General features: G+C 38.8%; 1 protein-coding gene across 4 annotated transcripts; it reads right to left on the reverse strand.

The window, feature by feature from the left end:
- Positions 1–13,595: 13,595 nt before the first annotated feature.
- Positions 13,596–114,857, reverse strand: ELP3 (elongator acetyltransferase complex subunit 3). Of its 4 annotated transcripts, none has more exons than XM_045880076.3 (15): positions 114,746–114,857; positions 111,609–111,708; positions 108,105–108,243; positions 89,991–90,061; positions 89,151–89,214; positions 87,706–87,774; positions 84,420–84,574; positions 69,452–69,613; positions 66,303–66,429; positions 56,147–56,340; positions 44,906–44,996; positions 41,599–41,664; positions 39,890–40,117; positions 38,614–38,695; positions 13,596–14,856 (listed from the first exon to the last, which is right to left on the reverse strand). In XM_045880076.3, the coding sequence occupies exons 1-15, from the start codon at positions 114,762–114,764 to the stop codon at positions 14,780–14,782; spliced, it is 1,644 nt and encodes a 547-aa protein (XP_045736032.1). In that variant the 5' UTR covers positions 114,765–114,857; the 3' UTR covers positions 13,596–14,779. The 4 variants fall into 4 exon arrangements, with proteins under 4 accessions (XP_045736032.1, XP_064441409.1, XP_045736031.1 ...); XM_045880075.3 differs by lacking the exon at positions 13,596–14,856 and adding an exon at positions 19,388–19,563 and having other exon boundaries at positions 114,746–114,846; XM_064585339.1 differs by lacking the exons at positions 13,596–14,856; positions 87,706–87,774 and adding an exon at positions 19,387–19,563.
- Positions 114,858–121,896: the final 7,039 nt, after the last annotated feature.

Below are 121,896 nucleotides of genomic sequence, written 5' to 3' on the forward strand. Positions count from 1 at the left end.
AATCTCTGGGTGTCTTTAGGTCTAAAATGAGTCTCTTGTAGGTGGTATGTAGATGGGTCTTGTTTTTTTTTTTTTTTTTTTTTATCCATTCTGTCACCCTATGTCTTTTGATTGGAGCAGTTAGCCGATTTACATTCAAAGTCATTATTGATAGATACATATTTATTGCCATTTTATTCCTTGTTTTGTGGTTGTTTCTGATGTTTTTCTCTGATCCTTTCTTGTCTTGCTTTCTTTCATGGTTTGTTGGTTTTCTTTAGTAATATATTTGGATTCCTTTCTCTTTAATCTTTGCATATTAGTGGTTTTTGATTTGTGATTAACATTAGGTTTGTATATAACATCCTCCTCATATAGCAGTCTATATTAACTTAATGGTCATGTAAGTTTGAACCCATCCTTTACTCCTTTCCTCCCCATATTTTAGGTATATGGTGTCATTTTTTTACCTCCTTTTATTTTGTTGGTCTACCTGGCTGATTTTTTTCTAGAAATATTCATTTTTACTGATTTTGTGTTTCCTACTTTCATACTGTCACTTTTGTTTTTTCCTTTCCACTCAGAGTCCCCTCTAATATTTCTTGCAGGGCTGGTTTAGTGGTCACAAACTCTTTTAGTTTTTGTTTGTCCGAGAAACTCTTTATCTCCCCTTCTATTCTGAATGATAGCCTTGCTGGATAGAGTAATCTTGACTGCTGATTTTTCCCATTCAGCACTTTGAGTATATCATACCGTTCTCTTCTGGCTTGGAAAGTTTCTGCTGAAAAATCTGCTGATAATCTTATGGGGTTTCTCATGTATGTTACTGTCCTCTGTGGTCTAGTTGCTTTTAGTATTTTTTCTTTATCACTATATTTTGCCAATGGAATTACAATGTGTCTTGGTGTTACTTTACTTTTGACTTTTTTGGGGGTTCTCTGTGCTTCCTGGATCTGGATATCCATTTCCTTACCCAGATTAGGGAAGTTTTAAGCTCATATCTCTTCAAATAAATTTTCTGTCCCCTTTCTCTCTCTTCTTCTTCTGGGACTCCTATAATACAAATGCCATTATGTTTGATAGAGTTACTGAGTTCCCTATTCCAATTTTGCATAATTCTTTTTTCTCTCTTTTGTTCAGCTTGATTATTTTCCATTACTCTATTTTCTAGATCATTAATTTGTTCTTCTGCTTCTTTCAGCCTGCTGTTCATTGCATCAGGCATGTTTCTAATGTAGTTTATTGCACTCTTCATCTCTGGTTTTCTTTTTTTATCTCTGTGTTAAGGGTCTCACTAATGTCTTCTACTCTTTTCTCAAGTCCAGTGAGTATCCTTAAGATCATTGCTTTAAATACTCCATCGGCATGTTACTTATAACTGTTTTGCTGAGCTCTCTGTCTGGGGCCTTCTCCTATTCTTAAATTTGGAATAAATTTCATTGTCTTCTCATTTTCTCTAAGTCTGTGTGCCTGTTTCTCTGTGTTAGGAGAGTCAGTTATGTCACCTGTTCTTGAGGGTAATGGCCTTATGAAGAAGAGGTCCTATGGTGCCCTACAGTGTTGTGTCCCCTGTTCCCCGGGACCTGGCACTTCTGGGAGTGTCTCCCATGTGTGCTGCATGTGCTCTGCTGTTGTGTTCTGGCCACTCTATCCTTCAGGCCAGTTGTCTGTAGAAGCTCTCTTTGTGGTGGGCAGTGTTTGGTCCCTGGCCTCAATGTGGCATGTTTTAACTAGGTGTGCTCTAGTTCTGCTTGTGAAATGAGACCTGTTACCACCACTACCAGAACCAAGGCTCCCCAAAACTCCTGGGTCAAGAGAAAAGGTGTTGGCAGCAGTTTGGGCTGGTCTTCTGGAGTGGAGCCCAGACTGATGCAAGTGTGACTAGGAATGGCAGTTCCACTGGAATGCAGGGGGGCAGGGCTTGGTGTAAGCAAATTAGGTAGCGAGTGTGGGCCTGCATTGGTTCCTGAAGGTAGCCCTGTGCTTATGCTGAGGGATGGGGCAGAAGGGGAAATTACTCTGGCCAGTTCCTTTGTTCCCAGAGGGGTTTTCCATGAATGCTGGCCTCTTTGGGATGTGCTCTGAGATGAGCAAATAACCTTCCCCCTGTGTGCCTCAGGTAACCTTCAGATCAATGTTTCCATGCTGTATGTCCAGGGGCTATTTGCCCTGTCTTCTCTCCAATATCAGCTCTAATGCTCTCCTGGCTCTCTCTAAGCCATGTCTGCTGACCTTTAAAATCCAGGCTTTAAGCCCTGCTGGTTGCAAGAACTCCTGAAATCCAGCCCCTCTTGCTTTTCAAGCCAGTTGCTATGGGGATTCATTTTCCCTGTGTACTGGTCTATCTCTCACCCTTCTTTATGACTGTGGCTCCCTCCCCATTGGAGCAGCTATAATCCATTTCTCTCCCAAACTATATCTCCATACTTCCTACCTTCTTCAATGTGGCCTCTTCTCTATCTTTAGCTGTGGAGTTTGTTATGCCAGTCTTCAGGTTGACTTTCGGGGTATTTAGGGTGATTTGATAGTTATTTAGTTGTATTTGAGGAATGAGGCGAGCCTCGGGTCCTCCTACTCTGCCACAACCTTCCCCTCTATGCTTCTCATTTCTTAATGAGTTTTTTGGTAGAGCTTCCCTCTTAGAACTTCTTTTGCTACATTTCATACATTTTGGTATGTTGTGTTTCCATTTTTGTTTGTCTCAAGGTACTTTTTAATTTCCTCTCTAATTTTCTATTGATCCATTGGTTGTTTTGTCTAATTTTTGTCTAATTTTTATTATTGATGTGTTCTTTCCAGTTTTGTCTAATAAAGTATTGTCTAATTTTTATTATTGATGTGTTCTTTCCAGTTTTCCTCCTGGTATTAATTTCTAGTCCCACACCATTTTTGTCAGAGAAGATATTTGGTATGGCTTCAATCTTCCTGAATTTGCTAAGACCTTTCTGTGTCCTAATTTATGGTCTATCCCGGAAAATGTTCCATGTGTACTTAAGAAGACTGTGTATTCTGCTCTTGTCAGATAGAATGTTCTGTATACATCAGGTCCAACTGGATCTATAGTGTTGCTCAAGTCTGTTTTATTGTTTATTGTTTGGATGACTGCTGAGAGTGGGGTATTAAAGTCCTCAACTATTATTATATTATTGTTTATTTCTCCCTTAGCTTTGTTAGTTTTTACTTTATATATATAAATATACATGTATATTTTATATATATGTATATATATATTTCACTATTATATATTATACATATATTCTCTGATGTTGGGTGCATAAATATACAATTATATTTTCTTGATGGATTGACCCCTTTATCATTACATAATGGCTTTGTCTCTTTACTATTTTTAGTCAAGGTCTCTTTTGTCTAATATATGTGCTCCTGCTCTTTTTGGTTACCATTTGCTTGATATATCTTTTTCCAATCCTTCATTCTGTCTTTGTGTGTCTTTGAGGCTAAACTGAGTCTCTTATAGGCAGCATACCACTGGATGTTGTTTTTAAAATCCATTCAGCTATTTTATATCTTATTACAGAAGAATTTAATCCATTTACATTTAAAGTAATTATTGATAGATAAGGACTCACTACTGTCATTTTATTGTTTACTGGATGTTTGGTAGACTTGTTCCTTGTTTCTAATCCTGTTGTCTTTTTTTGTGTTTTGATGTCTTTTGGTATCAGTATGCTTTTACTTTATCATATTCTTGTACGTAATTACTACAGGCTTTTTCCCTTGTGGTTACCATGAGGCTTACATAAAATATCTTGAAATTATAACAGCGTATTTCAAAATGGTTAAAAACTTCAATAGTATTTCTAAACCTTATAATTTTACTTCTCCTCCCCACCCCTCCACATTTTATGTTACTGATGTTGCAGTTTGTATGTTTTATATTGTGTAACCAATAACAGATTATTGTAGTTATGGTTATTTTACATTTGTTTTTTAACTTTTAAACTAGTTATAAGTGAATTATGCACCACCATTATCATATTATAGAATCTAACTTTGAGTATATATTTACCATTACCAGTGAGTTTTATGCTACTGTTTTATGTTTTTATGATGTTAATTAACATCCTTTTACTTCAAGTTAGAGACCTCCCTTTAGCACTTATTAATAAGGCAAGTCTAGGGGCACCTTGGTGGCTCAGTTGGTTAAGCGACTGCCTTCGGCTCAGGTCATGATCCTGGAGTCCCAGGATCGAGTCCTGCATCGGGCTCCCTGCTTCTCCCTCTGACCCTCCTCCCTCTCATGCTCTCTGTCTCTCATTCTCTCTCTCTCAAATAAATAAATAAAATCTTAAAAAAAAAAAAATAAGGCAAGTCTAGTGGTGATGAACTCCCTCAGCTTTTGTTTGGGAAAGTCTTTAACTCTTCTTCATTTCTGAAGGACAGGTTTGCCAGGTGTTGAATTCTTGGTTGGCAGTTTTTGTTTTTCAATATCATCCTATTCTCTCCTGGCCTGAAAAGTTTCTATTGAAAAATCAGCCAGTAATCTTAGAGGGGTTCTCTTATACATAACTTTTCTCTTTTCTCTTGCTGTTTTAAAAATTCTTTGCATTTCACTTTTGCCAATTAACTACAGTATTTGTTGGTGTATCCCTATTCAGGTTCAAACTATTTGGGGTCTTTTGAGCCTCATGGATTTGATGTCCATTTCTCTCTCCAGATTTGGGAGATTTCCAGCTATTATTGCTTACAATATGCTTTGTCTCTTGCTTTTGATTGTGTTCCATAAATCCCATAGGCTTTCTTCACTCTTTTTCCATTCTTTTTTCCTTTTTCTCCTCTGACTGGATAATTTCAAATGTCCTATGTTCTAAGTCACTGATTCTTTCTTCTGTGTGGTCAAACCTACATTTGAAGCTCTCTATTGAATTGAATTCTTCACTTTAGTCATTGTATTTTTTTACTCTATATTAAACATTTTTTTTGATGGTTTGTACTTCTTTGTTGAACTTATTTTTAATGTATTTCTTCCTAATTTAGTTGTGTGTTCTAATAGTTCACTAAGCTTCTTTAAGAGAGTTATTCTGAATTCTTTGACAGTTCATAGATCTCCATTTTCTTAGGGTTAGTTATTGGAGTTTTACTAGTTTCCTTTGGTGGTGTCATGTTTACTTGTGTGTGTGTTTTTTTTTTTTTTTTAAGATTTTATTTATTTATTTGAGAGAGAATGAGAGAGAGCACATGAGAGGGGTTAGGGTCAGAGGGAGAAGCAGACTCCCTGCCGAGCAGGGAGCCCGATGCGGGACTTGATCCAGGGACTCCAGGATCATGACCTGAGCCGAAGGCAGTCGCCTAACCAACTGAGCCACCCAGGCGCCCTGTTTACTTGTTTTTTAATAATCCTTGATTACTTACATTGGTGTTTGTACATTTGGGTAAGTGGTCCCTTCCAGATTTTACAGGTTCCCTTTGGCAGAGATAATTACATACCAGTTAGCTCCATTTGGGTTTCTGGATGTGTGTGCTGGTAACTTCCTTGGGCAGGTGGAGCTTGCTAAACAGGGTTCTATTTTTTGGGGTAAGGCCACTGCCTAACCTCTGACCTTGGGGGATGTGTTACTGGCTTAGAACATTTGGATAGGACTGCTGGCTTGGTTCCCTGATCATGCAGTACTCTAGGATGAGATCTGTGGCTTCCTGGGTTCTCAAGTCAGGCTTACTAGATGATTAGGATTGGATACTATACTCAGAAGTAGGTAGAGCTATGAATTTGGTTCCTTGTCCCAGCAGGGAAGCAGGGATAGGCCCCAGGGCCTACATGGCTCACTGTTTGGCAAGACTGTGCACTGAATTTCCTGGCTAGCTGGGGCCACTTGTTTTGTTTCCACAAATGGGGAAAGCCATAGGGTACTCTTTGTTCAAGTGTCTCAACAGGGCTGTTAATGGGCTACACAGCTTCCCAGATGTTCTGGTTAGGATCCTGATAAAGTGGGCTGAAGGCTGTACTTAACAATAGGTGGGGATATGAATTAGTTTCCCTGTCCAGGCAGAGTGGGCAAACCAGCTCCAAGACCAATAAGGCTCTTTGTGGTCTTGGCTCATGCCAACCTATGCCCCAAGTATCCTGGCCGAATGGTGTCACTGGCTTTGCTCTGCAGGTGATCAGTTCTGCCTGTTATACTCCCTGCTAGAGTGTTGCAGGGATACACAGCTTCCCAGTGTTCTTGTTAGGCTTTCTGGTCAGGAGGGCCCAGAAGCTACACTCAGTGGTGAGCTGGGCTATGACTCAGCTTGCTTGCCTGGGCAAAGCAGAGGAATGCTCCAAGACTGGCAAGACTTTTTGTTTGTGGTCTTGACTCAAGCTAACCTGCTCCCTAAGTTCCCTGGCTGGATGGTGGCACTGGCTTTGCTCTGCAGATCAGCTCTGCCTTCCATTCTCTCCGCTCATCTTCAGCATGTTGGGCTATGCAGCTTCCAGGTGTTCCTGATCAGACTTTCTGGTTGGGAAGGGCCAGGGGCTACACTCAGCAATGGGTTGGGTTAGAAGTCAGCTTCCCTGTCTGGGCAAAGGCAGACCAGGCTCCAAGGCCAGCAAAACTCTTCTTTTGAGGACCTGAATCAGGTAGACCTGCATCCTGCCAAGTTCCCTGGTCAGACTGTGCCATCTTGGCTCTGCAAATGAACGAAGCAGCTGCAGCCACTGGTACTACTACTAGGGTGCTGCAGATATGAACTGGGTCTGGGATCCTAGTGCTAGTTGTTGTAAGTTCCTCCCACTTCTCCATCACAATCGGATTCCTAGTGGTTGAGTGCCTCATATTCCCCTGCAATCCTCATAGGGCTCCCAAGAAGCAACCCACAATGCTGGTGGAGCTGGATGCCCACCATAGGCTTTCTTTTCTCACTGGAGGTACCATAGGCTCAGGGCAGACCTCTTGGTGCAGTGCTGCGCCAGCCTGGGTGAGGGGCAATATAGTCCCCATGGGTCACTCCTCTCACCCTTCTAATGCAGTCTGTCTTGGTCTCTTGTGGTTCAGGGGGATGCTTCAGCTTCATCCCCATGTTCTAGAATTCTCAGTGGTGTCTTGCCTATGAATAATTGTTAGCTGTTCTCCTTGTGAGGGGGAGCGAGTCAGGAGCAATCTACGTCACATTCTTGTTGATGTCATTCTCCCCTGTTTTCTCTTCCTATAAGGACAGTAATATTATTGGATCAAGGCTCTACCCTTGTGACCTCACTTTGCCTTAATTACTTCCTTAAAAGGCTTTATCTCCAAATATAGTTACATTGGGGTTTGAGGCTTCAATATATGAATTTGAGGGGGGGGGGATACAAACATTCAGTCCATGACACTGGGGCTTACCAATCTTGCTTTGGAGTAGCCATCTGGGCTGTTTCCTAAGGAGCTCCAAATGACAGTCTCTTTTAGGTCTTTCCTCCAGGGCTGGTTAGAGTCTCCAGAAGAGCCTTTCAATTTCTGGCCTGTAGGGAAAAGTTTCAGCTGCCAGCATTCTGAAAATTGAGTTGAGGAAAGATGACTGGAACTTTTAGTACTCACTATTTGGTGTGCCTGGGTTCCCTTAATCATCCTGTTTTCAGTTCTATTACCCCAACCTTCAACTTTGTCTAGGGTTCTCTCATTCAAAGATCCTCTGTTTGACCCTCTTCAGAAAATAAACTTCCAGGCTATTGCTGAGGTGGGAACAGGGCATCCACTGAATGGAGGGAGCTGGTAGAGGGACCCAGGGACCTACCTGCTATCAGATGACTTCCATCATTAGTCCTCCTCGTTTTGGCCTCTTCCCTTCCTCTCTGGTGTTTGCTGCTATCAGTTCTGGTATGAGCTGTATTGGCTGTGAACTTTCTCCATTGCTCAGTTTCAACTGCTAAGTGAGTTACTATATCTATCTGCTCTATAGCTTCCAAAATCTTTCACTTTTGTCTCTTCTGTTCTTCCTGTGGTATGGATTTTTAAAAATCCCCTTCAGTCTGTGTTGTGAGCTTTGGGTGGGAGCAAAACTAGATCTGTGTGCTTGATCCTCCATTTTAACCCAGAAACTTCCATTCTTTTCTGTAGCAGTAACTTCCAGAGTTAGTTTCAGTTCTCCAATTAAATAGATTTATTACTTACTGCTGGTTCTTTCTTTCCATATTGCCCCTCGTCCCAAGTTCTTTATTTGGATGTATCTCTTGGCTACATTTCTTTGTCAAGTTGTTTAAGGAAGAGTTTACTGGCAGTTGATGCCAAGAGGTAGCTTGAGGTAGGTGGGGTGAGGGCAGACGGTGTCTGCTAGGTAAGTATAGCTTAAAAAAAAAAAGGCCTTTTCGAGGCACCTGGGTGGCTCAGTCGGTTAAGTGTCTGCTTTTGGCTCAGATCATGATCCCAGGGTCCTGGGATTGAGGCCCACATGGCTCCCTGCTCAGCGGGGAGACTGCTTCTCCTTCTGCCCCTCCCCCCACTTGTGCACACACTCTCTCTCAAAAATAAATAAATCTTAAAACAATTTTCTTTCTTTTTTTTTTAATGATTTTATTTATCTATTTGACAGACAGAGATACAGCGAGAGAGGGAACACAAGTAGGGGGAATGGGAGAGGGAGAAGTAGGCTTCCTGCCGAGGAGGGAGCCCGATGCGGGGCTCGATCTTAGGACCCTGGGATCATGACCTGAGCCGAAGGCAGACGTTTAACGACTGAGCCACCCAGGCGCCCCTTAAAATCATTTTCTAACCCAATTGCCAGCCTGAAGCCCTTTGTTTTATTTTTAAAAAAGATTTATTTATTTTAGAGAAAGAGCATGAGCACGAGTGGGAGGGGCAAAGAGAGAGAGAGAATCTCAAGCAGACTCCCTGCCAAGCATGGAGCCTGACGTGGGGCTCAATCTCACAGACCTGAGATCATGACCTGAGGCGAAATCGGAGTTGCACACTTAACCGACTGAGCCAGCCAGGTGTCCCTGAAAAACCTTTCTTTTAGAACTTCTAGGGCTACCAATGCTCATAGATTTTAGAGTCCTTAGATCTCTGCAAGTTTGTGAATACCAATCTGTTGCCTTGATGTTCAGCTCTTCACTCCCTAGTTTTGTGGCCTTGGTTAACTTCCTTCACTGTTTGGGACCTTGGTTTCTAGTTTGTAAAATGGAGGCCATCAGTCTTCAGAAGGTTGCTGGGAGGGGCAATACCAGGAGTATCAGTTCAATAGGTACTACTTCCCTTTCTCTGCCCTCCCCCCACTTTCCCAGCCTTCCTTTCCTTTTCCTCAGATGGACAGAATGGATCCTTTGCAGGCTGCCCCAGCACTCCAAATACGTAGAGGTCTGAGACCCTGGTTCTCGGAAAGCTTGACAACAGGTGGAAACAAGCCTTGAACCCAGGCAGCTAAAAGCCAGGCTGGCTTTTCCTAGAGGTTCAGGGGCTGAGCCCTTCTCCACCTGTCTTGCTTGGCACAGCAGGAACTGTCATCTTCCTGCTCTCCTAGCTCTAACCTCACAGATAAGATCAGCCCTGAGACAAGAGCATAACCTTCACTGCAGGGCTTTAGCTGGCAAAGGACTCTGACTCAAAGCAGTAACTTCCATCAGGGGAGGAAAGATAAGGAACGGTCACCTCTAATCTCCATGAGAGGATGGCCACACTCCAGTGCCTTCTGTGAACCCGCAGCTTGACATTTCTCATCACGGGACTTGTTCACGATTGTGTTGCTGCTTTCTGAATGAAAAAGGGCGAGTGCGGACAGGTTCATTTCTTGAGCCGCTCCTGCAAGGTGGGTTGTGAATGAGAGACTGAAGGACCTGGGGGTAGACAGAGAAGAAGCCTGCTGTCGATGAATGAATGCTTGTAGAGAAAAGGCATAAAGAAGCAAATCTTAGTGTTGAATCCACTTATGTGTGCAGCCCCCATGCTTAATTCAGGATTCTAGCTATTGTGACAATGAGAATGTAAGAGAATATAAGATATGAAAGACCTGCTTAAACAAACTGTGGCGTCTGCTGACAACAGAGTATTAGTTATAGATATATTAATTACAGGTAGTCATTAAAAAGGATTAAGTGGATCTATGTGTAGAGTCACGGGAAGATGCTTACATTTTGTCAAGTTACCAAAGCGACATGCCCAGTGTGAACATTTCATGTGGAACTGATCATAAGTGTGCGGGAGATGGATGAAGGATGCTTGTCACAGTGTTTACCATGGTTGTCTCTGATGGTGGGATCTCAAGGGACTTTGGGCTTTTCTGTTTCCATTAGTTACAGGGAGCATATATAATTTTAGAACCACAAGCTATATTCATTTAAATTAAAAAAAAGCAGACTCTTTGCATTCTTTCTTGATGACCTCATTCACTTCTACTATGTGTAGTTTTAACAACTGGGACGATGGCAGGATTTTCCTCACAGGTTGTTTGTTGTGAGGATGAAACAATATGAAAGCACAGACTCGTTGCTCAATACCTGCTGGCTGAACAGCTTTAAACAGAAGCGGACTGAACATTTTTCCCCCTTACAACAGGAACTGGGAGGTAGAAGGGGGTGAGAAAGGCTGAGTCACTGCCTTGTGTTTGGATCCTAAATCCGTTAAGCAGCAAACCTGGGCTGCCATGCTGGGCCACTTGGGCACTTTCATATTCCAGTGCACGCGACCCAGACGCTTCGGGACTGGTACCAACTGGAGCTGGGCAGTGTGGCGGCCTGGCCTGTGACTTGAGGCCCAGAGGTGAAGACAACAGCTGGTGTCCTCCTTTGTCACGTGGGGGAGTCTGGCACTCACCCTTGGGCGAGGACTGCCTAGTCAAGCATGGGAAGGGCCTGAGGCGGAACCCAGAGCCTTGGGACTCAGCAGATGCTAGTTCCTTCCCTTGAAGGAGGAGTTTTCCAGGTGGACGAGAAGGGTATTCTAGGCTTGGGAAGGGACAGAAGTACAATAATGCTGTGCATTCGGACCTAAAAAAGCAGCCAGTTTGTTACTCCTAACAGGCACGAATTTGATTGTTGATGTTATTAAAATCAGTTTCTTTGAAGAGTCTGTAAACTTAGTTTTTGAAACTGCCTGCCCAGAATGAAACAGAAATGTATTGCTGGCATACGTAATTCTAATCTACAGAAATGTGGCACCACCCTGCTCCCCACGCTGAAAGGCTGCTGAACTCCCTCGGAGGGACTCCCTGAGTGGACACAGCCACCAGCACACAAAAGGGACACTGGCAGTCCATGTTGATATTGGACAATGTTCTGGGAAGCCCTCCGAATTACAGTGATTTTTATTTTATTTTTAAAAATATTTTATTTACTTATCTGAGAGAGAAAGAGCGTGAGAGAGCATGAGCAGGGGAGAGGGGCAGAGGGAGGAGAAGCAGACTTCCCACTGAGCAGGAATCCCGATGTGTGGCGTGATCCCAGGACCCTGCATCGATCCCAGGACCCTGGGATCACAACCTGAGCCAAAGGCAGACGCTTAACCTCAGATGGACAGAATGGATCCTTTGCAGACTGAGCCACCCAGGCGCCCCTACAGTAATATTTTAAAATGCTTGTTGTTGTTCCAGGTCTCAGTCTCTTGTCCCTCAAAGCATGGATCTGACAGTTTGCAACCCTAGACTTAGATGGATGAGACAGAAGGATCAACTAGAGGATGGGAGAAAAGGCCTCAGAGCACAAGAGGTATTGTTTTTCTGACTGGCTTCTAGCAAAATTTAGGGATTCTAGCAAAAAGCCACGTTCTATTGCTAACAGATACGAAACTCCCTTTTTAAAATGGGCCAAATACTGCACTTTGTTAGATGTATAACAGCTAGTACTTCCAGTGTTTTATGTTGAACAGACCCTGTACTAAGAGCCTTACATACATGAGCTCATTTAATCCACACGAGTATTGCAGGAGGGAATTACTGTCATCACTGGGAACTTGCTGAAAAGCAGAGTAAGTTTACGTGCCCAAGGTCATACTTCTGTTGAGCAGAGTAAGTTTATGTGCCCAAGGTCACACTTCTGTTGAGAAGCCACTTCACTAGAGAACTGTTTATATATAAGAGAATGTCACAGTTTATGCACTGACTCTCCAGTGTGACCACATCTGATCCTCGCACTTGCCCTGGAGCTGGTTATTTATCTCGCATCAAAAGGGGAATAATAGGGGCACCTGTGGTCCAGTCGGTTAAGTGACTGACTCTTGTTTTTGGTTCAGGTTGTGATCTCAGAGTCGTGAGATTGAGCCCCACATCGGGCTCTGTGCTTGGCACAGAGCCTGCTTAAAACTTGTTCTCCCTCTCACTCCCCCCACCGCCCCACCCCGGCACTCTTTCTCTAAAATAAATCTTTAAGTATGGCTCAAAAGGTGAGGGGGCACCCCAGAGCTCCAGGGTTTTCAGAATCTAGGTCTGGAGCTCTTTCTTAAACTCAGGGGTCTGTGAGTTCTTTATGAACAAATTGTCTTTTTGATTAGATGGTAATCTCTAAAACACATACACACACACCTTTGGAAATAGAAATTTATAATTTGAAAGATATTTTCTTTAGTTCTTAAGTTGTACTTTTCAGTATTCCTTTGGGTCAGTAAAGATCCTTCCATTAAAGGGACTTGATTCATTCCCAACTTTGAGAAACTATCTTTACCAGGCCCCTTCACTTGGTGATAGATTTTAAAAATGTTATTTTCTATTCAAATTTCAGTCTGTTTTTGATATAGCTTAATTAAAAAAAACCTCTCCAGGTGATTTAACAAGGTGAACTAAAAGCAGGGCTATTTGACTAGGTTTGAGGTGGTTGCTAAGGTTTGTTCAACAGAGATCAGAAACACAAGCTTTAAAGCTCCCGCGCTGGGGCCAGCAGGGTCCCGCCCACCTGACCCTTCTCAGGAAGTGGCCCGTGGGACTAAGGGGCACACGTCTTCGAGAGGGCCAGGCTGTGGAGGCGCCAAGCACCCTACACACCAGGAAAAGCCCTGGGCAGTCGGAAGAGCAGCTGAAGCTTCTCATGGCAGCATGGCTGCTGGCGTTCTGCCTGTGCTCTGTCTCTCCCATGTAGCTTTAAAGGTTCTGCAGCTTTTACCCAAGCTTAGGAGGCCCACTCCAAAGAAGGCTGAGGACGAGCTAGAAAGAAAGAGGTATTTTCCTGAGCCCTGAGATGAAAATCCAGATGGAACACTGGCTGATAACCACTGGAAATGGGCATGTTCCCTGGCAATTTTGTTTTAAAATCTTGCTCTAAATCATCATTTTAAAAGAAGCCTTTTTACAATTTTACAAGGGACCCGTTTGTACTTTACACATGCGGATCCCTTTAGGGCAGCGGGATATTGAGGATGAGCAATTGGAGGCCCAGAAATGCTTATGTAAGCCGTGGTCACACTGCAAGCAGAGGCGAGGCTGGGCCAGCATGCTGTCCATTCCGTCACCCCCAGTTACATGTGCTAACAGCTAGTGTGCACGCACTGTTTAATAGTTTTATTTTTAAAGGAAAAACAAGCACAGCTGAGAAGTAGCTAAATTACAGGTGCGGCAAGTCTTTGTAGCCCCATGGCGTGCCCCCGAGAATGCCAGTGCCGTGTACCCTGTGGCAGCCGAATGAGATGGCACGCGGCACCCAGGAGGAAGTAAACAGCGTCACGGATTCATAGCAAATGTCAGCACATGTGTAACAGGCAGAGGAAAAACACCTTACGTGATTCTTCTCTGTAGGCTGAAGATTTTATTTTATTTTTCGAACCTTTCAGGGGAATCAATTCCATTTACTAAACCTTTGTAAAATGCCCCAGAAGCCAGGGGGCATGGGGTTAAGCCATGCTGTTAAGAACTGGCCCTCTCCAGGTGGAGTCTCCTTTGCAGATTACCTGGAAGTTACAAAGAGGCACTTCGAGAATATGAACCTTTGAAAAAGCCAATCTTTTTCCTATTTTTCTGATTTGGGCTTGTTTCCCACTTTTTTGTTTTCAGAGGAGTTGAACTCTTACCTTTCTTCATTTAAAGCAAACCAAAGCCCATCTTAAAGAATTACAAGGCAGGAACAGGCTTCTGTGGAAGCGCATCTGGACTCAGGGCTACGCACGCCCGGACGGGGGCATGTCAGACTCTGCCCGCTCAGGACAGACAAGAGGGGAAGCCAGACACCTCTCTGGGTAGAAGTGCTGCCCTCGCTGCTTTGTAGGGGTCAAGAGTGTAGGGAATACAGACAAAAAATGTGAAATAAAGGGTGTTTGTAACAGCCCATTGTAGATGGCAGACTCCCAAGTGAGAAAGGCGGTTTTAAGCTTGAAACCCAACCGACAACTTTGGTTCCTCTCTCCCCATCACACTGTTATTTCAAACATCAGCACAGGAATCAGAGTGATTTCCATTAAAACAAAAGCTCATTTTCTTGTGCCAGAATGTATATAAAAGGCCAGAGATCAAAGTCTAACAGTTTTCCTATGTTCCAACCTTTTTGTCCCTACAGTATATAAATAACCTACTCCCTAAGTTTATTCCTCACATGACAGTAGCTAGTTTTATTTCATGAATAATGTGTCCAAATGAGTTAATTTGCTTTCGTCACTGTGCGTGAGTCAAAGTAGGTCAATTGCAGGCTCCATGCAGACTTCAGAAACTGGACACGTGACTTGAGAACACACAGGAGAGGGCGAGCGGGAGCTCTGAGCATCAGAAGCTCGGTGGACTTGGTCAGCAGACGTCCGGCCTGGCCCCGAAAGTAGTTTCCAGTCTCCGCAGCTGCAGGATGAGGGTGAAGCTCCTTGCCAGGGAGCCAGGGTGGGTCAATTTGTTTAGCTCAGCCTCTCTCCCGAGTATTCAAAATATCTTGAATTTTTATTTTCTGCCAGGGAGGATACTGCATCAAGGTGGGCTGGTGTGGCCATCACTTTAGTGTCTTTACCATGTACGGCCCTTGTAATCTGTAGCCAATCTTTCTGTAATAATTCCTGGTGCCGACACCTGTGAAGCAGCAGAAAACCGAAGTTAAGTCTCTACGAAGCCTAACTTTAGTAAAACCCTCAAAAGCCAGCAAACACTCCCCTCAGAGCTCACCTTTCCCACTCTCACTCAGAGACCAAGTTCCAGGCCAGACTGAATCTCAACGAGTTTGGAACATTTTTATTATTTTGAATTCAAGCCACATTAAAATACAGAAACTGTATTTTAGAGCCTCGCGAATGTATTTCAACCCTGCTGACACCACCCCGTGAACGGAGCCAAACAGTAGTTCGGTCTCTCGGGAGCTGAGAGAAGAGGGTGGGGAGGCGGGGTCTCCCCAGAGCGCCAATCTCCGGGGAGCTGAGAGAAGAGGGTGGGGAGGCGGGGTCCCCACAGAGCGCCAAGACGCAAAGGGCACTGAAGGAAAAGCTGCGCTGTAGTGTCAGCGCCACACTCCCGCAGCGTCAGCGACCATTTCAGCAAAACAGCGGCCACATTAAATCAATGCTACTTAATTTGCATTTTATTAAAGTTTTGTTTGTCTTAATTGGCATATTTACTTCCATGTATGAGCAGTATAACTACCAGAAGTTTCTACTAGTTTTAAGTTTGCATGCATTTAAACAACTTGGCTGATTTAAGTCAATAACGAAAGATCCATGAACTTACTCTCTTTAGAGAAACATTATCCTAAGTGATGCCTCTAAAGTAGTAAGAATATTACACTTAAGCTGAGCTCCTAAGAGGAGAGAGCATGGCTTCTCAGGTAGTATCTGTAGGAGTGGTTAAGAGGATGGGCTTTGGATCAGTTTGCTATGGGTCTGAGACCTGGACCCGTCATGGCATAGGTCTGTGGCCTGGCCCACTTACTTACCTTCCCTGATTATTTGATCGTCTGTAATAACGTACTTATGTTTTAAGGATGTCGAGTATTAAATGAGAGTCTATGAAATGTGATTAGTTCAGTCTGAAAAAGGCCAATTCCTCAGAAACACTGGTTGCTGGGGTTATTCTTTTAAAGCTTTTTATGACTTGGTACCTAGCTGCTTTTATTTCTAGCTTCATCTCTTGCTACAACTCTCTCCCTAAACACTATGCTTCAGCCTTGGTGAATTTAAAATATTTCCAAGTTCTCTGCATATGTCTGGCTCTTTCTTTAGCTTCCAGGTCCTTGCTCATGCTGTTCCCTCTAGCAAATTAACTGAACCCGAAGAGGGAGGTAGTGGAAACTTCCATTTATAAGTCAGAAGCACAGGTAAGAAGCTGGGCTTGCAATAGGCATCTGAAGTGCAGACATTCCTGTGGGCCTGAGCCCTTAACCTGTGGGATCTGATGCTATCTCCAGGGAGACAGTGTCAGAATGGAGTTAAATTGCAGGACACCCAGCTGCTATTGCAGAATTGCTTGATGTGTGGAAAACCGCTGCATCTGGTGTCAGCATAAGTAGTCACGGAGCACTGTGTGCAATGTGAATGAAAACAACAGCGTGTTTCTTTACCGTGCTTTGCCCCCACAGCTCTCCCCACAGTGGACTGTGTCGCTGCTCTGCCTCCCTGTGCGGTGGAAGTTCTATTATCTTGTGCCTCACTTTGTATTTCTAGTACTGCGGATTGTGCCTGGAATCAAATAATTGTTCGCTCTTCCAAGTCTAGCCTAGTTCTTTAGCCCAAACCTTTGCTATTTAGGAACAGGCCTTCCCACCAAGTTTTGTTTTCCATCCCCTTCAAAATTTTTCAAGTGTTTGGAAAATGGAACTGAAGCTGGCACTATGGAGGTCGCAAAACTGTCCCGTGAGAACAGGTCACTGGAGACTTTCCCTTTGAAGTCGAGGATTACTGATACTCCATCTCACACAACTGCACCTTGTCTCGGCATTTCTAATCATTACTTCTGTTCAACACTGTGGCTTGGGGTAGAGCAAGGGGAAAACAAAAACACAGTACAGGTCACGTGGCATCTCAGACCCCTGAATACAGCAAGAAGGCTGAAAACCCCCAGAGGGGCACAACCTCTCCTAAAGTTCTCTATCCATAAGCATATCCTATAACCCAGCAATTATACTCTTGAGTGAAAAGAGAAATGAATGCTTACATCCAACAAAAGACATTATTTATAATATCCAAACAGGAGGTTCATCCATGTTCTTACAAATAAGCTATAGTTCCTTTTTTCATTGCTGTGTGGTATTCTATTGTGTGAAAATACAATTTATCCATTCAATTGATATATATCACAGACCTAATGTGTATGAAAGAAACCAGATATAAAAGGTTAACACAAGTTCACCTGTTAACACCAAGTTCAGGCAGAGGTAAAACGAATTTTATGGTCCTAGAAGTCAGAGTACTGGTTACATCTGGAAGATGATATGGACTGAAAGAGGGAAGGAGAAAGTCTTCTGGAGTGCTGAAAATGTTCTATCTTAATCTAGTAGTTACATGGGAACGTAATTTACATGCAAAAATTAATCAAGTGATGTGCTTAACATGTACTTTTGCATGTAATATCTCAATTAAAAAAAAAACTCCAGAGGGACAATTCATTTAACAGCTGTTTTAATGTATTTTGACAAATCAATTTGTCCAGAGAATTCAGTGAAATAAGGCAGAAGTAATAGGATCAGTGGCCCACTCCACACTGAACCCCCAAGTTGGACAAACCACCAGGAGACCCTTGCACATACTTCCCCTACCCACGAAGAAGCTAGAAATCATAGCCCCTCTCTCCATGCTAGCTACATCCCTTACTTATCGTCCTGTTGTTTTGGTAATCATGCTGTGCTTTATTTTACTTGCATGTCTAGCTCCCCTCCTAGAATGTAAGCTCTTTGAAGTCAACAACTTCCATCATCAGGGCTTAATAAGTGTCTGGCATATAATGAATATGCGATAAATGCTTGCAGATTATATTGTACTGTATTCAGTTATCATGTTGTATACATATGAAGAAATGTGCTCCTGGGGATGTCTTTAAAAAAAAGAAAAAAAAAATTGCCTCTGTGTTGTTAGGTGCCAGGCAGTGGGAATGACTCAATGTAAAAGGCATTAAGGGAAGGACTTCTTCATCTAGTTACAAGTTTTCTACCTTGTTAACTTAGAAGATTTAGAGGCAGCTTTTTAATTTATTATCTCTAATAAAACTGCCATTTCTGGCTTTTTATATTTTCTAATTTCACAAAGCAGATGCCATTTTCCATGGACTTAATCCATTATGGAGAATTTCAGATATATAAAAGTAGAGATGATAGCGTATCAAATCTCCAGATACCCATTACCCAGCTTCAACAGTTATCAGTTCATCCACCAAACTGTTAATGCTTCTAGCTTTCTACTCAGGGGAAGTCACAAAATACATCTGTTTCCTTCTGGTTCTGCTCAGCGTGGTCACTGGAGACATGTTTTAATTGCCTTCTTTCAAATAAAGATGATGGTATCTTCTTTACCATCAACTACCAGACCAAAGATGTACCGTTGGTCAGAGTGCTCTACTTCCTGAGACATGCTACATCCTCTATCTGTCCACCACAACCAGCTGCAGAGGTGAGACAGAAGCAGCTCCTGAGACGGGACTAGCCAGGCCTTGGATAACTGCAGAAGTTCACTCACCTTGAGTGTGTCCCGATTTCCTAAGCATGCTGCTGAAAAGAACAGCTTTACAGGGGCACAACGAAGCAATCCTCAGCCATGATTCTCACTGAGCATCCAGGCTCCCTGAGCTCTCTCTTTCTGCCTTTATACAGGGCACGGGCCCTAGAAACCATTACCAGCTTGAGAAGAGGCATTCAGGCGTTGTGTGCTTTTTTGAAAGAAAGGTGTATTTTCAAGGTCCTATCCTGTTTTCAGTAACATCCTGTAGCACTGAGATGGAAGATCTACTTCTGGACCCTCTGGGAAGATTTAAGAATTTGGGGGAAAGAACTCTGACCTCCAGTGGGTCTTAACCAACCAAGCAAAAATACTCCCCATTTGTATTTCTTTGTGCCTCCCGTTTCTTGAAAGATCCGCCAGCCGCCACTCCCACCCCCCTGCCGTTTCTACAATCTGCAGAACAGACTGGTAAAAGCATTAGTACTCTTAGCCAGCTTGGAGGAGAACACACCATCACCCAGGCTGGGTGCAGGCCACACCTTGCTCCCATCCCCCCGCGTGCTCAGCAGGGCTCCAAACAGTCCCGTCACGGTAACTTTCCTCTTGTTATTCGGCCAACAACAAGCAATTACGTGTCACAACTGACGTCAGCCAGCCTCCCGGACTGACGTCGGCAGGCTGTGTCACAGGCCTCAGCGTTAACGCTGCTCCTGCCCTTGAGGAGAGATGCAGTGGGCTGCATGTGTAACTGAGTTCTCGACTCAGTCGTCTGGGTGTCTGCGAAGCCCTGGGCTGGGGAGCGAGCAGGACTTGCGCCGACACACAGCAAGCGGCCCTCAGGGTGCTCTTATGGCCAGTGGTTAGTAGAGCCCTCAGGACGGGGGAACAGCGGAGGTGGGCCACATGCCTGCTTCCTTTCATCCTCCAAGTTCTGTAACCCACAAGCAGAAGTTACCTATATCGTGGGGGCCGTTTTCCTACTCTCAGAGGCAGGATAAATTTTCTATCTTCACCACTTTGAGGGTTGTGATGATGATGAAATGAGGTAAGGTGACAGAAGAGGATCCTGAAATGTGCTGGAGTGACACTCTGTGATTTGGCTTCAGTGACCAGCCTCTGTAGTTACCTTCCTGGCCTCCACCTGTGCCCCAGGACAGAGATAAAGACAGGGGACGCTATTCACTCTGATGGGGTGACAGGAAGAGAGAGCTGGCCAGCACTAGGTGGGAAAGCCTCTGCTCCCTTTCCCAACTAGGATCTCTGGCTTATTGCTCCAAGGCTGGCTGCCAAGAGCTGCCCACCACCTGGGAACCTGCCACTTAGGGGAGACCAGGGGCTATAGTATTTCTCTGATCCTTTTTCTGTACCAAATGCCTTCAAGCCTCCAGACCCTCACGGTTGGTGAAAATGGCTCTGCTTTCTGACCCCCTCTCCTCTCTTTGAAAGATGCACACCATTTAGCTTAAGTTTTGCATACTCTAAACATTGAGGACAGAAAGGAAATCACGTAGAGTGTACACACATGCAACTGCCTCAGCCCCTGGCTACAGGAGCAGGTTAATTATGGGTTGTTTAATGCTCTTTAGTAAAAGTGGGGGAATAAAAATCACAAAACCTTAAGATTAATGAAAGAGGAAAATGGAACAAATCTGTTTACTTAAATTCCACTGACTCTATTTTAGAAAACGAAGGGGGAAGAAGTAAGCAAAAGGAGTAAACTAGTCAATGCGGTACCTGAATTGGGCACAAAACAACTCTTTGCTTCTCCATATTACCGCAGCCCTTTCCTCCTAAAAGGATAAACCCAACACCAAAGTAGAGGCTGAGAAAACTGAAAACACATTTTCCCTTTAAGAGAGAAAGTCAGTCAGGAGCAGGAGATGAGCCTACACCCCACCTAACTCCATTTCAAAACAAAGGAAGCAACAACTTTATAGTTGATTGAGTACAAAGTATAAACCTAGATAGAGGAGGAAGAACTTTCTTGAGCACTTAGAAATGCCAGGCATTGCATCTAGATGCTTGACATATCAACTTAAGCACCTAACAAAGGGGCACCTGGATGGCTCAGGCAGTTAAGTGTCTGACTCTTGGCTTCAGCTCAGGTCATGATCTCGGGGTCCTGGGATTGAGCCCTGCATCAAGCTCTGTGCTCAGCGCGGAATCTCCTTGAGATTCCCTCCCTCTCCCTTTACCCCTCCCCCGCTGGCAAGCATGCTCTCGCTCTAAAATAAATAAAATCTTAAAAAAAAAAAAAAAGATTGGAGATTGGAATTACTATCCTATGAGGAATGTGAGTTCGAGAAAGGGTCCTAACAAAAGGTCACAGAGTTAGGAAGCAGAACTGTAATTCAGACCCAAGTCCCTCATCTCCACAGCTCCCAGTATTTCTGCTAAGCTACAGCACTGGCAGTCCTGGTGTTGTGGGTGGTGCCCCAGCCCCTTCCCCCACCCTGGTTTTAAACATCAAGTCTGCTCTAGTAGCAGCATAGAATGGACGACTAACTGGCTTGTCTTCATCACTTTACCTCTCTTATCTGTGTCTAGTTTGTCAGTATCTTTTTTGATAAATCACTAGATGAAATAAACATGGTGACCTTATTTTCATTTCATTAATAGGGCTCAGTAAGAAAAGTTACATAAAACGGTGAGATAACATAGGCAATAACAAACTGTTAACAGATACGGCTTACAAATGTGAAACCTACTGTTACTTTTCAGTAACAACTTGATAAATTGTGGTCACCTTTTCTAAAATGAAGAAAAACACCATATAAAGTTTGGAGGGAAAAAGCAACAAAGATGGAACAATGATGGAAACCAGATCCCAGAGGAAGGGCAGTCAAGTCAGGAGAAGTATTATGCTTATAGAAAAGAAGGTGACTTCAGGCTGGACTGTGGCACACTAAATGATTAAGATCAACTTGAAAAAACAAACAAAACCCCAACACCAAAGGTCTACTAACAGTTATTATCAGGCAGAGAATAAGAAGAAAAGGTGAGCTTTAAGAAGAGAGTAGACTTTTCTGCCTCGGTGGTGTTTACCAATCCAGGAAGGGCAGCTGAGATCCACAGAGACCAGCTGGAGACAAGCAGTACTGGGCAGAAGTCACATGGCCACCAGAAGCAGAGAACTAGCTATAATACTGCTCATCTCACTCCTCTCCATGAAGGGCTGTGCTCTGCACTGTGGGAGTAACTGAAACCCAGAGTTGCTTCTAAGACTCAAGGAGCTGAAGGAACAGATGGGGGTCTGAATCCAGAGCCTAGTAAAGGCACAGTCTCCAGCCTAACGATCCCTTTCTGGACTGTCTCTGAAAGGCTCAACTTTGAAGTGGAGAGAGGGCCTGCTGGGGAGGGGTCATTCAAAGGACCTCGATAAACCTCAAGCCTTTTTCTTGGACAACTAGTGCTCTTAGATGCCCTGGCAAAAGGAAATAGAGATCCTCCTTGGAAGAAGCTAACATCATCTAGGTCTTGAAGTATTCTTGAAAGCAAATTCTCTCATAAAATGCTCAGCAAATAAAAAATGATGAGATATACTTTGAAATAAGACAACAGGGTAACGAGAGACTGCTCGCAGGTACTCCAGATCTGAGGTTATCTGATGTAGATTGTAGAACTATGCTTACTATGTTCATTGAGATAGAAGCTGAATTTAAGACTTTAAAAGCAACAAAAAGCTATAAAACATGATAGAACAGTTGAAAAAGATAACAGAAATCAGAACTGAAAAATGAAATGAAGACTAAGGCATCAATGAATGAGTTTAGCAGTAGCTTAGACTGAATTAGAAGAAACTATCAACAATGACACATGGAGAAACAAAGCAAGGGGGTAGGGAAGGAGGGTATGAGACACAATGGATACAATGAGTAGGTCTAACATATGTTTAACTGCGGTCCCAGGAAGGGGGGAGAGAATGGGATAGAGTCAATATGAGATCGAAGCTGAAAATCACTCAATTTAAAAAAAAAATATCAACTTCCCATTGAAAGAAGCCCAAGCAGAGAAAACCCATACTCAGAAACACCACAGTAAAACTAGAGAAAACACACTCTAAAACCAGACAATATTAAAAAATAAAAACATAAAAGCAGCCAGAGAAATATCCTCAAGACAGACCTGAGCGTTCTTAACTACATCATTAAAAGCCAGAGACAGTGGAAAGACAGCTTCAAGGTGCTAAAAGCAAATAAATGCAAACCCAGAATTCTTTAGTGAAAACTGAATTCAAGAATGGAACAAGATAATGACATGCCATACAGTCAAAACTTGAATAATTTGCTACCAGCAGATTACTAAAAAAGTAAATTCTTTAGGCATAAAGGAAATAATACTTGCAAATTACCTGATTACCCATCAATAATAAAACAGATAAACTGTGATATATCTGCATCATGGGATCCCATATATCAATGAAAATAAAAAGCAAAGAAAGTAATAAATATAACAGTAAATCCAAATGAATATTGAGTGTATATAACAAAAATAGTAATAATAAATTAGTCTTGTGGATTTTTGAAATAGTATCATACATGGAGAAACTTCAGAAAATATCTAAATGACCAATAAACATATGAAAAGGGAGTCAACTATATCAGTCATGAGGAAATAAAAATTAAAACTACAGAAAATATCATCACATACATACTGAACAACTAAAACTCATATACTCCTAGTGGGAGTGAAAATTGGTAGCAATATAGTAAACCACTTTGTAGATTCTTATAAACACATGTAACTCCCTGTAATCCACCAAGCCACTCCTAGGTGCACTGTCCACAAAAATGTGTGCACATGGGCCCCAGGATACATATATAAGAATATTCATGAGGGCGCCTGGGTGGCTCAGATGGTTGAGCGTCTGCCTTCGGCTCAGGTCATGATCCCAGGGTCCTGGGATCGAGTCCCGCATCGGGCTCTCTGCTCCTTGGGAGCCTGCTTCTCCCTCTGCCTCTCTCTCTCTGTCTCTCATGAATGGATAAATAAAAATCTTTAAATAAAAAAAAAAAAAAAAAAAAAAAAAGAATATTCATGAGCCCAAACTGGAAGCTATACAAATATCCAGCAAGAATCAAACAAACTGTGAGATATTTGCATAATGGAATCCTATGTATCAATGAAAATGAGTGAAAATGAACACAGCTACACACAATGTGACTCAATCTCACAATGTTGCACACAAGCAGCCAGAACAACAACAAATTCACTAAAATGATTCCATTTATCTAAAACTAACAATAACAAACCTAAACTATAGTTAAGGGATTCAGAATTAGGTAGTGGAGTATAACAAGAATACATGGAAGAAAATACCAAAAAAGCTGGGCTGCTGGTGGAAGGAAGAAGGCAAGGAGGTGGGAGGAGAGAATGGTGAAAGGGGCCAACAGGGGGTACTTCTTGGATGCCGCATATGTTCTTGACCTAAGTAAGGCCGACACAGGCATCGGTTGAACAATTCACTTTCCTATTTGTTACAGTTTACTGTCAACTTTTAAAAATGACAGAGAAGTTAAGATTTAGTAATTTTAACTATATGAATGCTTGTTTAAATATGGAAATAAATTCTTCATGCATGTGGAACGTCAAAAAAAACTTGGGTTTAGTGATTCTAACTGGACAAAGGAAGAACATGAAATTACTAATGTGATTTAATACAGGAAGAAAAAGGAAATTTAATATCAAGTAATTATTAAGTATGTACTAGGAGCTGGAAATTAAAAGAGTTTAATCTCCTAGAATTCTTTAAGGAAAGAAAAACTCTGACCTAATAATTAAGACGCTTTCATGTCTGGGGCAGGAAAATGAATTTGAAATCTGGAGGAGCATTCCAGTTCTTTGACACTACCTCTGTTAAGACACAAGGCCGTCCTCTTAATTGCTAGTCATGTGTTGGACTGAATTAAAATTCGGCCCACATCACATTCCTAAAGCCAAACTTGAAAAGAGAAAATATGCTAAATCTATCCTTTGAAACCTAAATCTGATTTTTCCGAGTAGGTGCAAAAGACTGAGATGATGATTCATGATCATTTTTAAAAAAATCAGTGAAATAAAAATGAAGAAACTGTTTTAATTACTTTTGCGTTCAATTAATCAACTATTTATTGAGTGTTGATACGTGCCTAGCAGCATTAATACAAGGGAAATGTATTCATTAGTTTCATTCATTTGCTATTGAAATGAGACTTTATTGATCTCATTGATCTCTTAGTTGGATGGCAATATTTCACTCTTCAACAATGCACATATATGAGAGTTGGAGAAAGGTGTTTATTCTGAACGTTTGAAAATGAACCAATTAACTCAATGACCTTAAATCTTTGAGAGAGGTTTTTTTTCTTGTTCTAAAAAAAATCTTACGAAGTTACCTACATATAATCATAGCTCTTCAATTGATTATTGGAAGTCATTAATACAGCATATTAGTACCTTATTCTATCTCGGAAGATCATCTCGGAAGATACAAAGAATATCTGAGTAGAGCTATAGGATCCAACCTGCTACCCAGCAGCCTAAAAGTTCCTCTATCCATTCTGAAATGGCTATACTAAGATAATAACAAAGACCAATTGAACAAAGAATAAAAGGTAACTTATAAAGCAGTTATAGAGAATCTAAATGAAAGCTGTGTTAACTTACAGTAGGGTGATGGTGCTGGGTTATCCTATAGCTCTTAGAAAGGTTTTTTTTTTTCCTTCATAGGGTATCTGATATAGGAGAGCCTACAATCTTCTAATTCAAAAATAGAGTGGCTCTGTTCATATCAGTGCAGAATATTTGTATGTCACAGATCATTCTCACTACTTTGCTCATGTCCCAAATCATTAGTGTGTCTCTGCAGAAGTTAAAGACTGTGCCATCTGTAACCTGGTAGGAAGTGGGATCCCTTCTATTTATAGTCTTTTAAAAAGCAGACTTTAAATGAGCAAATGGTGGAGTAGGAAACTCCAGAGATCAGTCCCTTCACTGAAACAACCACTAAACTGGAAAAAATAGAATCAATTATTTGGGACACTAGAACTTAATAAGACATTTACAGCATCTGGGGGTGCTTGATGAAGGGGCTGCTGAACTCTGACAGGAGAGCAGCCGATATAAAGCACCTACTACTCCCTATTTCTAGGTGGTTGGCTGCAGCCATGGTAGGCAGTAAGCCCTTGTTCTTTAAAAATTTGGGGTTGTATATTTGGTTTGGTGTGGAGACTCCTGGGGGGAGTAGTGTCTTTGTTTTGGCCCCTCCTTGCTGTGCAGGCTTCCCTGGGGTGTTTATTGTAAAATTTGAAGAGACAAACACCACCCTTCCCCTTTTTTAAGGGGACATTTAAGAAAATCCCTGTCGGGTCACAGGCTGATTGCAGAGAGAACAGAAACTTCAGTGGCCACATGCAACGAAGAATCAATTTTACAAAAACAGTTTGAAAAAGTCACTATACAAATGGATGACTACAGCCCTTAAAAGCAATCCCTGCAGAGGGGGAGAGTCTGACTTTTATAATATTCAAATGTGCAGTTCTCGACAACAATAGAAAACGCAGGAAAAAAAGAATTTGACAGAAGCTATGCTTAAGGAAGCCTAGACACTGCATTACCAGGCAAAATCAACTGTTAAATATGCTCAGAAGCTAAAGGAAACCATGGACAAAGAACTAAAGGAGCACAAACAACAAAAGCAAAAATAAGGGGGACTGCACAAATTAAAAAGCTTCTGTACAGCAAAAGAAATAATTAACAAAATGAAAAGACAACCTACAGAATGGGAAAAAATATATGCAATTCACATATTGGATAAGGGGTTAATATCCACAATACTTAACTCATACAACCCAGTAACAAAAAACAGTCTGATTACAAATGGGCAGAGGAACTAAAACTGACATTTTTCCAAAGAAAATATCCACATGGCCAACAAGTACATGAAAAGATGCTCAACATCACTATTCAACAGGGAAATGCAAATCACAACCACAATGATATGACCTCACACCTGTTAGTATGGCCATCAGCAAGAAGACAAAAGAACAAGTGTTGGCAAGAATGTGGAGAAAAGGGAATCCTTGTGCAATGTTGGTGGGAATGTAAATTGGTGCAGCCGCTATGGAAAAGGGTATGGAGGTTCCTCGGAAAATTAAAAATAGAATTACCAAAAAAAAAAAGGGAATTACCATATGATCCAATAATTCTTCTTCTGGGTATATACATCCAAAGGTTATGAAAACAAGATATTGAAGAGATATATGCACTCCATGTTCACTGTGGCATTATCCACACTAGCCAAAATATGGAAACAACTTAAGTGTCTGTCAATGGGTGAATGGATTAAAAAAATGTGGTATATGGTACATAGTACATGCAACAGAATATTATTCAGCCATGAGAAAGAAATCTTGCCATGTGCAACATGGATGGACCTTGAGAACATTATGCTAGGTGATATAAGTCAGACAAAGACAAATAGCATATGATATCACTTATATGTACAATCTAAAAAAAACCCAAATTCATAAAAACAGTAAAACGGTAGTTGCCAGGGCCTGGGAGGGTGGGGGAATAGGAGAGATACTGTATAAGGGTACACACTTGCAACTTGTAGATAAGTAATTCTTAGAGATCTAATGCACAGCACAGTGATTACAGACAGCAATATTATAAACACCAAACTTGCTAAGAGACTAGATCTTAATTCCTACCACAAAAAAGAAATGATAACTATGTGATGTGTTAGAAGTGTTAATAATACTATAACGTGAATCATATTACAATATATAAATTTATCAAATCAACAGGTTGTATGCCTTAAATTTATACAATGTTGTATGTCAAATATATTTCAATTCAAAAAAAGAACTCAAGGAAATCAGAACATTGTATGAACAAAGAAGGAATGTCAATAAAGAGAAATTGTAAAAAGAAACCAAACAAATACTGGTACGGAAAAATAGAATAGCAAAAAATTTTTAAATTTACTAGAGGGAGTTCAATTGCAGATTTGAGCAGACAGAAAATAGAATCAGTGAACTTAAAGATAATGTGACTGAATCTGTCCAGTCTAAGGAGCAGAAAGAAAAAAGAACGAGGAACCCAAGAGACCTGTGAGACACCGTGAAGCATACCAACATACACATCATAGAAGTCTCAGAGGGAGATGAGACAGATAAAGGGTAGAAAAAAAATATTTAAGGAAATAATGGCCAAAAGACATGAAACTGTACTTCTAAGAAGCTCAACAAGTTCCAAGCAGGATAAACTCAAAAAGATCCACATTAAGGCACATTATAGCCAAATTGTCAAAGGCCAAAGAATCTTGAAAGCAGTGAAGACTGACTCATCACATACAAGGGGTCCTCAATAATATCAACAGCTAATCCCAGAAACCAGGGAGGTCAGAAGGCATGGGCTGACACATTTAAAGTGCTGAAAGCAACAAACAAATAAATCTGTCAACTAAGAATTTTATATACAGCAAAATAATCTCTTATGGATAAAGAAGAAATTAAGATATTTCCAAATAAACCAAAGCTAGGAAAGTTTGTTACCACTAGACCTACCCTACAAGAATCCTTCAGGCCAAAACGAAAGGACATTAGATAGTAACTCTAAGTGGAAGGAAGGACAGAAGGAAGGAAGGAAGGAAGGAAGGAAGGAAGGAAGGAGAATGAAGAATGAATGAATGAACACTGCTAAAGATTAATTACATAGGTAAATACAAAAGCCAGTATTTTTGTACTGGTTTGTAACTCCTTTCTTTTCCCTATATAATTTAAAAGACAAATTCATGAAACAATGATTATAAATTTGTTAAGAGACTTACAGGCATAAAGATGTAATTTATGACAGCAACAAGGCAAAACAGAGACAGATATGTATAGGAGCAAAGGGTCTGCATACTATTAAAACTAAATTTGTATTATTCAAACTAGGTTGCTGGAAGTTTAAGATGTTAATTGTAATCCCTCAGGTAATCACTAAGAAAATAACTAGTAACCAAAAGAGAGCTGGGGTGGATATACTATCAAAGAAGAGGTATTTTAAGTCAAAAAAAAGGAGATGAAGAAGGATGTGACATATTGATAAAAGGTTCAGTTCATCAAGGTTTAACAATTATAAACATATTTACACCTAACAACAGAGCTCCAAAATACATGAAGCAAAGATGGACAGAACTGAAGGGAGAAATAAATAGTTCTACATTCAGAACTGGAGACTTCTATACACATTTTCAATAATTTCTTGAAAAATAAGACAGAAGATCAACAAGGAAATAGAGGACTTGAAAAACCCTTTCAACCAATTAGACCTACCAGACATGTACAGAACACATCGTTGAACAACAGCAGAATATACATTTTCCACACTGGACATGGAGCATTCTCCAACTTAGATCACATATCAGGTCATAAAACAAATCTTAATAATTTAATAAGACTGAAATTTTACGAAGTATGAAAAAAGTATTAAAAAAAGACTGAAATCACTAATATTAGAAATAAAAGAGGAAACATTACTGACTTTACAGAAATAAAAAGAATTATAAGAATACTATGAACAACAATATGGATGTGTGTGTACACCAACATATTGGATAACTTAGCTAAAATGGACAAATTCCTAGAAACACAAAGACTGACTCAAGAAGAAATAGAAGGTCTATATAGTCCTATAACAAGTAAGGGGATCGAATCAGTAATCAAAAACCTCCAAAGAAAAACGCAGGGCTAGATGGCTTTACTGGTATTTCTATTAAATGTTTATAGGATTAACACCAATCTTCAAACACTTCCAAAAAACCGAGGTAGGACTCAGCCTATAAGGCTAGCAATACCTTGATAATGAAGCCAGACAAAGACAGTACAAAGAAAACTACAGACCTCTAAACTTTATGAATGTATATGGAAGAAAATACTTGCAAATCACAGATCTTATAAAGGTATCCAGAAAATATGAAGAATTCCTAAAACTCAACAGAAAGACAACCCAATTAAATAATGAGCAAAGGACTTGAATAGACGTTTTTCTAAAGAAGATACACAAATGACAAATAAGCACAAAAAAGATGTTTAACATCATTGGTCATTAAGAAAATCAAAGTTAAACCCCCAATAAAACATCACTCTACACCTACTAGGATGGTTATTTAAAAAAAAAAAAAAAAAGGAAAATAACAAGTGTTGGCAAGGATGTGGAAAGATTAGAACTCTTAAGCATTGCTGATAGGAATGTAAAATGAATGATTTAGTCATTGTAGAAAAGTTTGGTGATTCCTGAAAAAGTTAAAAAAAATTACTGTCTGATCCAGCAACTCTACTTCTGAGTATTTACATAAAGGAACTGAAAGTAGGGACTTGAGTAGATCCAAACTAAACTATGACCAATGTCATAGTACCATTATTCACATAACCAAAATATGGAAACAACCCAAACTGTATGTATACATATGAATACACACACACACACACCATACACACATGGAATATTATTCAGTCTTAATAAATGAAGCAAAATCCTTTAATGTATATAGTATGGATGAACCCCGAAGACATTATGCTAAGTGAAATAAGCCAGAGACAAAAAAGCCACACACTGTATGATTCTACTTTACAGAGACAGAAAGTAGATTAAAGGTTACTAGGGGCTGGGGAGATGGGAGAATTGGGAGTATTACTTAATGAGTACAGAGTTTCTGTTTGGGGTGATGAAAATGTTTTGGAAAGAGGGGTGATGGTTGTACAACATTGTGACTGTAACTAATGCCACTGAACTGTATACTTAAAAATGGTTATAATGGTCAATTTTATGTCATATATAATTTACTACCTCCCCAAATTAAAAAAAAAAGACTTTAAGGTTTATTAACTATTTTCAGGTGTCTGTGGGGGGATAGATATCTCTAAAGAGAAACCATGTACCCTCAGCCCAAAGATAGTCTTCCATATTCCATAACCTAGAAGAAAGATATAAATGGCCAATATCATAGATCTAAAGGATCAGATAGGATTTAGATAGGCTTGTAAAGGGAAATACACAAATGTCCTCATGGAAGACAGATGGCAGACAAAAGATCAGATGCAGGGGCTACTTGTGGGGGCCTGCCAAAGTCTGCTTAGGACAGTATTAGGTATAATGGTGCTGCCAAGACTGGCTCTATGAAAATCTGATATTGGGTTTGGGATAAGAACCCTTGAACCTATGTATGCTCAAAGAGAGTCCATCTTGGGAGAAGGCTAAATGAAGTTTCCTGTAGAAAGGGACTGTATGCCTGTTAATTTCAAGTTAATGAAAATGTATTTAACTTAGTAGGCAAAAATGGCTGTCACCAGATCCTCTCTTTAAGAGTGGATGTATTTCCTCTCCCTTTAAATCTGGGCTGGCCCAATGACGCTGGTAACCAACAGAATGGGGCCTAAGTCACACTGTGGTAGGCAGTCTCTAAGATGACTCCCAAAGGTCACTGTCTACTGGTATTCAGTCTTACACAATCCCTTCCCCTTGAGGGTGGGCTGGACTTGACTCTCTTCTAAGACTAGGTACAAGGACTGTGGCTTCCATCTTAAGGGGCTCTCTGTCTCTGTGATCACTCTACTGAGGGAAGCAAGCTGACATATGATGAGCAGCCCTATAGAGAGGCCTATGTGGCATGGTGAGGAACTGTGGCCCTAAGACCAACAGCCTGTGAGGAATTGAAGAAGCCTGCCAAAACCACATGGTAAACCTGGCAGTAGATCTTTCAACCCCAACTGAATCCTGAAATGATTATATCCCCAGCTGATACCTTAACTGCAGCTTTATGAGATACTATGAGCCAGAGGTACCCAGCTAAGTCACTTCTAGATTTCTGACCTACAGAAACTGTGAGATAACTGCTTGTTCTTTCCAGCCACTAAGTTTTGTGGTTATTTATTACACAGAAACAGATAATGAATATAAGATGTTCTGGGACTTCTAAGTCCAAGTCTTTGTTCCCTTCCTCTTAGAGCCCAGCCTTTCATGCTATGGGACATGCAAGTCATTTGGAGAAGAACCAAGGTGCTCATGTTGACAGTCTCAACTGAGCACCTGCTACAGGCTAGAAGTGAGACTCCAGACAAGCCAACCTAGTCAGTTTACAGCCATTTAAGCCACCCCAGCTAAGGCTCTAGACATCGTGAAACAGAAATGAGCAATCCCTTCTATGCCCTGCTGAATTTCTGACCCACAGAATCACCAAGAAAATAAAACGGCTGTTCTGTTAGGCCATCAAATTTTGGTGTGGTGTGTTACACAACAAGAAATAAACCAAAACAATCACTAATTAGTAGGATTCGCAGTAAGAGATAACAGAGCACACAGGATCTAGATCTGGGGCTTCTGGACTGGTATACCAAATATCAGTGATTCATTCATAAATACTAGACAAACTGGACAACTGGATGCTCAGAGAGGGAGAGGATGGGGGGGAGGGGCATAAGGAAACATTATATCCCACGGCCACTATCTAAAACCCTAAATCTACCAGGTAATGTCTTGGAAATGTGAGCTATTAGTCAGAGACAGCTGACCAAAGAATAAAAAAATTCCCTGTGTTATGTCCTGTTGGCATTAGAAATGCTTAAACTAAAAGACTCCATAAAAGCAGTATCTTAGTTGCTAAGGAAGGCAGCATCAATGTTTTCCAGCATTATTTAGTGATCTGCTCACCCAAAGAGGGGAGAATCTGCCAAATCCTTGCCTCTAATAGATCTAAAAGAGGAAAGTTTCATCAAATTGAATGGATTATAGCAATGTCAAATATTTACAGAAAAGAACGGTACTCATCATATGAAAGTTATATTGATAAGGCGTTAACAGTGCAACAAACTATAAACAGATTTTGTGACAGACAGCAGATGATGAGTAGTCTAGACTAGACCACTTTGGAGAAGGCGTCCTTCCTCAGAAAAAAGCCTGTGAAGTGTCTAACTTTACAATTAAGGCAGTCATTTCTATCCAAGCTTCCAGACCTCTTGGGAATATTATTAGGAGCCACGTGACATAACACTATTCCTCTTCCCAAGCAGAAGCACAGTCGTAATTCCCAATATCCAAAAACTAAGAGGAACAAGAATGGGGAGAAAAAGCATACAAATGTGTGTCAACATTAGGAAGGCTGTCCTCCGGGACGCTCATGTGCACATTTCTGAGGCACAAGGAAACCTGCCAGCAAGGACCTGGGAAGAGCAACAGCACTTGCCAGATGCTGTTCCTCAAGGGTCAACAAGCTACTACCTCCCTGGATCACTAGCTTCGGCCTAGGAAACTTCACCATATTCAGTTGCTGACACGATCCAAACAGTGAAAACTCACTAGTGGCTTATTCAGGAATACTTGAAAAACATGCTTTAATTAATATAGTCATGAGATCCCAAGAGAGGAATGAGTATAATGCACTTGATATGCAAAGTATTTTTACAATCTGGTACCTGATTCATCTACAAATGAATAAATGTCAAGTCAGGGAATAAAGAGTCCTGAGAGAAGATGAGCAACAATGCTCCACAGTCCAGTGGCAATACAGACACCAATTAGCCAACAGTTAGCTAATTTCTTATCTAGGAAAATAGTATATTATGTCATCAATGCTAGTCTGATTAATAATGATGCTAAAATTAAGAAAATCCTGGTAGCAAAGCAATATTTTATGTTGTATCTATTGTCTTTAAAAAGAAAGACATTGGGGTGCCTGGGTGGCTCAGTCATTAAGCAACTGTCTTCGGCTCAGGTCATGATCCCAGGGTCCTGGGATCGAGCCCCACATCAGGCTCCCTGCTCAGTGGGAAGCCTGCTTCTCCCTCTCCCGCTCCCCCTGCTTGTGTTCCCTCTCTTGCTGTGTCTCTGTCAAACAAATAAATAAAATCTTTAAAAAAATAAAATAAAGATATTAGGCACCACCATGATAAAATCCTGTGGGAACATGAAACAAAAAAGAAGTATGTATAATTGTTAGAATACCGAAGTGGGAGAAATAGAGGAATATACAGAACTCTAACAATGTGCATTTAATTAGGGGGATAATTTATTAAAAGAGAAATTATGTAAAGGGATGAGACAAAAAAAAGAGCAAACCATCTCTTCCCTTCCGTTCTGAGAAGTGCTATGCACATACGCACATGTGGCAGAGATCGGTTTGCCTTTGGCAGGCTTCCTGAGTCTATCAGCAAACAGATAAGCCAAAATGAGGAAAAGCTTTTCTAGGCATTTTGGTAAGGATTATGAGTCCATTACCAGACAGATCTAGTTACAAATGCATGCTTCTTTTCACCTAGATTATCATGCAAGAATAAAACTATCTTCACCTTAAATTAAGGGAGAAGGGTTGCCGCCTGGAATACAGGTGAAGTTTCTGGGGTCCAATAAGTAGATCTAAGCCATTTGTAGTTTAATGAAACCAAATGACTGTTATTTTCTGCCCATATATCATTAAACACTGGCTCTGGGGCACCAGACCATTAATCTCGGTCCTAGGAAACCATATTGGCTTATATAAGGCACAAGCATGTTGATGTTTTTTCACTGGTAGGAATTGTAGATGTAGTTTTAGAATCATATTCTGAGCATCATGATTTAGAATGATCTCATCTCCACAAGGACTCATTTACTCACTCTATATTTAAGGTTTAAGGTTTACTCACCCTGTATATCTATCTTCTTCCCTTCCCTCTTCTGTGCCTGTTTAATGGGTTTAAACAAAATGGCTAACAGTCTCTGACTTCAGTGATTTCTGTCATCAACCATTCGGACGTTTTCCTCATTTCTCACCACCACTGTGTGATCTATCAGCCTTGTACAATTCTTGGCCAATGGCCATATTAATTTTCTACTTGAAAGAACACAAATAGAATACTGCTTATGACGAAGGTACTAGGGGCAGCTTGGGGAATAGCTGTTTGTCTTAATGCATAGCAATTAGCTTGGCAAACAGAAATGGTAACATGATTGGATCTGATACCTAGCCAAAATTGCCAAAAGAAAAAAAAATCATTCTGTTGGGGGTATTAAGTGGCTTTTTAAATAGTAGCTATCAACAGTTATATTTGCCCTTTTGGAAATGGTACGGGCAGTTTCACATCAGAGATCTCCAGTTTCCATGGTGATTATTAGTGATGGCATTTCAAATGTTGTAGTTAGGTTCTACAGTATAATCACTTGCACTTTACACCGTAAGACAGGGAAGAGAAAAAACTGCTTCATCTTAACATATCAGAAAGAATATTCATCATCCACATAAACATCATGGCTTTTAAGTAGATACAATTTGTTAATCTTAAACAGATGTATGTTGATAGAAACCACATGAGGAAGTTCGGGAGATACTAAAGCACTTGGACATAATGGGGACTAATTAATCGCTTAGATATTTAGCAGTAATTAACTGCTTACACATTATTTTGTAAACTGGTTGTTCTTATCCTATCGATTTACCCATTTTTGTATGTAGAAAAAGATTATCTTCTTATTCTGAGGCAATTAATCATGAATTGAGATGTAAGTAGAGAGAAAAATTTATCTTCTTCCTTCTACAGTTAAGGATAACCTGTGGGGTGAAGGCTGAGTTAGCTGTGCAGTCCAGTAGCAACATCTCTCAAAGACAGGGCAGCATCTTGTACTCCTCTGCCCTCTCAGCACTGGTTCCTTGAACTTAGGAGATACTCAATGCACTTGGTAATTTTGATGCTGATGAAGCTAAACATTTCATTTTTGCTTTAATTTTTACATTTAGAGTTGATGGTTAACTTTAAAACACAGTTTACTAAGACAAATATACATACTTAAAAAATAGAATGAATAATCTTACAAGTCTAAGAAAGTGCTTCATTTGACTCCAATAAACAAGAAAATTTTCCACTTTCTCATGTAGCTATAAAGTTAATCTTTTTAAAAAAGGGATCAATCAGCTGTAAAATACTCTAGAAACAAAATATACTGAGGTAACAAAGATAAAAACTGATTTGTTTTTAATAGGGAAAAATAGAACACATGGGAGTGTTTCTCACTAGTGTTTCAAATCAGATCTGCTGTGCAGTTAATCATACTGTCTAGAGGTGGAATCAAAGATTATAAATCCAAGTAACAGAAAATCTGCTGGCAAGTTGAGGGGAAGTCATAATGAATCAGAATGTAATTAAACAAAAACTCTACATAAGTGCATTACTCTTACAGTCACAGTAACCAGAATGATAAATGACCTGTCTCTCCCTTGCTCAAGCTACTAGTTATGCCAGGACAGAATATCTAGGCCACTACTGTGTACAAGAGCCTACAGACCAGAACAAGGATGGATTTACAAATCAAGGACAAGGTCAGAAAAAAACACAGGACGGTCACAAAATATCACCAAATTGTGACTGAAGTCAATATGCATCCATCCACAAATCATGGATAGGATAATCTACCTATGGGAACCTGTATAATTTTAATCATCAAATACCCAATGTACAAGGAGACAGAACTCAATTACTAATGAAATTGAAGGGCTTCCTAACATGGTTTCAGAAAAGAATCTACTTAAGATGTATTCAGTAAAACATAACCGGTTACTCTGAGCACTAAAAGAGATGAAGATACTGAGGGGCAGAGTTCTAGACTCTAGAACTGTAAAAGATGGTTAACCTACCTCTCTTGTTTTTAGTAAGGAAAGAAAGGTCCATGGAGATCAAGTGAAATTATCCAAGATCACAAGGAGTGCTACTGTCAACACAGGAATGGAATCCAATCCTCCCCTGCCACATGTCTCCTATACAGCACATCTAATGACGCACTGTGATAAGTGTAGTACACAAACACCACTGTGATCACAGAGTTTTTCATTCCAAGGATCAATTTATGGAGAAAAGCTGTTTGACTTTTTGCAAAAATGAATTAAAACACATACATACACACACACACCCATTGTACTCAAAGCAGAAAAACCAAAGTAAAAAATGAACAAACATGGAAGGATAAAAGCAACATTAAAGACATGTGATAATAATATATTAAATCTGCACTACTCAAAGTTCTGAATAATGGACATCTCAGGTGTCTGATTCAGAAACTTAACTGGAACAATAATATATTTCTAAATTAGAGAAATAAAATGCATCATACAAAGAGCAAATGTTCTTGGCTTTTTCGTTTGAAAGATGATCAGATGTTGAATAAAAGAGAAAGTCAAGGCCCTATGTGCTTTCCTCAATAGAAAGCAATGGTCCAGCTTACAGACTAGAGTGACAGAAGAACTCACTTTGGTTCAAAAAGACAATTCAGGACTGCTCCTACAGAAACCCACTGGCCAAAAGAAACTCCCTATACAGAAATCTAGTGGTCCTATTGTAGACTGCTGATAAGGGGAAAGGTTCTTCCCTGCTATTTTCAGTAAGTCTCTTATTATTTTAAAAATTCTACAGGCAGATGATCTGAAATTGAGCTATTATTCAGATTATGATAAAAAGCCAGGAAGAGGACAGATGCTGATTTCTACTTAGAAAGACACCCTGCTCATAAAAAACAGAAACTGAGGCTCTTACGGGTAACTGAATAGAACCTCAGGCAAGTCAGGGGCCCTCTGTGCATATAACATTTCTAAAATAAGATATATATTATGAAGGCTAATGAAATAATGTGGAGAAGTGATAGAATACCAATGCTCTTTAGTTTTAAAATTGATGATGTTCCTACAGATACCAGAAAACTATGTGATTGCATAGCCGACTGTGGGAGGGCAGGCACCGCCAGGGCCACTGAGAGTATCCTGACCTTAATGATTTCAAAGAGAATATGAAAACCTTGCTGATACTCAAAGTGTGGTCTGAAGAGACGATCGGCATAGGTATCACTGAGAGCTGGTTAGAAATGCAGACTCTCAAGCCCCATCCCAGACTGAATCAGAATCTGCATTCCAACAAGATCTCCAGGTGAAGCACAAGCATATTGAAAGCTTGAGAAGTACGGTGCTGAAAACACTGACAGTGCTCTAGCAAAAGGGACCACTGAAATTTCAGGTGCTTTCAACCCTCCACAGATGTGTGTGGAAGGAGTCCTGAGTCAGGCTGGCCCTCTCCTGGTACCAGGAAAGGTTGACTTCTGAACAACCACAGGTTAAACAGTTGAGAGGTAAACATTTTTTATTACAAATATCAGTATCAATCAGGTGAGCCTCATTTAGTTCCCTCTTCTTTAGTGAAATTAAAGATAACAGACGAAAATATATAAAGCTAGCCATGTTAAGAAATGTTTTACTAATCTGTCTGGATAATGCCAAAAACCATAGCCAGACTAAATGATTAAGTGAGCCTGGGTCATCACATTTTTGTAATTATAATTGTTAATACCTAGGCAAGGGTATTGATTTATTGATTAGCAACAACTTATTGATTTAAAAAAAAACGATTTCAACTTTCATTTTTAGAAAAGATTATTTAAAAGATCTTAAAAGAAAATAATCGGCCTTTAAGAGAGAATGTTTTCTAATGGGAGAACAAATGCTGGAGGAAAAACAACCTATATTCTGATCATGGCTTTCCCCATGTTAGCTTCTTATTGGGAACAGCAATTTTTGTAAGGATATAGTCCTAAAGTGTAGGAATGAAACGGTGTATATGTTATTTTTGCTCCATTCATACCAGAATTTCCTTTTCGTGCCGACTTCCCCAATTATCTGATGTCCTAGACAAAGTATGGGGAAACTTCCGAATAGGGGAAAGCGGTTTCCCAGAAGCAAAGTTACTGAGGGCAGTATTTAAGGAGCAAAGAACTCTACCTTTAAACAACTTGTACTGGCACCTGAGGTTCCATTTTAAGTTTCTGAACAACAATATTGGTAATGGCCATATTGGTTTACTTTTTCTTGGATCCTTATCACCAAATTTCATTTTCCCAGACAGAGTAACTGGGCACAAAGCGCAAGAGAAGAAATGACCGTGACAACTAGTGGGATAGACAGATGACTGGTGTGAAAGACAGCAAGGAAGACAGGATCCAGATTATTGGTCTTGCCACTCAAGAGATGGAGTGCTTCTGAAACTATGCCACCAAAACTGCTCGTAGGAATTCTGTGTTTGACCACAAGTCTTTCACTATTATATGCTGCCCAACTGTGAATAATCATAAATAGGGGCAAGAGAGGCCTGAGATCGTTTTAATTGTGATACCAGTTAAAAATGTGAATGAATCATGAACTCTGTCTTCCCCTAGTTACCTGATATCACAGCTATTTTCCCAGATCCGTGTTCTTCTCTAGCTATTCTTTCTGCCTCCTCCATCAGCAGCATGCCAAATCCCTGGAAAGAGCAAAAGAGGGGTCAGGGAATTAAGGAAGGAAGGAAGTCATTAAGAAGGATCTGTAAAACAAAAAGGTTAATATTCAGTAGTTGCTAAAATCTGCTAAATAAGAGTGACAAAAAAAAATTATGGGGATAAGAAAAGAGAAACCATTCAATTATACCAAAAATACACTGTAGCAGACTAGGCAATAATTTTGCAACAAAAGCCATCAAAAGGTATTCTGTAGATGATGTAACCTCATCACAGGAAGGGGGCAATTGTCTCTCAACTTCCGTCTCTTTTTAAATAAGCTCTAGGCAATCTCCAGGTGATTAAGTCTGGGGTATCTAATCTTGTATCTATTAGTCACCCCTCCAATTTCTAAAAGGTTTTTGAAACCAGGCAATATTCTTAAATCACCAAGTTAGAGATTTACGCTATATCCACCATTAGTGATTTAAGCCATTTTCTGGAAACTTGAAAAAGTGAGTTATTTATTTAAGTTGTTTGTGGGGAGTGGAATAGCATTCCACTATATATCAGATTTAGCTTGCATCTATGAAGAACTTTAATATTTCACAAGTGCTTTTACATTATCATGGGCTTTGATTTCATAATACATAGTTGAATCATAAGAAATTGCTGGTATTACACCATTTCTGACTTTCAAAAATAGCAATTTCATATGGTTCAATCTAATACTATATTCTACTTGACTGAGTCTCAAATTTGCCTCTCACTCCTCCCCTCTCACACCCAAAAGGTTACAACTTGGGAGAGAAAATATCCCTGAACATAAAATATTAGCTCCTTGGTTTCTGTACTTGCCTTTCCCCCTTCCTCCTTCCTCTTTCACTGTCTCTTCCTCTGCCCCCTCCCTCCACCCATTCTTTTTCACTTTTCCTCCTTTGGGCAATTTCTTTCTCCTTCCTTCATTCCTTCCTTATGAATCTATTTTTGAGAGAGAGAGAGTGCACGTGCCTGTGAGAGTGAGCAGCGTAGGGAGGGCTGGGGGGGAGGAGGGGCAGAGGGAGAGCGAGAATCTCAAGCAGGCTCCAAGATCAGCACAGAGCCCAATGCGGGGCTCGTTCTCATGACCCTGAGATCATGACTTGAGCTGAAATCAAGTCAGATGCTTAACTGACTGAGCCACCTAGGCACCCCTGGGCAATTTCTTAATTACAGTCAAACAGAAATGGAATACAGCATACCTGATGCTGAAATTTAGTAGGATCTCGACTGCTCACAGGAACTACACTTCCATACACATGCAGCTCTCGAACTATGGAAACACCTCCAACCAATTCAAAACGGAAGGTTTCCTCTGAACACTTTCGTAATCGCAGGAGGCCAATCAATATGTCTTGATCTGGGTCTTCATATGATAGGAATGTTTCCCAGCCACCATTTGCAACATAATCTCTCCTTACCAATTCAATCTGTTTAATAAAAATTAAAAATGTTTTTAAATTAGAGAACAAAATTCACTGTTACAAGTATTTATTTAGGCTAATATACCCAATTAAGGATAAAGAATGAATAATCATGAATTATGTTTCTTTTTACTTGTCTACTCTCACATATCAATGATTAAATAAGAGTTCATGCCTTGTTCATGGAATATTATAAAAGGAAAACATATTTGAACTTCATTAACCTTGAGATTCTTGCAGAGATCTGGCTTAGTAAATGCTTCTATGTACTTAAATCTTTGATCCTCCACAAAGAGTCTCTAAGGTAAAATTACACATTATATCACATGTGTAGCTCTTGCGAGCACCACTGAGCCCCAGAACAGTCAGGTGGCTCAATAGTTTCATTTCCTGGCCTTTACCTCTTCCATTAAAACCTGCTTTTGGGGGAAAAAAATGTGTTATTGATCACTTGTTTCTTGATGGGATTTTAAGAAAGTATGGCATCCCTTTAAAGGGATGAGCCCTTTAAAACATTCTGCCTAGTTAGTTACAAAATTAAAACATTAAAGAAAATCAAGCACTGGAAAGTAGCTTTTGGGGGAAGCTCTTGTGGTAGCAATCTACATAGGCTTTTGACTCACTCATTGTTCAAGTGGCCCTTGAATTTTGCATCTATATAAGCAATATGTAACAGTATGCACAGAGAAACCTACATATGGTCACACCCAGACACATTCCAAAAACAGGCAGATAGTACGAGTAGTGAGGTGAACAATTCAGACTAATGCTTATGTTTCTTCTCAAACTTAATGTTTGCTAACTAACTGGATTGCAAATGAATTTGGAAAAACTATTAACTGTGTTTGGGTCTACTTTTTTCCTCAAAAGGTCCCAAATGTTAAAAATATCAATGCAGGTGTCATCTAGTCTTTCTCAAATGGGGTTCCACAAGAGAGTTAACTCCCACAGGAAATGTGGCACATAGCTAGGCATTATAGGTATATAGGAGAGAAGTTAGCTCTCTGTACAAACAATAAATACTTTTGGGCATTACACTTAAGTTTTGTGGAACCCCTGTTGATAAGGGCCCATCTATTGATTTGACTACCACCAATGGTGTAGAATTTAATAGTTGTACATGCAGAAATAAACATCACATCCAGCTCTACCTGAAGGTAACCACTATGTCACTTGTGACCGGTGGCTGATACCATATTGGATGGCGCAGATTATAGAACATTTCCAACCCTGCAGAAAATTCTGGTGGATTGTGCTGATCCAGAATGAAGCTCAGACTTGGTTTTCCTAGCCTGGCTCTTCTACAATTCACCCACCCTCATATTTGCCTTTCCTGTCTTGACATCCATATCTGATCGTCAATTACACATTGCTTAGTTTACTTATTAACTTCTAGGGATCAGTCCTGTTGGTTAGAAAGTGTGGGTCCAGCCTTGCCAAATATTTATGAACAGGACCCAAACTCTCTATAAAATGAAGAAACTAACCTGGTATGGCCGTACTTTGTGATGAATTTCCTGGATTCCAACCTCTCTGGTTCTTACATCTCGACACTGCCAAAAAAGGTGGAGGAGAGGGGCAAATACAAAACTGGTAACTAATTCAATTTTTATTCACATCTTTCCACCAAACCCTGGGCTCAAAATTAAGTTTGGACAGAATTTACAATGAGAGAAAAACAACTAAATTTAAAAATAAAACCATCTTTAATAAATCTGAGGATGGGGGAAATAAAGTATAAAGTTAGTACAGTAATGCTTTAAAAACAAGCTTAGAATTCTGAGATCAATATATAATACTCAAAGTAAATAACATAGGTGCTAAAATCTGAAAATAGTTTTACCCAGGGGATATAACTGTACCTGAATGTACAATCCAAAACTACGTCTTCACCATCACCATGTTTGTATCATTTTAAAATGTCAAAAAAAGGGATGCTCAAAGACAGCTGTGCTTTTTTTTTTTTTTTTTGCAGAGAAGGGCATTGTGGAAGAAAGGATGGGAGAAAGGATGGGAGGAAGGAAGGGAGGAAAAAAGGAAGAAAAGAAGGAACCCAGAGCTATTTATTATACAGTCTGAACCACAGTCACGAGAGCATCACTAGGAGGCACAGAGCTGCCTGCAGATGATACACATGCAATGCCTAGTCTCTGCAAGGCCAAGCTCATGTGATGAGACTCTCACTTCTATTCCACAACCCAGTGTGCATACTACATAGCCTGGCATTTATAATTACAAAGTCCTTACAGTATTCCATTATATGTCCTATGGTCTATTTTCCCCTACAGAATAAACTGTAAAAATCATTGTCAGGATTCTAACATTTTCTACCTGTGAGAAAAGATCATCCTAGGAAATGTGATGATGTCATGCAAGCTATATTACTAAAATAGCATATTTATGAAGTACTGTTATATACGTATAGAATTCCATGAGAAAAATAAGAGCTCGTTATTCAGCTCTGTAAAAACAAAGCTATTTCCATGTCCCAGGAGCCAGTCCAAGATAATGCCTTGCTGATGTGGATTCTATGAACTCAAAAATTAATATAGCAAACAAAGATCACAAGTCTCTGTAATTACAAATCTATTACATTTAGATGTTGTCTTTTATTTATTTATTTATTTAAAAGATTTTATTTATTTATTTGACAGAGAGATACACAGCGAGAAAGGGAACACAAGCAGAGAGAGTGGGAAAGGGAGAAGCAGGCTTCCTGCTGAGCAGGGAGCCTGATGTGGGACTCGATCCCAGGACCCTGGGACCATGACCTGAGCCGAAGGCAGATGTTTAACTACTGAGCCACCTGGGTGCCCTTGATGTTGTCTTTTAGCTACAGCAGTTCTATATAGTAGTTTGCATGTGAACAGGCCATAGTTACATGCTTTTAATGAACACCTGCATGCCTTTGGGAGGGGGGCTATGAGATAATGCCTTTTTTGGCAGGGGGAGGGTCAGACGGAGAGGGTGAGGGTGAGAGAATCCCAAGCAGACTCCATGCCCAGCATATAAGCCTGGCATGGGGCCTGATCCCAAAGCCCTGAGATCACAGGCCAAGCCAAAACCAAGAATCAGAAACTTAACTGAGCCACTCAGGTGCCAGGAGAATGTTTTTTAAAAAGCAGAGATTGGTGTGTGCTTATATTCTGATAAGACATTGCCTATGTGAACTAGATGTCTTTGGGCTATCACTGATTTTCAGTCTTCCCAGTTTAAGAGAGGCTATCAAGGTTTAAAAGGGATACTGGGTTAAAGATGATAGCTAGATGATGAGATTATCAGGATAACCAGGCCAGGTCAGTCACTTTGGCTGTGGTATTCTCAGAGAACAGAGGAGCTGGAAGATAAGGGCAGCTGGAAACTGGGAAGCAGAACAGGCATACAGTCTTGTTTGGTGCTTGCTATTAATTACTACAAATAACATTTGCTATTTTTCTTTTTTTTTTTTAATTTTTTTTTTTTTTTTTTTTAAGATTTTATTTATTTGCGAGAGAGAGAATGAGAGACAGAGAGCATGAGAGGGAGGAGGGTCAGAGGGAGAAGCAGACTCCCTGCCGAGCAGGGAGCCCGATGCGGGACTCGATCCTGGGACTCCAGGATCGTGACCTGAGCCGAAGGCAGTCGCCTAACCAACTGAGCCACCCAGGCGCCCCAACATTTGCTATTTTTCTAGAACTTAAAATTTTTTTTTTTAAAGAATAAGCCAATCATGTTCACAAACTCTTCTTTGGACAAACAATTTTCTGAAAAGTTTTCTCCATAATAATTTGACTGAAAGAATAAAATGTCTTGGGCAAGTCCACAAACATGATATGCAATCCTCAAGACGATGTCTCTCAAAGTGTGGTCCATGTTTCGATTGTGCATGAGAATATCCCACAGCTCCATCCCAGACCTGGTAAAACAAATTGCTGAAGGCAGAGCCCAGGAATCAATGCTCAGGCCATGACCCCCACTCCTGGCTTTTTCTCTTTAGCAGCTCTAAGGAGTTTCTAGGGCTCTGTGAATTTATGCCATAATCACCTTACTGTGATTTAAGAGTTATCTGCAGAGACTGTCACAGATTCCTGAGCTCTTTTGTAACTTTCAGGGTCAGTAGAACGATGTTTAATAAATATCTGCAGAAGAAGTAAGTACCTGAACAAACATGGGGGTGGAGTGGGGCAAGGCACACTGGACTATGTGGGCAACAGCACTGTTTGGTAATCATTTTACACAGTAGTAAACCTTGTTTCTTCAAATGTACACTCATACAGTCTATCACCACTAGTCAAGAATCGAACACCCAGGGGTGTTCAGTCGGTTAAGCGGCTGCCCTTGGCTCAGGTCATGATCCTGGGGTCCTGGGATCGAGCCCCACGTCCGGCTCCCTGCTCAGTGGAGAGCCTGCTTCTCCCTCTCCCTCTGCCTGCCACTCTGCCTGCTTGTGCTATCTCTCTGTCAAATAAATAAATAAAATCTTTAAAAAAAAAAAATTGAACACCCAATACTTCAAAAGAAAGAAAAAAAGAAATACTTCAAAATTTAAAAAAGAGAGTTGAGCACACACAGTTGGCATCTGAGCAGGTGAAAAAGCAATCCTTAAATCAGCAAACCTACACCCCTTTGGAAGAAAGCAGAGGGGTGTAAGGGATAAGATGCAGCCTTTGCAAGCAGTAGTTTCAACTTCATGTTACAGAGTAAGAATGCCTTCAAATGAAACTTTTTGACCAAACTTGTGAGTCTGTAAGTATGTATCAAAGTGTTTTGTGTTTCAGATTACTTTGATCTTAACGGTTAAGGTCAGACTCTTACCTGTATTCCAAGGTCCTTCATTCTTGCAAATGCCAGCTCTCTCAAATTACCATGCTCTACTCCTGAACTGACTAAGGGCATTGGAATATCTCTGCAAAAGAAAAACATCAGCTGTTGTAAAATATAAATAATTCTCTACAGCAGTAAGGCAGGGATATTAAATAAAAAAAGGAAACAAAAACCTACAAAGCAGATCAGAAAAGCAGAATATTCTAAACAGGAAGCAAGGTTCAGAGCTTCTCTGTCCCTCTTTTCCCATCCATGAAATCATAATATTCACCTACCACTCAGGGTTTTTGTGAGAAACACCCGATGAAAATCACTTTATAAGATCACAAAGTGTAAAACAAATGTCTGATAACCATCAGTAATGATTTTTGGCTGAAGAGATATATTTGCACTCAGCAAAACAAGAAATACAACTGTCTTTTTAAATATCCGATTTGTTTAAAGAGGAGAAGTAACAATTATTATCAATGCACTTCTTTATTAATAAAGCTTATAAACCCTTGCCCATACAGTTGCTGAATGACAAGTAACCAGGAAGCTCAAAAGCCTGGCTCAGCCAACAACTGGACTCGAAGAATACTCCCTCACCCCTCCCAGTTTCCTAGAAATCTAAATTAGAAGTGACTCTGCATTAGAAGATTAACAGCTTGCCTAAAGATAAGAGGAGATAAATTTTATTTCCTGGCATTAATACAGCATAAAGTGCCAGGCACCAAGGAGATTTCAATCAAAATTTGAAATTATGAGCTTTATTTTAGTAGTCCCCAACACCCTCTTCTAGACAAAAATCAGCATCTGAAGATAAAAGTTAAAAAAAATCTGAATATGCTTAGCACATCTGTTTCCTATTCAAAGACAAGTCCCCAATTTGTTCTGTCTAATATTTGGTTGATTAGAAGAAAGATTTGAAGAATACACCAAATATCTTTTCTTCTCATTTGCTTTTGAATCAACTTGAATCTTTTTCTTCTCTTTTTACTTATCCCTCCAAATGTTAAGTATATACAATTAGCTAATTCACCCATTTGATTCTAGTAAGATATTTCTCACTCACTCAAAAGTATCAAAAGCCAATCAATTAGCATTAAAAGCTATACACGTGAATCTATTAGGCTCTGGAAGCCAGTAGAGTTTCCATTAGACATTACATAAAGCAATGATAAGCCAAAATTCTTTAAGACAATGACACACCAGCGAGTTAAGAGTGAGGGTGATATTAAATAATATATTTTAGAGTGATTAGTTAATATATATGGTTTACTTACAGTTTTTAGTAAAAAAAAAATTAACTTTCTATCTTTGGAACTACAATTTCTTAAAATCAAATATATTTTAAATCAGCAGGGGCGCCTGGGTGGTGCAGTGTTTAAGCAGCCGACTCTTGGTTTCAGCTCAGGTCATGATCTCAGGGTTGTGAGACTGAGCCCTGAATGGGGCTCCGTGCTGAGCGAGCAGTCTGCTGTGACTCTCTCTCCCTCTCCCTCTGCCCCTCCCTGTCATGCTCTCTCTCAAAAAAAAAATCTTTAAAAAAAATAAATTAGTAATCAGATGCAACTAAATGAAGGTTATTGAAGTAAAAAAAATATGGTTTATTTTGGCAAAGAATGTGCAAATATACTGTTTTAAATATTTTACTGTTTCATATTATATAAGCCAAAGTTCAAGTCTTCTAAATGCCCTTTTTTACCCTGAAACATTTTTTTAAGGTTTTATTTGAGAGAGAGAGCGAGCGTGTGCGCAAAAGGTGGCAGAGGGGCAGAGGGAGAGGTTAGAAGCAGATTCCCCACTCAGCTCAGAGCCTGATGTGGGGCTCTGGGGCTTGATCTCAGGACCCTGAGATCATGACCCGAGCTGAAGTCAGATGCTTAACCAACTGAGCCACCCAGGCGCCCCATTTACTCTGAAATATTTTATAAATAACTCACAAATACATGTATTTTCATGACTTACAGGTAAAATTTAAAATCCTGTTATACATGACATTAATCTGATAAAATCACTGGCAATCACTGTTAGTACCCATTAAATGACAGATACATTTGATTCTTGTTATTCACTGTGCTTAAATTCTATAAAGGTGCCATGAGCACTGTATTAGCAATTGCTCAAACACTGCCCCTACAGAAAATGCAGGGTTAGGTTTCTGTGAGACTCAGTCACATTTTCTTCAACTGATCAATACATAACCCTGTTTTATTTTATTTCTGTGTAAAGATACTTTATTTAACATATATCTGATTCATTAACCTAATACTTGTGGCTAGCAGCAGTATAATTCATGCCTTAATGAAGGTCATCTAATATTTATTTTCTTCAGAAGGCTTATTACAGCTTTCTTGTGCTTAGGAATGCTAGACAGCAATTCAGCATTATGCTTGGGGCCATTTTAAACAGCAAAATCAACACAAAGCACAAAAATGGGGAAAATGGGTAATTTAGTAGATTGCAAAAAGGACACCTGTTTACACAGTATCAGAACAAATCTTGTTCCTCATCAACCCTGCAACTACTAGTCTAAAATGCGCCGATGACTCCGGTTTCACCATCCCTATTATGACTGTCAAACTGGTGATTATCTATCATCCCTTCTACATTTATTAGCTGGGCTTGTACTGCAAGGAAGAACTTTCTCTTCTGCATTTACTTATTCACCTATGAACTCATGGATTCCTTTTTTATTCAAAGAGTTGTAATCTGATGCTAATGTTTTTTATTTTGTTGCTTAAATTAGATTTGGCCCGTGGGTATGTATTCAGGCTGGTTTCTGGGTCCTTTTGACATGTCCTCATTCTTTGAATATTTCCTGACTTTCTAGAACAACAAGATGTTCCAGGTTTATTTTGTATGTTTGCTGCTCCAGCCCTGGAACTGGCCATTTTTCCAAGCAGCCCTCATTTCTTTTAGTGAGGAATGGTATTTAAAAATCAAGATCTGGGCACTCACTGTGCTCACTGCTACTGAGTGTCATTGCCTCCAGATTCTCTCAGTGTAAACAACCAAGAAATTTACGTATATACATACATATCTGTATGTGCATATAGGCATTCACATATGCACACACATAAACGTACATCTGTAACTTTTCTATATGTAAATTTTAAAAACCCACGAGTTCATACTGATAGTTACAATTCTAATCCAGTGTTCAATTTTCCACCTTTCATTATTTATAAATCCCTTCAGACAATGAGAAATCTGGCTCTTTTATCTTTATTATATTGACTTATTTGCTAAATCAAATAGTTTATTTGCTCCATGTAACCAATTTCCTAACTACTCAAGCTGCCATCGCTGCACTCTCTACCCTTACTCTCCATTTCTTCAGATGACAGATATGCTGTGGTCAATGCGTCCATGGCATTGCCTCCATCGGTGATGGGAAGGAGAGGTGGGGAGGGGAAGGAGAGATGGGGAGGGAAAGGAAGAACGGGCTCTCTACAAATATTTCTAATAATGAACCAGTACTTTTAAAAGACTAAAATTTTCAAATGAAGTAAACTCTCTAAGGGACTGGTTTTATCATATAGTGTTGTTAAGCAGAATTATATGACCGAAATAATTAACAAGAGGGCTGGCTAATAATTGGTGGGGCCTAGTACAATGACAACAGCCTCTTGTTATGAAACTATTAGTAATTTCAAGATGGTGAAAGCAAAGCATTAAGCCAAGTTCAAGGCCTTATGAGACTACACAGGTCACATGTCCCAGAAGCTAGCTCTAATTACCATGAAGCACAAGTCAGAGAGGACCTGATAATAGAGGGATTTATGATGCTGCTGACAATTCATAAATATCCTTAAATTTATGTCTATCACTACAAAAATGCAACATGGTTTTTTTTTTTTTTAAAGATTTTATTTATTCATTTGAGAGAGAGAGTGCACATGCACAAGTGAGCACAAGCTGGTGTGGAGGGGCAGAGGGAGAGAGAGAAGCAAATGCCCTGCTGAACAGGGAGTCCCGACACGTGGGGCAACCCTGAGATCATAACCTGAGAGGAAGGCAGACGCTTAACTGACTGAGCCACCCAGACACCCACAACGTGGTTTTAATGGTCTTTGGCAGTGACGTGCTTGGAGTATACCAGATGGGAGTTCTTCCTCATTAAGGAATAGCAATGTGGCAATCTCCACTTTCAGTGACAAGGTCTTTTGCAATGAAAACAAAGGGAATTCTATATATCCTGAGCATCTTCTATGTGCAAAGTAGTCTATTAAGCAATCTGGAATATATAAAGATAAACAGATACTGTTATAGTCTTCTAGGAGCTCAAAGCCCAGGTGAGATTACTGACCATCTGAACTCCATCTAGGTAGGAGTTAAAATTATTTTTAGGTTTCTCAATTTGTTTCAATCTAGTTTTACTTTCTTGACTTGAAAAGAGATTACACTCAATAATATTTATTCACTTTTTTATTTCAGTAGGTAACATTTTAAGCTTAGAGGTGCTAATATTTGCAATTTGCTCATCAAAAACCTCTCAAAATGATGTCTAGAGCTTTTTTGGTCTGAAGGTTCTCAAGCTTCGGAAGCATGTTTTGGTTGCAAATTGGTATTCTTATTCTAATGCTTCACAGTGATTTAAATACCACGGCAAGGCAGACAGCTGTCAAAGGGCCCGCAGGCAACAGCACTTTAATGTGGCTCCATCATGTGTCTGCACAGAATTTCACATTCAATCATGCACTGCATCCTTCAGGGCCACAACAGAGAATCATCTATTAGAATACTGCTTCATAAAAGTACCCAATAAGATGTTACTGACTCAACGGTCATAAAATTAGAAGTGTAAATTATAAATTAGTAAAGAAAAGGTGGGGAAAATGTCCAATTAAAAATACCAAGTAATCTATTAGTAAAATATAGTATTAAAAAAAAGGCCAAGTATAAAACATTGTGTTTTCACTTGAAATATCTTCTCTCCTACTCTCCTTCCTCTCTCCCCTTCTAACACCTGTCTGAAAAACAATTCCTAAAATCTCCCTGTATGTTTAGATGCACCAGTCAACACTAAGTTTATTACCTGTAATTGGTAGAAGCTGTCACTAGGTGACCCTACATAGAAATAGCCAGATATCCTAAAGGCACAGAACACAAAGACACATACGATTTGCCTTTACTATGGTTTAAGACAAAAATAAACTATAATTATTAAATTACCTAGATTCAACACTCTGGAAGGAGACTCTTCTCCCTTGCCAATGATTTCTTTATCAGTTTTCTACATTCTCAGAGTTGCTCTAAAAGTTTAAAACTGAAGCTAGAAGGAACATTGCAGAGTCAAAACCATATGATTCTCTTTGCCCAAATCAGGTTTCTCAGTTACTTAACACTGTCTAGAGACTCTGTCTTTTCCTGTACACATTTGTATATAATGTTTGAGTTACCCACTAAAACTTTCTTTAGCATCTCTATTTCAAAATTTTACCATCCAGCTATCCATACAAATTTCCTTCTAGAGGGCCAGATATACCAAATTTGAGCTTTAACCAAATATAAAATAAATAAAATATAAAATATTAAGCCAAGACATGAAACTTTTTACCAGAACACAGCTATCAGACTGTTCTTAAGTGTTAAATGTACTATGTGAACATGGCTTTTTGTCTCCCTAGTCTTCATATTTGTCCAGAAGAATGAAGATAATTCAAAAGGCCTCTAAAAGGTAAAATTTAGATTTTCTCTGAGTTATCTCAACAAAAAGCACCATCTCCTTTATGATCCAAATTCCATGACTGGAACTTATATACAAAACAGATAACTGATTTAAGAAGAAGCACAAATAATAATCAGTTACATGAAAAAATGTTAATCTTCACTAAAAACTACAGAAATGCAAATTAAAACCCATAGGTAAATAAAAAATGTAAGCATCTGATTCTATAGAGATTGTGATAAAACCAATAACTACTTACTACTCGAAATTGGAAGCTTATCCTAATCCCTTTGGAAATCTATATCAATATACATAGCAAAACCCACAAAATTCATTTATACTCCCCTTGTTCCAGAAAGTATATTCATCATCATCAAGTAAGGTTCCCTTAGCATGAGTGATCCTTTTCCTAGATTATACTACTCTAATAGATGACTTCATCAAAAGTAAAAATGGATTTTGCTATGTACATGGATTTTAGCTGTCATGGAGGTCAGGATAGTGATAAAAAAAAAAGAAAGCTGGAAGCAACCTAAATGTCCAATATCAGGGAACAGTTTACTAAATGAGACAAATTAAAATGCTAGACTGCAGTGCTGCCATTAAAATTATAACTATGAAGATTATTCTAAGTCTTCATGAGAAATGGAACACAAAAATGCAAACAAAATATTTGCAAGTGTATAAAATGTATTGCTATGTAAAGATGCATTCCAATCATACAAGGAAATTTTTGGAAAAATAACATAAGGCTGTTATTACTGTGTATTTTGAAAGTGCTTTTAAAGTAGCTTTATAGAGAAGTTATTTTGTTCATGTAAATACAGTGCTTTATGACTAGAACTTAAGTAGAAAATACAAGTTCTGGATAGTTAGTAATATCCTACAAACTCTGTTGGAAAAAAAGTATAAAATCACATGCTCTGAAAGAAATGTATTGGGATCAACAAACGGTGGTACATAAAAACATTCTCTACCTCAGCACTGTAAAAGCCTAGGCTAGAATTTCAGTGATGATTGATAACAAAAAAACAAGTCAATATAAAATAAGTTTGAATAATTTTTTATGCGGTATATACCAAGAAAGTATGCAAATAAAAATGGCTAAAAAGCAAGTAGCAAAACATAAATCTGAATGAATTCTTATGTAGGTAGCCATAGTAATAGTTCAGTAATATTCAACGCAAAAAATAAGGTAATGTATTTGAAGGGATTCTGTCCATGCTTATTGGAAAACAAATGCTTTAAATTAGTGCATGATGAGCTACATAAAACCAAAGAATTCTAATGGAAACCTGTTTAGCAATATCATGGTTAAATTAGAAATACAAAAAATAGAAAAATAAAATAGAAAGTATCCCAAAGATTTTAATCTTTATTCTAAAAAACCTAGAAAATAATCACATCCAAAATTAAGTAAATTATCAGTCCCAAAGCATGAAAATCTGACATCACAGGTTGACTCTGGATGACTCTCTCCACCAAAGGCATTTGCTACGTTAGGAACTGAGTCATCACCATCTTGAAATAAATTCTGAGTGAGTCTGAGGACATTACTAATTCCATGTTTAAAGAGACTGTACCTCTCGTTTTACAGCACTCTGTTAAGTTTTAATTCCCCCACACATCTGTAAAGTACTAAGAGTGTCACTTCAAAATCTTAAGCCTACACCCACCTGTACCATCTGTCCTGCATAAATCTTTTAAGTGATGTATTGATAGAGAAATAGAACTGACGGTTTGGCTTCTTGGAATTAGAGCTGGGGGACACTTCTATTGCTGGATTCTCCAGAAAGAGCCCTAATGGTGTCATAATAGGAGAACTGAGAACACGGTTTCTTTCATCAGCCTCATGTTGGTTATCCATAATATTATGCCCTTCTCATCATATAACCTTTGGTTATATTAACACACATGTTCTTAATTCTTCTGGTCATGATGCCCTCACAATTCTGCTATAGAGATTATTTTGCTGCTCTTGTTTTCTCAAAGTCTTTATTTTCTTGGTGGTAGGCCAGGACAATGTCCCATGGTGATATTTCGTGGTCTATGAAATTAAGCTTTTAATGTTATAGCAATGTCTCTGTTGCTTTTGACTCACTGGTTACAGCAGTAAGAAATTTAAAACTGAAAGTGAAGGGGGAGAATGCAAATTCTTCACCTGATTGTGTGAGTTATGCCTTGTTACTTATGGTAAGAAACTATGGTGTGTATGGCTGTGAAATTTCTATCTACTCCGTGGTATTTGCTGCCATTCTCTGCTGCTGGGAAGTACTATCTTCTGAGCTCTCTGGATGCCCAGTAGTGTAAGTGCCTGACATTAAGTTTTTGATTGCTGAGGCATCCATTTCAAAAGACATCCATCCTGAGTAAACATATTGCCAGCTGTCTGACACAGCAACTAGCAAAACAACCAGATAAGGATTTAGACTGCCCCTCCCCCCAACGAAGTTCCCTCTTTCAGAAAGCCCTGGGTAACCTCGATAACTGGCCCACTGAGTGGCCCCACTTCTTCCTTATCATACCCTAATTCCCACTCTTGTTCTTTAAATTAACCAATAATGAGTGAACCCACAAAACCCTAGACACTCCACCCCTGGATCCTAATAAAGGCAGAGAGGCCCAGGTTCATGCCTTTCCCCCATTCCCTCTCAAGCTCACTGTGTACCTATTGGGTTTGCTGGCTACCCTCCAGGACATTTGAGTAACAAATCTTGTTTCTCAAAGTCCCCTGATGGTTTTGCTGCAGTGTGTCCTGCAATTATAATAAGGGCTAGTCCAGCAACACTGGCCCCCATGGGGGAAATATGTGTTAGGGCTCACTATGAATAATAAGGGCCAGGTAAGTGTCTCAGGTACTCAGAGCTGATAAGATCACTATCATTAAATTAAGGTCAACACAACAGATCTGTTGTCACACTCCGCTGCTGGGAAGTAGTATCTTCACTTGTATCTAGTTGCTCAAGTCAGTTAAATGCAAATAATCTTTTTCTTTTGTCTTTGTTAATACTACTTATTGCATCTTTGTTTTCTTTTGTATTAATTTACATTTTTACAAAGTTACAGAAAAAGTCCCAAGTGCAGTACAAATAACTATTTTCCTAAATTATTTGATGGTAAATTGGGAACAAGATGTTCCAACACCCTCAGAATACTTAAAGTATTTCCTACAACAGGGATATTCTCTTACACAATCATAATACAACCATCAAAATCCGGAAATTAACACCGGTACTTTACTACTGTCTAATCCTGGACTCCACTGCAGGTTCACCAGTGTCTAAATAATGTCCTTTATAGCAAAAGGGTCCAGTCAGAACCCTGTGTTGTATTTAGGTATCATGACTTTTTAGTCTCCTTCAAAATGAAACTCTTTCCTTAATTCTTATAATTTTGAAGATTTCACACTATTTTTTAGAATATCCCTCAATTTGGGATTGTCTGCTGTTTCCTCATAATTAAATTCAGATTATGGAATTTTGGCTGAGTAACACAGAAGTGATACTGTCATACTATCATGTGGCACATAACTGACTTGTCCTGTTACTGATGATATTCACTTTGACCAGCTGCCAGTCTTCTCCACAGTCAAGTTACTTATTTCTGCTCTGTAATTAATAAGCATGTTGTAGGGAGGTATTCTGAAACAATTCGCATTATTCGCAGTAGCTATGTTCTACAAAGTTGCCATGAATGCTGAGTTAGTGAATATTAAAACACTGCTCCTAGGAGGAATACAGGGCTAGGTTCCTGTGAGCCTTTGGTCACAACATTTTCATTAACTGATCAACATATAACCTTGTTTCACATGTGTTTAACAACACCTTATATATATAATTATTGATTCAATATTGAACTCCCGGCCAACAGTGCTGTAACTCAAGGCTGAATGAAGCTTATCTAACACATCTATTTTCTCCAGAAGGCACATCATAGCTTTCTTGCACTTAGGAACACTACACAACATTTCAGTACTACCCTTAAGGGTCATTTTAAATAGTGAAATCACCAACAAACGGCAAAAAAATGCAAAAAAACATGGCTTTAAACAGACTGTGAAAAAGACACACTGTATTTATTATTTATTATACATTTCTATATCTTCCTATATGTTGAAAACCATGAGTTCACACCAGTATCTCCTATTCTAAAACACCACAGGGTGCACTCTAATTTTCTTTTTCACACTTGTAATTTCCATTCCAGCTCCCATTATCCTTAATATTGTCTACTTTCCTAGCTCAACGCTCTGCAAGTAACCAATCTTCCGTTGCTGTCCTCTTCTCTGCACCCACTCCAGAGATATGCTCCTCACCCTGCTCAGTTCTGACATCCTGTGCCAGACCAGCCCTTGGCGAGAATGCCCTTTTTACCACATCTGGGCTGCCAGAGACCATGCCACACCACTGCCTCCTCCACAGGTGCAGCCTACATACCCGCCCTGTGGCTCCCTACTTCTGTGCGGATGGCTGTATCGTTGGAACACCTTCTAATGTCTTTTGAACTGAGTTTCAGAAGGGTTGAAAAAGAAGGGGAAGGACAATGCAAACAGTTTTGGCAGCTGAGTTTTCCTCAGTATTTAAAAGAAAAAAAACCAGAAATCATATGGGCAATTTAGATCCTTAAACTGGGCCAATAATTTAAAAAAATTTAAGAAATCAAATACGTTGTGGCAGAAGTATGGTGTGTAAATATCCTTCAACTTTTAAGCAAATCCATTATTTTATATTCTTGATAATTTTCTTCATTCTGCTTATTTTCAGTACTCACTGTTTTATATTATGAGGAACACAATTTTTGTGCTCAGTGGAGTAATAATCACAGCAACTGATTGTACATGCATTTGCTAGTCACCTTTTCAAACCTTCTGTTTGTACTAGAATCTAGGCAGCTTTTGGCAAGATGGTAGAAATGTGCCTTCCTGAACAGCAAAGACAGGGATGGCTTTGTCAGGATTGTAGGTAGACAGGTAACTTTATGGTTCCTAAAATTTTTCTTCCATGTTATGTTTCTTGTAAAATAAATAAATAAACATATGTATGTATGTATGTCATGAATGCAAATGAGATCTTAGGTTTTCTCTCCGCTAGGAAAAAAGCCATTAAGATGATTTCTTTCATGCCGTCAGGAATAGGTTACTCTTTCTCCACATTTACATTAATATCTGTGAAGAATGATTATAGCTACTCTTTCTTTTTTTTCTTCAGAGGCTCTGCAACAGGGATAACAGACACATGGCTACACTTCCTCCTTCCATACTCACTACTGTATCCAGATTGAAGTAGACCTGTAAAAGGAAATTCTGGAACCAACATCATGCATATGTACCATCATAACTCCATTTCCTGGCACATGAAGCAATGGAGAGATGAATACATGAATAAATAAGATACTGGCAAAGTGGCCTGGACATGATTTCCATCTCTGTCTATGTATAGACAGCATTCCAGGTCTCATTTTTAATTAAAAAAAAAATAAGATTCAAACCCCTCAATATTAACTCGGACTGCTCTCATTAGAAATTAAACAGACAGACTCATCACTGATTACTTCTGGCATAAAAGAGAACACACTACCTCTGCACTCGGTACACTCGAGTCCATGGAGGCACAAGAGCAAGGATCCGAGCCACCAATTCGATCAGGTCGCTAGGAGAATAACTCTTATATCTTCCGGACTTCCACAGCTCATAAAGCCCAGTTCCACGAATCACCAGAGTAGGGTAAAGTTTCAAACCATCAGGACGAAAAGCAGGGTTCTCAAAAAATTCCTGTGAATGGAGAATAGAAAATTACAACTCCATTAGTTATGTAGAGATTGATGAAGGTTCCACGGTCAAGTTTCAGTCCTGGGCCAGCTTCTCTCACATACCTACCAAGTCCTTAGACTGCCTTGATGGAACAAAACAGCAACTCATTGTTTTTACAGTCTCACTGGAGCAAAATGTGTGCATGCTGGGTTATAAAGCCCTCGTTAATCCAGCCCCTGTCTACTGCTGCAATCTCATCTCCTCACCACCTGCCTCTCTGCCTTTGCAAAGGCAATTTCCTCTGTCTGGAAAGTACATCAATTTTACTTCATCTAGCGAATCTCCAGGTCTCGGCATGAATGCCAATTCTTCAGAGAGGCCTTCCTGACCTTCAAATACAAGTTGCCTCGCTTAAAAAAAAAAAAAAAATTCATACTGAATTCTATATTACTGCTTTCTTAGTATCATCACACTGATAATTTATTCGATGCCCGCCTTCACCTCTAGACTGTATCCTCCTTTCATAATAGAATATGCTTAACTGTTCCAACTTTTAAAAAAGTTGTGACAGAGATCATCACTTGCCTGCAAAAACTAAAATGTTTACTATACAGCCCTTAGCAGAAAGAGTATGCCAATCCCTCTTCAGGCCAACTGGCACCATTCCTAACCTGGGATACACACTATCTGTTATCTAGACACTGAGAAATACATCTAATTTATCTACTTTGACATAGTCATTTCCTGTACTATATCATCTCAGCTGGCTTTATTTGGGATAAAGCAAGGAGACACCAGGCATTATCCTTTCCATGACTTTGCACTGCTCATTTGCTCTTACTTTAGCACAGTGCGTGATAGAGGAATGAGGTGGACTCAGTTTCCTCTCACCCCACCCTGGCATTAGTACCTAGAGAGCCAGCTGTACTACATCGTGACTATAACAATGCTTTTTATCTTGTGCTCCATTATTCTTTTTTTTTTTTTTTTTTTTTAAGATTTTATTTATTTATTTGACAGAGAGAGACACAGTGAGAGAGGGAACACAAGCAGGGGGAGTGGGAGAGGGAGAAGCAGGCTTCCCGCGGAGCAGGGAGCCCGATGCGGGGCTCGATCCCAGGACCCTGGGATCATGACCTGAGCCGAAGGCAGACGCTTAACGACTGAGCCACCCAGGCGCCCCTGTGCTCCATTATTCTTGTAGAGCTTTCCAAAGCTTAACTTGCTTTTCAAAGAAATGTAACTACAGACTTTTCGATCTCTCTCATTGATTTCTGTCATATTCTTAAATGCTGTATTCTTTGTGCATCATTTGGTCTTAGGGATATTCTTCTGTAATTGCATGTAATTTTCCCTGTAACATTTATATATTAATGATTCATTAGGCCTTTATAAGTATTCTATAGCCACCCAAAAGAACACATATGGCAAGTCATTCTGTACCTAGTCTGAATCCATAATGGAATATGGGATTTCAGAAAAGTAGTTCAAGGGCTTATATGATAAATTTAGAAGATAGTTGGGTTGGTAAGAATGATGATAGATGAAATTGGTTCTGGACTTCTGGTTAAACATGGAGAATTGAAACGTGTGTTTCCTTCCTTTCCCTCCAAAATCACTGTAATATAAGAGATGAACTTTTAAAAAAGTATAAACCCAGAAGAACAAAAAGAACATCAGAGGAAATCAGTTGGGTGTTAGAGGACAGGACCAGTGATGGTAATAAATTTTTGGAAGACAGAAAATGGATGAAGATTGGTAAATGACTTTGCAAGTAAATAAAACTGTAAACAAAGTATCTGCAAAAGTGGATACCCATGAAAGTCCAGCTCAGTCACACTAGAGTCCCAGAAAAGCTCATGGGTCAAAAGTACCATTAACCAGGCAGGATGGAAGAAATCACAGGATTTCTTCTGTCTGAACATGGAGGGATTTATCCCTTATTCCTTTGGCCTGCCTACAGGTAGTCACCTGCCCATTTGTTCCCTGGAGAAACTGCTGGATTCTGAGATTCCAGGTACAAAGGAAGGCCTAGGTGAGGATAAAGGCTGAAGACAGAGAGATTAAGTGAAAGCCAGCACACTCACTGGTGGATTCCCTGCCTTGCTCCCTGGATACCAGCAGTCAATTTTCTGTGACCTACTCATACCAGCCACCCCCAAGCAGGAAGTTGGAGAGTTCATCTCTGGATTAATCAAATGGCCCTAAATAAGAGTTCAAGATACTGACATTTGAGAATCCCCTAAAGAAAAGGAGAGCTGGGGCACATCTGGCTGGCTCAGTTGGAGAGCATGTGACTCTTGATCTTGGGGTTGTGAGTTCAAGCCCTATGGTTGGGTGTAGATTACTGAAAAATAAAATCTTAAAAAATATAAATAAAATAAAACCTTAAAAAAAGAAAAGGAGAGATTATATGAATATCCTTCAATGAGGTATCCCAGCAGCTAGCTACCTAGACCTTGCAATCTGTTCTTTCAGCCCCTTACTTTTATTTTTTAATTTTAATTTTTTTAAGGGGGGTTGGGTGGAGCAGAGGGAGAGGGAAAGAAAGCCTCTTAAGCAGGCTCCATGCCCAGCACGGAGCCTGACACGGGGCTTAATCTCACAACCTGAGATCATGACCTGAGACAAAATCAAGAGTTGGACGCTTAACTGACTAAGCTACCCAGGCCCCCCCGTCCCTTACTTTTAAAGTATGACCATTTGGCTAAGGATTACCAGAAGCTTGGAGGAAGCCTAAAAAATAAAGGGCAGAACAAAACAAAAAGAAAAAAAAGTAACTTGGAGGAAAGATGCATTGCATAAAGGAAAATGAAACTTAAAAAACCCTATAATTCCTTCAGAGAGAGAAGATCTATTACATCTATTAAACAAGAACAAGATGCTAGAGAAAAACAACCAGAAGGTAAGAAAGAACTCTTGAAAATCAAAGCTATAACAAAAATAATAACACTTAACAGAAAAGTTGAAAGATAAACATGAGAATAGAAGAAAGCAGGAAAAAAAGGACAAATAGGTAAAAAATATAAAAAAGACGAACCTGGGAGATCCAACATTTACTTAATAGGAGTTTTAGAAAGAGAACATAGAGGGCACCTGGGTGGCTCAGTTGGTTGAGCGACTGCCTTCGGCTCAGGTCACGATCCTGGAGTCCCTGGATCGAGTCCCGCATCGGGCTCCCTGCTCAGCGAGGAGCCTGCTTCTCCCTCTAACCCTCCCCCCTCTCATGTACTCTCTCTCTCTCTCTCATTCTCGCTCTCTGAAATAAATAAATAAATCTTTAAAAAAAAAAAAAAGAAAGAGAACATAGAAAATGAAAGGGGAAAATTATCCAGTGGTTCAAGGAAATTTCCCAGATGACAGATCCTTCAAAAATCTAGCACAATTAGTTAAAAACCTCTTGCCAAGATACAGCACTGTGAAATTTCACAACATATGGGATAAAGACAATTTTCTAAAATATTCCAGAGTTAACAAAATACCCAGGTTACATAGATCATAGGATTAAAGAATAAGGAATAAAAACAAAATTGTGCTCTTAACAGCAATGCTAAAAGCTACAAGGCAATGGTGCAATGCCTTAAAAAAATGTTTTTACACAATTCTGTAAGTGTGAAGGTTGCATAGAGCCATTTTTTCGAGCACACCAAAGCCTTACTTTCTATGATGAATATTTCCTAAGGAAACTGGTGGAAAATGTGTTTACTAGTAAAGTCAAGGAATAAACAAATAAAAAGGGTTAACTTGGAAACCAGAAAACAAAGAATCCAATCCAGGAGATTGGTGAAGAGAAGTGTCCAGGAGGACAGTTGTGAACCAGGCACAGAGAACTGCCAGTCTAGTCTGGAGTTGGAGGACAAGACATCCATGAGTCATGTCACTAGCCTAAAAAAGGAACTGAGAGAATATCTGATTAATTAGGCCACTGGTAGAGAGGCCTTAACATTGAGTGGGTGGGTACCCTTGAAAGTTACAGGTGCATAGAAAACTAAGCAAATTAAAAAAAAAGACAGTTATTAATTCTAGAAAAAACCCAAAATGTTATTCAAGAAAAGAATGTTAGTATATTACTTGGCTCTATGTCAGTAATAATTTATGTAAAAACTGTAATGTAAACATTGACTACTAATGTAGCTAAAATAGTGATGTAACAATATTGGGAGAATGGGAGCAGAGTTTAGAAGAATTAACTTTTCATCTACAGTAAGACAAGAGAATCTATCCAAAATCATCAGGAAAAAGCAATCCAAGCATGGTAGTAAGAAATATAGAGGGGTAAATACCCAGAAAAAAACTCCAGCTACAACAGTTGAAAGTGGCAGAGGACTACTACTGTGTTTTGATATGATCTCTCTAGGATGTACTGAATTTTCAAGTAATATTTAATAGTGATTTTATTATTTAACAACTTTTATATTGTAAAAATAAAAAACTAATCTGATAAACATCAGTCTGGTGCAATGCGAATGGAACATCAGAAGGGAAGAGGGCTGGTGGCTGGGTGATTTAGTTGAGAAGCTGTCTAACTGTGTAGGTGAGCTGATGAAAGTATGAACTGAAGTTGTGGCAGCGGGGACCGAGAGGAGGGGAGCTCTGAAGGACAGGCAGAGGGAGTTACTGACAACCTCCTGTGGAGTTAGATTCAAGGTATGAAGGGATAGTCACAGCAGCAAAGATTTACTGAGCACTCACTACATGCCAGGCATGTTTCTAAGTGTGTTACATCCATTTTCTCAGCTAATCTTCATAATAGGGAGATACTATAATTAACCTCATTTTTGAGATGAGGAAACTGGGGAACAAAGCAGTCAAACAGTCTGTTACTAAGTACTGGGGGCCAGGATCCAAACTAGGCGGTCTGGCTCCAGAGTCCACATATTCTCTACTTGCTCCTGAAGGACTCCTGAATTTCTGGCTAGGGAGAATATGTGGATGAAGAGGCCACCAAGCATGACAGGAAAAAAAAAGAGGAAGAGACGGCTGGGGGAAAGGATAAATATGTCCAAACTGGACATACCAAGTTCTAACTACATGTAAGACATCTAGTGCTAGTTGCAGAGTATTAAGTCTGCAAGACTGGTCTGAAGAGCCTAAGGCTTCAGGCTGGAGAGAAAATGAGACTCACCGAAGTGTAAGTGGTCAAGTTAGAATAGAAGAAAGGCAAGCAGACAGAAGAGAGCAAAAGACAGAACCTACATTTCAGTGGTGGGAAGAAAAAGAAGACAGAGCAGAAAAGAAAGAGTCCTGGAGGTAAGAAGAGAGCCAGGAGACAGAAGAGTCACAAAAGCCAGGAGGGTGAGAATCCCAAAACGGAGACAGTCTTTAACAACAACAAATGCTAAGACTGAATAACATGACAGCAGAGAAGTATCCTTTGCATCTGGAGATTAGGAAGTCTTTTACAACATTCGAGAGAAGAGTTTCAGTGAAGGGTGGGAGCCAAACTGCAGTCGGTTTGAGGAATGAAGGGGAGGGAGAAGCAGAGACACTGGAGCGTTTGTAACATGATCTGTCTGGGTGCACTCAAGGAAAAGGAAAGGAAGGTATTGCTGTCTTTCACTGTAGGTTTTTCGGTACAATTTGACTTTTAAAATTATGCATGTATTCCTTTGATTCGAACAAAAAATAACTAAAAGTAGAATGAGGTTTAAAGTTTTGTTAAGATCCAACTTGACTTGTATTTCAACATCATTCAGGTCATGAATAGTCATTCATAGTCAAACTTCCCTTCACCTAAAAAAGTTACCACAGAAAGGTGCCATGGAAAGGGTGCTTACCTAAGAGCTTGGGTTCTACCTGAGACGCACCACTGACTTGACTAGTTACGTAATCTCATCAGGCCGGCTTCCTCAATTGAAGAGACTACAACAGGTGGTCTTTTCTGATAGAATGCTACAGTGACTTGTTTCCTATGCCACTATCTTCATAACAAGCCTTTATATTAAAAACAAGTAACAACAAATACCGCTAGCCATCCCTGCCAAACAGTAGTAACTCAATCACACTGGCTCAGTGGGGGGAAAAAAAGAACTTGTATCAGATGTTAATAGACTTTGAAAGACTTCTGATAACTGACAGGAGATTCTGAAGAGAAATAAATGTTCTTCAAGCATTTTCAGCAATCTTAGCTTGGATATTCAAGAGCAGTCTAATTTTTAAAGGAATAAAACACCAAAACAGCTAAAAGTTACTTTGAGTAATAAATAAGTCCTATCTGAGGATAGCTGGAAAGGGTGAAGTTAATGCTTTCAGGATAAATTCCCGAATTTCCACCACAACAAGGACTTCCAGCTTTGTAAGAAAAAAGGAAGCTTCATTTTTGAGTTCCCGGAAAATATAAGCAAATGCTATTTATCACACACAGTTACACTAGATAACTGTGATAAGATAAGAGTGTGAATTTGTCATGAACAGATGCAAATAAACAGATACTAAGAGTAGTGACCCAGAGCTGACCTAAACAACAAGGTGTGAGATCTAAGTCAATTTATAACTAGCACACTGTAGGCATACAACCCAAGATATAGCTGTGATATCTCAGCAGGCTAGGTAGTAGCTTTATGGATTCGTGCCAGGCAAGGCTATCCCGTCCTCTACAAATATAACATTTGGTACACTTCTGTAATTATAAGACAGACTCCTGATTTAGCAACACTTCCTATGGAACAAAACACATTAATTAGGGAAAATATATCTGTGGGTTGCTAATGATGGGACAATAAAATAAAGTAGGGAAAAAAGTTTTTAAAGTATAAAATAGGGGTGCCTGGGTGGCTCAGTTGGTTAAGCGTCTGCCTTCAGCTCAGGTCATGATCTCAGGGTCCTGGGATCAGGTCCTGCATGGGGTTCCCTGCTCAGTGGGCAGTCTGCTCCCTCTCCCTCTGCTAGTCCTACTAATTCAGGAAAGGCTGTGAATTCCAAATAGGCCCAAACAAGATCTCCTAAACAAAAATTAGTTTTAAAAGTTTTTGTGTAAACTTTTATTGGAGTGTATCTTAGATACAAAAAAGTACACAAACTCTAAGTATATATCTTGACGGATTTTTACACCATCTTATAACCAGCACCCACTCAAATTAAGAAAAAGAATATCAAAACCTTAGAAGCCCACCTCATGCCTGTTTCCAGTTACAATTCCACCCAAAGTTTTTGGACTTCATATTAACAGAATTGTATGTTGGGTAGTCTTTTGGATCAGGTTTCCTTTGCTCAATTTTATGTTGAAAAGAATCAGTCATGTTGTTGCATGAGATTGTAATTAATTTATTATTTTTTATAGTATTTCATTGTATGACTACATCATAATTTATTTATGCATTCTGTTGTTAAATGGACACTTGTTGCCACTCTGATGATATTACCAATAGTAATTTGTGACCGTGACTTTTGGTAAATATGTGTAGGCATTTCTGTTGAGTATACATCTACAATTACTGGGTCATGGGGTATGCATATATTCACCCTTAGTAGATAATGTCATACATGATGTACCAATGTACTAGCAGTAAATGAAGAATTCTAGTTGCTCCATACTCTTAGCAACATCTGATTTAGTCTTTTTTTCATTTTAGCTATTCTTAGCTTTTCTGGTGAATATATAGTAGGAATGCATCATAGTTTTAAATTTCATTTCTTTGAAGATTAATGACTTTGAGAACTTTTAAATATGTTTATCGGCTGTTTGAATATCCTATTTGTGAAGTGCTTGTTCAAATGGTTTTGCCATTCTCCTATTGGGCTATCTGCTTTTTTCTTACTGATTTGTAGAAATTCTTTATTTTAAGGCAATTTAATTTTGCAGAGAATTTTCCTCTAGAGAGAAATGTTAGCTCTATTTTGTCACTCCTTTATTTGCTGGGATGCAGTCAGAAAAGGCATACAGTCTGTTCATATTCCCTTTGAGTTTTTCTGAAAAGATTACAAACAAGAAGATATATTTATTTACATGAAGAATTGTCTTTGCAATATTATCACTGAACTATATTTTGAAGACAGTAAGGAAAATGAATAGTAAGACTCAGCTATTTGCTATTATTTGAAACATGCCATATTTTTTTCGAAGGACACCTAAAGTTATGAATTCTGACTATATCTCTGGTCCACCTAGGAGCTGTGTTAAAGAAAAGTGTTTCAGGGGCCTTTTAGAATTGGAGTCTGGGTACCTGGCTATTAACCACTGAGGAGAGGCTATTAGTATTAGATTCAAAATCTTTACACAGCTAACACAGGGGAATTAGTTACAGGGATATTTATGAATTAGTACTATCTTATAAATTGGCCTTTGGTTGTAATTCACTGGCTTAAAAATTATAAAGATAAACTTCTGACAAGGAAAGAAAGAATTATTAAATATGTCACAAATAAGGCAAGGTGAAATCCATTTTTCTAAATAGAGTAAAATAAACTATTTTTGTGAATGAAATAACTTGATAAATACTTTCACTCTCTTCTCTAAAAGAATATCCCAAAGGTACTTTCTCTAGCTGAGAATCTGGAGGAGAAAAAAAAAAAAAAAAAGAGTTCTGATCAATCTCATTTCCCAAGACAACAGGAACACAGGAACAAGCAAACATGTGACAGAGTAACAACAACAACAAAAAAATCCAAAAAACAAAAAAGCAAAGAACAAAAACCAAAACCAACCAACCCAGAGTTAGGTATTAAAATTTAAAAAACAGAAAACCTAGGAAAAAACCCAAGTATTTTCTCTTACTGTTTAATGAAATCCTGGAAGAGAAAAGCAGCTCTAAGTTCAGAAGCATCTGAAGAAATCATAAATAAAGGATGGATTTGACAACAGATACAAAAGTGAAAGGCCCAAGACAAAGTGGGCAAAAATATTTGTAACAACTATTTTTAAAAAACCAATGAGGAGCGCCTGTGTGGCTCAGTCGGTTAAGCGTCTGCCCTCGGCTTAGGCCATGATCTTAGGGTCCTGGGCTCCCTGCTCAGTGAGGAGTCTGCTTCTTTGTCTCCCTCTGCCCCTCTCCACTAATCGTGTGCTCACGTGTGCTCTCTCTCAGATAAATAAAATCTTAAAAAAAACCAAAAAACCCCCAATGAATCCAGAATGTCCTTACCTAGAAAGTTCATCTAAATTAACATTAAAAATATTCATATCCAACAGAGTAATTGGTCAGAGAACAAAAACACACAATTCTAAAAAGATGCAAGAATTATGATTATTACATGCAAACCTGAAAAATATATTACTATAATTATGAAATACAAGTTGAAATGGCACTTTAATCCACCAAATTAGCAAAGATAGAAACATTTTATCTGTGTGTGTATGTAAATACATAAACAGGAGAGATTTGGGGAAAAAGATAACCCTGCTAAAATGACTAAATTATTACAACCGTCTGAAAAGCAACTAATGTGGTGAGATTCTTTAAATGTTTATACCTTTACCTGGTAATTCTACTCCAGGGAATTTATCTTAAAGAAATAATCCTAAATACTACAAAAAGTTATAGGCATAAAACTGTTCACCTGCAGTGCTATTTACAATATAAAAAACTGGCAATAACTTCAATTTAAAAAAATTTGGAAGGAATTAAGCAAAGTATGGCAATTTAATGGAAATTAAGTACACATTTAAATATGTTAACATTTTAACAGAGACCAGGCTATATAACAAGATAAATGCTTACATTACGTTAAGTGAAAAAGCCATTAAAATAATTACTTACCATATATGTAAGTGTGTCTGTGTGTATATATGTATAAACTATCTCATCCCTCCAAAAAGCCAAACATAAAAAAATTCTAGAAAGAAGTATATTAAAATGTTAGGGTTTTATTTGGTGTTGGGGCTGTGACTTTTCTTTCACTACAGTGTTTCCACTGTTCTATAATGAGGCAATATTGCTTAAATAATGATAGGGAAATCAGCAGTAAATAATCAAAAAGAGCAGAGAGGGTAGACAGAGCAGCATATAGAGGCATTCTAAATTAGCCTGGTTTAAGGCAACACTTACTGTAAACTGTTCAATGTCTCTCTCTAGTCCCACATTTGGCAGATCAGGCATCATATGAGCCACGACTTTGAACCCAGAATCCTTGGCCAGGTGAAATGACTCACATACTGCCTTCACAGTGTGGCCCCTGAGGAAAGAAAATTCACATCTGTTATACAAATAAATGGGAAGGGAGGTTAACACAAGGAACAGAGGGAAAACAATCTCTGAGACATGTAATGGTAGTTTTATAATGAAGAATAATATGGTTGGGGAATAAAAATCTCAGAAAATCATTTTTATATCTCTAGCTCTGAGAAGGCCTGGAAATAAATAATTTCACTTCTGAGATATTTCTCAGAAATTCTCCATGTACTTACTCAAGGCTGTGACAGTAAATGACTGGGTTAACCAGAGTTAATGTATACTAAAATTATTTGGACTATAAAAAAAAATTATTTAGGGCGCCTGGGTGGCTCAGTTGGTTAAGCGACTGCCTTCGGCTCAGGTCATGATCCTGGAGTCCTGGGATCGAGTCCCACATCGGGCTCCTTGCTCAGCAGGGAGTCTGCTTCTCCCTCTGACCCTCCCCCCTCTCATGCTCTCTCTATCTCATTCTCTCTCTCAAATAAATAAATAAAATCTTTAAAAAAAAATTATTTGGTTTAGCATCATCAGCTGAAGTAAGCTTATTGATGTAAATATTTAAGTTAAAACCAAAAAAATGAGCTCAAAACCATGCAGAAGCAGCCTCTTGTTATGCTCTTTCCTTTAAAAATCTTTTGAAATTATTTGGAGACAGAGAGGAAGAATGTCACCTACATACAAAATAGATTTCATTCTGGTGGTCTCCAAGGTCCTTAAAAAAGTGAGAAGAGTGAATGATTTAGTGACAAGGCAGAACCATCTGGGGCCAGCTGGGTAAATCATCTTACCATTCTAGTACCACATCCAAGTAGAAAGCAAGCCCTAATAACAGTTTGGGGCTACTATAAACTGAAGCCCTAAGCCAATCCTTTCACCTCCAAGACATTCCCATTCACCACACACACACACACACACACACACACACACAAAATCCTAGAAACAATGGACTCCATCCTACTCTGGATGTTACCATCCATTTCCATTAAACCATTTCCAATCTCTTTTTGCTAACCACTTCCCAATTTATATGACTAGGTGAAGCCTCTCTCCTGATAACCCATGCAAATATCCAGTACTCTAAAGTTCTACTGTACAATACCATGGTCCCTAGGCACATGTACTCACTCAGTTTATACTTAATTAAAATGAAAAATTCAGTTCCTCAGTTGCACTATCATATTGAACAGTGCAGGTGTAGAACACTTCAATCACTGTAGAATGTTCTGCTGGACAGCTCTGCTCTAAAGGAGACCCTCAACTGGTTGTTCTACATGTATCTAGAATTCAGTACATCCAAAAATGAAACTCACCTTCCCTCCAAGACTCCTCTACTTCCCATTCTCTCCTACCCCCATTTCCATTCAGTCACTAAACACTGTCATTCACTTCTTTTCAAAACATCATTTCTTGTTTAAATGAGTGCAACAGCCTCTTAACTGGTCTTCCTTCTAGCATGCTCTTCTTAATCCACCTCCATACTGTGATCCTTCCAAAGGGATCTAAAATGCAGATATGTTCGTATCACAATTTAGCATAGAGCCTGTTCTCAGATTAAAGCCCAAACTCCCTGGGCTGATTTCTAAGTTTCTTAACTGGTCTTCCTTCTAGCATGCTCTTCTTAATCCACCTCCATACTGTGATCCTTCCAAAGGGATCTAAAATGCAGATATGTTCCTATCACAATTTAGCATAGAGCCTGTTCTCAGATTAAAGCCCAAACTCCCTGGGCTGATTTCTAAGTTTCCTCATCATCTGGCCACCATGGCTTACTTTTTCAGCCTCACCTCTTACCACTCTCCTACCTCATGCTCTACACTCTTAACCAAGCTAACCTGCTCCAAATCCCCTAAATATACCACGTGCACCCATCCTCAGGACTTTGCTTGTATGTTTCTTTCTGTCTGAAATAATCTTCCTCTTCCCCACCTAAGTCATACTCTTCCCGTAAGTCTCAAGTCTGATGTCATTCTTTTCAGAACGCTTGCCTGACCTTCAAGAGACTCTTCCCATCTCCAGTTACAACCCCTGATCACTGCAGCAGGCCAACCAGTGCTTCTGGTTTAAGACTCTCTCCTACAAGAGCGCATTCTACTCAGGTTAATCTTTCTTAAGCCTGATTTCTGTGTAATTCTTCCCTGTGCTCAAAAGTATCCAAAAGACCTCTAGTACCTAAAGGAAAGATTCCTCTCTCCTTAGCCTGGCATTCTTCTGGTGGTTTCTAAGATGCTGACCAGTGTATGTTTCCCTAGTTCCCTTTTACTTCCTTCTCCTACCACAACCCCCAATTATGTCTGCCCCTCCTAGTAAAGCAGCCTTTAAAGTCCAACTGAACACATACCAACTTCCCGAAGCCTGCCTTTACATCCACAATCAATGATCTCTGCTGCCTAATAAACTCCTGAAATCTTCTGTTTTTCTCTAATTTACCAATTAATCATGAAGTTCCTTATATAGCTAATCTTTCATGTGTATCTTTTCTCCTCAACTCAGTGATCTATTTCTAGAGTTCTACAAGAGAACTTCATATGGCTCTGTCAACCTTATTTCCATTCTTTCTTACCCTCCCAAATTTCTCAGTTTATATCCATTGCTCCCCAACCCTTCTTTCACTACTCTGCTTATTGGCATCCACTTCACAAAAACTAATCTTTTAAATATCACCCTGATGTCCTTCTTGTTCAAACCCTTCTCTTTGTTTCCATGCCCCTGGCCTTCTCTCCTGCTGTAGATGACCGATCTTGAGCCCTGCCTTCTGCTTTCCAAATGGGAAAGGCTGTTTATGACAAGAACAGGAAGAGAGAAGAGCACGTTTACAGGCTGCTGGAAAAGAGCCAGTAAAGACTAGAAATTAGGAAAGGGGATGGAAATTAAGAGCAGAGATAGAAGGATGACCCTGAAAAGAAGGAATACCTATATATCTTTCTCTAAGATTGGTAGGAAGGAGAAGAGGATGAACATGAACATAGATATAATCAGTGGGAGTTAGAAGGATACTTGTGTGAAATCATTTGCCCCCATCTTACCTGTTGGTATCTCTGGCCACATCTTCGTAGACACTCTGCACCCCAATCTCCAGCCTTGTGCAGCCATAGGTCAACATGTCACTTAAATGCCGCTTCATACAATAATCTGGTCTAGTCTCAATAGTAATTCCGATACACTTTGTGAGGCTTCTCTCAGAATACCTGTCAAGCAAATCTAAAAGTAAACAACCTACCACAGCTTTAGGACATTTGCTCCCATTTAAAGGACCGTCTTCTCTTAGTCCTGTAAGACAGTGGTTAAGAGAGTGGCCTCTAGACCCAGACTGTCTGCGTTCAAATCCTGGCTCTGCTACTTCCTAACTATGCAAACAGGAATGTTATTATTAACCTCTCTGTGCTTCGGTTTCATTATCTGCAAAATGAAGCTAATAGGAGTCATACCTCATAGGACTGACATGAGTGAACTAGCACATAGTACTGTTACCATTCATTATCATTCTTATCCTCCTACAGTACGCTGCAAACCATAATCTCCTTGAAAGCAGTGATTTCAACTGTGGAAACCCTAGCAACCACTTTTCATAGAAGTGAAAACTATCTGCCTTATTTATTTCCCACTCCATATTTTATGTCATGTTAAATAAAAGAAAAAAAAAGAAGGGGAGAGTAGGTATGTATAATGATCATAGAAATAATTTAGATAAAATGTCTTCTATATACACACAAGTCATTCTGCCAAGCCTATTAATTTTAGCAATGATTTACAAAATTAGGCATCATTTTTCTCTTTCACTAACACCAGGTATCAAAGTACTGAGTAACACTTTAGATTCAAGCTGCCTGAATTAATGGTTTTATTGCTGGCCAAGAATCAAGAGAAGTAAAAATGACTTGTTGAGGAGGCTGCTGCTGTGAGGGGGTACCTAACATTTACGCAGGCCACTGTGCCAAGCACTATGCGAGACACTCTGTACATATGGAATGCTCCCATCAGCTCTATGAAGTGTGTCTTCTTATTTTCATTTCACAGATGAAGAAACTGAGGTTCAAAGAGATTAAGTACCTTGTCCAAGGACACAGAGCTAATAACATCCAAGTCAGGATTTGAAATTGGGCCCACCTGACTTCCAAATCCTTGTTCTACACTTCACTTTACAGCACTGCTTAGACAATTCAGCAAGGAACATTAGATTTCTCTTTTCAACTTCTCTAACGTCCTAGAACCCAGTGATTCTTTTTGGTGCACCCTTCTACAACTTTCTCAATTCCTTGGGAGGGTGAGGGAAACCTCTTTTTTTTTTCTTTCCCCCGTTTAATTTCCATTTTTTCAAAGAAGTTCAAAGTTCTTTCTTGAAGTACAAAAATCATAAAATTTCCAAAATTTTGTAACTACTCCTTTAGGTTCACTTCTTCATTAACTGTCAATAAAAGCTGACTTATTTAATGTTAATACAGTTATTAACGAAGTTAAGAATCACTGAACTGGAGGATTGATTCTGAAATTTTCCATTCTCGACATTCAAACTCTTTTACACTGTTTATTACTGTATTCCATAAGGTTTTATACAGGATTACCAGAGGCAACAGAACTAAAAAGTAAATAAGTAGTCCAAAGTTACTAAAGTGAATCATGAGAGAGAAAAAGGGCTCCGATTTTATCAAATCTTGCCTAAGACAGGATACTAAATCATTATGCTTTTTTGAAGTAAATCAGAAAGTCACATACCTCTCAAATAGGTGGGTACCAAGACTTGCAGTAACAGAAGTACATAATGCCATGGCTAAATATAATTTTCTTTGAGTATCAATTACTGTGTTTGGGTAAAACCATATTTAAAAAATTAAAATACTATATTATGGAGAAAGGAAATCACATGAAGGCTGATTTTAAAAAAAGGATAGCAAGAAACTCTAAATTAGTTTATTTAAGAAAGTAAATAAGAACATATTAGAATCAAGCATTCCAAAATTGTTATCACAAATCTCCCTATTAACTGCCTGTTTCATAAATATGGCCTCCAGTAGTTCTTAAAAGAAAGTTCAGCATCACAACAGTACCCTGCATCACTGGGAAAAAACTAGAGGATGGGCAACTGTGCAAGTGGGAATCTGTCTAGAGGAAAGAGGAAATCACCTGCTAATCTTTCTATTGCCCAGATCATGAAAGGCATGCAGACAGAGGAAGCCGCTGCAAGGACTATAAGGTCTCTTCCTAAGTAGTTGGAATATAGTAGAAGGACAGAGACAAGCCTTATTCTCAAATAATAATTTAACTCCATTTCAAAAATGTCTTTCCTCTTAAGGGAAATGCCATTATCTTTTGCAGGAGAAGAAATGGAAAAATGAAAGAAATTAAGTTTTTAAAAGCTAACATTTTATATTTACAAAAAGCTTTTACCACTATCTTCTTTTCAGAATTGTATTTTCATTTGAAAAGCAATTAAGCAAAAACTCTTTTAATCTGAATGACAAAAACAATGGGGTATTTTCCTAAAGAACAGAGTTTAAGGTCATTTTTCCTATAGGATCACTCTATTTTTATTAGGATTTTTGTTAATGCTACATTTAGTCCTACAATCACTGAACCTACCTCTTCATTTAACAGAGGTGTAAAGATATTAATGATTGTTCTTTAATATGCAAATATTTGCATTAAGGCTTTCAACTAGTCTAAGCAAATTACAACTTTTGGGGTGATTTTCAGGGCCTACCATAACCCTCCATATCATTTTAGGTAGCCATCCAACAGTGTGCCTCTCCTTAGTACCTAGTTCAACTCCCATACCTTCTGGGGGGCCGCAGAATTCTTGGGCACCTAGGAAATACGCTACACATTTTCCAACTCTGATCATAAACTTCTAAGAGACCAAGTCAGAGACCAAGTTTTTTTTTTCTTTCCCCCGTTTAATTTCCTTCCTTTCAAAGAAGTTCAGAGTTCTTTCTTGAAGTACAAAAACCATAAAATTTTTGCACCCAGGTCTTCTAATTCCAATTCCACTGCTCTTTTTGTGATATTACAGGGTCATCTTAAATAAGTCTGGACCCTACCTGTATGGGGCTATGTGGAATCCTACACTTTTTTGTATGCCACAAAAAAGTGGCACCAACTATAAAAGATGCTAATATGCTCTGCAAAGCCAAATAACTTAAGCCAATAACTTATGACAGCATTTTTTTTTTTTTTAACAAGGCTGGGGGGTGGGGTGGGACAATACCTTCAAAGTTTGAACGTACACAAAAACTAAATGCTACCCAGTTTTCAAAACATAGCTCATATACATTTCTCCTCCCACAACATCTTCCCAGAGCCTCTCTTTACTTTGTGCTACCATTCCCAGAGCCACCTTGCCCATAATATGAATACAGTTTGCCCTGTGATTTGTGGATATTTGTCTGTGCAGCTAGACAGGAGGCTCCTTGAAGGCAGTACGCTCAAGTGTGTTTAGAGGTAACTGCTTAAGGGCTTCAGCACTAAAAACTTTCCTTTAGTGTAAAAAAAAAAAAAATACAAAGAATGAATAAATGAATCAGGCATAACTGAAGACACAGGTCTCTCTTTACTCCCATAGCAGCCTCTAGCTAATTCTGCTCGTTATCTTTCCTCTTGCAAAGAATCAACCCTAGAGGGTGCCTTGCACTAGACCAGGTATTCTATAGAAAGGAGTAATACACTAGCTCTTGTCCCAGGGACCCTTAACAATCTAGCTGCAAGAAAAAAGACACAGATGAAATCAAGAAGGATTTAAGAGCAAAGAGCTAGAAGGGGCAGAAATATAAATATATATTATTTCTTGGTTCTATTTATAGAAGGAAAAAAGTAAACTATAAAAGTGATATCTATTATTACTAACTCCTTGCCTGAAGGGCCCCAACAAAGGGGACACTGAAGGAAGACAGCAAACCAATGTTAAAGTCTCTCTATTATCTTCTGGAAACTGTTTACATGATTCACTCCAGGAAGACTATGGCATCAAAGAACACTTCTCACTGCTATCAATTTGTTGCAGTCCTCTTTTAAAACCTCTGTCATTAATAAAGTCGGATGTGTCTTAGTCTACTCCTCCTGCGTGAAATCTCACTAGAGCTCTAGGCCCAAATTCCTGAAAACCTTAGAGAACCTTCCTACATGGACCTCAACCTGCTCAAACCAAATGGCAAAGTAAATAAAAATGGTACCTAGATGAAATGTTAATTTTCATTAGTCATAATATAAAACTCCTTTCCGTATCTACAATCCCAAAATCGCTAAGTAGAATTTACAAAATTCTTGGACAGCCAAAGATGTTTGAATTGCCAAATAACATCTGGGATTACTGACGCAATTCCTCAATAGTAGCACCACAGAACAAATTATTTTTTACTATAATCATATCTGGAAAATATCTCAATAAAATTTTATGCTCTGTACAATGCTGTGCTGGTGATATTCTAGACTTAAGAATGACTGAGTTGGGTGTTGGGTGATTTAAAAATCACAATTTTTTTCCTTTTCCCTTTATTTTTTGAGACAGTGGTCAAGTTTGCTTCCTGGATATTGGTTGTTATTGTCAAGGGGGTCTATAAAACAATAAGGTTCTGCCCAACACAAACTAAGGAAACAGAAAGAAACAGAATTCTGATTTTTAAATGAGCACAACCGATGAAAAACTAACCTGGTGACCTTGTAATTTAGTGACAAATCAGGGACCTATCATGCTAGTTGACAAGGTGTAAGATATATATAGGAAAAACAACCCATAACATTTTGGGCTTTAATCCTTTCAACAGCTGACAAGAATGCTATCAGACAGCTGAAGAACCAACAGCAATGCATTATTAATAGAAAAGAAAAAAATTACAGTTATTACACATTCTTTTAATATTACATACACATTCAAATTTAAGGACTATATATAAGGACTATAAATGCATTATAGAAAAGTTGTCATTGTCAGAAAGTGACTGCTAGATGAAAAATAACTTCCAAATACATCTTTTAGATAAACATTCTCATTCCAATAGAAATCTTCAAACTACAGAATGTCAGAGAAAGAAGTAATTTCAGAGATATTCTAGTCCCACCTCATCTTTATAGATGAGGAAAATAAAGCAGAGAACACGGAAGTGGCTTAAATCAGGTAATAATGCAAGATAATCACAGACATAGTGTGAAATCTAAGTCTCCTGATTCTTCATGCACAGTTCTTTCCACTGGGTTCATTTAATAACATTTACTTAGTACTCTCTATCTGTAAGACATTATGCTAGATATAAGGGTTCTCTTTTAAGAAGACATTCCCTCTTAAAGGAAATAGGAAGGGGTGCCAGACAGTTAAGCGTCCAACTCCTGATTTCAGCTCAGGTCATGATCTCAGGGTTGTGAGATTGAGCTCTGCATCAGGCTCCTCGTGCAGAGTGGAGTCGGCTTGAGATTCTCTCTCTCCTCTTCCTCTTCCTCTGCCCCTGCCCCGCCCTTTCTCCCTCCCTCCAATAAATAAATAAATAGAAATCTAAAAAAACCCCCCAAAACAAAAAACTGAAATCATACAGAATAGGCTCTCCCTGAGTAAAATGGCATTAAATTAGAAATCGACAACAATGAGATACCAAGAAAAACTCCGTTTTTTGGAAATCTGGAAATTAAACAACCAATTTCTATATAATCCATGGGTCAAAATATAAAGGATTTAAAAAATATTTTGAGTAGAATAATAATTATAATACAACATATCAAAGTTTGTGGGATTCTGCCAAAGCAGTGCTTAGAGGAAAACTTGAAGGTTTAAATACTTACATCGGGGGGGGAAAAAAAGGTCTATAATAATGGCCAAGCCTCTATACCTTACTAAGTCACAGAAAATGAACCATAACGTACCCCAAAGAAAGAAGACAACAAAAAAAAGTAAAGCAGAAATCAATGAAGTAGAGGACATAAAGTCAAAAGTCAGTTCTTTGAAAAGAACAACAAAATTGATAAACCCCTAACTAATCAAGAAAAAAAGAGAAAACACAGATTATCCGTACCAGGATTCAAAGAGGGGTGATCACTAACATCCTACAGATATTAAAAGCATAATTAAGGGAATATTATGAACAACTTAATACCAAAAAGTTTGACAACCTGGATGAAGTAGACAAATTCCTTGAAAAATATAACTTACCAAAATGGATACAGATAAAACAGAAAATCTGAATATCCCTAGTTAAGAATTTAATTAATCATCTAAAACCCTTCCATAAAGAAAACTTCAGCCTTGGATAATTTTACTGGTGAGTTCTAACAAACACTTATGGAAGAAAAACATTCATTTTATATGAACTTTCAGAAAACAGAGGAGGACACACTTCCTAACATGTTTTATGGGGCTGACATAATAACACAAATACCAAAACCTAACAAAGAAATTACAAAAAAGGAAATTACAAACCACCATCTCTCATGAACATATACACAAAATCCTTTCCAAAGTATTAGCAAAATGATATATAAAAAGGATAACACATTATGACCAAATAGGGTTTATCCTAGGAATGGAAGGTTAGTTTTTTGATTTTTTTTTTAAAGATTTTATTTATTTATTTGACAGAGAGAGACACAGCGAGAGAGGGAACACAAGCAGGGGGAGTGGGAGAGGGAGAAGCAGGCTTCCTGCAGAGCAGGGAGCCCGATGCGGGACTCGACCCCAGGACCCTGGGATCATGACCTGAGCCGAAGGCAGACGCTTAACAACTGAGCCACCCAGGCACCCCTGAAGGTTAGTTTAAAATTAAAAAAATCAAAGTAATCTACCTGATAAAAATAAAGGAGGAAAATTATGTGATCATCTGACTAGATACAGAGAAGTCATTAGACAAATGAATTAGTGATAAAACCTCTCAGCAAACTTCTTCAATCTAATAACGGTATCTACAAAAAACTCCTCAAGGAATATTGCAGTTACTATTGAAATATTCAATGTTTCCCCTGTGTTACTGGGAATAAGAAAAAGAAGCCCACTCTCACCACTTCTATTTAACACTGTCCTAATGTCCTAGCCATTACAATAAAGAAAAAGGATGCAAATCCAAGAAGAAAAATCAAAGCCTTCTGTATTTGCAAATTGTTTATGAAGAAAATCCTAGGAAATTTACAAAAACAACTTTTAGAACTAAGTAGTGAATTTATTAAGGTAATCTGATACAAGGTTAATATACAAAAAAAATCAAATGGTGTATCTATATATTATCTGTAATCAGTCTGAAAATGAAACTTTCAAGAAGTTCAATTTCTGTAGCATCAACAAACACAAAAATATTTTAGGATAAGTTTAACAGAAGGCTAATAACATCTCTACACTGGAGATTTCTAAGAGAAATTAAAGAAGACCTAAGTAAATGAGGAGATAGACTATTTTCATGGATCAGAAGACTCAATATTGTCATCAATTTTCTCTAAATTGTTCTATAGTTGTTTTTTTTTTAAAGATTTTATTTATTTATTTGACAGAGAGAGAGAGAGACAGTGAGAGAGGGAACACAAGCAGGGGGAGTGAGAGAGGGAGAAGCAGGCTTCCCACAGAGCAGGGAGCCCAATGTGGGGCTCAATCCCAGGACCCTGGGATCATGACCTGAGCCTAAGGCAGAAGCTTAACGACCGAGCCACCAGGTGCCCCTAAATTGTTCTATAGTTTTAACGCAATCCCAATCCCAACACACTTTTTAGTAGAAACTGACAAGCTGATTCTAAACTTTACATAGAAATGCAAAGGAACTAGAATATCCAAGACAATCTTGAAAAACAATGACAAAGACAACTCATACTACTTGGCTTCAAGATATACTATGAAGCTACAATAATCAAGACAGTGTGTTATTGGCATAAGAATTAAAAAATAGATCAATGGGACAGAACAGAGCCCAGTTCCACATTTATGGTCCATTAATTTTTGACAAAGCCACCAATATAACCTAAATGGGAAAGGGAAGTTTTTAAACAAGTAATGTTGAAACAATTAGATGTCTACCTATATGAGAAAAAAGAAACCTTGACTCCTACTTCACACTACATTTAAAAATTAATTCAAGATGGATCACAAGCCTAAATAGGCAAGTTAAGTATAAAAAGCTAAAACTAGAACTAGAAGAAAACACAGGAGAGTATCTTCTTGTCTTGGGAGTAAGCACAGGTTTAATAGAGACAATACAAAAAGCAGTAACAGAGCAAAAAATAGCTAAATTAGACTTCATCAAAATAAAAACTTCAGCTTAAAGTTAATCTTAATAAAATGAATACTCAAGCCACAGACTGGGTTTTCATATTTGTAAAATATAAATCTAGCAAAGGACTGGTATCCAGGATTTATAACAGCTCAATAAAAAATGGGCAAAAGATTTTAACAGACACTTCACAAAGAATATATACAGAAAGCATAAGCACATAATAAAGTGCTCATCATCATTAGTCATCAGGAAAATGAAAATGAATGCCACAATGAGATACCATTACACACCTACCAGAATGGCTAAAATTAAAAAGACTGACAACACCGTATGTTGGTGAGGATGTAGAACAACCAAATGCTCATACATCACTGGTGGGAGTACAAATGGTACAAGTACTTTGGAAAAATGTCTGGCAGTTTCTTATAAAATAAACATAAGATGTAGCAATTCTACTTCCAGCTTACCCAACAGAAATAAATACTATATTCACATTAAGACTTGTAAGAATATGTTCATTGAAGTTTTATCATAATTACTGCAAACTGAAATAGCCCAGGTGTCCATCAACAGAACAGATAAGCTGTGGTCTATGCATACAATGGAATACTACTCAGCACAACCACTGAAATATCCAACAACACTGATGAATCTCAAAATATTATGCTCAGTGAAAGAAGCCTTACACAAAAGAGCATATGGTTATATGGAAGGGGGAAAAAAAGGGAATAATGGCTGTCTTTGGAAGACACAGGTGAGAATTTACTGGGAAGGGGCACGAGGAAACTTTCTGGGATGATGGTTATGTTCTATATCCTATTAGGGTTTTGATGCACAGGTATATACATTTATTAGAACTCATCAAACAATATACTTAAGATTTTTGCACTTCGTTGTGTGTAAATTTACTTCAAAAGAAAACACAGTGGACTAGTAATGATGTGCATGATGATATATTTGGAAAGAAGTGTACTGAAGTCTGCAACAACGTATTTTGAAATGCATAAAAAAAGAGGGATCCATGGATGGGTAGAAAAATGGATAGTGGGATATGTCTGTGATAAAGCCAAGTACTGTAGAATCCAGGTGACAAGTATGTAGTGCTCACTGAAAAATTCTGGTTTTTTGTTTGTTTGTTTCAAATAAAATGTTAGAAGAAAAACAGCAGCTAATATGACCGAGATTGTCTTTTAGGTTGGACTGCCAATGTTAAGGATCCTGGTCACCATCCACGAAAATCGGGTTGATCAAGGGAGAAAGTAAAAGAGGTCAATATAAAGTGAGGGGTGGAGAGTATATTAGAGCCAAAGCCCAGAAATGCAAGATGTCTGAAGTGTGCCAGAAATAATGCCGGGGCAGGAAGGCAGAAAATAGTCACTTTCAAGCCTTCTGAGGTTGCTTTTGCTTTCTTCCTAACTTCTGCAAGTCTATGAAACTGTCTTCTAGGCCTGGTATCCAGCGTTATCTAGCACTAGCTTTTCCAAGACACATAAGGACACAGCTGGAGGATTTAAAGTCATTAATGAGGGGCAAAAAAGAGGAAGGAACGGAAATGAATTAAAAATTCCACTGGGAGAAGGTATGACTCACCTACTTCTTGATGGGTAACTACCCTTTGAAATTGCATCTTTTGAAAACAGCCAAGAAGCATTAAAGATTGAATGTAAAACTGCTTCTGGGCAGGACTGATTAAAAAGGAATAAAACTATTTTAAAAGGTTACCCTGAGTTATCTGGCAATATTTGCATTCCAGTGAATGGGTGACTCAGATCCTACTGCTGGTCCTTCTCATCTCCAGAGCTATGATTTTTAGAGGACAACAGTCACCAGTAATTGTTGCTCTCTGCAGACAACTGAAGTCTCAGTCTAGCTGACAGAAATGAGTGATTATCACTTTGATTTAATGTGCCTTCACAGAAACCACACCTGCTTTGTCCTTGAACTCTTTGACTCAGCTTTCCAATTTTTCTATTTGCAAGGATATAACATACTTTTTGCTACTAACTTGCTGTAAATAATAACCAGGTTCACTTTGGGGGGCTTTTCCTTACCCTAACTTTTAATAAAAAGCAAAACTTTAATCAGGTTTAAATCAGGTTCAATCAGGTTTAAATATGGCTTAAACTTTAATCAGGTTAGACACTGGATAACAAAGGAGGGTAACACGAGCTAACTCCTATTTGAATGAAGACTTTTAACCTTAAACATTATGGACTCATCTGTCACTATGTAATTTTTAACCTAATTTTAAAATTAATCTTTTAAATTAAAACCTCTGCTATGCTAATGAAAGTCAGTATTGCATATTTGCATTCAGCAATAACAAACAACTAATAGCAACTAATACTAAAACAAACATGAAGCTCATTACTTTACATCTGAGAAAGGTCAGCCACACCAGGTAACCCAGCCAGTCTTCACAAATACCCTCGGTGCAAGAGAACATAGAAAACAGAGAGGTAAATAGCTCGTGCAAAAATTTTGAAGAAAACACATTATGTCCAAAACACAGTATCTCTGGGCTGCTCTTTATTTCACAAAATGTTAACATTTGAAAATGGTTTTCTAAGTCTCTAGTTCTATAGTACAAACCAGACTGCTATTTCTTTAAACTATAGAACATTTCCTGAAAAACTAAATACCATTTTTATTGTAGGGAGTTAGTAGCAAAAAATTTACCTCAACAAAACAAACAGGATGCCACAAATCAGCTTTTTCCAGATTATCTCATAAAAGTATAGAGACCAAGAGAAAAGAACAAAACATGTCAAATGTGGGTTGGCATGATTCAGTGTAACATTTATGGATGGTTTTATGGCTCCCAAATTGTACTTTTATTACTTCCCAAGAGCCATTCATGAAATCTGTTGCAATGAAGACTCAAATCATATATAAATTTTCATCTGGAAGTAAAGAGTTTGTTGCCCTCTTGAGGTAAACTCAAGAACAGAAACAAAACAACGCTGCCTTGGCCTAGTCAATTACAGAAAGAGGCTTTCTTCTCCAACAGGCTTTTTCTACAAACATATCATGATCTGAAGCTGGAGAGTTACAATACAAATTCTATTTTTACCCCAACAACAGACAACTTACAAAAGGCACTAGAACATTTCTGCAAAAATAAAGCTAAAACTTCACACCAAGAATAAAGCAAAAATTTTAAAGTTTCAACAGATAAAAATGTCAAACTAGCTGCATCCTAAAAATTCATTATGCAGATCTTCAGTTAACCTAGCTCATATGACCCAGGGGACCCAAACTATAGACTGAAAAGCTTTATGGCAAACTTTTATGGAGGTTGGGTCAGTGGGGCAAATCCAAGAGAGTATACTCAATTCCAATTAGTAAACAAGGTCTTCAACACGAGAATTAGCTGCACTGAGAGGAGAATATATAGTATCTAAGTGCAGGTAGAAAAATTCAATGGTCTTGATAGATTACCCTGTTAGGGAATTCTCAGAGTTAAATTAATTTTAGTCAGTAATTCTGAGGTACTGTTGCCATTTCAATGTCATGGGGCTTTGAACTAATTAATGTTGTTTCCCCTCAACTTACATTTTATTCTAAGCTATCATCTGATTTTCAGTATTAAGAAGAATGGGTTAGATTACATCATTATTCCTCTAAAGTTTCAAAGACTTCAGTGTTTTACTAAGCATGATTTATATTCATGAATGATCAAAGTTTTGAATAAGCAGTAAAAATATGGTCACCATCTCATCTTGCTACTAACGATCCTGTAGGAGAAAGAGATCACACCAGCCAGCTGTTGTTAAAAGTCTAGATTCATGGACACAGAATTAACTCATCACATTCTCTCGACGCAATCAAACGAAGTAGGTTCCTCACACACTCTCCCAATTGCTGAACTCTATACAGATCCCTCCAGATACCCTTGATAGCTCAGGGGACAGGGAAAGTAGGAAGGACACAAAAGCCTATTCTAAGAGGTTGCCCTACCTAAGTCATTAGCTGTCAGTATTGACCTACAGATTGATCATTCATTCAAAATTCATTCACACATTTACTTATGGCTACTATGTGCCAAGAACCATTTTATTTATAGAGCGATGAAAACCACCCTTAGGTTCATTCGAACTTTGATTGCATTTACTACTCTATAAAAAATTCTCTAAGAGGGGCACTATTTGAACTTTGTAATTATCTATGTGACCCTCCCTCCCCAATATAAAAGAGAAGCCAGAAAAAAGCCTGAAGGCAGGAAGAGGAGTGTAAAAAAACTCCAGAGAGACATTATTTCTTCCAGTATTTTGAAGTTCTGATGATGTACACACATGTGCGCTCATATACACACACACACTCTCATACATTTTTATACCTAGCACAGTTTCTTGCATTAAAGTTCAGGCTCTGAAAGCAAAGCTGCCTGGTTTCACAGCCCCACTTGGCTGCCAAACTACCTGTGTAACTTTGACAAGTTGCCTAATCTGTGTTTAGTCTCCTCACCTGTAAAAACAGGGATACTTCAAATACTTAACTCAGGGTGCCTGGGTAGCTCAGTTGGTTAAGGGTCTGCCTTCAGCTCAGGTCATAATCCTGGGGGTCCTGGGATCGAGCCCCACATGGGGCTCCCTGCTCAGCTGGGATTCTACTTCTCCCTCTCCCTCTGCCCCTCCCCCTGCTTGTGCTCTTTCGTGCTCTCTCTCTCTCAAATAAATAAAATCTTTAAAAATAAATAAATACTTAACTCAAAGGTTTACTGTGAGTTTTAAATAAATGAATACTTATCACAATGCCCAGCACATGATATAAACATGAATGTCCTCCTTTACCCCCACCTCCCATATCCCTCCCTCCTCAACTCTAATGCCCATAATAATCATCACTCTACTACCTCTTCCATGCATTTACATTTTCTAAGCATTTACACACATTTCCATGTGCTTACATTCCCATGCACTTACATTTATGTGCATGTACAAAAATAATGGAATCCATACTGTAAGAATTGCTTTAAAAATTGCTTTTTCACACAGTATACCTCAGAGACCAATAACTCTCCCATATTAGGTGATCTTATTCATCTGCATGGCATCTAAATGCCATGTATAGGTTAATAACCCCCAATTTTGCATTGCCAGCCCACATGTCTCTTGTATAGTCTGAATCTCCACTTGAATGTATCTTAGGTATTTCAAATTTAACAATATCCAAAGTAAAATTCTTGGTTTTCTCCCATATACCTGCTCTTCCCTCTGTCTTTTCCATCTCAGCATATGGCATCACCAATCAACCATTTCTTATAACCAAAAGTTGGGTATCATGCTTGATTCCTTCCTCTTTCTTACCCCCAACCCAATCCAAAGTCCTGTCATTTGCAACAATAAAACAGAATTCTAATCCATCCTCTTCTCCATCATTACTGCCACCACCCTCAACTGAACTATGATGGATATAATAGTCTTCTATCTGGCTTCTCATTTTTACTCTTGTAATCCTCTAATCCATTAGCTAGACAATAGACAGAACGACCTTCTTATCAACCTGAATGTGTCACTCTCCTGCTTAAAACCATTCATCTACTTCCTACTGCATTTCAAATAAAATTTTAGCTCCTCAAAAGCATTATATTCTCTGGCCCATATATATCTCTGCAAGCTCACCTTATGACATGCTCTCCTTTGTTCGCTGGAGTCTAGACACACTGGCCTCCTCTCTGTTCCTAGAAGACTCCAAGATCTTCCCCCTTTCAGTGCCCTTGTCTATTTTTTTCTGCTCTTGGCCTGATTCCTCCTTATACTTTGGGTCTCAGATTAAATATCACCACTTTGTCTAGAGAATAAACTTATTTATCATAGTATAGCCTATTTCTATCATTAGCATTCCTGTTTATATGTTGAACTAGTAGAAATAAGCACCACAAGGGCAAGGACAACATCCTTCTTATTCCCAGTGCCTAAATCAATACACAGCACCTAGTGGGACCGCCAAAAATATTCGGCAAATAAGAGGGAATAGTATATGGTAATTAACTAGGTCTAGGTTTTCCTGAAACTTCTGAAAATAAATACTTTTAAGACTCACTTTTTAAATAACTGAACTATATATATAAAATGTTAGTATTCTTCTTGCTAAAAACTGAGATATGGTATCAAAGAATGTATAATTCTCTTTTGTCAACAACAATGAATAAGTCCTCTCATTCATGAACAGAAATTATTTAGTAGTTATTAATAAAATAAGTTATTAAATAATAATCACTTGTTTTGTAGATTTCATGGCAGCCAGATGTTTTACATAAAGTGTACCCCTAGTGCTCTTTTTGAGTGGACTGAAAGCTCAACTAGTCAAATCAAAACTACTCCTGTAGTTCAGACCAGCCTAAGGTTGATAAAAACCTTCAGTAGATTTATTTAATCAATCACTCTTTCTCAGAGAATACTAATGTCAACGAACCATACACACTTATTTAAAAAAAAAATAATTTTTTCAATGAAAACAATCCTTTCCCACAAAATAGATGTAACTATGAGAACTAGGAATGTGTAAGGCGATGGATGCTAACTAAGCTGACTGTGGTGACCATTTCACAATATATGTAAGTCCTTATGCTGTACACCATAAACTTTTACAATGCTGTATGTCAATTATATCTCAATAAACTAGAAAAAGATGTATTTTAATTATAACCCATCAAAAATATGCAAATAAAAAGAACAAAATCTACCCCCTTCACCCCAATCCCCACCCCCCCACCAAAAAAGAACTAGGAATATAGATGTAGAGCAGAAGGAATTCTCACAGGCTGCGGCTAGAAGGATAAGCTGACAACCACTCTGGAGAATATGGTAAAATAAGGATTTCTTACTTGACTGCCTCGTAAATATTGTTGGAGGTATGTCCTGATAAGGCATCATGTAAATTTCGAATAAAATAGTCTCTGTATTCTTCTGGAAGGGCCATAAATGTTCCACCCATCACAATAAACTCCACTTTATCCACACTGTGACCAAGTTGTTTTAACTGAAATACATATAAATTCATTAGTATTAGACATATATAGTCAACTATCCTAAGAAGGCACTGCAAATTTCTAATTTTATTTTGTAGTGTTTTCATCGGTATAGTTTAAAAACAAAACACAATTAAACATATTTAGTGAATTCTGTGGATTGAAAAAACAGACTCCAGAGTCTGAAAGAAAAAAAAAATTATAGCTCACAGAGGGAAAGGGAGAATTAAAAAGAACCAGCAAGAAGCTTGACATCGAGCAGGAAGGGCAAATATAATAACAATACAATATGCAATATAATAAACGAGTATTTAGTGATTATGTATTTTTATGTCAGAACACTTGCAGTAAGCCTTGGGGGCAAAAAAGATGACTATATGAAACATAATCAGGACTTGATGCCAATAGAAGAAAAAGAACACTACATTAGAAAGAAAAATTAAGAAAGCAGTTTTAAATCAAAACTTTAAAGTTTTAAATCAATTGTGAAGATTATGAGCACAGGTGGCACTGCTCTCTGGGGAAAAAAAGGAAAAGAAAAGTCTGGTTGATAAAATATGAAATATTATCTCTCTACTAGGGGAGAGAATGGTACAGATTTTTCATTTTGTCAACTATAATAAGCAAGATTCTAAATTTTAAAAACAGGTATTTAAATTCCTTAGGTTCCTCAAAAAATTAAAAACAGAAAATCAGTATGAGCCAGTAATTTCACTACTGGGTATCTAACCAAAGAAAACAAAAACACTAGTTTGAAAAGATATATGCACTCCTCTGTTTATTAGTCAATTATTTGTAAATAATTACATTACTTACAATACCCAAGATATGAAAGCAACCTGAGTGTCCACTGATAGGCAAATACATAAAAAAGATGCAATATATATATATACACACACACACACACACACACACACACACACAGTGGAATATAACTCAGCCATAAAAAAGAATGAGATCTTGCCATTTACAATAACATGAAGGGAACTAGAGCATATTGTGCTAAGTGGAGTAAGTCAGAGAAAAACAAATACCATATGATTTCATTTATATGTGGAATATAAACAACAAAAACAGATAAAAAGTAGACCCATAAACACAGAGAACACACTGATGGTTGCCAGAGGGTAAGTGGGTGAGTGGATGGATAAAATGGGTGAAGGGCAGTAGGAGACACAGGCTTCAGTTACGAAAAGAATAACTCATGGGGATAAAAGGTACAGCACAGAAAATATAGTCAGTGATATTGTAACAGCGTTGTATAGTGAGTGATGGTAGCTGTACTTGTGGTGAGCGCAGCATAACAAATAGAAATGTGGAACCACTAGGCTGGACACCTGAAACTAATGTAACACTGTGTGCCGACTACATTTCAATTAAAAAATTCTTGCCATATCTTAGGCTTGAGAAAAACTGGGTCAAGTAGACTACCGAATTATGAACTCTAATTAAGGCACTATGTTAAGGATGTCTACACTTAATCTGGACAAAAAGGCACCTTTTAAAATGTTTGTTTCTGGGGCGCCTGGGTGGCTCAGTTGGTTAAGCGACTGCCTTCAGCTCAGGTCATGATCCTGGAGTCCCAGGATCGAGTCCCGCATCGGGCTCCCTGCTCGGCAGGGAGTCTGCTTCTCCCTCTGACCCTCCTCTCTCTCATGCTCTCTGTCTCTCATTCTCTCTGTCTCAAATAAATAAATAAATAAATAAAATCTTTAAAAAAAAAAAAAGAGTGATTAAAAAAAAATGTTTGTTTCTGAAAATGGCAAATAATTTATACATATGTATACCTTTATGTATGCAAATCATATTCATACATATGCATACACATGCAGATACGTATTTAAGTATATATGTAAGTTGCACAAACACTAAAAGAAAGCTCTGTATCTATGACTGTTTATAAGGGATACACAATAAAATCACTCTGGAAGCTCAAAATATCTTGCCAGTACCCTAAACCACACTTAATCAGAACTCCAGAGGTGAAATGCTGGCATATGTTTTAGAAAAGATACTCAGGTGATTCTAGTGCATTTACAGTTAAGAAAAGAATCACTGTTCTATAGTAGTTTCTAAATCTTTTAAAACCCATTCCCTTTTTGGTAAACAAAAATTTCATATGCTATTGAAACATTTTATTTATTTATTTATTTATATTAAAAATTTTTTTTTATTATGTTATGCTAGTCACCATACAGTACATCATTTTAAATGAATTAAATACCACAGTTAAAAAAGAAACTGAAGCAATGGGCAGTTTAGAACATGCTTTTCTAAACTCTGTAGGTTCCACCCAGGTGGGGTCCCTCTCCTATAGCTGACAATCCTGATCCACATGTGCTTGGGTGACAGTGAAGTGAAAAATCTGAATTGGCTGGTATTCACTAATACTAGTTAGAAATGACTAGAAATGACTTAATGACGATGGATGTACTACTTTCCACTGGAGATTTTGTAGCTGCCCTACTAGATGTCACTGTAAAAGTTAGTGTTCACACTTCCTTAAATTGGGTAAGTTCAAAATAGAATTGTAAGAAGGAAAAACTGTATTAATGTTCAGATTTCCCAAACAGAGCAAGGCCATTTACAAAGCACTTGTTTTTAATCAGTTATACTGGAAGTATAATTTACATACACTAAAATCAATTAATTTTTAAGTGTAAAACTGGATGAGTTTGGGTAAGTGTTTAGAGTTGTGTAACTACCACCAGAGTCATGATATAGAACAATTTCGCAACTCCCAGGAGTTCCTCATACCCTTTTGCAATCAATTCCCTATTCCCAACCTGGCAAACCAGGCACAATACTTTTTATGTGGCTTATGGAAGCAAAAATTCAATCCATCCACTTACTGTCTAAGAACTTCCACGCATCTACATGTGTAAATTTCATATGGTAAATGAGTTTGTACAAGTTGAAAGAAATTTAGAGACTATAAAACCCTTAAAATAATACAGTCGCTAAAGGAAGTAGTGTTTCTGACCTTGCTGGGTATTGCAAAACAGTCTCCCTCCTTCAGATAGATATTAAAACTTACTGAGGGGAAAGACACTCTTTTAGTTATTTCAGGTTCAACTCAAATCAAACAATAATACCTTCTGTATACAAAAACCTAATTTAAAAATGCTTTTTAAAAACTTACCTGTTCTATTCGGTGTCTTGTCTGTAGATAAGGGTCATATCTAGCACGGATAGCTCGCATGGAGGTTGGCTAAGAAAAAAAGAGAAAAATCTCCTGCTGGGCCCACATTCAATAAAAAATAAAAAGTAATTTCTAAAGGACTGTATTAAAAATAAAATCCTCTTGTGCTCTTCCTTCTTCAGTCTTGTTAGGGATCAAAATAATGTTCTGAATAGAATCTGGCTAGTCTCTACCCCCACTGTCTTAAGTATCTGAACAGCAGGGAATCTCCTTGAATCATATTTATCTTTGTGTAAACACTTATGAAATCTCCAGGGTCACTTTCTGCTGGAGCAGAAAGAGGTGGCTAAGGGACAGAAATGAGAGGGAGCCTTTTCACTGAATAATTCCTTTTGTATTTTTAACAATTTGAACAATGGAAAACAAGTAAAAAGTGAAATGCCATATATAAGAAAAAGTCCAGTGATTTCCTGGCTGCTGACCTCTTCTGAAGAGGCTGACCGCTTCAAAAGCCTATTTGCTGTTCTCCTGCTTGCACCGTGTCCCTACTCTCATCCTTTACCCACACAGATCTTTTAAAATGATCTTTTAAAACCCTACACTGGAACAGACCATCCCCCTGCCTTCAACCATAATGGCTTCTCATGCCACCTATAATAAAATCCAAACTCTCTGCCCAGCTTATAAACTCCTATGTCATCTGTCTCTCCAGTCTCATTCCTCCCCTTACCCACTAAGTCCTGGTACACCTCACTATCGTTCCTGCTACAGCTCCTTGTTCTAGCTATTCTCTCTGCTGGAAATGCTCTCTCCTGATATTCCTGCATGGCTCCTTCATGTCATTCAGGACTCAGTTCAAATATCATCTCCTCAGACAGTCACTTCCCAACCACCAAGACTAAAGTATCTACTCATCTTCTACAGATCTAACTCGATTTTACTTCTCAGCTTAACATTTACTAGTACCTGATATTTTCTTCTTTCTTGTCTATCTCCCATTATTAGAATGTAAATTCCATAAAATCAGGGACTCCGTCCATTTTCTACTGCTGAAGAAGCAGTATAATGTGGTGAGGAACAAAAAATTCAAAACCTGGGTCTGTCACTTATTAGCAGTGTGTCTCTGGGCCAGATGTTTAGGACTTCTAAGCCTGTTCCTTATTCATAAAACCAGGATAATAACAGTGTCTTCACTTCAAGATGCTGCTGTAAGGTTTAAGGTTGTAAAGCACTTGGAATAGTTTGACATATGTAACAAGTGCTTATATAAGTATTTTTCTAGTGACTAGAGCAATATATGTAGAGACTCAGCAAATATTTGATGAACTTCTATAATCAGGAGAAAAATTAAAAATTAAAAAATTTCAGAAAGCCATACTTGTATAAGCACACTATAGGTAAAGTATGATGTTACACTTCCTCAGGACAACCTCACATTACTTTACCTCATATCCAGTATAAGACTGGGTTGAATATTCAAAATCTGAATCAGGTCCACCGGGGCAGTATCTGCCAATACAACCAAAGAATAAAGATGTCAGACACAAAATTCAGTTCAACAGTCTAGTTCAAGTATCTGCAGTCTCCATAAAATCCTGAGAGCAAACAAGCTTCATTTTCAAATCCTAAGAGTCTATCTTTGCAGTATTACAATTAATATATTTTCTACAAACAAGTAAACACAATAAACATATAAGGAACATTATTGTAGTCATTTGGAGAATGTTGCAGTCACTGTTATTTTAGAGGTTTAAGCTTTTAGGAAGAAGTAACAGGATTTAAGTCTTCCTAGGTTTGGAATGATACAGTGCTCTCTTGGTAACTATACTTAGAAAACCTTTCTCTCATTTAATCTTCCTACCCAGAATCATGCATATTCTTCTGCCTATTTTTCCAATTATCTAAATTTAAGAAGTTTAAAGGTTATTTATAAGGGTAACTTTTTAATTTGATACTTTTCTGATCCAAACCTATTTTAGATTTCTGACATTTAGAATTTAGGCAGCTCCATATTTCCATGTTTCATTTATCAAGTTAATAGACTGTCACTCTTGAGTTCTCTAACCTATGTATTTTTTATTACAACATATTAAAATCTTTATATGTTTCATTTTTAAAGCAGTGAAACATCCTATCAATGGCTGCTTGTTTCAAAGAACTAACTTATGAATCTACTGAATCGAAGTTTTAAGTATTACCAGCATGCACTGATTAAGACTCTAGGGGATTAACTAATTCATTTAAAGTACACACACACACAACTTATGAAAATCATCCACACTTACACGCATATATTTCCTGTAAAACTGATGTGTGGGCATCTGTGGGGTTTGCACATCACAGCCACAACAGCAATCTACAAAAGAAAAATTAATAAAAAAGCTATTATGGAATGATGAATACACAATCTTGGAGAGTGGTTATCTCTCAGAAGGAGGAAAAGGAATACAATCAGGAAATGGCACATAAGGAAAAAACAAAAAAAGAAAATGGCACATAAGGGGCTTCAATGTATTGGTAATGCTGTATTTCTTAAGCTGAGCAGTGGGTATAAGGGTGATCTCTTTTCAATGTTTTTAATCTCTAAAATATACAAATGCACTTATATACTAGCTTGGATTGTATTTTACCTATAAATTACGTGCAAAATAATGAATTAATAATTTTCAAAGTCACAGTGATCTATTCTCTCACTCTCTTTTACTAAAATAGCCTACAAGAAAAAATTACTTTATGCAATAAAGATATAAAATTATATCTAAGCCTAACCTTTGTAACTCACCCTCCTCACAGATACACTGGATCTCAATATTTAGAGCAGACAGTATTAAACTAGGAGCTATACTTCAGAGCACGTGCAAAATATTCTCAGAGGGGTCTGTCAGAGCCCTCCTGGTCTGAGCACAGTATGTGCTTCAGAAAGGGGGTGATGACAGAGATAAAAGTATGGTTACATATGGGGGGCGCTGGCCAAATAAGGGTATAGACTAAGATGAATGTAAGCCAGGTTTCTTACTATCAGAGAAGGAAGTTATTATAAATATGAAAAGGAAGAGAACCTGGATGGAATGGAAGGTATTGCTGTGAAGTCACAGTTTTCAATAAATATTTCAATAAATACAAATAAATATAAATGCAAATGTGTTATATATATGTGTGTGCACATACGTATATATGTATACATATATATTTCCTAGCTTGGTTTACTGACATGGTCTAAGAGCAGTAACACCCTAATAGCAATGAGTATAGTTATTTATATATTTATATATATATAATGAGTATAGCTATTTATATTTATTTATATTTATAGCTATTCACAGCACTCAGATCTTGGTTTCTAAATACGCTTCTCCACTGAAAAACCCCAGGGCTCCTTGGAGAAATGGCTGATTCCAGACATGGGGCAAAGAAAGGACAAGATGAGCCTGGAACATTTTATTATGACAGAAAGTTAGAACTGCTCAAAAAATGATGGGGACGTTTTAGAAAGACACAGAAACCAGCCTGAAAGAGCTCTCACTGGTCAAATCAGGGATCATTTGTACATCAAAATAAATACATGATAGTAACAGATTATAACCCACCAAACTGGAAACCATTAATTCATTCATACAAATAAATGAGTAAATGAAATCTGAAATGAAAATCTGATAAGGAACAAAATACTTACATAGTTTCAGAGTACTTCACCACACAAAACTTCTTAATTACAAAATGAAAAGATTAACTTTACAGAGGAGAAGCCTGGTAGACACTACCTTGATCAAAATGAACCTCCAATATCAGAAAGAAGAACAAAGATGAAGGTATCATGCTCTCTGATTTCAACTATTAAACACAATATGATACTGGAATAAAAACTGACACGTAGATCAAAAGAACAGAAATAGACAGTCCAGAAATAAACCCCTCATATATGATCATCAGTTAATTTACAATAAAGGAGCCAAGAATATACAATGGGGATTGGACAATATTCAATAAATGGTGTTGGGAAAACTGGACATCGACATGCAAAAGAACAAAACTAGACCACTATCTTACGTAATATACAAAAATTAACTCAAAATCAATTAAAGACTTGAATGTAAGACCTGAAACCATAAAACTCCTAGAAAAAAAACACAGGCAGAAGTTCCCTGACACTGGTCTGGGTGTTGAAGTTTTGGATCTGATTCCAAAAGTAAAGGCGACAAAAGCAAAAATAAGTGGGACTACATCAAACTAAAAAGCTTCCGCACAGCAAAGAAAACCATCAAAAAAAGGAAAAAGCAACATACTGAATGGGAGAAAATATTTGTAAATCATGTATCCAATAAGGGGTTAATATCCAAAATATATTACAAAACTCAGCTCAATAGCAAAAACCACATATGATTAAATAATGAGCAGAGGACTTGAACATTTTCCCAAGGACATACAGATGGCCAGCAGACACATGAAAAGATGTTGAATATCAATAATTATCAGGGAAATGCTTATTAAAACCATGAGATATTACCTGTTAGAATAGTTACTATGAAAAATCTAATAAATAACAAGTGTTGGTGAGGATGTGGAGAGAAAAGAGAACCTTCATGCAGTGTTGGTGGGAATATAAGTTGGTGCAGCCATTCTTGAAAACAGTATGGAGGTTAAAATGAAAAAGAAGTCTACAATATGAACCAGCTATTCTACTTCTTGGTATTTATCCTAAGAAAATGGAAACACTAATTTGAAAAGATATATGCACCCCATGTTTGCTGCAACATTGTTTACGATAGCCATGATATGGAAACAACCTAAGTGTCCCATCAGTGGATGAATGGATAAAGAAGGTGTCGTGTGTGTGTGTGTGTGTGTGACACACACACACATATATACATATACATACATACATACATATACACAATGGAATACTGCTCAGCCATAAAAAAGAATGAAATCTTGCCATTTGTGACAACATGGATGGACCTTGAGGGTATTAAATGGTAGATGAAATAAGTCAGACAAAGAAAGACAAATACCATATGACTTCACTTATATGTGGATGTAAAAAAGAAAACAAAACCAAACCATATATACAGAGAATAGACTGGGGGTTATCAAGGAGGGAAGGGGCTAGGGGATGGACAAAACAGGTGAAGGGGGTCAACTATATGGTGATGGATGGTAACAAAACTTATTGTGGTAATTATTTTGTAGTGTATACAATTATCAAATTATTATCTTATACACTTGAAGCTAATATAATGATATATATCAATTTTACCTCAATAAAAATGTTATATACCAATTTTACCTCAATGAAGAGAAAAAGAACATTATCAGTGACAGGACAAATTGAAACTATCTACCACCCGATAATATAAATGATGTTCCTGCCAAAAATGCATAACCTGAATCTGATTATGAGGAAACATTTGATTAAGCCAAACTGAGGAACATGCTACAAAATAACCTGCCTGAAATCTTCAAAAGTGTTAAGGTAATGAAGTCAAGGAAAGATAGGAAGTGTCCAGACTTTAAAGAGACATGACAACCAAATGTAACATGTAATTCTTAACTGGATTCTGTAGATCAAGAAACAGTGGGTGAGGGGCACCTGGCTGGCTCAGTTGGTTAAGTGTCTGCCTTCAGCTCAGGTCATGATCCTGGAGTCCTGGAATCGAGCCCCACATCGGGCTCCTTGCTCAGTGGGGAGTCTGCTCCTCCCCCTGGCTCATGCTCTCTCTCATTCACTCTGTCTCTGAAATAAATAAATAAAATCTTAAAAAAAAAAAAAAGATAATTAAAAAAAAGTCTCTTGTGGCTAAAAAAAAAAAAACTGTGGGTGAAACTTGAACAAGGTCTGAGGATTAGGTGACAGTATTTAATCAGTGTTAAATTCCTGATTTTGACACTCTACTGTGGTGATAAAAGAAAATGTCCTTATTTGTAGGAAATGCACACTAAAGTATTCAAAGGCAACTTACTCTGCAACACACTCTCAAGTGGTTCAGGGGGAAAATGTTCTTTATACTAGACCTTCAATTCTTCTGTAAGTTTGATTATTTTTCATAATAAAAATTATTAAAATTTAAATCATTAGTGATCTAGACAAAGTCCAAAATTTATAAAAAATTGCAAATCTGAATGAAAAATCTGGATTTTCAAACAAATGTTTTTATTTAAAATGAGCTACAACTACGAATACCACTGATGTGGTCAGTCTAATTCAACAATCTTTTATTGAGGGCCCAGTATATAGGCCAGGTTCTAAGCTACACAGAACAAATGGGCCTTGAGACTACAAAAATATTAATGCACTGCTTCTGTCCTCTGAAATCATATCTGCCTACGGGAGCAAGACACATAGAAACAGGTTATTTCAAAACCACATGGTAAGAAGGATTTAGAAAATACTAGGAATGACAAAGAAGGCAATTAATTAGCCCTCACCAGGGAAGTCAGGGAAGCCTTCCTGAGATGCTAACAATTGTGCTGATTAAGAATTAATTGATGGGGTGCTTGAGTGGCTCAGCTGGTTATGCATCCAACTCTCTGTTTCGGTTCAGGCGACGATCTTAGGGTCGTGAGATGGAGCCCCGCATTGGGCTCTGCGCTCAGTGTGGAGTTTGCTTGTCCCTCTCCCTCTGCTCCCCCACTGCTTGTGCTGCGCATGTGTGCTCTCTCTCAAATAAAAAATAAAATAAAATAAAATAAAATGGATCACAGACCTAAATGTAAAGTCAAAACTATAAAACTTCTAGGAGATAACATAGGAGAAAATCTAGGTGACTTGGGTTTTGCAATGAGTTTTTATATCAACACCAAAAGAATGATCCAGAAAGAAAAAAACTGATAAATTGGACTACCTTAAAAATTTGAAAGTTCTGTTCTGAGAAAGATACTCTTAAGAGAATGAAAAGACATAGACTCAGAGAAAATATTTGCAAAACCCATGTCTAATAAAAGATACATATCTTAAATATACAAAGAACTCTTAAAATTTCACAATAAAAAACCAAACAACCCATTAGGAGTAGGGCAAAAGATCCGAAGAGACACCTCGTCAAACAAGATATAGTAATGGCAATAATAATATGAAAGATACTCAACATATGTCATTTGGGAATTGCAAACTAAAACGAAATATTACCACACACCTACCAGAATGGCCAAAATCCAGAACACGGACAATACCAAAAGCTAGCAAGCATGAGGAGCAACAGGAATTCTCATTGTTGGTGGGACTGTAAAATGGTACAGCCACTTCGGAAGACAGTTTGGCAATTTCACAAAGCTAAACCTAGTCTTACGATATGATCCAGCAATCATGCTCCTAGGTATTTACCCAAGTGAGTTGAAAACTTGTGTGTACACAAAACCCTTCAGACAATGTTTATAGCAGCTCTGTTCATAATTGCCAAAAATTGGAAAGAACCCAGATGTCCTTCAATAGGTGAATGGATAAACTGTAGTACATTCAGACAACGGAATATTATTCAGTTCTAAAAACAAATGAGCTGCATCAAGTCACTAAAAAGACATGACATAACCTTAAATGCATATTGCTAAGTGAAAGAAGCCAATTTGAAAAAGCTATATACTGTTTGATTCCAACTACATCTTTCTGAAAAAGGTAAAACTACAGAGACAGTAAATAGATCAGTTTGCCAGAAGTTTGGAGCAAAGGAAAGGATGAATACGGCAGTTTCAGGGAAGGAAACTATTCCACATGATTCTGAAATGGTGGATACACGACATTATGCATTGGTAAAACCCACAAAATACACACTACTGTAAGTGGCCCCAATATAAACTATGGGCTTCACTCAGTAATAAGGTAGCAATATTGGTTCATCAATTATAACAAATGTGCCAAACCAATGCCCAGGGCAACCTGGGGAGGGAGGAAAGGAAGTATAGGGGAACCCTGTGTACTTTCTGCTCAATTTTTAGATAAACCTAAAACTGCTCTGTAAAACAAAACAAAACAAAAAGAAAAATACAACTACAAAGCACCACCAGAGTAACAGCAGGAATAAAAGCATTAAGATTGGGGTGCCTGAGGAGGGGGTGGAGCAAGATGGCGGAGGAGTAGGAGACCTGGATTTCCTCTGGTCTTAGGAATTCAGCTGGATGGGGATCAAACCATTCTGAACACCTACAAACTCAACAGGAGATCGAAGAAAAGAAGAGCAACAACTCTCTGAACAGAAAAGCAACCACTTTCTGGAAGGTAGGATGTGCGGAGAAGTGAATCTGAGGCGATATTCAGGAGGATAGATGGCGGGGGAGGGGCCTCCATCAGCCGCTTCTGGCAAGTGATAGAGCCGCGGAGCACAAAATCAGAACTTTTAGAAGTCGGCTCCACTGAGGGACGTCGCTCCAGTGGCTAAGCGGGGGGTGGAACCCTCGTGGGACAGTGTGGTCTCAGGACCCTCCGGGTCACAGAAAGACCGGGGGTGCCTGAGTGCGGCAGAGCTCCCAGGTATCGGAGCGGGGAAGCCGGCTGCAGAGACGGAGCCCAGGCGCGGGCTCTCAGCTCGGGGTTGCCATAAACCGTGATCCGTGGCACAGTCGGGCCATTGCTCCTCCAGCAAGGACCCAACAAGCGGCGGATCCGGGGAGACTCCCCTTCTTCCCCCGGGAGGAGAGGCGCGGGAGCGCACCGCAGGGATCTGCGGGGTTTGGAGACTCCACATGGGGTCGGGTACCAGAGATAGAAACGCGGGGTCACAGGCTGCCTGAGCACGGAGTGAGGCCGGAGACGGGGGAGACGGGAGTGAGTGACGGCTTTTCTCTGGGGTCGCACTGAGGAGTGGGGCCCCGAGGTCTCGGCTCCTCCGAGGCGGAAATTGGGAGGCCGCCATTTTCACTCTCTGCCTCCAAAGCTGTACGGAAAGCTTGCAGGGAACAAAAGCTCCGGAGAGCAAACCCGAGCAGATGACTTAGCCCCAACCGGGCAAGGGCGGGGCAATTCCGCCTCCGGCAAAGACATTTGGGAACCAGGGCAACAGGCCCCTCCCCCAGAAGATCAGCGAGAACAGCCAGCCAAGACCAAGTTTACCGATCAATGAGAACGGCAGAACTCCAGCGCTAGGGGAATACTGCACATAGAATCCATGGGTTTTTTACCATGATTCTTTAGTCTTTCAAAGTTAATTTTTTTTTAACTGTCTTTTTTTTTTTGAATTTTTCTTTTTCCCTTTTTCAACCAACATCTTATCAATCCCTTTTTTAAAAAAAATTTTTTATTTTTCATTTTTAGAGTCCTATTCTATTCATTCATGGTAGTTACCCATATTTTTGGCATATATACATAAGTTGTTCTCTCTTTAAAACTTTGAGATAGTTTCTTCTAACAGATTAAAATATACCCTAAATCTCTAGTGTATGGTTTTTTCCTACTCCCCTGCCTGATCACATTATCTCCTTTTTCTTTTCTTTTCTTTAAATCCTCTTCCTTCTTTTTTCAAACAACTTCTTATCAATTCCTTTTATAAAATTTTTTATAATTTCCATCTTTACAGTCATATTCCATCCCTTCATCATATCAACCCTTATTTTTGTACATATATAAGTTTTTCTTTCTTTAAAATTTTGGGAGGCACTTTCTTCTAACAGACCAAAATACACCCAAAATCTAGTGTGTGGCATTGATGTATATACCAGCCTGATGATATTTGATCATATTCTGTTTTTTTTTTTTGGTTCAGTTTTTGTTTGTTTTTATCTTTATCTTTCTCTTTTTTTCTTTTTCCTTTTTTCTCTCTTTCCATTTCTTTTCCCACTGCTTCAGGTCTTTTCTGATTTGTTTAGAGTATATTTTCTGGGGATGTTATTACCCTGTTAGCATTTTGTTCTCTTATTAATCTGTTCTCCTCTGGACAAAATGACAAGACAGAAAAAATCACCTCAACAAAAAGAACAAGAAGTAGTACTGACTGCCAGGGACCTACTCAATACGGACATTAGTACGATGTCGGATCTAGAGTTCAGAATCATCACTTTAAAGATACTAGCTGGGCTTGAAAAAAACATGGAAGTTATTAGAGAAACCCTTTCTGGAGAAGTAAAAGAACTAAAATCTAACCAAGTCGAAATCAAAAAGGCTATTAATGAGGTGCAATCAAATATGGGGGTGTTAACTGCTAGGATAAATGAGGCAGAAGAGAGAATCAGTGATATAGAAGACCAAATGATGGAAAATAAAGAAGCTGAGAAAAAGAGAGATAAACAACTACTGGATCACGAGGGCAGAATTCGAGAGATAAGCGATACCATAGATGAAACATTAGAATAATTGGGATCCCAGAAGAAGAAAGAGAGAGAGGGGCAGAAGGTTTAATGGAGCAAATTATAGCAGAGAACTTCCCTAATTTGGGGAAGGAAACAGGCATCAAAATCCAGGAAGCACAGAGAACCCCTCTCAAAATCAATAAAAATAGGTCAACACCCCGACATCTAATAGTAAAACTTACGAGTCTCAGAGATAAAGAGAAAATCCTGAAAGCAGCTCGGGAGAAGAGATATGTAACCTACAATGGTAGAAACATTAGACTGGCAACAGACCTATCCACAGAGACCTGGCAGGCCAGAAAGGACTGGCAGGATATATTCACAGCACTAAATGAGAAAAATACGCAGCCAAGAATACTATATCCAGCTAGGCTGTCATTGAAATAGAAGGAGAGATAAAAAGCTTCCAGGACAAATAAAAACTAAAGGAATTTGCAAACACGAAACCAGCCCTACAAGAAATCTTGAAAGGGGTCCTCTAAGCAAAGAGAGACCCTAAAAGCAACATAGACCAGAGAGGAACACAGACAATATACAGCAACAGTCACCTTACAGGCAATACAATGGCACTAAATTCATATCTTTCAATAGTTACCCTGAATGTAAATGAAAGTAAGGGGGTGGAAAACCATTTACCATGCTAATGGATACCAAAAGAAAGCTGGTGTGTCAATCCTTATATCAGACAAATTAGTTTTTTTTTTTTTAAAGATTTTATTTATTTATTTGAGACAGAGAGAATGAGAGAGAGAGCGCACATGAGAGGGGGGAGGGTCAGAGGGAGAAGCAGGCTCCCTGCCGAGCAGGGAGCCAGATGCGGGACTCGATCCAGGGACTCCAGGATCATGACCTGAGCTGAAGGCAGTCGCTTAACCAACTGAGCCACCCAGGCGCCCCTACAAATTAGATTTTAAACCCAAGACTGTAATAAGAGATGAGGAAGGACACTATATCCTACTTAAAGGGTCTATCCAACAAGAAGATCTAACAATTGTAAATATCTATGCCCCTAACATGGGAGCAGCCAATTATATAAGGCAATTAATAACAAAAGCAAAGAAACACATTGACAACAATACAATAATAGTGGGGGACTTTAACACCCCCTTCACTGAAATGGACAGATCGTCTAAGCAAAAGATCAACAAGGAAATAAAGGCTTTAAATGACACACTGGACCAAATGGACTTCACAGACATATTCAGAACATTCCATCCCAAAGCAACGGAATACACATTCTTCTCTAGTGCCCATGGAACATTCTCCAGAATAGATCACATCCTAGGTCATAAATCAGGTCTCAACCAGTACCAAAACATTGGGATCATCCCCTGCCTATTTTCAGACCACAATGCTTTGAAACTAGAACTCAATCACAAGAGGAAAGTCGGAAAGAACTCAAATACATGGAGGCTAAAGAGCATCCTACTAAAGAACGAATGGGTCAACCAGGAAATTAAAGAAGAATTAAAAAAATTCATGGAAACCAATGAAAATGAAAACACAACTGTTCAAAATCTTTGGGATGCAGCAAACGCAGTCCTAAGAGGAAAGTATATAACAATACAAGCCTTTCTCAAGAAACAAGAAAGGTCTCAGGTACACAACCTAACCCTACACCTAAAGGAGCTGGAGAAAGAACAGCAAATAAAGCCTAAACCCAGCAGAAGAGAAATAATAAAGATCAGAGCAGAAATCAATGAAATAGAAACTAAAAGAACAGTAGAACAGGTCAACGAAAGTAGGAGCTGGTTCTTTGAAAGAATTAACAAGATTGATAAACCCCTGGCCAGACTTATCAAAAAGAAAAGAGAAATGACCCAAATCAACAAAATCATGACTGAAAGAGGAGAGATCACAATCAACACCAAAGAAATACAAACAATTCAAAGAACATATTATGAGCAACTCTATGCCAGCAAATTAGATAATCTGGAAGAAATGGATGCATTCCTAGAGATGTATCAACTACCAAAACTGAACCAGGAAGAAATAGAAAACCTGAACAGACCTATAACCACTAAGGAAATTGATGCAGTAATCAAAAATCTCCCAAAAAACGAAAGCCCAGGGCCAGACGGCTTCCCAGGGGAATTCTACCAAACATTTAAAGAAGAATTAATACCTATTCTTCTGAAACTGTTCCAAAAAGTAGAAATGGAAGGAAAGCTTCCAAACTCATTTTATGACACCACCATTACCTTGATCCCAAAACCAGACAAAGACCCCATCAAAAAGGAGAATTACAGACCAATATCCCTGATGAACATGGATGCAAAAATTCTCACCAAAATACTAGCCAATAGGATACAACAGTACATTAAAAAGATTATTCACCACGACCAAGTGGGATTTATCCCTGGGCTGCAAGGTTGGTTCAACATCCACAAATCAATCAACATGATACAATACATTAACAAAAGAAAGAACAAGAACCATATGATCCTCTCAATAGATGCAGAAAAAGCATTAGACAAAGTACAGCATCCTTTCTTGATCAAAACTCTTCAGAGTATAGGCATAGAGGTTACATACCTCAATATCATAAAAGCCATCTATGAAAAACCTACAGCGAATATCATTCTCAATGGGGAAAAACTGAGAGTTTTTCCTTTTCTTATTGATGTGATGTATGGTGTTGATTGATCTGTGAATACTGAATCACCCTTGAAATCCAGGAATAAATCCCACTTAATTGTGAGGAATGATTTTTTTTTTTTAAAATGTATTGCTGGATTCAGTTTGCTAGTATTTTGTTGAAGATTTTTGCATCTATGTTCATCAGGAATATTGGCCTGTAGTTCTCTTTTTTAGTGGTATCTTTAGCTGGTTTTGGTATCAGGGTAAAGAAGCCCTAATAGAATGAATTTGGAAGTTTTCCTTACTATTTTTTGGAATAGTTGGAGAGAAATAGGCATTAACTCTTCTTTAAATGTTTGGTAAAATCTGCCCGTGAAGCCATCCAGTCCTGGGCTTTTGTTTGTTGGTAGTTTTTTGATAACTGAGTCAATTTCTTTGTTGGTAATCAGTCTCTTCAAATTTTTCATTTCTTCCTGTTTCAGTTTTGGTAGTTTACATGTTTCTAGGAATTTATTTCTTGTGGGCTGTTAATTTGTTGGCATACAGTTTTTCATAATATTCTCTTATAATTGTATTTCTATGGTGTTGGTTGTTATTTCTCCTCTCTTATTTGTGATTTTGGGTCCTTTCTTTTGTTTTCTTCTTGGTAAGTCTGGCTAGACATTTATCAATTTTATTGATCTTTTTCCAAAGAACCAGCTCCTGGTTTCACTGATCTGTTCTACTATTTTCTTAGTTTCTATATCATTTATTTCTGCTCTAATCTTTATTATTTCCTTCCTTCTACTTCTAGCTTTCATTTGTTCTTTTTTTTTTAGCTCCTTTAGGTGTAAGAGTAGGTTGTTAATTTGAGATTTTTCTTGCTTCTTGAGGTAGATCTGTATAGTTATAAACTTCCCACTTAGAACCACTTTTGGTGCATCACAAGATTTTGGATTGTTGTGTTTTCATTTTTATTTGTGTCCAGGTACTTTTTAATTTTTTCTTTTATTTCCTGATTGATCCATTCATTGTTTAGTAGCATGTTATTTAGCCTTCATGTATTTGTAGCCTTTCCATATTTTTTCTTGTGGTTCCTTTCTAGTTTCATAGTGTTATGGTCAGAAAAGATGCATGGTATGACTACAATCTTCTTGAATTTGTTGAGGCTTGTTTTGTGGCCTAATATGTGATCTATTCTGGAGAATGCTCCACGTACATTTGAAAAGAATGTGTATTCTGCTATTTTAGGATGGAACGTTCTGAATATCTGTTAAATCCATCTAGTCCAATGTGTCATTCAAAGCTGTTTCCTTGTTTCTGGTTGGATGATCTGTCCATCAATGTTAGTGGGCTGGTAAAGCCCTCTACCATTATTGTATTACTATGGATTCGTCTTTTATGTTTGTTATTAACTATTTAATATATTTGGGTGCTCCCATGTTGGGTGCATAAATATTTACAATTGTTATATCTTCTTGTTGGATTGTCCCCTTTATTATTATATAGTGTCCTTCTTTGTCTATTACATACAGTCTTTGCTTTAAAGTCTATTTTGTCCAATGTAAGTATCACTACCCCAGATTTCTTTTGATATACATTTGCATGAGAGATGTTTCTCCATCTCCTCACTTTCAGTCTGCAGGTGTCATTGGGTCTAAAATGAATTTCCTGTAAGCAGCATATAGGTTGGTCTTGTTTTTTAATTCATTCTGTCACCCTATGTCTTTTGGAGCATTTAGTCCACTTATATTCAAAGTCATTATTGAAAGATATGTATTTATTACCATTTTATTCCTTGTTTTGTGGTTGTTTCTGACGTTTTTCTCTGATCCTTTCTTCTCTTTCTCTCTTTCATGGTTTGCTAATTTTCTTTAGTGATGTATTTGGATTCCTTTCTCTTTATTCTTTACATATCTATTAGTTTTTGATTTGTGGTTACCATTAGGTTTGTATATAACATCTGCATATGGCAGTCTATATTAAGTTGATGGTTAAGTTTGAACCCATTCTTTACTCCTCTCCTCCCCATGTTTTAGGTATATGGTGCTATATTTTATATCCTTTTATTTTGTGAGTTTCTTAACTCATCCTTTACATAAATATTCATTTTTACTGCTTTTGTGTTTCCTATCTTCATACTGTCACTTTTGATCTTTGTTCCACTTCAAGAGTCCTCCTTAATATTTCTTGTGGGGCTGGTTTTAGTGGTCATGAACTCCTTTAGTTTTTGTTTGTCTGGAAAACTTTTTTTTTTAAAGATTTATTTATTTGAGAGAGAGAGAGAGAGAGCATGAGAGCAGAGGGGGTCAGAGGGAGAAGCAGACTCCCTGCTGAGCTGGGAGCCCAATGCAGGACTCGATCCTAGGACTCTAGGGTCATGACCTGAGCCCAAGGCAGTCACTTAACCAACTGAGCCACCCAGGCACCCCTGTCTGGGAAACTCTTTTATCGCCCCTTCTATTCTAAATGATAGCCTTGCTGGATATTCTTTTTTTTTTTTTTTTTTAAGATTTTATTTATTTGACAGAGAGAGACACAACGAGAGAAAGAACACAAGCAGGGGCAGTGGGGGAGGGAGAAGCAGGCTTCCCGACTAGCAGGGAGCCTGAGGCAGGGCTCGATCCCAGGACCCTGGGATCATGACCTGAGCTGAAGGCAGACACTTAACGACTGAGCCTCCCAAGCGCCCCTGGATAGAGTATTCTTGACTGAATTTTTCCTATTCAGCACTTTGAATATATTATGCCACTCTCTTCTGGCTTGCAAGGTTTCTGCTGATAACCTTATGGGGCTTTCCCTTGGTATGTAACTGTCTGCTCTTGCTGCTTTTAAGATATGTTTTTGGGTTTTTTTTTTAAATCACTACTTTTTGCCATTTTAATTACACTATGTCTTGGTGTGAATCTGCTTTTGTTGCTTTTATTGGTCATTCACTGTGCCTCCTGGGTGTGAATATCTGTTTCCTTCCCTAAACTAGGTAAGTTTTCAGCTATTATTTCCTCAAATAAATTCTCCTCCCCCTTTGATTTCTCTTCCTCTTCTGGGACACCTATAATATGAAGGTTCTTACATTTGATGGAGCCACTGAGTTCCCTATATCAATTCCAATTTTGCATAATTCTTTTTTCTCTCTTTTGTTCAGCTTATTTTCCATTACATTGTTTTTAGGTCATTAATTCGCTCCTCTGCTTCTTCCATCCTGCTATTCATTCCATCAAGTATGTTTCTCATTTCATTTATTAAGCCCTTTATCTCTGCTATGTTATTCCTTATCTCTGCTATGTTATTCCTTATCTCTGTATTAAGTACTTTACTCATGTCTTCTACTCTTTTCTCAAGTCCAGTGAGTATCCTTATGATCATTGCTTTAAGTCCCCATAAGGCATGTTACTTATATCTCCTTTGCTTAGATCTCTGGCTGTGCTCTTATCTTTTTCTTTTTTCTTTCTCCCTCCCTCCCTTCTTGTCTTTCCTTTTCTTTTGTTTTTTTCTTTCCTTTCATTTGCAATAAGTTTCTCTGTCTTCACATTTTGTCTCTGTGTCTATTTCTCTGTGTTAGGAAAGTCAGCTACATCTCCCGTTCTTGAGGGTAATGGCCTTATGAAGTCCTGTACTGCCCTGCTGTGTACTGTCCCCAGTTCCCCAGGGCCTGGCGCTTCTGGGAATGTCACCAATGTGTGCTGCATGTGCTGTGCTTTTTATCCTGTTATATCCTTTAGGCCAGTCATCTTCAGAGGCTATCTTTGCCTTTTGTGAGCAGTACTTGGCCCCTGACCTGAATGTAGTGCATTTTAACTAGGCGTGCTCTGGTCTGCTTGTGAATGAGACCTGTCACCACTGCTGTCTGAACAGGGGCTCCACAAAACTTCTGAGTCAGGAGACACAGTATAAGCAGGAGTTTGGGCCGGTCTTCAGGGGGAAGGGACTCGCCAACCTGGGACTGAGACAAGTGTGTCGGGGAAGGGCAGTTCCACAGGAGTAAAGGCACTTGAAGTGGGGCTTGGTATAAGCAAGTTAGGTAGCAAGTGTGGGTGCTGCACTGATTCCCACAGGTGGCCCTGTGCTCACGCCGAGGGATGGGTGAGGGAAATGGTGCCCGTCAGTTCTGTGTTCCTGGAGGGGTCTCTCCTTGATCTCTGCTTCTCTGGGATGTGCTCTGAGGTGAGCAAATAACCTCTGTACTGTGTCCCCCAGGTGCTCTTCAGATTGCTGTTTCCACACTGTATGTCATGGGTTGTTTGCCTAGCTTCTAAGAGCAGTGCAATGCCCTCTGGGCTCTATCCCAGCCAAGCCCACTGACCTTTAAAATTCCAGTCTTTAAGTCCGCTGGTTGCAAAAACTCCCAAAATTCAGCCCCTCTCACTTGCCAAGCCAATTGCTATGGGAATTCATTTTCCCTGTGGGTTCCCTGGTGTGACAGTTATTAGTCTGTCTCTCACCCTTCTCTGCCACTGTGGCTCTCTCCCCACCACAGCAGCCATGATCTCTTTCTTTCCCAAACTGCATCTCTGCACTTACCACCTTCTTCAGTGTGGGCTCTTCTCTACTTTTAGTTGTGTAGTTTGTTCTGCAATTCTTCAGGTCAATTTCTGGGGTATTTAGGATGATCTGATAGTTATCTAGTTGTATTTGTAGGATGAGGTGAGCCTAGGGTCCTCTTACTCTGCCATCTTCCAACCTCTCCCTGTACTTCTGATATTTTTAATAGTTCACTCTGGTGATATTGGCAAACATGGATTTGGTGCAGGTAAGAAAAAGTAGACTAGTTAGGAAATAACTGAAATAGTCTAAAAAGAAATAATAAAGGCCAGAATATCCCTACCAGTGGTGGTAGGAATGGACAATGCATTTCACATCTTTTGGAAACTGAGTGGATAGAGGCACCATGAACTAGGATGGAGAAGAAAGATGAATGAGCAAGTTTGAGGTTAGTTTTAGTTATATTATACTTGAGAGTATATAGGCAGTCAAAAGAGAGTTGTTTAGGGGCGCCTGGGTGGCTCAGTTGGTTAAGCGACTGCCTTTGGCTCAGGTCACAATCCAGGAGTCCCGGGATCGAGTCCCACATCGGGCTCCCTGCTCAGCGGGGAGTCTGCTTCTCCCTCTGACCCTCCTCCCTCTCATGCTTTCTGTCTTTCATTCTCTCTCTCTCAAATAAATAAATAAAATCTTTAAAAAAAAAAAAAAAGAGAGAGTTGTTTAACAGGCACTTTGACAAAAGCCTGAAGCTTGAGGAGTGGTCAGAGCTGGAAGTCAGCATATAACAATACTTAGAAATGTCAATAGATGAGATCACCAAAGAAGGCATGTACAGTACTAAGAACAGTGGACCCAGGACAACAGAAAACATCAATTTTTAGAGGCAAGCAGAACAAGAACAGACCTCAAAGAAAGAAAAGAAGTAACTAGAGGTAGGAGGAGGAGGAGAGAGAATGGTGTCATGGAAGCCAGGCTTATTAGTCAGGTTAAGGAAAGGTTGATAAGTCTTTGTCTTCCATAGCAGCAAGCTCATACATAATGCTCAAAACTAAAAATTCAAGACTTATCTATAGAGTGTGTTATTTGGGGATATAGAAGCAAATGCCAAGAAATCAGCTAAGAGTTAAAAGTGCTTGCCCTGAGGGGAAATATGGAAGGTGAGGGGTTTGAAACTATGGCTGACCTTTGAACAAAGCACGGGTTAGGGGTGACAACCCCTCAACTCAGTTGAGTAACTGCATATAACTTTTGACTCCCCAGAAACTTAATTATTTTCATAGTCTACTGTTGATCAGAAGCCTTACTGGCAACAGAAACCATCAATTAATACATATTTTGTATGCTATAGGTATTGCATACTGTATTCTTACAATAAAGTAATCTAGACAAAAAGAAGTATCAGGACAATCATAAAGAAAATACATCTATAGTACTGTACTTATGGGAAAAAATCTGCCTGTAAGTGGACCCATGCAGTTCAAACCCATGTTGTTCAACTGTATTAATTTCTCTTAAAGAACCCTTTACACTAGGTACAAATAAATAAAACAAAAACTCTTAAGTACAGAGAGAAGAGACCAGAATTAGTGATTCATTGTGTATAAAAGTTTTAGGGTTTAATTAGTCACTAATGAAATATGATCCAGGAGATATGGCCACTAAACAAGTCAACATAAACTGTAATTACCAAGTTTTCTACTCCCATCCAAATAAGAGATTGAATTTCTATGGTCATATCAGAAACACACAATTCAATTCTGGGTATCATGTTTTAAGAGGGTCCAAATCCTATCTTTCACACTCATCCTTTATATCCTAAAGCCCCTACCCTAATTCCAGTTCTTAACATATTTTACACCTAGATCAAGCCAAGAGTACACTAACTGGTCTTTTTGGTTCCAAGCTACTCTACATCTTGTATCCAAATTAATTTTCTGAAAATCTGGTTTGTTCATATCACTCTCCTCAAATATCTTTAACAGTTTCCTATTACCCAGCTTCTTTGCAGACATTTAAGATCTTTTACAAGCTGATCCCAAATTAACTCTTTAACCTAATGTCCTGCTGCTTTCTCAAATGGATTATCAACTCCAGTCAGTGTGAGGTACTCACTGTACCCTACACACATCATACCTCTTATAATACCTCTACTTCTGTGCCTTAGTTCCTTGTGTCCTTGCTCCCATTATTCTTCAAGCCTGCTCTTCTCTGCTTATATGGGCACCATTTATATGTCAAGCAAATGCCATGCTTTCTCTAGGGCTTTCCCTAGTCTCTTTTACTGCAGGGACATCTTTGTCCTCTGGACTTCCACAGTGCTTCCCATTACATCAGTCGCTTCCCAAATACCACATACAGAATGCCTTTGTACCATTAACTACCTTTTTTTTTTTTTTTTTAAGATTTTTTTTTTTTTATTCATGAGAGACAGAGCGAGAGAGAAAGGCAGAGGGAAAAGCAGGCTCCCAAGGAGCAGGGAGCCCGATGCGGCACTTGATCCCAGGACCCCGAGATCATGACCTGAGCCGAAGGCAGATGCTTAACCATCTGAGCCACCCAGGCGCCCACCATTAACTACCTTTTAAAAGTACAAGGGGTGCCTGGGTTGAGTGTCCTACTCATGATTTCAGCTCAGGTCATGATCTTGGGGTCATGAGATTGGGCCCAGCCTCAGGCTCTGCACTCAGCAGAGTCTGCCTGAGATTCTCTCCTCCTCCCTCTGCCTCTTCCCTTACTCATGTGCTCTCTGTCTCTCTCAAATAAACAAAATCTTTTAAAAGTAAAAGTACCTTTTATAAGTATCAATTGTATTGAAAGCCATGACCTTAAAATGGCCAACAATATTTATCACATTGAGATAGTCACGAAGCCTCAATTTATACTTTTAAGGACATTAAAACATAATCTACTCCTTTAAGCATAGCGAGTGTTTTTCATTCTGCACGTCTCTACTGCAACACATATCATAATATATGGATTTTATTAAACTGAATTCCCCTTTTCCACCTCACTATCTGGGTGTTACATGGACGCAAGGATTTCTGGCAGAAAAGATATGGAATCAATATTTCATGAATCAAATTACTCACCCCACTGGCAGTTCTGATGGGTTTTGCCTTTAATTTGGGGACTAAGACCTTTCGATACTGAGGTGGGACTGCGGCAATGATATCCACCAGGCGGGGCTGTGCTGAAAGGCCATATTTGGCAGCTGTCCTGGTTTTCACCCTGGAAGTAAAGCATCTAGCATTATCAAGATCATAATATTTCAAGGCATACTACCAAAAGAATGGCCTACAAATAACATCATCAACTCCTGTCACTCCCCTATCTTTTCACCCAGTGACAACAGTGGCTTTAAAATTTGTGAGTATCAGAAAAATAGAAGAAAATCAGGAAAACATATCAATGACTTCTTCTTACTCTGGAGTACCAGAAAGAAAACAAGATGACTACAGGGAAGGTCCCAGGACAGTGACACAAGGTAGGTCTCATTTAACAAACTGCTCTAGCTTCACAGCATTCTACCCTTTTCTCAACCTCAACACTATAGCATCTGGGATTAATTCTGTTGTAAGGGACTGTTTATTACACTGTAGGATGTTTAGCAGCTTCATCGGCCTCTACTCACCAGCACCCCACTTCCCACTGTTAACAACTAAAAATGTCTCCTGGGTGGGTGGGTGGGGGGTATCATGCCTGGTTGTGAGCTATGGTCTTAGACCAGACAAACAAACAAAAAACAATTTGAAGGAAAGGTGTACAGAACCAAATAGTAAATAAAGTATATATATTTTTAAAGTGTTTTAAAACTTTTTCTAACATAAAATAATATATACATAAAAAACAGAACATAAAACATATAAACATACTTTAAAATTTATGAAGCAAACACTTGTGTTACTACACTCCAAGGAATACAATATCATCAGCACTTCAGAAAATCCATTTACCCCTTCCTGATTATAACTTTATCCCTAATCCCTAAAAATAACCTTCAACCCAACTAATATTCCTTGCTTTTCTCTATAATTTTACTGGTTTCTTGTTTCTTGGTGCTAGCAAACCCTAACAGTCACCTTAATTTCTCATTTTAATCCATCTAAAAATATTGTGACGTATTTGCATCCCTTTTTAAAAATTTTAAATATTTTATTTATTTATTTGACAGAGAGAGACACAGCGAGAGAGGGAACACAAGCAGGGGGAGTGGGAGAGGGAGAAGCAGGCCTCCCGCTGAGCATGGAGCCCGATGTGGGGCTCGATCCCAGAACCCCGGGATCATGACCTGAGCCGAAGGCAGATGCTTAACGACTGAGCCACCCAGGTGCCCCTGCATCATTTTCAAAAAATGTTAACTCAGTACCTGATTTGTAAAGAGTATAAGTACTTGGTATGCCAGAAAGTATAAGGCATAGTTGTTTCATGCTCTATGTTTGTATGTTGCTATGTTTTCAGATAGGCATTCACAAAAATAAATGTGTAAGTGATAAAAATATATGTGATAAAACACACATACAATAATGAATGTGTCCAGAGTTCAAGAGAGGGACTCAATGGGTGCTGGGGAGACAGTCATGGAAAATAGGCACAGAAAAGAGTTGGCTTCAGGCAGGCAGTGAAAACATGGAGATGACACTGAGAACAAATAGGCTGGCTTATGTGAAGACACAAAAACAGGAATGCACATATTTTAAGATATATGGGTAGACTTAATATAAAGCAGGACACTTTCAATGTAAAGGTACAGAAATTTAAAAAGTTGGGCAAGTTGAAGCCAGACCAAGAGGCCTTACATAATGGGCTGAGGAATTTGCATTTAATTTCATAAATGTTGGGGACATACTGAAAATTCCTGTACAGGGAAATGACATGATAAAAGACAAGAACAAGGAACAATTAACCCAGCATGAAATATAGACTGAAAGCATAAGCTACTGCAGTAGTCTAGAATTAAGTTCAAAAAGGGATGAATTAGGGAGTTAGTAGTGGAAATGAAAGTGAGAGTCATAATGAAGAGAGAGTAGGCAAAATTTAAATATTAACTGGAACTAATGAAGAGGACACCAGAGTTTCTTTTTTTTTTTTTTTAATGCTTTATTTATTTATTCATGAAAATCAGAGAGAGAGAGAGAGATTGGCAGAGGGAGAAGCAGGCTCCCCACCTAGCAGGGAGCCCGATGCGGAACTCCATCCCAGGACCATGGGATCATGACCTGAGCCGAAGGCAGATGCTTACCATCTGAGCCACCGAGGCGCCCCTAGAGTTTCAAGCCTGGGTGAAGGTTAATACAATTAAGCAAAGAGGACATCTGCATAGAGGCTTGTTTTCAGGAAGATGTTAGCGTAAACTTTAGATGTGCTAAATTAAAGAGACTGACAAAAAATACAAGAAGAAGAAATGCTCACTAGAAATAAGAGACTTTTGTATAATTAGCGGTATAGCCAACAATGACAGAAAAGCAACTTCTAAAGAAAGGATAGAGAAATCAGTAAAATATAACTCCACAGTCAAGAAAGGATAGTTAAGTAACTTATTTATTCCTTTAGCAAAAGTTTATTAAGCACAATATTCCAAGGAAGTGATAAAACACTGTAGTATCTCAAGCACAAGAAACAGTCTTAAAAAGGCCATGCTGTGGTGATTTAGATCACTGATGACCTACTGGGTGTGGGGAGAAAATCTTTTCATTAGAGCAGATCTACTTAGTGAAAATCTAATGGAAACAAAAGATGCAGAGATGAAAGACTACTCTTAACTGAGGATGTAGCAAAGTCAAAACTGAACATGATTGTGGAAAGGAAACAGATGAACAGGTCAAAAAGCTATAAAGTAGGAAAGGGTTGGATTAGATCAAAGACCCCAAAGGCAGGGTTTTCCTAAAAGAGCTGCTGCTTCCTGAGACAGGAGGAAGGGAACAAGGATGTGAAGTGATACAGCAAAGAAGATAACAGGGGCTCTGAGACAGATGATCTAATTCCAAATCCCAGTTCTGCCAATTACTAGTTCTTTACTTTTAGACAAATTATCTAATCTTCCTGTCTCATACCCAACTGTCAAATGAGGGTGATATAAGAACCTAACTCACACAGTTTTTGAGAGGACCAACTGAACTAATACAATGCACTACTAACAGTGATTGGGACATAGTAAGCGCCCAATAAATATTAGAAGCTATTAGTATTCTTAGGCTGTGATAGAATTTTGCCATAAATGAGTGACAGGGCAGAGCAGAAAGCTAAGTTCTCAATTAAAATATAAAACGTGAGATAGAAAACAAGTCATATTTGATAATTTCAATTGATAATTTCAATAAAAAGATCTACCACCTAAGGGCGCCTGGGTGGCTCAGTCGTTAAGCGTCTGCCTTCGGCTCAGGTCATGATCCCAGGGTCCTGGGATCGAGTCCCACATCGGGCTCCCTGCTCGGCAGGAAGCCTGCTTCTCCCTCTCCCACTCCCCCTGCTTGTGTTCCCTCTCTCGCTGTCTCTCTCTCTCTGTCAAATAAATAAATAAATAAATAAATCTTTAAAAAAAAAAAAGATCTACCACCTAAGAGCAAGACTGCCTTCTGTTTTATAAATCAACTTACTTATTCAGATCAATGTCTTTCCCCTGTTCGTGGGCTTCAATTAGTTGTTTAATGACATCTCCTATAGTCAGCATCATCAGCTCAGCAGGGCTGAGATCTCCTGGAAAAATAATATTTAACAATGTAAAAAACCATATAACCCGGTAAAGTTTTTTGTATTTATTTTTTTTCTTCCAAAATTATTCCAATCATCTCAGATGAACAGCTCAAGTTTACAAGACACCAAACTTCCACTGTTTACAGTTTGAGCATACCTTTTGTATCCTTAATTAAAACAAACCTGCTTCATCTATATATGGGGAGAATTCACTTTAGAAGTACAAACATTGTAAGAATGATAGATACAGGAAAGAATAGAGACAGACATGAGGAGAAAGACCCAAATTGCACAAGAAAGCATCAAAGTGGTTAAAATAGCTTCCCTTTATCTCCAGAATTATAATGATATTTAGATGCATTATTTCATCTCTCAGAATGCAGTAGATAGATTAGGAATATTTGCTTGTCCCACAAAAATGCCACCAAGGGGTAAAGTTGAAACTCAAATCCAGGTATCCACGGACGTAATATTACAAAGCAATGCAATGCTCCTTTGTAATACAAAGAATGTTGGTTCTATACTTGCCTAGGGATCTAAGAGATAGTCTGTCCACCATCATGACCTTCTGGCAACTGAGGCTGACGTGACAAGCAGAAACTGACATGTTCTTACATGACTCCATCCCAATTACAATAGATCGGTTCAAGGTCAGGCACCTATCCAAGTCAGGCCAATCTGAGCTCTTTCCTCAAGGCAAAAAATGCCATTCTCCCACCAGTGATATGGCTTGGGAACTGACACCAAGCATACTTCCAGCCTGTAGAGAACGCTAGTGTGCAGAGACAATGGAGTCATCAGGGAGAAGAATAGATAAGAAAGCCCTGGCAGTAATGGAGCCCCTTTATTTATCTCATTTGAAACCTCACAACACTGTAAGGTAGATGGTGTTAGCCCCTTTTACAGGTGTTAAAAATTAAGGGAAGTTAAGATGCCATTGTAAATGGAATAGTTACGACTCAAATCCAGGTGTTTTCTCCACAAGTTCCACGCTTTTTTCTCTGTACTAAGCTGCCTCTAACTTAATGAAGCAAAGTTAACACACACAATGTTGAGGGAAAAAAGTCCATCTATAATCAAAGGCTAAATGCTTTCGAAACCACGTAATTCAGAGTTCCAAAAAGGCGGTTCAAGGACCATGTAACAGAGGCAGGGTTGGTGATGGTGCTGGAAGAAGAGGGAGAGGGAGGAGAGGAAGGAAAAGGAGGGTCTCTTTCTTGATTAAACCAAAGCAGCTTGGCTTTTGCATCTGTAATATATTGAAGCTCTATGTAATAATCTGGAGAGGAGAAGAGGATTCAGGTGATAATAAAAACAGATAAAGATTTGAAAACCACATATACAGCTCTTGAGTATAAAAAAATAACTAGAGAAGCAAATTAGTAAGAAAAGGCTTCATGGAGGAAACGGCACAGGGGACTTTAAAGAAAGGAAAGGAGTGGACAAGTGAAACGGAGGACAATCCAGAAGGAACAATGTCAGGTATAGGAATTATCTATCTTTGTGTAAAGGAGTGTTGCCTAACAAGGTTCAATAAAAAAATAGATTATAGGATACACTGACTACTAGGCAAAGGCATTTAAATGGAGTGGAGACTAATATATTCTCAAGTTTGGGAGTAAAAAGATGAAAGTAGTGTTTTAAAAAAAGTACATAAGAAAATGATACAAAAATGATTCGGAAGGTAAAAAGAATACATAGAATTTGATACTAAATAAAAGGCTCTTGAAAGGCAATAATGTAAAACTCCCACAAGATTTAAAAGTAAAAATCTTGGATATTAGGCTCCCATCCCTAGCTCCCAACCCCTACTGGCTGTGTGATAATGGGAAGATCAAAGACTTTTGTATTCCCATTTCCCTGCCTGCCAAATTGGGATAAAACATACACATTTGACAAGACTATTCTAAGAATCAATTCAAATAACGTATAGGAAAGCCAAAGTAGTATTCAAATATTAGTTATTGATGGAGGGGGATTAAGAGGATGATGGCCAAAATGATGAGTAATAAACTATTTCAAGAGGCAGGGCTTAGTGACAGATGAAGTGAAGAGTGGGAAGCTGTCTGGCCTCATAGTCTGAGGAAGAGCAATGCAGAAGAAGATGACTAACTGGGGGCATGTAGTGTGATGCCACAAGACAACTGAAAGTAACCTGGACATTTGGAGCTATTGTTCTAAGAAATGGTAGTGGATGCCCAGAGGCATAGTGACTAAAGACAGATTTAAAAGAAAAAAATTGTGGTTTTGGGGGTGCACACAGAGAGCCTGACCATCAGTTCCACTTCCTACGTATAATTTTGGGCTGGGTAAGTTACTTAACTCTTTGAATCTCCCGCGGGAAAGATTCCACTTTCCATCACAGTAGAAATGATACCCATTTCAAAATTATTAGCAAAGGCTCAATAAATAGTAGCTATTATTATCATAGCCATCAATCATGATTAGACCGACTTGTCACATGAGTGTACAGAAATAAGTTTAGAACTTGTAAGAAAATACTTACAAATCTGACTCTATCCTGTTGAAAACAAAAGATGGAATTGCACCATGCTAATTCAGGAGGTAGTATAAACGAAAATAACTACACAACTGTCCCACAGAAAACCAAGAACTCAGAGTTTTTCTTTTTTTTTAAACCCAGATCTTAAAGGAAAATCTCAAAAAAAAAAAAAAAAAGGTGAAATGTACCATAAAACAAATTTTAGCAAATTAAGAGACCCGAGAGCACTTTGAATCGACCGACCACATGAACTCCTTGAACAGCATACCTTGGAACAAAGCTTTTCCTGCCATCTACACAAAAGACACCAAGTGACTGCCAAAAGGGAAAAGGGCAGGCTGGTTTAAAAAGCACAACAGGTAAAACGAGAAGGCAAGGGGCTGGAGCCGACACACGGACCGACCCTAGGGCGGCAGGGCGACTGGCTCAGGCAGAGGGTTCCCGCGGGAAAAACTGCGTTCAGCACCTCACCGCCCAGGTGTTCGCCCCTTCCCTATCACCCCGCTTGCCCCGTCTTCCTCTCTCTCCCTTCCGTACCTTTCCGCTTCTGCTTCATTTCTCCGCGGCCGTAGTATCCGCTACCACACACAAGGTAGCTACCAACTTGGACCTCGGGGAAAGTTGACAGCCACAAAGCAACCCCAGCGTGTCGTAAAATGACGGTCAACGTATCGTAAAGCTGTTCCCAGAAGACGGCGAGCGCAGAGGCCTGACCCGCTCCCCAGCGGCGACTCGCGAAGGTGCAGGAGGCGGGGAAAATGGGCCGCCGAGGAGGTTCCTTCCTGGGGTTTAAGGGCTGTAGGATGGGATTGTGTGAAGGCAAAGGATAGGTTGGGCGTTAGAAGGCTCGACCTGGATAGTAGAGCGACCGGACAATGCTTACGAATAGGGGCCACGCTAGCAAGCCTAAATGGAAGTGTGGATGTGGGTGGTCTCTAAATAAGGAGCCGAGGGCGCGCCCGAGTGGGAGATAGTCTGAGGACCAGCCACCTAGTGTGATACTAAATCAGAACCTGGAAGAAACCATGCAGGAATCGAGTAACAATCTGAAGTGCAGGCTTTGACGCCAATTAATCACCTTAGTCTCAGATGAATGGCACAAATTATCGATAAACATCATGAAAGCTTTGGAGATCTCTCCAGAAAAACTAGCACACGCATGAAGTTTTGCAGTTTGGAGGCAGGACTTGGGAAAACGTCTTCCTGAAACCCATCCGTGATCTTTGTTCATGGGCCAGAAATTTAGAACTGCTCTCATTAACAAAAAGACAGGAATAGGTGCTGTTTCCAGTCCCTTTCTTCCCACTAGAATTGAGGCAACCCCAAGTCTTTGAACCCACCATGACACTGAAACCGTCCTGGTCAAGTTTTGTGACTTCCCATCAGACCAAATTCAGGAGTATTTGTCTGTCCTTATTGTCATCCTGGTACCAATGGACATGTTAGCTTCCTTGAAAGTCTTTCATGATAGGACCCTCCACACTCGGTTTTTCTTCCCTTTTTTCTCATCTCTTTTGGTGGACTCCACCTCTATCTCACTTCAACATATTGGTGTACCACGGACTTCACTTCTCATCCTTGTCTCTCCCAAGGTGATCCCCAGAGTATTAAAACTTCAAACACCATCTATCTGCTCCCATTTTTATAGGACAGCTCCAACTTCTTCCCCATTTGACATCTGGTTAGATCTGGGTGTCTAGATTCGGGCATCTCAAACAACATGTCCAAAACAGAACTCTATTTTTACTCCAATCTGCTCATTTCCCACTCTTCTTTATCTGAAGTTACTGTCATCCACTTTATCACTATCACTCTTTTGCCTCACAGAAGAGAACAAGTGAGTAGTACAGTGGTAAATTTTAAAATGAGGTTAGGGTAGGCCTTATTGAGAATGTGATATTTGAGTTAATGTTTGATATGCAGATATCAGGGGGAAGAGTATTTCAGGTAAAAGGAATGGTTAATGCAAAGGTCCTGGGGTGAGAGGATGCCTGGTTGTTCACGGAAAGTAAGGAGCATTGATGGAGCACTTAGTGAGGGATGTGTAATAGAGAAGTGATGGGGTGGGGTGGGGTGGAGGACAGAGCAGTTTATATAAGACCTCTTAGGCCATTGTAAAACCTTTGGCTTTTACTCTAAATGGTGTAGGAAGCTGTTGGAGAGTTTTTAGTGAGATGTGATCTGATTTATAACTTAAAATTATCTCTATTTGCTGTGTTGGGAATAGACCGGGAGGTGGGGACAGGCAGAAGAAGGGAGATCAGTTAGGTGGCTATTATCATACCTTTGCTGCAGATTCCCAAACTTGGCTGCACATTAGAATCACCTAGAGAGTAGTGAAAAATCCCAGCACCCAGATCACATCCCATACCAATTAAATAAAAATATCAAGTGGTGGGAGCCAGTCAGGTTTTAAAGATCCTTGGGTGATTCCAATGGGCAGCAAAGTTTGAGAACTACTGAACGAGTCCAGAAATGATTATAACTTGAGTCAGGATTATAACTTGGAAGTGATGAGAAGTGTTCAGAACCTGAAAATATTTTGAAAATTTCAACAAGCTTTCCCAACCAACCAGATGTGGGATATAAGAGAAAGAAAGACATCAACATCAAGGGTGATACTGAAGCTTTTGGACAAAGGGACTGGAACCATGTAGTTGCCATTAGCTGAAATGAATAAGCTTGTAGGCAGAGTGGGGTTTTGTGGTGGTGTGTAAGGAGGTCAATCCAGACATGTCATGTTTGGGATGCCTCGTGAGCAGTAAGCCATGAAAAAAGTTCAGGCTGGAGATACCAAATGAGAGTTACAGGTACGTAGGTGAAATTTAAAGCTATGAAATGGTACGTATGGAAAAGAAAGAGAAGACTAAAGACCAAGCTTTGGGGGCATTCTATTCTTAGCAGGTTGAGGAGAAGAGAAATAACCAGCAGGGGAAGCTGAGGAGGTGCCCCCAGGGAGGTGGGAAGAAAACTAGGAGAGTGGTGGTTACCTGGGAAACAAGTGAAAGTGTGTTAAGGAGGAGGGAGTGATCCACTGGGTCAAATGCTGCTGCTGAAGGGTCAAGTTAGATGAGGGTTGAAAACTGACTAAGATCATTGGGGACTTTGACAACAACAGTTTTATGAAAATGTAGTTGACTAGAGAAGGTTTAGATAGATTGAGAGGAGAGGAATTTGAGACAGTGAGTTTAGACAACTCATGAGGGATTTTGCCCTCAAGAAGTACAGAGAAATGGGATAGTAGCTGACAGAGAAAATAGTGTCAAAGGAAGTGTTTATTAAAATAATAACAGGGGCACCTGTGTGAGTCAGTCAGTTAAGCATCTAACTTCGGCCCAGGTCATGACTTTAGGGTCCTGGGATCAAGCCCCACATTGGGCTCTGTGCTCAGCATGGAGTCTGCTTGTCCCTCTCCCTCTGCCTTTCCCTCTGCTCATGCTCACTCTCTCTCTCTCAAATAAATGAATAAAATCTTTAAAAATAAAATAAAACATAATAATAAATAACAGCCAGTTTTTATGCCAATGGGAATAATCCAATGGAGAGTGAAAATCAGATGAATTACAAGAGGAAGATACTCTTCCTAGTCCTGGAGAGAGGTGCACAGCAGAAGGGATTTGCTTTTTTTTTTCCCCAGATGATATATTTTTTTAAATTTTTGTATTGTTATGTTAATCACCATACATTACATCACGAGTTTTTGATTCATTGCGTATAACACCCAGTGTTCCATGCAGAATGTGCCCTCTTTAATACCCATCACCAGGCTAACCCATCCTCCCATGTCCCTCCCCTCTAGAACCCTCAGTTTGTTTTTCAGAGTCCATCATCTCTCATGGTTCATCTCCCCCTCTGATTTCCCCCCTTCATTCTTCCTCTCCTGCTATCTTCTTCTTCTTCTTTTTTTTTTTAAACATATATTGTATTATTTGTTTCAAAGGTACGGATCTGTGATTCAACAGTCTTGCACAATTCACAGTGCTCACCATAGCACATACCCTCCCCAGTGTCTATCAGCCACCCCCCACCACTCCAGCAACCTTCAGTTTGTTTCCTCAGATTAAGAATTCCTCATATCAGTGAGGTCATATGATACATGTCTTTCTTTGACTTATTTATATTTTTATTATTTTTATATTTATAACACCCTCCAGTTCCATCCACATCCTTGCAAATGGCAAGATCTTATTCCTTTTGATGGCTGCATAATATTCCATTGTATATATATACACCACATCTTCTTTATCCATTCATCTGTCGATGGACATCTTGGCTCTTTCCACAGTTTGGCTATTGTGGACATTGCTGCTATAAACATGGGGTGCATGTACCCCTTCAGATCCCTACATTTGTATCTTTGGGGTAAATACCCAGTAGTGCAATTGCTGGATTGTACAGTATGAACCTCCATACTGTTTTCCAGAGCGGCTGCACCAGCTTGCATTCCCACCAACAGTGTAGGAGGGTTCCCCTTTCTCTGCATCCCCGCCAACATCCGTCATTTCCTGACTTGTTAATTTTAGCCATTCTGACTGGTGTGAGGTGATATCTCATTGAGGTTTTGATTTGGATTTCCCTGATGCCGAGTGATGTTGAGCATTTTTTCATGTGTCTGTTGGCCAGTTGGATGTCTTCTTTGAAAAAATGTCTGTTCATGTCTTCTGCCCATTTCTTGATTGGATCATTTGTTCTTTGGGTGTTGAGTTTGAGAAGTTCTTTATAGATTTTGGATACTAGCCCTTTATCTGATATGTCCTTTGCAAATATCTTCTCTCATTCTGTCAGTTGTCTTTTGGTTTTGTTGACTGTTTCTTTTGCTGTGCAAAAGCTTTTTATCTTGATGAAGTCCCAATAGTTCATTTATGCCCTTGCTTCCCTTGCCTTTGGTGATGTTTCTAGGAAGAAGTTGCTGCAGCTGAGGTCGAAGAGGTTGTTGCCTGTGTTCTCCTTTAGGATTTTGGTGGACTCCTATCTCACATTTAGGTCTTTCAACCATTTTGAGTCTATTTTTGTGTGTGGTGTAAGGAAATGGTCATTTCATTCTTCTGCATGTGGCTGTCCAAGTTTCCCAACACCATTTGTTGAAGAGACTGTCTTTTTTCCATTGGACATTCTTTCCTGCTTTGTTGAAGATTAGTTGACCATAGTGGAGGGTCCATTTCTGGGCTCTCTATTCTGTTCCATTGATCTATGTGTCTGTTTTTGTGCCAGTACCATACTGTCTTGATGATGACAGCTTTGTAATAGAGCTTGAAGTCTGGAATTGTGATGCCGCCAGCTTTGCTTTTCTTTTTCAACATTCCTCTGGCTATTCGCAGTCTTTTCTGGTTCCATACAAATTTTAGGATTATTTATTCCATTTCTTTGAAAAAAGTAGATGGTATTTTGATGGGGATTGCATTGAATGTGTAGATTGCTCTAGGTAACATTGACATCTTCACAATATTTGTTCTTCCAATCCATGAGCATGGAACGTTTTTCCATTTCTTTGTGTCTTCCTCAATTTCCTTCATGAGTATTTTATAGTTTTCAGAGTACAGATTCTTTGCCTCTTTGGTTAGATTTATTCCTAGGTATCTTATGGTTTTGGGTGCAATTGTAAATGGGATCAACTCCTTCATTTCTCTTTCTTCTGTCTTGTTGTTAGTGTATAGGAATGCCACTGATTTCTGTGCATTGATTTTATATCCTGCCACTTGACTGAATTCCTGTATGAGTTCTAGCAGTTTTGGTGTGGAGTCTTTTGGGTGTTCCACATAAAGTATCATATCATCTGCAAAGAGTGAGAGTTTGACTTCTTCTTTGCTGATTTGGATGCCTTTTATTTCTTTTTGTTGTCTGATTGCTGTGGCTAGGACTTCTAATACTATGTTGAATAGCAGTGGTGATAGTGGACATCCCTGCCATGTTCCTGACCTTAGGGGGAAAGCTCTCAGTTTTTCCCCATTGAGAATGATATTTGCTGTGGGTTTTTCATATATGGCTTTTATGATATTGAGGTATGTATCCTCTATCCCTATACTCTGAAGAGTTTTGATCAAGAAAGGATGCTGTACTTTGTCAAATGCTTTTTCTGCATCTATTGAGAGGATCATATGGCTCTTGTTCTTTCTTTTATTAATGTATTGTATCACGTTGATTGATTTGTGGATGTTGAACCAACCTTGCAGCCCAGGGATAAATCCCACTTGGTCGTAGTGAATAATCTTTTTAATGTACTGTTGTATCCTATTGGCTAGTATTTTGGTGAGAATTTTTGCATCCATGTTCATCAGGGATATTGGTCTGTAATTCTCCTTTTTGATGGGGTCTTTGTCTGGTTTTGGGATCAAGGTAATGCTGGCCTCGTAAAATGAGTTTGGAAGTTTTCCTTCCGTTTCTACTTTTTGGAACAGTTTCAGAAGAATAGGTATTAATTCTTCTTTAAATGTTTGGTAGAATTCCCCTGGGAAGCCATCTGGCCCTGGGCTTTCGTTTTTTGGGAGATTTTTGATTACTGCATCAATTTCCTTAGTGGTTATAGGTCTGTTCAGGTTTTCTATTTCTTCCTGGTTCAGTTTTGGTAGTTGATACATCTCTAGGAATGCATCCATTTCTTCCAGATTATCTAATTTGCTGGCATAGAGTTGCTCATAATATGTTCTTTGAATTGTTTGTATTTCTTTGGTGTTGATTGTGATCTCTCCTCTTTCATTCATGATTTTGTTGATTTGGGTCATTTCTCTTTTCTTTTTGATAAGTCTGGCCAGGGGTTTATCAATCTTGTTAATTCTTTCAAAGAACCAGCTCCTAGTTTCATTGACCTGTTCTACTGTTCTTTTAGTTTCTATTTCATTGATTTCTGCTCTGATCTTTATGATTTCTCTTCTCCTGCTGGGTTTAGGCTTTATTTGCTGTTCTTTCTCCAGCTCCTTTAAGTGTAGGGTTAGGTTGTATATTTGAGTCTTGTTTCTTGAGAAAGGTTTGTATTGCTATATACTTTCCTCTTAGGACTGCCTTTGCTGTATCCCAAAGATTTTGAATAGTTGTGTTTTCATTTTCATTTGTTTCCATGAATTTTTTTAATTCTTCTTTAATTTCCTGGTTGACCCATTCGTTCTTTAGTAGGATGCTCTTTAGCCTCCATGTATTTGAGTTCTTTCCGACTTTCCTCTTGTGATTGAGTTCTAGTTTCAAAGCATTGTGGTCTGAAAATGTGCAGGGAATGATCCCAATGTTTTGGTACCGGTTGAGACCTGATTTGTGACCTAGGATGTGATCTGTTCTGGAGAATGTTCCATGGGCACTAGAGAAGAATGTGTATTCTTTTGCTTTGGGATGGAATGTTCTGAATAGATCTGTGAAGTCCATTTGGTCCAGTGTGTCATTTAAAGTCTTTATTTCCGGGGCGCCTGGGTGGCTCAGTCGTTAGGCGTCTGCCTTCAGGTCAGGTCATGATCCCAGGGTCCTGGGATCGTGCCCTGCATCGGGCTCCCTGCTCCGCGGGGAGCCTGCTTCTCCCTCTCCCACTCCCCCTGCTTGTGTTGCCTCTCTCGCTGTCTCTCTCTCTCTGTCAAAACCAAAACCCAAACCAAAAAACTTAAAGTCTTTATTTCCTTGTTGATCTTTTGCTTAGATGATCTGTCCATTTCAGTGAGGGGGATGTTAAATTCCCCCACTATTATTGTATTGTTGTCGATGTGTTTCTT

The sequence above is a fragment of the Mirounga angustirostris genome, unplaced genomic scaffold (assembly GCF_029215605.1).
Source record: "Mirounga angustirostris isolate CCGP_5_RB_7025 unplaced genomic scaffold, mMirAng1.0.hap1 SCAF_2, whole genome shotgun sequence".
Lineage (NCBI taxonomy): Eukaryota > Metazoa > Chordata > Mammalia > Carnivora > Phocidae > Mirounga > Mirounga angustirostris.

What these genes read in the sequence shown, in the direction of transcription:
- ELP3 (XM_045880075.3), bottom strand. An exon ending in AATATTTACGAGGCAGTCAA is followed by an intron (nt 69,614 to 84,419) that starts GTAAGAAATCCT and finishes TTTGCTTGACAG; the next exon opens with GTATTCTGAGAGAAGCCTCA. An exon ending in GTGGCCAGAGATACCAACAG is followed by an intron (nt 66,430 to 69,451) that starts GTAAGATGGGGG and finishes TTCTTTCCTCAG; the next exon opens with GGGCCACACTGTGAAGGCAG.